At 34.5% G+C, this 144,179-nt stretch overlaps 14 protein-coding genes and 1 pseudogene across 18 annotated transcripts in view; 8 read left to right on the forward strand and 7 right to left on the reverse strand.

Annotated features, from left to right (window-relative positions):
• Positions 1-113, reverse strand: part of LOC109150650 — a 3,258-nt gene extending 3,145 nt beyond the window's left edge. The window contains exon 1 of the mRNA XM_019298636.1: positions 1-113. This exon is cut by the window's left edge and continues 176 nt beyond it. The gene's annotated coding sequence lies outside the window, so the exon portion shown is untranslated.
• A 4,947-nt stretch (positions 114-5,060) lies between these two features.
• LOC109150658 lies at positions 5,061-6,964 on the forward strand. Its single transcript, XM_019298644.1, has 3 exons — positions 5,061-5,291; positions 6,122-6,327; positions 6,420-6,964. The coding sequence occupies exons 1-3, from the start codon at positions 5,202-5,204 to the stop codon at positions 6,682-6,684; spliced, it is 561 nt and encodes a 186-aa protein (XP_019154189.1). The 5' UTR covers positions 5,061-5,201; the 3' UTR covers positions 6,685-6,964.
• Positions 6,965-14,982: 8,018 nt separating this feature from the next.
• LOC109150399 lies at positions 14,983-17,044 on the forward strand. The gene is made up of 3 exons (XM_019298308.1): positions 14,983-15,075; positions 16,252-16,457; positions 16,798-17,044. Exons 1-3 carry the CDS (start codon positions 14,986-14,988, stop codon positions 17,042-17,044), a joined length of 543 nt encoding a protein of 180 aa, XP_019153853.1. The 5' UTR covers positions 14,983-14,985.
• Positions 17,045-22,699: 5,655 nt separating this feature from the next.
• LOC109150400 lies at positions 22,700-23,933 on the reverse strand (annotated as a pseudogene).
• Positions 23,934-37,089: 13,156 nt separating this feature from the next.
• LOC109150401 (ethylene-responsive transcription factor RAP2-13-like) lies at positions 37,090-38,007 on the forward strand. Its single transcript, XM_019298310.1, has one exon. It carries the CDS (start codon positions 37,090-37,092, stop codon positions 38,005-38,007), a length of 918 nt encoding a protein of 305 aa, XP_019153855.1.
• Positions 38,008-38,818: 811 nt separating this feature from the next.
• Positions 38,819-41,761, reverse strand: LOC109150333 (lanC-like protein GCR2). Its single transcript, XM_019298228.1, has 5 exons — positions 41,462-41,761; positions 41,159-41,337; positions 40,543-40,654; positions 40,091-40,402; positions 38,819-39,311 (listed from the first exon to the last, which is right to left on the reverse strand). Exons 1-5 carry the CDS (start codon positions 41,627-41,629, stop codon positions 38,973-38,975), a joined length of 1,110 nt encoding a protein of 369 aa, XP_019153773.1. The 5' UTR covers positions 41,630-41,761; the 3' UTR covers positions 38,819-38,972.
• A 5,644-nt stretch (positions 41,762-47,405) lies between these two features.
• On the forward strand, positions 47,406-63,077 carry LOC109150331 (ribosome biogenesis protein BRX1-like). Of its 2 annotated transcripts, XR_002049125.1 has the most exons (10): positions 47,406-47,574; positions 48,059-48,261; positions 48,354-48,495; positions 48,821-48,899; positions 49,046-49,170; positions 50,005-50,106; positions 50,725-50,793; positions 50,880-50,978; positions 51,834-52,036; positions 62,830-63,077. XR_002049125.1 is itself a non-coding variant. In XM_019298225.1 (9 exons), the coding sequence occupies exons 2-9, from the start codon at positions 48,068-48,070 to the stop codon at positions 51,963-51,965; spliced, it is 942 nt and encodes a 313-aa protein (XP_019153770.1). In that variant the 5' UTR covers positions 47,406-47,574; positions 48,059-48,067; the 3' UTR covers positions 51,966-52,262. The 2 variants fall into 2 exon arrangements, 1 of the variants encoding a protein (XP_019153770.1); XM_019298225.1 differs by lacking the exon at positions 62,830-63,077 and having other exon boundaries at positions 51,834-52,262.
• On the forward strand, positions 59,997-62,854 carry LOC109150402 (ribosome biogenesis protein BRX1 homolog). The gene is made up of 8 exons (XM_019298311.1): positions 59,997-60,086; positions 60,222-60,366; positions 60,659-60,668; positions 61,394-61,469; positions 61,729-61,863; positions 62,169-62,237; positions 62,333-62,431; positions 62,768-62,854. Exons 2-8 carry the CDS (start codon positions 60,231-60,233, stop codon positions 62,852-62,854), a joined length of 612 nt encoding a protein of 203 aa, XP_019153856.1. The 5' UTR covers positions 59,997-60,086; positions 60,222-60,230.
• A 26,344-nt stretch (positions 63,078-89,421) lies between the features above and the next one.
• LOC109150358 (CBS domain-containing protein CBSX5-like) lies at positions 89,422-91,961 on the forward strand. Its single transcript, XM_019298262.1, has 2 exons — positions 89,422-89,873; positions 91,185-91,961. The coding sequence occupies exons 1-2, from the start codon at positions 89,500-89,502 to the stop codon at positions 91,879-91,881; spliced, it is 1,071 nt and encodes a 356-aa protein (XP_019153807.1). The 5' UTR covers positions 89,422-89,499; the 3' UTR covers positions 91,882-91,961.
• Positions 91,962-92,499: 538 nt separating this feature from the next.
• Positions 92,500-95,465, reverse strand: LOC109150569 (ultraviolet-B receptor UVR8). Its single transcript, XM_019298507.1, has 6 exons — positions 95,099-95,465; positions 94,395-94,604; positions 94,077-94,187; positions 93,339-93,707; positions 93,146-93,253; positions 92,500-93,035 (listed from the first exon to the last, which is right to left on the reverse strand). The coding sequence occupies exons 1-6, from the start codon at positions 95,441-95,443 to the stop codon at positions 92,718-92,720; spliced, it is 1,461 nt and encodes a 486-aa protein (XP_019154052.1). The 5' UTR covers positions 95,444-95,465; the 3' UTR covers positions 92,500-92,717.
• A 2,006-nt stretch (positions 95,466-97,471) lies between these two features.
• Positions 97,472-99,587, forward strand: LOC109150570. Of its 2 annotated transcripts, XM_019298509.1 has the most exons (5): positions 97,472-97,744; positions 97,869-97,919; positions 98,618-98,669; positions 99,198-99,390; positions 99,427-99,587. In XM_019298509.1, the coding sequence occupies exons 1-5, from the start codon at positions 97,625-97,627 to the stop codon at positions 99,431-99,433; spliced, it is 423 nt and encodes a 140-aa protein (XP_019154054.1). In that variant the 5' UTR covers positions 97,472-97,624; the 3' UTR covers positions 99,434-99,587. The 2 variants fall into 2 exon arrangements, with proteins under 2 accessions (XP_019154054.1, XP_019154053.1); XM_019298508.1 differs by having other exon boundaries at positions 99,198-99,587.
• An 81-nt stretch (positions 99,588-99,668) lies between these two features.
• LOC109150568 (plant intracellular Ras-group-related LRR protein 6) lies at positions 99,669-108,775 on the reverse strand. 2 transcript variants are annotated; one of them, XM_019298505.1, is made up of 21 exons: positions 108,567-108,775; positions 108,414-108,477; positions 108,011-108,147; positions 107,817-107,903; positions 107,651-107,726; positions 107,232-107,306; positions 107,056-107,125; positions 106,882-106,959; positions 106,650-106,710; positions 106,465-106,543; positions 106,167-106,257; positions 105,877-105,937; positions 105,706-105,773; positions 105,439-105,509; positions 104,992-105,129; positions 104,036-104,140; positions 103,031-103,155; positions 102,832-102,928; positions 100,493-100,567; positions 100,088-100,143; positions 99,669-99,995 (listed from the first exon to the last, which is right to left on the reverse strand). In XM_019298505.1, the coding sequence occupies exons 1-21, from the start codon at positions 108,629-108,631 to the stop codon at positions 99,920-99,922; spliced, it is 1,755 nt and encodes a 584-aa protein (XP_019154050.1). In that variant the 5' UTR covers positions 108,632-108,775; the 3' UTR covers positions 99,669-99,919. The 2 variants fall into 2 exon arrangements, with proteins under 2 accessions (XP_019154050.1, XP_019154051.1); XM_019298506.1 differs by lacking the exon at positions 108,011-108,147.
• Positions 108,776-108,925: 150 nt separating this feature from the next.
• LOC109150403 lies at positions 108,926-109,792 on the reverse strand. Its single transcript, XM_019298312.1, has one exon. It carries the CDS (start codon positions 109,790-109,792, stop codon positions 108,926-108,928), a length of 867 nt encoding a protein of 288 aa, XP_019153857.1.
• Positions 109,793-121,249: 11,457 nt separating this feature from the next.
• Positions 121,250-134,794, forward strand: LOC109150632 (salicylate carboxymethyltransferase-like). The gene is made up of 4 exons (XM_019298610.1): positions 121,250-121,391; positions 129,099-129,515; positions 132,235-132,477; positions 134,135-134,794. The coding sequence occupies exons 1-4, from the start codon at positions 121,317-121,319 to the stop codon at positions 134,489-134,491; spliced, it is 1,092 nt and encodes a 363-aa protein (XP_019154155.1). The 5' UTR covers positions 121,250-121,316; the 3' UTR covers positions 134,492-134,794.
• Positions 134,795-136,139: 1,345 nt separating this feature from the next.
• On the reverse strand, positions 136,140-142,104 carry LOC109150631 (choline transporter-like protein 2). 2 transcript variants are annotated; one of them, XM_019298608.1, is made up of 11 exons: positions 142,014-142,104; positions 141,763-141,983; positions 140,601-140,959; positions 140,247-140,392; positions 139,851-140,034; positions 139,655-139,728; positions 139,442-139,555; positions 138,978-139,334; positions 137,768-138,028; positions 137,212-137,439; positions 136,140-136,609 (listed from the first exon to the last, which is right to left on the reverse strand). In XM_019298608.1, exons 2-11 carry the CDS (start codon positions 141,951-141,953, stop codon positions 136,424-136,426), a joined length of 2,100 nt encoding a protein of 699 aa, XP_019154153.1. In that variant the 5' UTR covers positions 141,954-141,983; positions 142,014-142,104; the 3' UTR covers positions 136,140-136,423. The 2 variants fall into 2 exon arrangements, with proteins under 2 accessions (XP_019154153.1, XP_019154154.1); XM_019298609.1 differs by having other exon boundaries at positions 141,763-142,103.
• Positions 142,105-144,179: the final 2,075 nt, after the last annotated feature.

Consider the following 144,179-nt stretch of genomic DNA (forward strand, 5'->3'; position numbering starts at 1 on the left):
AAAATGAAATTCAATTCTTTTTTGAAGTTTTATTATGAAACAGTATGATGGAGATTTGGATATGGTGAAAAGTTTGGCAGAATAAGCTAATAAGGTGATGAGGTTTATATGCAAGTTATCTGTATATATACATATATAAACACAGGAAGGAGTATATCGATAATGAAATGCAATAATCTTTCCAGTACGTACATAATACTCGGTTTGAACTTTCCATGTGAAGAAAAAGTTGACAGGAAACTCTATGGAAATGATTGGTTTTTGAATCTTAATTAGCGGCATTCCATGTTTGAAAATTCTTCATTTCTTCCTAGTAATTAGTCATAGAATACTTGAGGATAACGAAATCTATAATATTATTTTATTTTATTTATGAACTAGTAAATTACGGATGCACAGATAAAATTCTTTTATTATATATTTAGATAATAAAATTAAAGATGAATTATAAACAATTTTAATATTTGAAAGAATATATTTATTTAATTATATATAAGATTAATGATTAAATAATATATGACTCAGCATTATCTTGAAAGAAAAAAGATATTGGCCCTGTTTGGTAAAATGACTGTTAGCTGATAGCTGTTAGTTGTTAGCTGATTCTGTTAATTAGAGTGTATAAATAGTTGATAACATTAGCTGATTGTAGAAAAGTGTTTAGTAAATTAGCTGTTAGCTGATAGCTGTTTGGTGTAATTTCTTTTCTCAAAAAGCTAATTGAAAAAGTTGCTTGGAGTAGCCTTTTGAATTTTAGCCTTTTAGAGTTGCAAAAAGCTAATTAACCAAACATTTATATTGATATTTTAACTAAATCAAACAATTAATAGTGGACTCTGATCCGCCGCACTCTATTTCTGCATATTTTCAATAAATGCCGAACAGGCTCCTTTCAAAAAAAAAAAAAAAAAACAATTAATAGTGGTCAAATAAGCCAAAATTGACCTATAGGTCAATTGGCCATTGTAATATGAAACCAAACATATAAATTGTGTGTATTTAACTCAATTCTACCGTTCAAAAAAACTCAATTCTAGTAGCTAGAGAGTATCTATATGTCCATGTCCATATATACTTTCTAGGGTTCAAATCTCTAACCTCTCATTTAATATAGCCACAGTTATGCCACCTGACTACAAGTTAGGTCTTTGGCTAATAATAATAATTATTTATTTAATACAAAATGATATAAATAAAAATGACTAAGGTGTCCCTCAATAATTTAAAATTTTAAAATGCATTATTAATTATTAATATTAACATAATTTGTTAGTGGTGGACTAAAATTACAACTTTACACATAATTAAATGAGAAAATTTGTACTCCGTATATGATAATAATTCATGGACCAAATATACAATATAGATATAATTAATGGATTAAAACCGTCATTTTCCCTAATAATAATATAATGTCTCTTTGGAAGAATAATATAATGTCTCTTCTGAAGGTAATATACAACCCTATGCAAATCATTACCTAATATATACTCAGTATCATTATTATTGCATTTAGATTTACCAATAAAAATAAAGAGCTTTCCTTTTAATTTCAAGCTTTTAGACAATTTCATATCAAAATATAAATATTATACAATGAGTTTAGTTCTTCATTGTATTAACATAATATACCTAACTTAAACCGCAAGTAGTTTTCTTTTTCTTTTTCTTTTTCTTTTTTTTTTTTGGTGAAGAAACCGCTTTTTTTTAATATTACTGACTCAAGGTACAAAAAGTCAATACCACCTTCAGCTTCCACTGAAACTCGAACCCACAACTTCTTATATAGAAAAATAATTTTGTGTCACTATACTACAAGGTCTTTGAAAATCACAAGTAATTTTAAATCTTCATAAATAAATTAAAATAATTAACACACAAAATTAATCTTGACTAGCTAAAGTCAGAACCTTAAACCCTAATCAAGTCATTACTTTCTTTACGTTTTTGACAGCTCATATACATATTATTAAACACGTCACATGCACAAATAATACTAAAATATTCATAGAGATTTTTTTGTAAAAAGCTAAAAAATATTATATATTAACTTTTCTTCACTAATTTCCTCCATGCCATTCATTTCCTAGCTTTTAACTATGGCAAAAAACTTACGTGAGTCACATATCTTTGCCCGTGAAATATGTCGGATCAAGATAAAAATGTAATATTTATACAAAAAAAAATGTAATACTAATCAGAAATAAAGTGTTGATTTTTTATTTTTTATTTTTTGAAAGAAAGTGTTTGTTAATTACTTATAAGAAAAAGTGAAATATTTTGAGAAAAAATATAATACTTTTATATTTTGATTTAAAAATTTTACATTTTCCCTCAAAAATATTACATTTTTCCTTACTATTTAGTAACAAATACTTTATTCCTAACTAGTATTATATTTTTTTCAGTATAAGTATTATATTTCCATCTCGAATCAACCAGTCTCACGGATAAGGATCGTGAGACGGTCTCATAGGAGAATCACTCTTTTACTAATATAGTATAATATGATCTAATATATAATTGATCAGTGAAATGAATCCAAAGCTAGATATGACCATGGTTTGATTCAAACCGAACCGAAACCGCTGGTTTCAATTAGGAAGTAAACTTTTTTTTTTTTAAATATATATGTTTAATATTAAATACTGCTACAGATCTCATAAGATCAGACTGCAGCAAATATGGAATATTTGATAAATACAAAAAAATAAAATAAAAAATTAAACAGAAAATATGTTCTAAATTTTCAAAGCAAATATGTTCTGATTTTTGGGTTGGGTGACTCTTAGTCCCTCCTTATGATAAAATTAAAAACAGAATAAAAACTCAAAGCATAGGCCATAGATCATAATACAGGAGATGACAAATCAAAATGAAATAGCACAGTGAACACTGCTACAGATCTACAAAAATGATATACATGCAAAATAGTATTGAATATAATGAATTTCACATCACACATACATTGCGTGTTCAGATTCAGCTATACGTGTTGTTTCCTATATATATGGTTTAAGTATTTGATATGACCATTTAAAAAAAAAATTCTAGATAAAAAATTAATTGTTGAATTTGGATCATTTTAAAATAGAGCATATGATTTTATCTAAAAAAAAAAATTATTATTAGTTAGAGTCGGCGGTTCACATCGGAACTACCGATTTTGGTTCGGCTATTCTTAAAACGGGAATCAAAACCGTGGTCAAATCTATTGAAAGTCCTCATACACAGTTCAACTAGTCAACCAATTCAAAAATAAAATTTATAATTTTTGTTTTGTTGATATCACTTCTTAATTTTTATTCCCTAATGTACAATATTTAATAAAAGAATGGCTAGTCTTTTTTTTTTTTTGTTGGGAAAAAGAATGGCTAGTCTTTTAAGATATTTGGTTGCATAAAAGAATCTCTTTATTTCAATTATTCCTTTAATTATCGAGTTTTGTTAATTCGGACTATTTGAGTTACAATTTTTTAAAAATAAAATATCAATTATATTAAAGCAATAAACAATTCAATAATGAGTTAATTTAATCCATCGATTAACATGTCAGGGAGCCAATATCACAGAGTAATTATTTAATTTTAAGAGGATGTTTAATTTCATAATATACTATAAAATATTATTTCATACATTTGATTTGAAATATTAGTTTTTCAATGGGAAAAATGTTACGTAGAAAAAAATATTTTCTTATTAAGTCTTCGCATAACTAACTCTTTGTAACAAAGTTGATCAATTAATTTGAATCAGAATATGAAATAATTTGGTACATAATAAGTTCAGTACAAATGGTATTTTGCCTTTCGGATCGGATAGTCAAATTTTGTGAACATTGAGTCAAAGATTGGTAGGCAAGCTAAGAGTCTATAACTCTAGAGTTCATCCTAATCCACTGACGTGTATTACCAATCTTATACTCCGTATTTGCTCTATTTTAGCAACTAATTAGGGGCGTTTCGTTCACTGAATATTATATTAACTTAGAAAAGTTATATTTATATGTTTAGTTTAAATTTAAGATATGTAAATAAGATAAGGATAATAAGATAAATTGATTAAAATGTTAAAAGTTTAACATTAATAATAGGATAAGAGAATGTAATATTATCTAAGAAATTAGTGGGTATCTCACATTCCCTTCCAGTAGCTAAAAACTTAATGTGAAGGTTATCTGACATTTCCTGAAAAAATTACATAATCTGAACCAAGTATAGGGATCTTATATTTCCAAGCAAATATAACATTAGTTATTTTATATAACTTGAACCAAACACCCCCTTAAAGTTTATTAGTACAATCTGAGACAACTATTTTTTTTAACTCTACATCTCATCTTAATAAGGGCGCAAATTTCACTTTTAGTCCCCAACTATTATAGCATTACTACATTTAATCCTATTCTTTTAATTTTGTCATATTACATCTTGACTTTAAACAATTTCCACTTTTAGTCCTTAACTATTATGACATTAATACATTTAATCATATTCTTTTAATTTTGCCATATTACATTCATGACTTTAGTAACTTTCACTTTCAGTCCTCAGCTATTCTGACATTGTCATATTTAGTCCTACCCTTTTAATTTTGCCATATTAAATCCATGACTTTTATTTGATTACCACCATTAGTCTTCCATTAAAATTTTATTAATTTATCATTAGAATTGAAATAATAAAGGAAACAATAATTACAATTTCGTAACTCATATTTCAAACACATTAAAAAAATATTGTAAATATCAAATGGTGTTTGAGATACAATATGTGTAAAGATTTGTCCCTTTTATTATATGTCAATTTAATGATATCATTGTATTTTAATATCGTAACCTATATTTCTAATACATTTCTATGAGTTACGATTGATATTTCTAATATGTTTGAAATACGAGTTACTATATTGAAACATAGTAATAGATTTGTAGCATGGATGAATTTTAGGTAAAGCAAATTTGAAAAATTTAACACTAGTCTAAGGCTGTACTACTTATCTTATAAAATCTGTCGGCTATTTTTGGCGTACATTAATTAAATACTAACCGCGCATCTTGGTTACTTAAAGGCTTTGAATATCTAGAGAGAGAAGGCAGGGGAGAGAGAGTTAAGAGTTTCAGAGTTTCAGTGAAGGAAGAGATCTAGATCTGTGCAACTCTGAACTTCAACTGAAGGCAGAAGCTTCACTACGCTCCAAAAATGGCTTCCAAGCTGTTAATGATCATTGTCTTTGTGTTTGATCTCATAGCTTTTGGTTTGGCTATAGCTGCTGAGCAGAGGCGAAGCACAGTGAGCACCCACCCCTCCCCCAAACAAACTCATTAGATTAAAAATCCCAATTTACTTGTTTGTTACATTCATTTGTTTTATTGGTGTTTTGTTTTTCTTTTAATGTGAATCGTGTGTTGTTTCTGGGTAAAATGTTGAACTTCAATTGAGAGGAGCTAGTGTAATGTGAATATTGAACTTTGATTGTAAGGAATGTTTGAGGATTGAGGGGGTTGCTTATTGTTGTGATATGATCTGTTTGTTTATTTGGGAAGATCTGGAGTTTCTGTAGTGATGAAGGGGTGTAAGGGAATATGAGCATTTCCCACTCTCAGCTGAAAGGATATTGGTATTAGGGTTTGCTTTTTTATGTTCTTGAAATAATTTGGGTTTGGAATTGAATAGCTTTATAACAAAAATGTTCTTGATTTCCTGTTTAGCTTGGCCACTCAGTTTACTGGCATATTGATTTTGTTTTCTTGTCTATTCTTTGAGCTAATGTAGAAGTTTTCTATCTAATGTGAGAAGTACTGTTTGTATTAACATTGTCTGCCAGTAATGTTTCTTAGCAAGCCATTAATCGTGTTAAGTAATCAGCCTGTGTTTGTAGTTTGTACCTACATGATTTTAGGATGAAATCTAGGAAGCACGGACACTTTTAGAAAGCCAAGATTTCGTGTTGAACACACATATTGGATACTTGTTTTTACGAAATTTTCCCTGGAAATGCCCAAGGCACATCATGGACACGCACAGGACACATTGCGGAGATGCCTACGACTTGAAATGTAGAATATTCAAGTGATGACTTTGTTTCAGCTTTAATTAACAGGAATTTTGTTCCTTTACAGGCCAAGATTCAAAAGGATACTGAAGACACTTACAACTACTGTGTTTATGACTCAGACATTGCAACTGGTTTTGGTGTCGGTGCCTTCTTATTCCTCATGGCTAGCCAAATTCTTATAATGGTGGCGAGCCGCTGCTTCTGCTGTGGAAGGGCTTTGAGCCCTGGAGGCTCTCGAGCTTGTGCAGTTCTCCTGTTTATAATCTGCTGGTCTGCACCTTTCCTTTTCTGATAAGTAGCTATTCTATTGCATCATTAACCAATAAAAAAGAAACAATTTTGACCTCTAAACTTCGCTTCAGGGTCACATTTTTCATAGCCGAGGTATGCTTGCTGGCTGGTTCTGTGAGGAATGCTTATCACACAAAGTACAGATCATCGTTCTTAATGAATGACAAGCCACTTTCCTGTGAAACATTGAGGAAGGGAGTCTTTGCAGCTGGAGCAGCTTTCATTTTGTTCACAGGCATAATCTCCGAGTTCTATTATGCTTCCTATTCCAAGGCCAGGGGTACCCCGGGGCAATACACTGGAGCTGCTGACATCGGCATGTCAGCATATAAATGAGGTCAGCTTATAATTTCCTCGACGAGATTGCTGTGAATGCCTGAATTTTCACTTTCGAGACCCTTAGTTGCATCTGAATTCCAAGTATAGGAGTCTAGTTTTAGTTGGAGATTGAGAATTTGCTGTTGTCATGATGCTGTTTCAGTCTTTGATTCTTTTGTGCCAAAACTTGAACTTTCCTAGTATGTTATGCTCATTGTATATTTATATTTATATTTATATTATGTAATACAAGTCTGTTATTTATGCTTCTTTGGGACAATATATGCCAAGTATTATATGATACAACTTGGGACTAATATTATACTCTCTCTCTCATTTTATCAGTTTTGCTTACTCATTGGTCAAACCAACTCTTTCTTCTTTGTTTATTTTTTGTAATATTTTTTTAACTTATTTTTTAATTTGATTTTTTGTGTTTAAGTACTTTTAGCGTAGTTTCTAAATATATAAATTTTGTATATTAATTCTAAACTTAATATTATGAAAAATTGAATTAAAAATAATTTCAGTCCAGGTTAACTGTATTAAACACATAAAATGGAACGGAGGGAGCAACATTTTACATCGACTGTATCTTAGTATCTAGACCAAACTATGTCAAACAAACTATAGCATTATGATATACTTCTTGATCTTTGTTGTTAATCAACCTCAAGAGCACAAGCTCGGTAATTATTTATCAATTAATTGTTACTATATCAAAATCTAACATAGTAACATGCCAAGTTGTCAACCATATATTACGTTACATAACATTCCCAGAGAATCTTCACCTCTAAATTAATAAAGCATGTAATTTTTTATAGGCTGCATCTTTACATAAAAAATTATGACAAATGCAAAATTGGAAACCATCCCAAAGGCATCAACAGCAATAAGCTATCATCACTATATTATTTATAGGTTCTGTTTGGGCTTATCATTGATCGGGCTTGAATCAAGCCTTTCCGAAGTCATCCCTAGTTGGAATTTGATTTGCACCCCCCCCCGCGAGAGAGTCTCTATGCTATACAATTCTATAAGCTCTAGAAAAGGTCTTGTATAAAAGGGGGGTCAAATCCTCTTTTCAAACCAATGTGGGACAAAAGCTCACTTTTTCCCTTCATTTTTCCAACTCAATGGGTCTACTTTGAGAATCAATATCTCATTCACCCATTATCCGTTTTGAGCGTACAATATATCAATCTCTTCGTCTCACTACGAAGAACCCGAATCCACTTTGACCCGATCCAAATCGGAAGTGGACCCCACTGATAATTGTACCACAAAATAGCCACTTAAAATGCCATTTTAATGCTATTTTTCCAACAATACTAACCAGGAATATACATTAAATAACAAAAAAAAAAAAAAAAAAAAGGGAAGAATGAAATGAAATACAAGTGAAATGGATCGGAGTTGTGTGCTCTACTGATATACTTTGATTTATGCAAAAGTTTACAGTCATTACTCGAAAATAAATTTTTGTACGAGTCAAGTTCGGATTTTTTTTTTTTTGAGTGCGACTCAAGTTCGGATTTAATCCCGAATGCTTATTGATTATTAGAGAATTTTCGATTGAGAGTTATTGCGCTTGAAACTGAACCCAAAGATGGCATACTTGCTTTGGGTTAGGATTGTTCGGCCAAGTGATGTTTAGGTTTAGGTTGTTAGACCCAAAATGTTAAGAAGTTGTTATTAAATCTAAAAATTGACAAAAAGATTTATAAATGAAAAAAACACGTAATATTTAAGAAATTACAACAAATCTAAAAATAATAAATAAGAAATTAAAAACTAAAACTCTTGTCAAGCTTATCACAAGTTGTAATTACAAATTACAATAATTTACTAATATAAAGAAAAGAAATGAAATGAAATACAAGTGGAATGGAATGGCGTGCTCTACAGGTATATGCTGTTCATAACTTCATATACACACCAATCACATGTAATCATGCATGCAAGAGGTATGTTGGCAATATATGACTTTTGACTTTATTATTATATATAATATATCATATATTATACTCTGTTTATGATTTTATATATAATGAAATTATTATTTATCGGTCCAATCAATTTTTGTTTTTTTTAACTAAAATTAATTTTATGTCTTGTGATAGTTATACCTAATAATATTAAACATAAAATATTTGATGCTGTTGAGTTTGCTATTAATTACATGCAATTATTTTGGAAATTACACCTAACCATTTGAATAACCTACCATTGCAAATTATATTATAGACCATGGTCCACATTGCAGGGTGGACTTTGATTTTAAAATACTTTATTTTAAATTAAATCCTTAATGACATCAATCACTATATCATGCTTAATAACCTTCATTATTTGTTTTATTTGTTCATAAACATAAATCTTAATGTAGAATTGTAGATAATTAAACACTAGATTGTACGGCTAAAGTGTTGGAGAGAATTGGGGATTATGTTGGGGTTTTCTTGCGCTATGATGAACGGAACTTTGAGAGGCAATGGGCTTCCTTCTATAGGGTTAGAGTCACCCATGATGTCTCAAATTCCCTAAAGCGGCGGATGAAGATGATTCTGAGAGATGGTTCCTGGACATGGATAAATTTTAAATATGAACGCTTCCACATGTTTTGCTTTTTTTGTGGAAAGATGGGCCATACGGATAAATTTTGCTTGCAAGCTCGCCGTTCATTGTTAAAGCCGGAACAATATCCGTTTGGTGTGTCGATGAGGGCGGGGGGTACGAGTCCGGCGAAGGCGTTGGGGGAAAAATGGTTTCAACTAGGCCAAGAGAGGAGGCGTGAGATTGGCTATGGGAGTGAGGGAGGGAGAATGGCGGTGGCTGTTGGGGTTGGGAGGGATGGACTGTCTCGGGTGGAGATGAGTAGGCCTACGGGTGGGGTGGTTTCGGGTACTGGAGGTGTGGAGGGGATGGGCGGTGAGGGCGTTGGCGGTGAGGGGGTGGGAATTCGGGTAGATCCGAAAAGAAGGAAGACGGACATTGGGGAGGTGAGTGCTTTGAATGGGGACATGGTTGTTGATTCTGATTCTTTGTTGGCAGGACCTGTGGATCAGGTCCGCTGGTCCCAATGAGTACCATAAGTTGGAACTGTCGTGGCTTGGGTAATCCACAGACAGTTCGCGAGATTGAGGGCATGCTGTCCTCGAAGAAACCCGACTTTGTATTTCTCATAGAAACCAAGGTTGACCGTGATCATGCGGAGCGTCTTCGGGTTAAGCTTGGTTTTGATGGACTTTTTTGTATTGACAGTTCTGGTTTGAGTGGTGGATTGGCTCTGTTGTGGAGAGCAAATAATACAGCGAGATTGATTAGTTATTCCACAAACTATGTGGATGTTGAGGTGACTATGCCGGGGTTTGAGAAGTGGAGAATGACTGGCTTTTATGGCTTTTCACAGAGGGGTCAAAGGAGAGATTCGTGGGATCTTATTCATACCTTAGCTGGTAGATCGAATCTACCGTGGGTGATGATTGGTGACTTTAATGATTTACTTTATCAATCTGAGAAACGAGGTGGAAACCCTCATCCTCTGAGTTTACTGCATGGATTCGGTGAGACTATAGAGGAGTGTGGATTAGCACAGATGCCAATGATGGGATATCCATTTACCTGGGAAAAAGGAAAAGGCACACCGAATTGGATTGAAGAAAGATTAGACAAGGTTTTGACTAGCCAGAGTTTGCGTGAGATTGTGCCGGATGCTAGTGTGCAAAATATATTAACCCGAAAGTCCGATCATTCTGCTCTTTTCCTTGGGATTCTAAATCTTCGGGAAAGGACGGGTGGTCTGAGAAGAGGGTTTCGTTTTGAGATGGCATGGCTGCATGATGAAGGATGTAGGGATGTGGTGGAGAAGGCATGGAATGAAGGCGCAGGAAGGGGATTGCAGGAATGTATCTCTATTTGTGGAAATCGTTTGTCGCGTTGGGGAGGAGAGCGTTTTCATAAGTTTGGGGAACGGATCAGGAACCTGCGGAAGGAACAATTGCGCCTGAGGGGGTGTAATGATCCGAGCTCATTAGCTGAGTTCCAACGTTTGGAGGAGTGCCTATGTCGTATTGAGGCCCAGGAGGATACATACTGGAGGCAGAGAGCCAAACAGCATTGGCTTAAGAACGCGGATGCTAACACGAAATACTACCACATGTATGCATCTCATCGCAAGAAAAAGAATACTATTTTAAAAATTATGAATGATACTGGGGATTGGGTGGAGGGTGATGCCATGAGGAATGTTATCTACAGCTATTATAAGACTATCTTTACCTCCGACTCTCCAAGTGATAGTGGGGATTTCTTTGGAAATATAGCCTCTCGGGTAACACAAGTACAGAATGAGTTGCTCTTGCGGCCATTTGATGCTAGTGAGGTAAAGAGTGCTCTATTTTCAATGTTTCCTAACAAAGCACCAGGACCGGATGGAATGAATCCGGGTTTCTACCAGCATTTCTGGGATGTAGTGGGTGGTGATGTATCGGCCTATATTGTGAATTGTCTTAATACTCGCTCGTTTCCAGCTCGCTTGAATGATACGAATATAATATTGATCCCTAAGAAGAAAACTCCTGAGATGGTCTCGGATTATAGACCTATAGCACTGAGTAATGTGGTGTACAGGATTATGGCTAAGGTTATAACTGCCAGGATGAAACCGCTTATGGGAGATATTATATCTGACACCCAAAGTGCTTTTATTTCTGACAGGCTGATAACAGATAATATTTTGATTGCTGCGGAGGTTGGACATTTTTTGAACAGAAAACAATGTGGAATCACAGGATGGGGGGCTTTGAAACTGGATATGGCAAAGGCCTATGATCGAATGGAGTGGCCCTTCCTGCGTAGTATGATGTTGGCATTGGGTTTTGATGAAAGGTGGGTGGATTTGATAATGCTGTGTGTGACCTCAGTTTCATATACTATTTAGGTTGGTGGTACTCGTAGTGACCAGATCATGCCAACTCGTGGATTGAGACAGGGTGACCCACTGTCACCTTATCTCTTTATTATTTGTGCTGAGGGACTTTCATTGCTACTACAGTAGGCACAATTGAGAGGAGATCTACATGGGTGCAGAGTAGCTAGGGGAGCCCCCCTATATCCCACTTATTCTTTGCAGATGACAGCTTACTCTTTTTTAGAGCAACAGCGCAGGAAGCCAGTGTGGTGAAACAGTGTTTATCGGTTTATGAGGAAATGTCTGGGCAAGCAGTGAATTACTATAAGTCAAGTATTTGCTATAGTAAGAATACGCGAGATGAACACAAAGAGGAGGTTGCCGATATATTGGGAGTGGTTCAGGCTCCGAATTTTGGGAAGTATTTAGGACTTCCATCGTTTGTGGGCAGGAATAGGAGAGCAGTATTCTCATACATTGATGACAAGATTAGACAGCGGATTGGGTCCTGGAATAGGAAACTGCTTTCACAGGCAGGTAAGGAGGTCTTATTGAAAAGTGTGGCACAGTCTATGCCCACCTTTTCTATGAGTGTCTTTTTACTACCTATGAATACTTGCACAGCCATTGAGAGAGCTATGAATCGTTACTGGTGGAGAGCTAAGGATGATCAGGGCATCCATTGGAAGGCATGGGATAAATTATGCATCCCTAAGAAATATGGAGGATTGGGCTTTAAGGAGTTGCATGCCTTTAATTTAGCTATGCTGGGAAAGCAGGCCTGGCGTTTACTCACCAAACCTGAAACACTGGTTTCCAAATATATAAAGCCAGGTACTACCCTAAAGGGACTTTCTTTGATGCTTCTATAGGGAATAATCCAAGTTACTGCTGGCGTAGTATTATGGCGGCACAGGAATTAGTTTGTGGGGGTGTCAGACGCAGGATTGGGAATGGAAAAGGAACTCTTATATGGGATCATCCATGGCTCCAGGATGATAATAATGCGAAAATAATCACTGACAAACCACCATATTTGGCGCAGGCAACTGTAATGGGATTAATAGATCAGGAAGCGGCGACCTGGGACCATGAAATTTTAAATGATATTTTCATTCCGAGGATGTGACGCAAATATTGAAAATACCTATGTCACCAGATTATGAGGATATGTGGTATTGGCATGGTGATGTAACTGGAGAATACTCGGTTAAGAGCGGCTACAGGCAAATAGTGGGAAATTATGTACAGACGACAGGGATGTTTGATAAATGGCCCAAATTATGGAAACTTAAAGTACCCCCGAGGTGGAAAACTTTTTTATGGAGAGCCTTGAATAATATATTGCCCACCACAAACGAACCTCATTATAAAGAGAGTGGAGATTAGCCCAACATGTGCTATGTGTGGGATTATGCATGAGAATGTTATGCACTCTTTGGTTGAATGTGATTATACAAGGAACATTTGGGCACAATCTCACCTTCCAATCCCCAATACTATCACAGATATTTTCCATGTTTGGTTTAATGAGGTATTAAATATTCTAGATGATGATGGAATTATTTATGCAGTAGGCCTGCTATACTATATATGGCGAGCAAGGAATGGAGCTGTGTGGGATGCATACTTGCCCAGACCACAAAAGATAATTGCAACCGTAGCCGCAGCGATCCGGGCATGGTGAATTGCACACCCGGACCGCCCGCAACACCAGCATGCTCAGCGTGGATTCATCACGGCAACCGCCGAGCAGGGCCAGGAAGCGGTACTGCCGCATACTGACATTCCGCCCACAAACCACACGGCTGCCCCCTCACGGAAGAAATGCTACATTCATGCAGCCTTTATCCATGCCACAAGTAAAGCCGCTGTTGGGGCAATACTACTAGACGAACAGGGATCGTATATCACAGCTCTACAGGCGCCTTTGATAGACTGCTTCTCCCCGATTATGGCAGAAGCAATTGCGTGTAAAGAAGTATTATCCTGGTTATGGGATCGTGGAGAGAGATCAATGGACATACTAACGGATTGTCTGTCACTTCAACAGTATTTATCACAAGCAAAGGATACACCACGTTCGTACCTCGGCTATGCCATTGACACCTGCAGAAACCGGATGATTTCCTTTGATTATGTTTCAGTTAATTATGTTCCTAGATCAGATAATCGTTTAGCACATATTTTAGCCACTTCGGCCTTTAATTATTCAGCACCGATGTACTCGAACAATGGTCCGCCAGACGCTATTTCAGCATATTTCCAATAAATGTCGCGCAGGCTCTTTTCAAAAAAAAAAAAAAAAAAAAAAACACTAGATTGTAAGTACATTATAAGATTTATATTTACTCTATAGTAAGTTCATAATGTTTCTTCTATATGTTTATAAAAGCAAAGTTAATGTACATAAACATTATACTACATGAAGGACGGACCCAAAAACCTTTCATAAGCTGCACACACACCTTACCAACTTAACTAACTCATCTATCCCTTACTTTTATCCGTATGTTATACTTATACATAAACGTGTGTACTACACACACACACACATACATATAATTAACTAGGTTAGTTGCCCCCACTGTAAATTCGCTCCTGACTACATGCACATCATGTATAATAACATTCATCATGTACTTTATTCATAATATTTGTTTTATATGGTCATAAATCTAAATCTTATGTACATAAATACTAAGTTGTGGTACATCGTATTTATTTTCATTTATCCCGTAATGGCTTCATAATATCCCTTTTATATGTTCATAAAAACAAAGCTGCTATTAATGTATACAAACATTAAACTAAAATAATGGCTTTATATACTTATAGGTTTATTTTAAAAAGAATATAAGAATTATATATGAGTGTCATTTAAAATGTCTCAATTAGAAAATTTTAACTATATATTTTTTATATATTAATTTTATTTATAAAAATAGAGAAAAATAAATATAAGTTGAAAAAAAAATTGAGAAAGAAATAAAAATGTCTTACTTAAGACTTGCTTTGAATGGTAGAATGAGAGTTTAATTCCTGCAACCAACAATGGAAGTTTGGGGTCATGAACAATGGGAACACCTATGGGTTTGGATTAGGTTTCTTTTGTGCAAAAGTGAATAGCTTAGTGTTGAATTTGCCAAGTTGTCAACCAACTATATATGGTCCATAGTTCATCAAGCCAGGCCAACAACTAAAACTATATATTACATTACCAGATCAGAGAATCTTCAATTCAACTCTAAATTAATAAAGCATATATGTAAATTTTTGATAGGCTGCTGGGAGAATCTTTACAATAATGGAAGAAATTATGGCAACTGCAAAACGGGAAACCAATTCAAAAGGAAGAGATTGATCAATTCTTCAACTGAAGGAAGAAGCTCAAGGTTCCAAAAATGGGTTCGAAGCTGTTAATGATAAGTGTGTTTGTGGTTGATCTTATAGCTTTTGGGTTGGCAGTAGCTGCTGAGCTGAAGCGAAACACAGTGAGCATCATATCCCCCTCCCTCAAACAAATTCATTACATTAAAATTCTCTATTTATTTGTTTGTTACAAACACTCATTTCTTTTGTGGGTGTTCGTTTTTCTTTTTGAGTTGTGTGTCTATAATCTTGTTTCTGGGTAAAACGTTGAACTTCAATTGGGATGAAGTAGTGTAATGTGAATCTTGTGTTAGATATAAATGTAGTCTAACGTTACTAATTATATGGTGCAAGTTGACTAGACTTATTATGAATATAGTGATGGGATACAAGATATACATTATAGTTATGATACTCATATTGCTCGTTTTATGAGTTAAGTATGGGACAAAACAGCTAATACAACCTGAGAGGATATCTATAATGTTGGAAAAAAGCATAAAATGACATTGTATGTAGCTATTTTGTGGTACAAATATATGTGGATCCAATTCCAATTTGGGTCGGATCAAAGTATATTCGAGTTTTTCGTAGTGAGACGAAGAGATCAATATACTGTACATTCAAACGGATAATGAGTGAAATTGATTCTCCATTTGAGTTGGGAATGAAGGTGGGAAGGCATATAAGTAGCTTTTGTCTCACATTTGAAAAAGAAGGGGATTAGCACCACTATATATACAACACCATTTTAGAGGAAAGTTGAATTGTATAGCATAAAGGCTCTCCCTTGTGGTGTGCAAATTAAATCCAAAATGAGCCTGAAAATGGCTAGTTGTGTTCTAAACTTGTTCTAGTTCGCCTAGATTAGGGGTGGGCGTTTCCCAACATTTCTTGGTGTTCTAGCACAAATAATTAATTAAATTTCACAGATATACAGCAAAAATTGAGTTCCAATTTTATCAAATGCATGCTCATATACATATGCAAGCATATAAACTTAGGCGAGGGCAACATGTGAGGCTTGTTCGATTGTAGATTTGCAGTCTAGGCAAGAGTGTCTGGGCGGACGAAAATTGTATTTTCACATTTTTAAAAGTTGGTCAATTTGGTCTCTGGAATGGTTTAATTGACAAAATTTTAAACAATTTATGGATTAAATTGGTTGAAATTGAAAACTAAAAACTACATTGACAGTTGGAAAACAATTGAGGGACCAAAATGTTGATTTCCCCTTAGAATATTCAATTGATGAGTTTGTTTCAGCTTTAATTAACAGGAATTTTGTTCCTTTACAGGCCAAGATTCATATGGATACTGAAGACACTTACAGCTACTGTGTTTATGACTCAGATATTGCAACTGGTTTTGGTGTAGGTGCCTTCTTATTCCTCATGGCTACTCAATTTCTTGTAATGGTGGCAACCCACTGCTTCTGCTGTGGAAGGGCTTTGATCCCTGGACCCTCTCGGGCTTCTGCACTTATCCTATTTATAATCTGCTGGTATATATGAATGCACATATTTTTATTTTTTTTAATCAGACCATGAGGTGTCCTAAGCAGGTCTTAACTGTAGGAGATAACTTTAATTCCGTACCATATTCAGACTAATCCCTATTTGCACCGGGCCGACCCAATTAAGCGGCAAAGTGCTGGCCAGATTGGTTTTTTTCATACGAGAGGAATTCGAACACCCGACCTCTCTTTTAAGGGATGAGAGTGCACGGCCACTCATGTCAGCTGGTTTATGATTGCACCTTTAATTTCCTTTTCCTAATTTTCTGGTAGCTCTTACATTATTGCATCATTAACCCCCCCAAAAAAAAACTTGAATTTGCTTCAGGGTCACATTTTTGATAGCCTCGGTATGCTTGCTGGTTGGTTCTGTGAGGAACTCTCATCACACAACCTACAGAGTAGCTTTCTTAGCAGATGACATACCACTTTCCTGTGAAACATTGAGGAAAGGAGTGTTTGCAGGTGGAGCAGCTTTCATTCTATTCACAGCCATAATCTCTGAGTTCTATTATGTTTCCTATTCCAAGGCCACTAGGCTACTCCAGGACAATACAGTGGCATTATTGCAGTGAATTGAAAATCTCTTGGACCCTTATAGAGTCTAGTTTTAGTTGGAGATTGAGAATTTGTTGTTGTGATAATGATGCTGTTTAAGTTTTTGATTCTTTTGTGCCAAAACTTAATCTTGCCTTGTATGTTATGCTCATTGTATATTTATATTCTGTACTATAAGTCTGTTAGTTATTTATGCTTCTTTGGAACACTATATGCCCAAGTATTCTCGGGCAAATTATACCATATACCAGGGTGTACATTGTCAATCTTTATACCATGGATCAAGATTATATTCATAATACACTATGAACCCTGGAGCATGCATGTGTATGTGTTTGATGTTGTGAGCTTTTATGTCTTGTGTTATGAAATTCTGTATTTAAGAGTATGAATTATGCAGCTGAAACAAATTAGTAATTCTGTCTTATGTAATGAATTTTGTGTCTTGTGTTGTGAAATTATGTGTTTATGAACACAAATTATGTACTTAAATCAGATTTTAAAAAGAGTAAATACCACCTATGATCCCTCGAGTTTGGTGGCATCGCCATCAATGGTCCCTAACTTCCGTAATTACCATCCGTCATCCTCCGAGTTGTCAAAAGTTACCTTCTAGCGTCCTTCCATTACTTCCTCCCATCTCAGCCGTCAAAATGGAGGGTAATATTGTCATTTGACTTATACGAAAAGAGTTAATACCAGCCAAGGTCCCTCGAGTTTGGTGGTCTGGCCATCTTTAGTCCCAAGTTTCGCTGCATCATATTCCATTATTTCCCTTCTTTCATATTCTCTTCTTCAAATGTATTATTATTACTATTATTTATAGTTATTATTAAATTCTTATTATTATTACTATTATTTAAAGTTATTATTGTTATTATTAAATTATTATTATTATTAAATTATTATTATTATTGTTATTGTTATTATTATATTATTAGCATTAAATTATTATTATTATTATTGTTATTATTATTATTATTATTATATTCATATTATTATTGTTATTGTTATTGTTATTATTAAATTATTATTATTATTATTTATTGTTATTATTATTTTTTTAAATTATTATTATTATTATTGTTGTTGTTGTTGTTGTTGTTATGTTGTTGTTGTTGTTTTTGTTGTTGTAGAAATGTACAAATGCTATTATTATTATTATTATTATTATTATTATTATTATTATTATTATTATTATTATTATTGTTGTTGTTATTTTTATTATTATTATTAAATTATTAAATTATTATTATTGTTGTTGTTGTTGTTGTAGAAATGTGCAAATGCTATATAGGGTGAGTGTATTTAATAAAATCAGAAAATTAGAGAAATAAAAATCTGGAGGAATGGAAAAATGGAAAACTGAAAAAATGGAGAAGGAAAACTGGAAAAATGGAGAAAGAAAACTGGAGAAATGGAAAACTGGAAATGAAAAAAACAGATAAATGAAGTAAACGACCCCTATACATTTGTAAATTTTAATTTCTTTAATATTGTATAGGAGAAGAGGGAGTTCGAGTTGGAAGCTGAGAAACCACCAACTTTCTTTAATATTGTTTGGCCAAGTTTGGGACTAAAGATGACCAAACCACCAAACTCGAGGGACCTTAGCTGGTATTAACTCTTTTCGTATAAGTCAAATGACAATATTACCCTCCATTTTGACGGTTAAGACGGGAGGAAGTAACGGAAGGACGCTAGAAGGTAACTTTTCACAACTCGGAGGATGACGGATGGTAATTACGGAAGTTAGGGACCATTGATGGTGATGCCACTAAACTCGAGGGACCATATGTGGTATTTACTCGATTTTAAAAATAAGTAAATATATAACATGTGTATGTATCTTGTGTTATGAAATTATGTACCTTACGAGTATGAATTCTATATTTTGTCGTTTCGATCCAAGGTCCATAATATTATGTGGACCCGGGTCCACAATATAAATTGCCCTACATTGCATTTTGGACCCTCGCAAATTATGCCCTGGAAACGTGTTCACCGTGAATGGTGAACACAAGTCCAAACGACGTCGTTTTTACGTTAAAAAAAAATTGCGGATGTGGAGTTAACGGCGCGCGTTTGATCAAATTATGAATTTTCTGTTATGAGATTATGAATGTAATGAAAATTCATAATCTCATAACAGAAAATTCATAATCTCATAACTGGAAATTCATAATCTCATAACTGAAAATTCATAATCGCATGGTTCCAAAGTGAATGTGTAGGCATGGTTCCAAAGTGAATGTGCATGCATGGATTCATAATTTATGAATGTCCGTGATTTCGGACGGGAATGTGTAGGCATGGTTCCAAAGTGAATGTGCAGGCATGAATTCATAATTTATGAATGTCCGAAATCATTGCTCACCTCAAATTAAAGTGAAACCGCGAAATGTGAAAATGGAGAAGAAAAGGCACGCAATTAATTAAGAAAAAAAAAAAAGATAATGGTGTACTAACACCGTTGGAACCGTGTTCACCATGAATGGTGAACACGGTTCCATGGCATAACGATTGGTGGACCCTGGTCTAAAATGACATTTAAGTTACGTGTATGCACTTAAGTGATTATGTATTTATCAATAAATTAAAGGCACATAAAATTTTAACTTTGGGTACATAATTTATTAATTATAGACACATGATAAGTTAACTACAACAAAAGTAACATGTGCAAGTAATTATTGCTTGGATGTGCTTTATATTGGTGTACTTTCTCTATCTATTGTAGTCCAAAGAATCATACTCGACTATCAGGTTTGATCCTATGACCTCCCCTCAAGGAGACAAGGAGAGCCACAGATCAGAGGTGCCAACTGAGCACAAAGTGTTTGACTTATTGGTACACTTTAATTTATGATGTTGAATTGTTAAGTGCACTCCATAGTGTTATTACTTGCACTTTAAACATATTTTACTCGCACTTCAAATTTTGAGTTATTTACAAAAATGTCATTGCATTTTTTTAAACTGCTTATGATCTATTAGATCTTTCTAGATATAATTTGCTCTAATTGGTTCCTAGTTCTCACTGGGCCTATTCTTATTTGATTGGAATCTTTTGTGTGTGTATATATAAATTTATTTATATAGTCAAAACAAGAAAATAAGTGATATTTGGCCAATGGCTTATTTGGGAGTTGAGTGACCTCCATACGAATCATCTCACTGCATGCATGATTTGTCACGCCTGCATATATAATAAATTGCAAGTAACTAATTAATTAAATAAATCAAATGTGAGAGTTAGTATATTCTACTAATGTTTTAGTTTTAGCGCAGCGTTTATCCACCAATTATGTCAAACATCTTCCATAAACTTATCGAGTTTAATTTGCTTTGATGAAATTTCTTAGATAAAATATGTAAATTATTAGTTGAATGTGCTCGATCAAAAGTCACATGTTTCATAATCATAGGTTAATTTAGGTTGATTACGATAATATATAAGTAATATATATAGTATTGATTACAATAAGATGCATGTATACAGTGTATATAAGCAGTACATATACAATTTACTTCAGTATTTAAGGAAATTTGATTACGTGGTCAACGTCATCATCACTGTCACCCACCAACAAATTTTGAACTCTTTGGTCCTGTTTGATAAAATAGTTAGTCTATTAGTGAATTTTAACTTATTTTACCACTATTAACTGTTTGATTTGGTTAAAAATTAATACAAGTGTTTGATTAATCAATTTTTTTGTAATTCCGAAATGCTAAAATTCAAAAAGAAATTATACAAAACAGCTATCAGCTAACAGCTAATTTACCAATCACCTTTATACAATCAGCTAATGGCTAATTTACCGAATGCAACGAAGTGAGAGAGAGTGGAGTGGGGCACATCCGTCCATGTGAGTGCACAGTTGCAAGTTGCCTCGACTGTACTGTATAAAGGTTGATGATGAAGAAGATTGGAGATGTGTTTTGGGTAGAGAAATAGGCCATGGGTGTTAGCGAACAGAGATTTGAGTAAACTACTCGTGTTCGTGTTCAGTAAGTGTTCATTTATTACGGTAAATGAACATAAATAAACAAATTTTAGAGCTAAGTTTATAAACAAATAGAGTCTGAACAGTTTTAGTCTCGTTTGCTAAGAGCTACTGAACAAACTCGTTTGTGGTCGTTTAATAATGGTCATGAACAAGCTCGTTTAGTATTCATTTAATAATGTTTACAAACAAGCAGTTAAGTATAAATATATAAATAAATAATAAATAAATAAATAAATAAATATAAATATATATATATAGTTGTTGTGTTGTTTGTTTGATTATTGTTTGTGAACATAGATTATTTCTTGTACACGAACGAATTGCGATCATGAACATGTGCATGTGTTTGGTTATTAAGGGTTCATGAACGTGTTCACGAACATGTTCGTGAATGTATTTGCGAACGTTTACAAACACTAATGAACGCTTAAGAAACAAACACAAACATGATTTTCAAAAACCTTAATAAACGAACACGAACACTCTAAAAATCTTGACAAACGAACGTGAACAACCATAGTTCGTTCATGCTGGTTCGTTAAGAGCCCTAAGGGGTCGTTTGATTCACGGAATGTCAGATTACCTTAGGGAATGTTAGATTGCTGGGAATGTTAGATTCCCGTGTTTGGTTAAAATTGGGGTATGTAATATAATCATGTTTGATTTATGGTTATCTTTTATACACACTATAATATCCTTAACATATTTTCATATATTTTAATAAATTTAAAAATTAAAATAAATAAATAAGATAACGGTATCATATATAATTACATGATTTTAAAATATTAACTAAAATCTTAAACTTGAGAAACAAAATTATTTTATATGCTAACATAACATAATAAAAATAAAAATATATATATAATTACAAAAATAATTATATATATATATATATATATATATATATATATATATATATATATATATAAATATATATATATATATATAATAAACTAACATAACCAAGGTTATCTTACATTACCTAAGATTTTGAAGGGAATCACATTCCCTTCAAAATCATATGTGGAGGGTATGTGACATTCCTTGGGAATGTTAGATTCCCTAAGATAATATGAACCAAACACCGGAATGTGAGCTTTGGAATGTCACATTCCATTGGTTATGTTATATAACCTGAACCAAACGCCCCCTAAGAGTTGAATATTAAACTCATAGTAAATTAATTTAAATATTAAAAATTGTCACTTAAGATGCCATGTCATTCATCTTACTAGTTTAACATGGAAGCAACATGCTAAAAGTGCTATCTGCTCAAATTTATAGAGGGGATAATCGCACTTTTGGTCCCTCAATTAGTGCCCATTCTGCAATGTCATCCTTAGTTCCCAATTTGAACACATTTGGCCCCTCAATTATTCGACCATTATGCAGATTTGGTCCTTCTGTCTGTATGGCCATTTAACACCGTTTAAAGCATGGGTAAAAGTGAAATTTCACATAGCATTGTTTATAATAAGTAGGGGAAATCGCACTTTTGGTCCCTCAATTAGTGCCCAATCTGCAATGTCATCCTTAGTTCCCAATTTGAACACAATTGGTCCCTCAATTATTTGACCATTAAGCAGATTTAGTCCTTCTGTGAGACCATCAGTTTAACTCCGTTTAAATCAGGGATATAATTGAAATTTCACATGATTAAGAACTGAAAGTAGTCTAGCCATCAACATAGCTGTGATTTTCGGTGATGATGGTCTGGTTAATGCCGTCGCCGATCATCATCAAGTATTTCTTGTTCTTGGCAATGGAGACGTATTCTTCGTACACGTCGGCAGTCACATATATGAGGAAGTAGCCGCCATCGGACAAAGTGTTGTTGGGAGCAGCGGCAATGTCGTCATTAATGGTGGTAAAATTTTCACTCCCATCTTGACTCACAACCACAATGTCAGTCACCAGAACCTGGTCATCTTCCTGAGTTTGCAGGAGTTTTCTCCGACCCAAGCTATTTCAGGTCACCTGGTCAGTCTCGAAAATCGCATTCGTCCATTCCGACATCTTCAGAGGCAAACGCCCGTTTCAGAACCCAAGCTATTTCTTGGTCGGACGCCAAGCTCCGGCGCCGGCGGCCTTCTTTTTCCTCGGCACCCACCCTTTAGTGAACAGAGCCAGAGAAACACTAAACAGTCGCGTGTCGTTCGCCAGCGGCACCACGATCCCATTCCTAACGCTCCAAACCGACGACATCGCTTGCAGGCTGTATATACACGTTTGCGTGTTGGTGAGAATGGCGCTGAGCAATGTTTGCACGTCATCGGCTTCCAACACTAGGAGATACCGGGAAGTCCCGTTGACAGTCTTGAAAGAACTGGAGAGATAATCCATGTTTAAACCGGCGAGGAACTCGCAATCCTTGAGAGCTCGAACGGCCGGTGGTGGTTAACGACTTGGAATTGCGGCGAAGGTACTTATGGATCAATGTCAGAAACTTGCGTGCAGCGGATAAGGATTTGCAGACGGAGAATCGGCCATAGGCGTAGACATTGGAAGAAGAGTTGTTGTTGGGGAGAACAGTTTGGCAGTAAGATGGGTAGGGAGTGGACTTGCAAATGGTGGATGCCGAGACATTTCTCGACGGTGGCAGAGCATCTGCGACGGCGGAAATAACAACCGGGCAGAGAAAGGGGAAAAATTAGCTTATTATATTCAAGGCTATGTGAAATTTCAATTATACCCCTGATTTAAACGGAGTTAAACTGATGATCTCACAGAAGGACCAAATCTGCTTAATGGTCAAATAATTGAATGACCAATTGTGTTCAAATTAGGAACTAAGGATGACATTGCAGATTGGGGACTAATTGAGGGACCAAAAGTGCGATTTACCCTACTTATTATAAACAATGCTATGTGAAATTCCACTTTTACCCATGCTTTAAACGGTGTTAAACGGCCATATAGATAGAAGGACCAAATCTGCTTAATGGTTGAATAATTGAGGGACCAAATGTGTTCAAATTGGAAACTAAGGATGACATTGCAGAATGAGCACTAATTGAGGGACCAAAAGTGCCATTACCCCTTTATAGAGTTAAATGGTTTGATTGCACACTTTTTGATCAATGGCCCAATAGCACAAACACTAATAGTCCGATGTCCTATTTGATGCTTCTTCCAAAATACTATATTCTACATGTTGCTTGAGCTTATCAAAAAGTAATTAAGCCACACACGTGAGAAAACACATTGATTATATAATATATAAATATAAGTGTACAATCTAACTGTTAAATTAGATTTTTAATTAAAATAGAATTAATGCTAACTCATTATTTTTTGTGTCCAATTTCTTGTCATGTTAACAAATCGTAATGAAAATTGTCAGGTACAAACAACGACTAAGAGCAACCCCATTAGGGGTTTTCAGGTTGGTTTTTATAGAGAAAAAAATGATGGGGGGGGGGGGGGTGTTTACAAATGGAAGTCTTGGTTTTTTTTTTTTTTTTTTCTCTTGCAAAGACTTGTTTTTTTGTATGAGAAAAAAAAATGTGCGTTTGGAGCTCATTGCGCGTCCGTTTAGACGCTTCAGAGTGACCGCCACTACTCTGAATTAAAATAGCTTCTTATTATTTTTTTAAGCTGGTCGTTGCATGCAACGGTCAGCGCCCAACTGTTTCTTTTTTTTTTTAATTGTTTTTATAACATAATTTTCAAATAAATTAAATTTTAACATTTTTAATTTGAATATAATAAAAATGATAATTGTAATTATAATTTTATAATGATAATAGATTAAAAATAATTAAAATATAATAGAGTAAATTGTAGGTCCACAAAAAATTGGGAAAAAAAAAAAACTTAAATCTAATGGAAATAAGAATTTTTGAGATTGAATGAGATAGTGATGATGAGATGGATGTTTGAGCCCACAAAAAACTTGAGAAAAAAATGGCAAATTATACCGTGGAACCGTGTCCACCTTACAAGGTGGACACGGTTTCCAAACTATCATAATTGTGAATATAGAATTCAAAAATTATGAACATAGAGTTATGTAATTGTGAATATAGAATTCAATAATTGTGAATATGAAGTTCAGAAATTATGAACATAGAGTTCTGTAATTGTGAATATAGAGTTCAATAATTGTGCATATGAAATTCAAAAATTTTGAACATAGAGTTTTATATTTATAAACATAGTGTTCAGTAATTATGAACATAAAACCGTGTTCACCTTGCATAACAATTGGAAAAAAACCTTACTAATTGCTCTAAAGTTGCACTGTACTCTCTAATTAAAAGGTCAAAACCTTACTAATTGCTCTAAAGTTGCACTGTACTCTCTAATTAAAAGGTCAATTATCTGAAATGCCACGCTTCATGTCTATTACTTGGCCAATTGAAAGTGGCTCTTTCTCAAGGGAAAGAGTCATGCCGCTCCCGTTGAAACAGTACACAATTATTGTGTTTTTTTATACCATAAAACTATAATACAATATAGTTAATTGAATAAACAGAATAAAATATATTCTATAAATTATTTTCATTAAAAATCAACTTAAATTTTATATTTTTTTGTCAACTCGACAAAGAATGTATTTGCATGCCCCTTCTATTAGTTCAACAAGCAATATAACGAAAATTATTGTAAAATAATGACAAACCATTTGCATGCGTTTCTTTTAGTTTTTTTTTTTTTTTTTTTTTTTTTTTTTTTAATGAAAATAATTGTATATATTGAAAAGTGTTTTCTCCAAGTCAACTCCCACAATATTATACATGATTGGCATCTCACATAACATAAACTATGTGTACACAATCTCAAAATATTTGGTTGATTCTTCATTATTGACTAAAACTAGACTCAAAGGTAAAGTATCAAAAATTTTAAAAGTTGAGACTTACAAGTATTTTATATATCAAAGACATGATATTGTTCCAAGCTATACTGAAAAATACTACGGAGTAGGTATCAAAATAAATGTTTGGATCAATGAGGGGAGAACTCATAAGGCAAAGATGGCTCGTAAATCCTTTTTGACTAACGAACACCTATTCCAATTAGGAAAAAAAATTTAAAAGATAGTTTAGTTTTTATGAATCATCAATCAATGTCATATAGAAATTTATATTATGTGTCATCGTATTCAATTTATTCCTGAAAAATTTAAAATTAATTAAGTTAAAAGAAAAGTATGTATAAATATCATATCAATATAAAAGATGTGTAATTTATAATGTGTTTTCTATTCGATAAGAAATATCTTTTACACGTATGCTTATATCATATCTGCCTTGTGTTTCACCTGACCGGAGCCTAGTCAAAAGATAGTCCCTTTGGATTAGTGGTAGTTGCGCTTCGCACCTGGGATAGGATTTCCGAGCTCATATGAACGGGAAGACTATCCCAAGCACCGAACCATCATTATTAGTATAGCCCGATCGCATTTCCCAATTCCCGATCACATCATAATAATGCAAATGTCAGGAATCTCGTAGCATGTGAAATTATTATGACCACTCCCATCGTGATTGGTGCATGTAGGACATGTAGTTTACATGTCGAACGCTCGGCATGTGTCTCTCCAGACTTCTATATAAGGCGCATTAAATGCGTGGGGAGGGACTTTTGGACTTTGCAAGACACTAGACCTAAACTCGAGAACGTCTAATCTCTGAACCAATTACTTGAGTTCATACATTATGACCAAATACAATATATGTACGTATTTGTCACATCACTATTCAAACCATATCATTTTATCTAATTAATTATGTTTCATATTTTGTTATGAATATTTTTTATCGTATTCTGAATTGTTATGACTTCTCGCCCCCGGTCAAAAAGAGTTTTAACTTTGTTCCTATTTGTAAGTTTTGTTTTATAAATTGTAATTAATAATTAATTTATTACGGAGTTTTTTTTAGTAATATTGACTTTATTACAAGGTATTATATGTTCTATACTTTCTCAAACTACTGCAGTCCAAAAAGTCAATATCCCACCACCCGGGTTCAATCCTGTGACTTTCCCTCAAGGGGGGCCACATATGTGTTATCTAAGCACAAGATACTTGGCTATTACGGAGCTTATTATTATAACAATGTTGTTTTCTGTAAGCTTATTTGATTTTAAATTATTTATTCATTTTTATAAACTATAATTATATTTATGGAGGCACTGATGCAGTTATGGATTATTTTGCATTTAGAAAGCACCTATACTTTTTTTTTTCATTTTATTATTGTGTATGTAAAATTGTTAAAAATTTGTGAATATTATTTCAAGTTATTTGACATTATTGTTTTTTTCTTTATGCAATTTAAATTTTAGGTATGAAAATATATGTTAACCTCATATAAGACCTTTTTTTGGCTTTGTGTTGGACCTATAAAATGATAGGACCGAGTATAGAAAACAATGCCCCCATCCCCCTCTTTATAAAAAGTGAAGGTTGATCTTAGTTGTCCATTAGGTTCACCAATGGTTGAGAGTTTTAGTAAAAAGAAATATGTTAATTTTATAATTATAAAAAACTTTCAAGTTTACAATACTGTTTAATTTTCTCCCCTTATATTTTTAGCAATCATCAATCATTGATCTACCCAAATAGATTGATAAGAGTTGTCTTCACTTTTTACCTAGGATTATGTTCTCATGTGAACTCTTCCAGGGTTAAAATGTGAACAAGTCCCCATATAAAAAGTGACGACTGATCTGATCCATCTTGGTAGATCGTATGTTTTGATATTCACATCCATTTTCCCCATTGATTTTCTTCCATATTATATTAAGGGTGAGCGTGAAGCGGATTGTAGCACATTTGAGTATGCTAAAGGTAGATTTGGTAAATCTCATTTGCATATGCAATCGCTAGGGTTTTGGATTCGATCCGTTAATGGCGGTAGCATATTTGGATCGATGATTTCATATGACGAATTTTAAATCCAAAAAATGAAATAAATTAATAATAAAAAATTTCAAGTATTCAAAAATCAAATCACAACTTTTCAAGCACTCTATTCCAAAAAATCCAATTTAAAAAATATAAATAATTAATTACAAAACTTAAAACAAATTTAAATTACAAATCTTCATTCATTTTCAATTATTCATTCATCTTCAACATAATTTTTAGCGTGTGATTGCAATGTCGTAAAGAAAATGAGAAAAGTCACAAATGACAATTGAAAAAAAAAAAAAGAAAAAAGAAAAAAGGAGAGAGACTTCAAATCCTTAGATTTGCGTAAAAAAAATCTTACTCTATATAATAGCAAAATGTTTTTTGCCACATCAGTTTCCCGCCTAAATGAAATTGCATCATTTTAATTAAGGTATTAAATACCAATTAAATATCAATGTAAAAATGCAACGTAATTGGGTATTAAATACCAATTAAATATCAATTATATGGATAGATAGTTAAATGTTTATTGGGCTTAGCATTACAGGTTTTATTTTTTCTTTCATGTCATGAAATATTTCATATTTAGTTTAGATTTATATATGTTGTACGTATATAATTATTATAATTAGGCAATGTTTAAGAAAAGATTTTCGTAGTTAGTTTCAATGTACGATGATGATACTATATTTTTTATTTATATATTGTCAAGTATATGTACTATTGGCTTTAATTGCAAATCATATTAATAAATGTTTTATATATAAGAAAATTTAATTTCATAATTTTTTATTGTATATTGTTTGATTTCCTATTTTTTTAAATTTTTTTTTATAAAAATGTGTGTGTCTATATATATATATATATATATATATATATATATATATATATATATATATATATATATATATATATATATATATATATATATATATATATATAATTATTTTAACGTAAAATTTTTAAATCTCATGTGGTATGTGATAACACAATTCTTTATAATATATGCTAACAGTATGTGATGTTCGATATAACAACCAATTTAGTATTGTTAAAGAAAAATACATTTCAAAATAAATTTTAATTTCATGATTAATATTTTATTTTATTGTTTTTAAAATATTATCAACAATAAAGTTACTTAGATTTTATGCCGTGCATCGCACGGGGCAAAAACTAGTTAAGAATAAGGGTCAAATAGGTCATCGAACCGCACACAATAATGCAATTAGGCCACAGAATTCAAAAAAAAAAATTACAATTGAGTCCCTAAACTAATCCATTTCAAACAACTTGTTCAATTTGCAGATTTTCCCCCTTTCTAACAGGTCACCCAATTTAAAATATGTTTTGAACTTTTTAAAAAAATAATAATAATAAACTAAAACTAAAACTAAAAAAAAAAACATTGTCTCCGCCCGGCGGAGACGGAGAAGGTACCGAAAATGAAGAGACTCTTCGTCTCCGGCCATGGAGACTAAGATACCCATCTTCGTCTCCGGCCATGGAGACTAAAATACCCATCTTCGTCTCCGGCCAGAGACAAAGATACGGTCTTCGTCTTCGACAGATGTTTTTTTTTTTTTTTAATTTTAGTTTATTTTAATTAATGTATAAAAAAAATTATTTTTAAAAAATATTTTAAATTAGGTGACCTGCTAGAAAGAGAGAAAACCTGCAAATTAGACAAATTGCTTGAAATGGATTAATTTAGGAACTCAATTTTAACTTTTTTGAGTTCAATAGCCTAATTGCATTATCGTGTGCAATTCAATAACCTATTTGACCATTATTCCAAAAAAAAAAATAAAAAACTACAATTACATTTAAGTTGCACTTGGCAAAAAGGCAGTCGCTAAACATGATTTTGGTAGAAAATTAGCGAACCGAATTAAATATTGCAAATTTTAAGAAGTCGCATCTGCATTCGATCAACTGGCAACTTCTTAAGTGAATTTATATCACATCTACTTAAAATGGTTAAGTTTAAGTATTGAATGAGAGCAAATTTGACGAATTCTTGTTCACCCATATATATATATATATATATATATATATAGGCTTCGAATCCGGTGCACCCCCTTTGATAAATGAGGTCATGAGATTTCATGTTATCCATTGATTAATTTTCCATCAATGGTTCAGATAATTAGAGATTATTAAAAGAAGAAATGATATATATTAACCAAAAGGATTCAACTGTAATTGTACTTATTGAACTATTTATGGCATTAACAGTAATGGAATCTTAAGCATTAAATTAGGGATATAATGTATGGTAATTGAGGAGATGGATCATTAAATCTTCAGCATACACGTAGTAAATTTTAAACGCGTGAAAGATACTGAAAACGTAGCACCATCATCAACCAAGAAACGCACTTCAGTAATGGCTGTACAAAGCACAGGTAGGTGCATTCCTTCATATTGGTGTGTGCGTAATACTTGTATTTGCGTTTTTTACTGTTTTTGTTGTGGTGACGAACGACCTACGAAATAGTGATATTTGTGAACCTCTGGAAGCAGCATTTACATGTATGCGTGGCTGCATAACAACTTCTGCAACCCTTCCGGCTTTATTACGTCGTGTATATATAATGGGAGCTTAGGGGCCGGGTGCGTGGAGTAACAATAGTCAGTGCATTATAGATGATTAGGCAATATGTCGGTGCATAGTCGTGTGTTCGCATGTGCGTAATACCAACATTTCCGTTCCTTTTTTTTTTTTTTTTTCGTTTATGCGGTAACGTAATTGCATATAAGCTTGTGCAACCCTGCCGGGTTTATTAGGGCGTGTATGTATAAGGGGAGCTTAGGGGTCGGGTGCGTGGAGTAACAAAATTCCGCTCATTATGGTTGAGTATGCACCAAACGGTGCGTAGTCATGTATTGGTCTATGCATAATACCAATAGGGCCGTTACTAATTTGTTAGTTGATGGGAAGAGCGGACTATCAATTAGGGCTATCTATGAACCTCAGGAAACAGCTGGTATGTGGTAGCGTGGATGCACATAAGCATATGCAACCCGTCCGGGTTTATGACATCATGTATATATGATGGGAGCTTAGGGGCCGGGTGCGTGTAGTAGCAATTGTCTGTGCATTATACTGATGTTATATGGTGGAACAGTGGTTGTGTTTATTTTTTGGTTCTGTTAGTTTACGGGGGTGACACACGTGGATTTAAAACACCCCATGCGAGGGCGTTAGTTGAGGAGGATGGTTAGTAGCCAACAACTGGTAAGTGGTAGCGTATCACTGGTGAGCTAATGAGGTTGGTGCACAGACGGATATTAGTATGTGCGTACACGTGTGCGTCGACTAACAACAGACTGTGCATTGTGGATGCGTATGAGTAAGGAATCGTTTTCCGTATAAACTTTGTTGTTTTTTTTTTTTTTGTTTAGACGAGCTAAATGTAGGGGTAAGTAAGTGCATGCGGGACTGATATCTGAAAAATGTGGAAGGACATGAATTATGATTCCAACTTCTAATGTTTTTAGACTATTAGCAGGATGCGTAAACCAACATCAGTATGTGCATAGTAGTGTATATATGGTGTGTTATTGTTTTTTTTTTCTTTTTTTGGTTATTGTTTTCTGTGTTAGCTTTCGATGACAACATAAGTAAATGAGATGTAGGGGAGAATGAAACGAATGTTTGACATAGAGAAACACACGTGAATTTCGAACACGCCCACGATATTGATTTCCTGTATTGAACTTTTTGAATATTTGGGTATTTGTTATTGATCGTAAGGATATTTATTTTGGAATCGAGCAACGACCAGAATTTTGTGACCAAATTAAAATGTTATGAAACTGTTATTGTATGACAGGTGCCCCACAAATAGAAGAAGTTGTTGATGACCAGAACACGCACCAACACAATAACAGTGGCGCACCAACCTAAAAGAAAAAAAAAAACAAAAAAAAAAACAAAAAAAAAAAACAAAAACAGCAGTAGCAATTTCCAACAACACTTTACACCTAACTTGCACACGGTAACAAACACAAACGCACAAACCACCACCCGTAGCCGCGGTCCACCCCAAACTCCTAAAAAATAATAAATAAATTAATAAGCACGCACCGACCCAATACTAGTTGCGCACCAACCGAAATGTAAAAACCCCCAAAAAAAAAAAAAAAAAAAAAAAACTAGTGCCAATTAGCGTCTACAATACACCCTAACCTGCACAAAGGTACATACTACTACGCACAAACCTCCACACCCAAAAAAAAACAATAAACACGCACACACTCAACACCAGTGGTGCACCAACATAACTGTAAAACCAACACAAAACCAGCAGTAGCAAATACCAACAACACTTTACCCTAACTTGCACAGGGTAACAGCTAGAACGCAAAAACCACCCCACCCAAAACCAGTAGCCCACCACCCTATTACGAAAAAAAACAGGAAAAACAAAACCAGAATGCATATTACAACTCCAGACACTAACACACAAACTATTGGACCCATATGCATTTACCCAAGCCAAAAAATCAAAGCCCAGACACCATTCACCTACTGTGGAATGACTTACATTCAAAAAAAAAAAAAAAAAAAACAGATACAGTAAGACAAAAATTTCCTATGTACCAATCACAAACCATTGTACCTATCCAAATTAAAACAACCATTATACCTATCCAACTTAAAACAATTCAAAATGTGAGAGAAATTTCTAGCATTGAGGCCAGCTCTAGGGCCAGCCTTGCGCCAGTTGAGGAGGCGGTGGGCGTCGTCGGAGTCGCGGGATATGCCGAGGTCGTCGATGATGCAGGTGGCAAGCACGTGCTCTTTGAAAACTTATTGGATTTATCAGTAGAATTGTCTCCTAAAGGCATTTCCCCATTCTTTCTTTTCTTTGTAGGTGGTGTAGGAACAAACCAAGAATTACTAATAGCCCCATTGACAGTTGCATGGGATTGGATGAATGCAGCTAGATTTGTATGAGCCCAATGGAAAAGAGAGCTTTTCCCGTTACTTCCATCAAAATTCTTACAATCTGCACATTTACAGTTTCCAGAGCAAAGAATATTAGCCTGGAAACACTCACAGTACTTCTTGAGACATCCAGATTTCTTGCAATTGCATCCTCTATTGTGCTTTCCTGAAGGCGAATCTTCACCAACTTCCACCTGAATTCCTCAAAGAAGTCAAGAAAGACAATGTTTAGCATTTGACCACTACAATTCAACCTTCCATTAAATAGAATGATTAAAACTTGAAATTCAAATAATATAGAAAAGAGACTCTAGTTCTTGGCTTCTTGCTATTCAAACAACACAATCACAAGATCATGTTTGGCAACATTTTTAGGGTAAAATGATATTACTGTATTAATAGCAATCTAATATTAAACAATTAAAGAGTGTTCCTTCAATGACCTAATTAAGCATTCATGAGAAGAAAAAAGAGTCTGAATTCATTAAAAATGGCATCTAGTTCCTACATCTTTTCTTTTGTTCTTCATAGAGTAATTATTTCAGCAACTTTGTGTTCCTTAAAAAAACAGCAAAATGAAATTATCTAAAAACCAAACCATCCAAAATTGTGAAAGCATATCATAAGATTATTACTATCTGCCTGTGAAAACAGCCACACTGTAACGCACCAACCAAGAACATAAAAAGCACACAGTAGACCACGAAAAAGCACATGAAACATATAATTATCATCCGCTGCGAATGCCAAAGATAAATCACAGGAACCACAAAACAAAAAGAAAAAAAAAAAAACATATAATTATGCCCAGCCACGAACACCAAAACACCACCAATGCCCAGCCACGAACACCAACCTCCCGACCAATCCGAGAAAAAAAAAAAACATATTGCAACCCCCCTAAACCCTAACCCGAAAAATAGAAACCACCCACGGACACACTAGCACCCACCACCAAACCCTAAGTACATCGACGTCACAAAAACAAAACCCCCCGATGATAACACCCCAGAAAAAACACACAAGAAATCGAAAATCCTAAACCCCAATCCACTACCCTTCGCTACCGTAACAAACCCACCAAAATTCGGGAAAAAACACCACAAAACAACAACAAAATTTAAAAAAAAAAAAACGACGATAGATATTACCAGAAATTGACGAAGACGAGATACCCCTAAGCCTCATAGACTGCCTCCTGCTAGACCCATTCATGGAGACACTCGGCGAGGGAGAACAATCGGCGAGGAAGATGAGAGGCGAGGGAGATGAGAAGCGAGGGAGATTAGAAGCGAGGAAGATGAGAGGCGAGGGAGATGTAGAAGGCATGTGCTCTAATTAATGCCGGGAAAAGAGCGTAGGGATAATAAAAGCATAAGCAAAATTACAATAATACCCCTTCTTACGTAAACAATCAACTCACATGGGGAATAAACCAACATCATCTGAGCCCTTGATCAAAAGAAATCAACGATCAGGGTGTGTGCTTACGGGCTCGGCTGACTAACCATCCCATGTGCGTTTGTGTTTGTTACCGTGTGCAAGTTAGGTGTAAAGTGTTGTTGGAAATTGCTACTGCTGTTTTTGTTTTTGTTTTTTTTTTTTTTCTTTTAGGTTGGTGCACCACTGTTATTGTGTTGGTGCGTGTTCTGGTCATCAACAACTTCTTCTATTTGTGGGGCACCTGTCATACAATAACAGTTTCATAACATTTTAATTTGGTCACAAAATTCTGGTCGTTGCTCGATTCCAAAATAAATATCCTTACGATCAATAACAAATACCCAAATATTCAAAAAGTTCAATACAGGAAATCAATATCGTGGGCGTGTTCGAAATTCACGTGTGTTTCTCTGTGTCAAACATTCGTTTCATTCTCCCCTACATCTCATTTACTTATGTTGTCGTAGAAAGCTAACACAGAAAACAATAACCAAAAAAAGAAAAAAAAAACAATAACACACCGTATATACACTACTATGCACATACTGATGTTGGTTTACGCATCCTGCTAATAGTCTAAAAACATTAGAAGTTGGAATCATAATTCATGTCCTTCCACATTTTTCAGATATCAGTCCCGCATGCACTTACTTACCCCTACATTTAGCTCGTCTAAACAAAAAAAAAAAAAAAAAAAAAAAAAAAAACAACAAATTTTATACGGAAAACGATTCCTTACTCATACGCATCCACAATGCACAGTCTGTTGTTAGTCGACGCACACGTGTACGCACATACTAATGTCCGTCTGTGCACCAACCTTATTAGCTCACCAGTGATACGCTACCACTTACCAGTTGTTGGCTACTAACCATCCTCCTCAACTAACGCCCTTGCATGGGGTGTTTTAAATCCACGTGTGTCACCCCCGTAAACTAACAGAACCAAAAAATAAACACAACCACTGTTCCACCATATAACATCAGTATAATGCACAGACAATTGCTACTACACGCACCCGGCCCCTAAGCTCCCATCATATATACATGATGTCATAAACCCGGACGGGTTGCATATGCTTATGTGCATCCACGCTACCACATACCAGCTGTTTCCTGAGGTTCATAGATAGCCCTAATTGATAGTCCGCTCTTCCCATCAACTAACAAATTAGTAACGGCCCTATTGGTATTATGCACAGACCAATACATGACTACGCACCGTTTGGTGCATACTCAGCCATAATGAGCGGAATTTTGTTACTCCACGCACCCGACCCCTAAGCTCCCCCTATACATACACGCCCTAATAAACCCGGCAGGGTTGCACAAGCTTATATGCAATTACGTTACCGCATAAACGAAAAAAAAAAAAAAAAGGAACGGAAATGTTGGTATTACGCACATGCGAACACACGACTATGCACCGACATATTGCCTAATCATCTATAATGCACTGACTATTGTTACTCCACGCACCCGGCCCCTAAGCTCCCATTATATATACACGACGTAATAAAGCCGGAAGAGTTGCAGAAGCTGGTATGCAGCCACGCTTACATGTAAATGCTGTTTCCAGAGGTTCACAAATATCGCTATTTCGTAGGTCGTTCGTCACCACAACAAAAACAGTAAAAAACGCAAATACAAGTATTACGCACACACCAATATGAAGGAATGCACCTACCTGTGCTTTGTACAGCCATTACTGAAGTGCGTTTCTTGGTTGATGATGGTGCTGCGTTTTCAGTATCTTTCACGCGTTTAAAATTTACTACGTGTATGCTGAAGATTTAATGATCCATCTCCTCAATTACCATACATTATATCCCAGATTTAATGCTTAAGATTCCATTACTATTAATGCCATAAATAGTTCAATAAGTACAATTACAGTTGAATCCTTTTGGTTAATATATATCATTTCTTCTTTTAATAATCTCTAATTATCTGAACCATTGATGGAAAATTAATCAATGGATAGCATGAAATCTCATGACCTCATTTATCAAAGGGGGTGCACCGGATTCGAAACCTATATATATATATATATATATATATATATATATATATATATATATATATATATATATATATATATATATATATATATATATATATATATATATATATATATGGCAATTTATATCCTACACCACGGCGCGCGTTGCACTGTGCGCCCAGATGCAAAACGACGTCGTTTTAAATTTTTTTTTTTTTTTTTTTGAAATTTCCCGCCCCAGTGAATGACAGTAATTTTTTCTTTAAAAAAAACCCGTTGTTCAAAAATGTACATAATGTTATATTAGAATACAAATAATTGTATACATGAATATACATAATTATATAACAAAATATACATACTCTTTTTAAAAGATAATACACATAATCTAAGATAATACATAATAAACATAAACTTTTAACATAATACACATCAATTCTTAACATAATACACACAAATTTTCTGATTCGAATGTACATAATTGTATAAAAAGAATGTACATAATTGTATAAAAAATGTACATAACTGTATGAACAAATACACATAATTGTGTGAACACATACACATAATCACAGCAACTTCCTACCGCGCCTCCCAAAACGACCCCAAAACGGCGTCGTTTTGAGAGGCGCGCGGCGCACAGTGCTACGCCCGCCGTGGTGTAGGGTATAACGGTTGTATATATAGGGGCCATCATGCTCTCATAGAGTTGAGATATCAATGCAAGGCATTGTGGAATGGAAGAGGACTAAAACGTGAAAAAGTAGGCAAGCCAAGGTCATGAATCCGACAACAGAGGGCGTGCGCATATCGGTTGAGGAACAAGACCATGATTTGTCGGATAGACCTCTCAAGAAGATGAAGAATATCCCACAATTACTCTCTTCTTCCACATCTCACCCCACACACAAACCCCTCATTTCTCCTCCCCAACCTCCAAGTTTTCGTTTTCCTTTCGCCCTCCATGATACTATACCCCACCCACTGTTTCACCATCAAACTATGATTTCTTTTGCTCCACAACAGCAGTTACAAAGCTCTTCTGGCTGTGGGAACGATCAAATTTCCTGGCAAAGCGCTGGGCCGATTGGTTTGGGTCACGATGGTCTCAATGAGGCAGCCTCTCCCTTGCCCAAACTATACCGGGGAGTGAGGCAGCGCCACTTGGGGAGATGGGTGGCGGAGATTCGCCTCCCTCACAACCGAGCCCGCCTTTGGCTAGGCACCTTTGACAGTGCAGAAGATGCTGCCTTGGCCTACGATCGCGAGGCCTATAGGTTAAGGGGAGCCAAAGCAAGGCTGAATTTCCCCCACCTCTTCCTCGATGGCGCCCTCCATGAAGACCTCGAGACTGCAACACAAAAAGAAGCAAAACCAAAGCAGATAACATCAGGTAATATTATCGAATCTAACAATACAAAGTGTTCCGGGATCTCCGCTCATGAACCTAAGACAATAGATGATGATTATGTTAATCATGATCGAGATGTGGAACCAGAGTGGGCTGGGGATGAACTTGAATCAGATTGGCTCCCAGGAAGCAATAATAATACTTTCTGGGATCATAACATCTCTACTACTACTGATACCTTTCTACAGCAATCTGATTTTGCCATTTCAAGCTTCCCAGATGACAATCTTCCTCATCTGAGCACCACTGAAGCTGGGATTCTACAACAAGAGCCTTATTTGAACTGAGCACTTTAAAGACAGTTATAATTAGTAGATGGTATCCATCCATACCATGGAATCAAGGTCTTAATTAGAAGGTTATATTAAAATAAAGTTCCTAATCTAAATCAATTGCTAAACTCATAGCATTCAATAGCTTCTCTGCTGTGATTGTAACCTGCCCTGCATTACTACAGGATTAGTATTTTGTTTTTTAAAGCTGAATATGTCAGGGTTATAACCCCAAAATTGATAAATGGCACAGAGATTGTCTGTAGTAGATTGTGCACCCATGCACAAGAATAACTCTATTAAGAGTCCCAGAAAGAAACTTCAGTAACTTCAGTCTTTTAGTATGAGTGCATTACAGTCATATGAGTAATCTTAGATTATAATATGGTATCAGAGCTTGTTCAGTCCACTTTCTGTCCACACTGTGGTGCTTCCGTGTGCCCGGTAAATCCATCAAATAAATGGATATGGACTTAAGCAACAGAAAGTCACTCTCCAACTAAATGTTTGTGGGTCTTCATGAGCCTATACAAATTACTAGAATTTGTTGTGTTTTGGGCTTGTTGGGTTGCTACTAGTAGCTTGATTTGTAAAAACATTTTAACACTATAATAAAAGCTTTGGAAATTTCCATGGTTGTTTCCATTTTTTGACAAGGCAAAAAGGTTAATCCAGGCAGAATTGCCAGAGAAATTTGGCAGCGTGGTCTTCATGTGTCAAAGACTTGAGAAAATGGCACCTTTATATTCACCCTAACTCACTTATTAGGGGTGGATCTTTATAAAGTTCTAAAAGCATGAGTTTCGGCATGCAAACTCATTGTTTTAGAAAGACAAATAAATATCAGTTTTGAAAAGTGCACTAAAACTTCAACTGTTTCATTTACAAACACAAACTAAACATCGCAGCATTTCGGAACACTAAACAGATAACAAGACAGTCATATCAAGTATAAACACTTCATTATATTTTGCATAGAACTAAAGTTCATAAGCAGGGAACCTTGTGTCAAGCGGTTCTGTCATGTCCAGAAAGAGATAAGCCATACCCCCAATGCCTTCAAATAGTGAGTATGGACGATCACCGCCATGCATAATTCCCTCTGATATAAGAGTTTGAGCTCTATTGTGCAGAAAGCAAGCAAATGCCTTTGCCCGGTACAAATATTTCATGTCACCTGTTAATCGGTAAAGTGCAAGAAATACATACGAGTTCCCACTGATACCGTGACAAATACCAACTCGTTTTAGTAGTCCCCGATTCCAGACCACCTCAGCTGCATCTACAGCTGCTTGAAGAAACTCCTCACTGTTAAAAACCTAAAAATGGCATAAGACATCACACTAAGCGAGACTTTTCGGATATATACAAGGTCTTCTCAGGGAGAAAGACATAAAAAGTACTCCGTAGTTAATATATTTAAAGGAAAAGGGTCAAATAAGCCCCTAAACTTTATCTAAGAAGTCAATTATACCCATAAACTTTCAAATGTTGCAATTAAACCCACAAACATGTTATTTTGGAGCAATGAAACCCACAAACCTGTTGGTGACCTGTAATTGCAGGTCAACTAGGGTTCCGGCCAACTCTGGTGAACGTCCGACCAAATTCCGGCAAGCCTGTGAAATACCAGTGACCGGCGACCATCAAACGGTCACCAGTCGCGTTCTGCCGGAGAAGGCGACCAATGGATAAAGCGACCAAGTTGGTCGCCTTGTCCAATCGTCGGAGAAGGCGACCAACATGGTCGCATTATTCGCCTTCTCAGGCAGAAGACGACCGTCGCCGGTATTTGATATGGCTTGCTAGAATTTGGTCGGACGTTCGTCGGAGGTTCACCTGAGTTGGCCAGAACCCTAGTTGACCTGCAATTACAGGTCACCAACAGGTTTCAGGTTTGTGGGTTTCATTGCTCCAAAATAACATGTTTGTGGATTTAATTGCAACTTTTGAAAGTTTAAGGACCTAATTGACTTCTTGGGTAAAGTTTAGGGACTTATTTGACCCTTTTCCCTATATTTAATGATACACTGCAATGACATAAAACCAGAAGTATTCAAAGAATAAAATAAATTTTGGCAATAGGGATGCACTTAACCTTTGCTGCCTTTGTAAGAGTAAGAGCAAGGCCAGGAGCACCATGGCACCAATGCACAAGACGATCTGATTCATTTCCTTCACTTGAAGGGTAATTCCCACTAGGAAAGCGGTTCCTGATCATAAAACGCAGGGTGCACTTGATATCCTCCAGCTCATCCGGTTTCAGTTCCATGTCCATCAATACATGCATAATACCAGCCAGACCATGGGCAGCCCCCCAGTATTTTTTCCCATGCCACTCATACATCAAAGGGCATCTCCCTGTCGCCATTTTATGGCCAGATCTTATAACATCATCCACTACTGCTCGCTGCAGAGAGGTATATAATATAATATAATATAATTAATGAAGAACAAAATGAGGAGGCCTAAGAAGTCAAAACTAGAAAACAACTTCTTACCATTTTGGTGGTGAAGGTGAAGTAAAAAGCTGCAAGGTAATAAACTGACCTCCTTAAATTGCGCCAAGTAATGGCTACATAACCGTTCATTGCCAATGTGCATTGCCACAACTGAACCAAGGGCACATACACCCGCCTGCCCACATATGAATGTGACCCGCCTGCAATTCCATGACAGGCAAACCCCATCAGAGTGCATCTATTTTGCATGCAGCATTCCTTAGCACTTCATAGCAAATAAGCAATGATATGATCATTGAAGAACTCCAACAAAATGACTGATATCCTCAACTGAAAAACATTGAAACAAATCACTTACAGTCTTACACTGACCAGACTCGTTCTATCCGTTTTCATCTACCAACAATTACTATTTGCTCTGTCACTAGGCTATGACTTCAAAATGTTTGTAATGACATTATAAAATCAATATTTCAAATCATAAATTAGCAGCACAGCCACAAATATTGTGATTTGAGAAAGACTGAAAGAGAGGATGCTACAACGAACCACAACATGCAAAGCCACCAACTTTATTTGCAAAACTGTTCCAATCTATCAGGTTGAAGCCAGGAAAAGACTTCACTTATTGAACAACCAAAATATGCATTTATGTTAAGAAAGAGGGACCAGAGATATATATATATATAGTTCATACGTCATACCCAGAACCGCGAGAAGCAAGATCACAAGCACTGGTTATCTCCAAGCACAAAGCAAGATCATTCCTGTCTTTGCTAACTTGGTAAGCTTTAAACAACAAGAAAGCAGTGCCCAGAGCCCCAGTGTACAGTGAATAGTCACTCACGCGTTTCCCCTTAGCTACCCACGTCTCCTCCACAATCTGAAACGAACCAAAGCAACCCAGTCAGACAAAATTACAAGCACCAAGTAAACAATCTTGAAATTCGGATGAAATTACATGGAATCCATATACTAGTACTATGAAGAAGTGGAACAGTGGGTACCTTTTCTTTAAGCACCAAAGCAGATTTTTGTATTTTCTTCGCGACGTTCTTGTAAGGAAGATGTAGAAGCTTAGTGAGTGAGTCTTGCGCTTTTTCCGCTAGCTCTTCTGCCTCTGCGGTTTCTGGGATGAAATTAGGCATTTCGTTCGGAAAGAAACGGTCTGCCATTTCCTGAATCAACTATCCCCTCTGGGACGAAATTGTTTGCTTTTTTGTTTTAGATTTTGTAGTTAGTTCTCGGAGAAGATGGAATTACCGCACAGAGATTCGCCCTTCGAGGCAGTGTGGAATATTTCCTACAGAAAGAATTATAAAGCTACTGTGGGAATTTATTATTAAACTCTTCATTATTTGTTATGTATTTTTTTATGTTTGTATATATATTAATTAATTATCTTGATTTATTGAGTCTAGGTTAAGAAAATAGTTATGAACAAATACTATATTATAACATAGTCGGTAGTACTCAATATATATATATATATATGGAAAATGGCACTTTTTCCCCCTATGTTATATGCTTATAGCACTTTTTCCCCCTGAGTTATTCATGCATCCACATTTGCCCCCTCAATTATTATAAAAGTGGCGGTTTTTCCCCCTGATAATATTAAATAGACATTTTTACCCTTAAATACATATTTTATTTATTTCTCTTGTTCAACAAATTATTGTTTATACGTAGGGATGGCCACGGTTCGGTTCGAACTGAACCGAAAACTATAGCAATCAAATAAAAAAAAATTCAGTTATGATTCATAACATAACCCAATATTTGGGTTTCCGTTTATTAAAATTGTGAAGTGGAAAAAAATAGATTCTGAACCGTGAACCAGAGGTTCAAATCGGAACAACTACTAGCAATAGCTTAAAATTAGAATTATAATATTTGCAAATAGTGTATTTTTTTTCGCATTTATATTGACTCTCACATATAAGTATATATAATCGCGATTTGGTTTTTATTTTGAATCGTTGTTTCACAATTTCGGATCCAATTTGAACTGTTGGTTCAAACATTATTTTAAAATTTTATTTTTTTTTATTTTTAAAGTATTCTAAATTCAACAATTAATGTATTTTATTTTTTCAAATTGTGGTTATAATTTGTTGGAGAAGTAAAATAAAGGAAATATTTATTTTAAGGGTAAATATGTCCATTTAATATATCAGGGGGGAAAATTGCCACTTAAATAATATAGGGGAAAAAAAGTGCTATAAGTATATAACACAGGGGGAAAAAGTGTCATTTTCCCTATATATATATATATATATATATATATATACCTATTAGAGATTATATAAAAAAAAATTAAGAAAGTTTAAATAAATAAAACATGTTAATTAATTTTTCAAGTAATTTAATTGTTATATTTTCCGGATAACACCAAATATGTTAAATAATTCTTTCAAGTTATTTCCATCAAGTATATTCCTTAGGCTAACATTATTCCTGTAAATCTCTTCCACCCTCAAAAATGGATCTCACTCTCACATCATCCCATTTGCAAATCATCTACTATTCATACTACATCCTTACAAATCTAATCAACTTTCAAAAGTAGGCCCAATGTATTAAAATAACATTATTAATTATATTAAAATATTAAAAAGTACAAAAAAATCAAATAAAATTTTAAAAAAAAAATTACAAAAGCTGCCGCGTCAGCTTTGTCAGGGTTTGCAAATTTGCTTGCAGTGCAAATTTGCAAACCCATTTCATTAAAAAAAAAAAATGTATATGTGGCTTTGCCACATCACTTTACAAAGGGGAGTTTGGCTGGGATGTGGACAGCCTTATAAGCATTTTTCAAGAAATTTAATTTATGGAAAGTATCAAACGACTTCTGAATATATAATTTTAGCTGACGAGGAAACTATAAACTAACCATCACTATGCGAGAGTGTCTATGGGTTGATGGGTTATAGGGAACTCTACTTTTATATAATAGCCTTTAAATTATATATATAAGTAAACGTTAAGCATTTTGTGCTTATATAAACGTTAAGCATTTTGTGCTTATATGACATGTAATGACCTCTCTTATGTAAGAGGTCATGTGATCAAACCTTAGTGGAGGCATAGTTGATTTTTGTTGTTTCAATAGGATTAGACTATAGGAAGTTTGACCAAGATGTGTTTGAAATTTTAAAAATGTAAAATGGTGACCCTACTGCGAGATTGTTTAACGAATATTTGTTCGTAAAGCAAGTCGTGTCTATTTAAAAATGTAATACTAGCCGAGATAAATTGATTATTACTCTTAAGAGAAAATGTAATATTTTTGATAAAAAAAAATATAATATTTTAAAATCAAAATGTAGGGTCATAGGGGTGACCGCAGTTCGGTTCCGATTCTAAATCATATGTTTTTTGTTATAAAAAAAAAAAAACTACAAACTAGAGCTGAAACTTTTCGACGATTTCGGTTTGAATCGCTAGTTCGTACTTAAATTTTTCTGTTTTTTTAAATAATCCAAATTCAATAATAACTTTTTTCATTCTTAATTTCTTTTTCAAAAAAAAAATGGTTATATCAAATATTTAAACGGTGTCCTTCAAAAAAAAAAAAAAAAGACTTTAAAGTTAAACTAAAAAAAATAAAAATACTTGTTATAATTAAAGTTTAAACTGTTAGTTAAAGTTTAAACTTTAATCAACTAATAGTTAAACTTTAAATTGTTAATATATTTTTTTCGGTTCGGATTGGAATCGGCGATTTCGGTTCTTGATATTATTGAACTGAAACTGTCAATCTGTCATGTTCTGGTTCGGTTTTTACAGTATACAATTTGATTCGAACCAAACCGTGGTCATCCACTCATCCCTATCATTTAGGGACTGAAGAGTTACTTATGAAAACAAATGTAATACTAATTAGAGATAAATTGATTGATTGTTACTTATGATAATAAATTATAATATTCATGAATAAAAATGTGATACGTTTGATAAAAAATATAATACTTTTAAATATAACTGTAGTATTATAGATTAAAAGTTACTTATGAGGAAATGTGTTATATTCATTAAAAAAAATATAATACTTATGAGAAACCTAATCCGTTTCTCGAATGAGAATATGTAAAACGGTCTCATAATAAATTTTACCAAGGTAAAAATGGTCCAATATACCTACAAAGTCACATGTAATTAAGTCAATTTATTCATTAAATAAGTTCAAATCATTCAATTATACCAAATACCAATTTCTCAAGTTAACAAGTCATCTAGCAATAATGAACGTGAGAAGGTTGATAGGGAGGAGGAACAAATAGATGAATAATTTGAAGAAGAACATCCACTAACACGGCGACCAATTACTTCATGTTAATACTTTTTTTTGAAAGTACTTCATGTTAATACAATTACATACAAATTAAAATATATTAACTGAATATTCTGATAACTTTTGACATGTATACAGAATGTATCCAAATGTATTTTTAAAATTATGCCATATTGTTAAATAGAAATTACATTTAAAAGATATAAGATACATTAATATTGAAGAGATGGTTGTAACATTTTTATTAACAGTTAACTAGAACTCTAGATATTGTCATGCTCGTGAAACATTTTATCGATCATACTTTGCTACAAGCCTACAAGTAATAATTTTAACAAAATTTTAATGATTTATTAACACAATAACACCTGAAATGATGGTCAAACTTGGTTTCACAGTGCGTACACGAATAAGAGAAAATATAAGGTTTTACCCTTACTTGATAAGCAATAAATAAACTATATTTGATTAATTATTGTTTATTCATTTATGAGTAACAAGAATATTGTGCTTTTAAAAATGTGAATATGATATTATATTTATGTGTTGAACTTACTTTAGGATTGCATAGAACTATTGATGTCACACATATTCTAGATTTCCATCAATGGTAAATGGACGTGATGTTAGCCGTTACCGTAATCATCATGAATAATTTCACAAAATGCATGTATTGGCTACTTGTAACTTTGATTTAGAATTCATATACTACGTATGTTCGTGGTGGGGTGGAAGGGGGGGGGGGGGGGGGAGGAGTATTCAGGACATGATTCAAATTTGTTAAGTGACAGTCTATCAAGAAGAAATGATCAAGTGCCACAAAGTCAGTTTAGTTTTATTATTGTTTGTAATAATACTAATTAAATAACTTTACATATTGGATACTTAATATGTTAAGTGTGCGTAAGTAAATACTTTTTAGTGGATTGTGGATTTTCAAATCGACAATAATTTTTAGCTCTATATCGAGGTGTACGTTATCATCTCCAATATTTTGTCGAACAAGGTCCTAACCTTGAAAGTGAGTTAAGTTATTCAATATACAATATGCTTCTTTTAAGGAATGTAATTGAGATGATATTAGATATATTCAATTCGAGATTTACGATCTTCAAGTCATCACCTTCATTCTCTTATAAGACTCAAGTAAAACTTGTATTAGCTTGTGCAGGAATTCATAATTGTCTTCGCAATGAGTGTCGTAGAGATGAGTTTCAATTGAGCTAGATAATGATATATCTCCATTAACCTTTACCAACTAACGATGTAAATAATTTTGAACAAGTGTTTGAAACTCAAGAGCAATAACAAGAACGTGCAAATGAATGGAGAACTAAAATAGTAAAATAGCTCCGGATATGCGGAGAGACACCCAACAAGGTGAAATCAATGCAATAAAAAATAAATATACTAAAAAGAATATTTTAATTAATGTTTTTTCATTCCATACATTTTTATAATTATATTACTCAATATTAGCTGGTTCATTCGTTCAAGAAATAATTTTATTGGCATATCATTTAGTGGAAATTAATTGATTTTTTTAATGTATAATACATTCTATTTTTGTGACAATGAATATTTATTTATCTATTTATTTTGCAATGCATTAATTTAGTTATGATTTATTAAAATATATTATATATTATTATATTATAAAAAATTTTGTAAGAAAACTATAAATAATGTATTAATTGAAGTTATGAAATATTTGTAAGGGTGTAATTAATTTAGAGTTTTAATGACTTTTATAGACTTTTTTTAAAATATGAAAGTGTTTTTAAAAATGTATGATTGTCTTACGGACTTTAATCATATAAACAGTTTATGAAAGTTTTGTTTTTTTAAAAAAATATTTTTAAAAAAGATATAAATATTATTTTAAATTTATAACTTTAAAATTATATAATTAACTAATGCTATCAACGTTTTCAAAAAAAAAAATAAAAATTAAAAGTAATCCATGTTAGCTAATTGCCACTTGAGAATGACAAATTATGCCGTGGACTCGTGTCCACTATGCATTGTAGACACGAGTTCAAAACGACATCGTTTTCAGAGAAAGCGACTGCATTTCAATTTAAAAAAAATTGATTTTGTCTCGTCGTTAAGGTGTTAACGACGTTATCCGTTTGTGAAATTATGAATGTATAGTTATGCAATTATGAATGTACAGTTATGGAATTATGAATGTACAGTTATGGAATTATGAACACAGGACTCTGACATTATGAACTTACAATTATGAATATATAGTGATAAAATTATGAACATAGAGCTCTAAAATTGTGAACATAGAGTTTTGAAAATTATGAATGTACAGTTATTGAATTATAAATGTACAGTTACAGAATTATGAATGTACAATTATGGAATTATGAACATAGAGCTCTAATATTATGAACTTACAATTATAACATATAGTGATACAATTATGAACATATGCTCTTATAACGAAGCAGTCTGAAATTAAAAAAAAAAATGATAGAAGATAACGATGTCATTTTCGACACCGTTCCGTGTTCATAATGTATGCTGGACACGGGTCCATAACATAACGGTTGCTTAAGAATTTGCCCTCTTTTTTCATGGGCTTTACCCCTTAAGCCCATCAGGCATTTTAGATTTTTAGAATTAGAAATCCTAACCTGGTTCAAAAAGAAAAAAAAAGAATTAGAAACCCTAACTTGGACGCTGCATCACCCTCTCACTCTCACGTACTCTTCAATCTTTGCTCAGCTCGACGGTCGACCGACGCCGTCGTCCCCTCAACGTCTTAGCTGAAAAGCAGAGAAAAAGAATTCGAAGCCCTTCGATATCAAGGTAAATTGTTTTAATTCTCACTCTTCAGTGTGTAATGTACGTTGCCCGGTGATTTCGACTGTCCATTGTGGGATTTGTGGCAATCTGTAAAGTTAATTCTTTTTTTTCCGTCTCTTGGTATTTTTTTCCAGTACTTTTTCTTAGTTTTTCTCATTGATTTGTAGTGTCCTTTATTTGCATGTTTTTATCTTCAACAATGTTGGCTGTGAATATTCAGTCTTGAAACCCTGCTATTAATGGTGGTCGATTGTTTTGGCCATTATATCTTTTTCATCGTTGTCATATTACAATACTAACTGCCTCATGACTATAAAATGCTTTCTACCATATAGTTCAAATTTTTATTTTGAAATTTTCTGCACTTTCCTTTTGTAAATGTTTTTTGGTTAGTTCGTGTTTTAGCCATAACTTATACCTCTAGGGTTTAAGTTGTTTAAGGTTTATTGAATCCAATGCTAACTTGTTGTGAAAAATGGATTTTTAGAGCACAACCATGGGAAAGAAGCGAAAACACAGCGAGCAGATAGCTGCCGATGCTAATAAAGATGAAAGTGTACCAGAGAGGCCCAAAAGAACCCTTTTGGGATGGAAAGATGAAGGTGAACCTGAAAAAGAAAGCGATTCTGTGGGTATTTTCAGAAATAAAGAGAAGGTTTTAGTCACCTCTAGTCGCCGCATTAGCTACAGGTTATTATTTTTGGGTGTTTATTATTGGGTTTGTTCTATTATTACAAGTTTTATGATATGTAGATTGATTCTTTCAATTTTGGGGATGTCAGATATCGGCACCTGATGCTGAATTTGGTATCACTATTGCCTCATTGTAAGAAAGACAACAAAGTGGAGTCAAAGAGCAGTAAAGGTGCAACCTTGAACGAGCTGGTTGAGCTAAAGAGCTGCTCATCTTGTTTGTTTTTTGAGGTATTTGTGACTTTATCATCAGATTCTTGTCTAAAGGTTAAATTTGTGTGTTGTAAGTATGATTTGGTTAAGCTAAGGAATTGTTTGTCTTGTTTGTTTTTGAGACATCTCATGATTTTATAATCAGATGCTTGCCTAAATATTTATGTTAGTAGTGTCTGTGGGTGATTTTTATCCTGTCATTGGAGGCTTCCATGTTTTCAAAGTTGCATTTACATTTTGCCTCAAGTCTTACTGAATAAATTTGCTTTATGCCTTGCTGAATATGTATATAGTCATGGTATCTTCCCCAAAAATATTAATGTTTGCCTTTTTCCCTTTACAGTGCCGGAAAGGAAAAGACCTATATTTATGGATGTCCAAGTGCCCCAATGGTCCATCTGTGAGGTTTTTAGTCAATGCAGGTAATCAAGTAAATCAGTATTGGATGAAGATTTATGTTCCTGTGTTTGTTCTAATTTCTGTAAATATGAACCTCTAGTGTATGAACTTAGTTAATGAAGTGCCCTTGGCGATGTTTCTCTTAGAAGTCTCTTATTTTTTTATGCAGTGCACACAATGGAAGAGTTGAAGCTTACTGGAAATCACTTGAAAGGCTCGCGCCCTATTCTAACTTTCTCAAGCAATTTTGATAAAGATCCACATTGGAAGCTTTTGAAAGAGATGATATTGCAGGTGTTTATCACTTGCCTCTGCTTGAATTAAAGTTCTTGACATGTTAAATGTGACTTATGAACTTCAGTATGGATACATATTTTTCATTCATAGCATTTATAGGCTCTATATGCAAGGATATCACTAGGTGATTTCCAGAATAAGATTTCCAGCTTACAGATATCTGCTTGAATTAAAGTTCTTGACATGTTAAATGTGACTTATGAACTTCAGTATGGATACATATTTTTCATTCATAGCATTTATAGGCTCTATATGCAAGGATACCACTAGGTGATTTCCAGAATAAGATTTCCAGCTTACAGATATCTTCCACCTGATGGTTCTTCACTTCCTAATTAAATTCACCCCTAATTAAAGGATGCCATTTTTAAGTATATTCTACAATCATTATTCGGCAGTTCCTCATTTTGATGCATGACACCTTATTGTCTATAAAGGATGTTGCTTTTTTGCTCCATTTTGTTGAGTCATATTTCTAGTTTTCATTTTTGTTTGCATTAAAATATTATTAAACATCAAAATAAAAAAAAGTGTGCATATTGTGAAGTAGTCGTGGTATCATAAAATGTTGAGGTTTTGGTTAAACCACACATCTTCATTGCTACAATGTCCCAACCATATTTCATGTTAATTAGTACTACTATAGGAACGTTTAAGATTGTTGCTGAATTAATGAAATATGATTTTATTAAATTAAAATCAACCAATATTTCATTCTATAAAAACATTGGACTATCTTATGTGGTTTCCGTGTAAGAAAAGGGTGGTATTTTGCAAGTGTTGAGCATTACTACAGTCTTCTTATGTGTCACTGTTTCTTTTTATTGTCAGATATTTGGAACTCCTAAGGATCAGAGGAAATCCAAGCCTTATCATGATCATGTATTTGCTTTCTCTATCGTTGATGACCATATTTGGTTCCGGAATTATCAGGTTTTTAGATCTTTATTTCTCCATTATCCTGGTGTATGATTCATCATTTCTCTTGATCTTGTAATACCCCCTAAAGTTTGATTATACATGTTAAATATGGCTTTTGAACTTTGGTATGGATATATATTCTCATTCATAGCATTTAAAGGTTCTACATGGAAGTATGCTACTAGAGTTCTAGGTGAATTCCAGAGTAAGATTTCCATCTTACAAATATCTCCCATCTTCTAAGAAAATTCACCTTTTAAGTAAAGGATGCCATTTTTAGTTACTGCAACCATTATTCTGCATTACCTCATTCTGATGCATGACACCTTACAGACTATAAAGGATGTTTCTTATTTGTTAAATAAATACTGTTATGAGTATACATCTGATGTACATGGTGTTTAGGGGTTAGCTACTGAATAATTTCTTTTATGGAAATTGGGAGATTTTATTTCTTTATTCTCTTTGAATGATTTTTGTGGGAGAAAATAAATATAAACTATGGATATATGCTAATGAAGCCTTGGACCTTTTTCCAAATGGAAGTTTTGTTCTTTATATGCCACTCAAAAGTAAGCTCTGTTATTTTTAACATTAACACATTGTGTACTTGCCTTAATTTTTGAACAGATATCTTGTCCCCACAGTGGAGCACAAAAATTAGACCGTGGAGACCTAGAAAAAATGACCCTTGTTGAGGTTTGTAATCATAATTCTTGATTTTTATATAGCAACAAACATCATGATTAAATCTTAATTATTCCCTTTCCCATTTCTGTGCGTAGGTTGGTCCAAGGTTCTGCTTGAATCCGATAAAAATATTTGGTGGTAGCTTTGGGGGCCCGACACTTTATGAGAATCCATTCTATGTTTCTCCGAACCAAGTAAGTGCCATTGTTGTTCTCCAATCTCTGCATGCAGAACCTAAGTGCATTACTTCTAGATGATGTAAGGCTGCTTGGAGAGTCTTTGACTCACCAATCAGGTCACATGAACCTTGTTTGGTTATATAAGCAATAGTTATAACTAGGATAAATTGCTTAAATTAATCCTTTCAGGATAAGTTCTTTTCGGCAAGTTAAAAACTGCTTGTATGGTTGTATGGGGTTAGTTAGTTCAACTGGCTTCTGAGTTCTGAAAAGCTTTAGTGAGCTCTTCTGACATGTATGTTGAAACAAATTATATAGATGAGCACAAACTAGCTTTATAAGTGGCCATATGATATTTTAATTAGCCTGTAAGCCTATTCAAACATTCATAGTGTTTATGTAAGTATCAAGTGGAAATGAGCTCATCGTCAAATAATATTATGGACCATGGTCCACATTGCAATGTAGACCACAAATAAATGTTCATTTTTAGTATACTGAATGTTCAATATTAATGTACTGAAAGTACATTTTTTGGAGGTATACTTGAAAATGAACCCTCAAAAAATGAACATTCAGTGTACTAAAAATGAACCTTACGTCAATAATAATCCATCTTGTAAGGTGGACCATGGTCCATGGTATAATGATTGTGTCATCTAACTGGGCCAAAATAGTATGGGATGACACTTTGCGTTAACTCTTTAGTGAATCTTGAAAGAATATGTAATATTACCATGGAACCTTGATAATGCATTGGTTGGTTTGTTTGAGCATACTGCATTGAGTCTCTAGCTTTGTAACCTCTCCTGCAGTTTTTACTTAACCTATTTGTTCAGTAGTCATATTTTTCTTTCACGCTGGTTCCAGGTACGATCATTGGAGAAAAAACAGAAGGCTGGTAAGTATGCAAAGAAGGTGAAGGCAAAGACTAGGAGAAAGATGCATCAGCTGTCAAATCCGATGGAACTTGATGAATTTTCAGATATGTGGAAGGACTGATGAATAGTTTGTGGTTTCACAATTTTGGTTCCCGATACCAAGTGGCAGCAACTAGCAATCTCGAGATGGCCATTTACCGACCCCCCTCTTTACAATATTCTCTCATCTTGCCACCATCATCTATTATGTTGCCATAGACATTTCTTTTTGAGAAAAATTAGTATGAGTATTAGAAAGGATAACACAAAAGAAGGTATGTAGAGATGTTTTTATGCGTTTTCAGCTGCAGAGTTGTTGTATCATGGAATTCACCTCACAGCAAATTTCGAGTTTTTGAATTTCTTTGGAAATTGTGTCCTAGTTTTAATGTATTGAGCTTTTGTCAAGATCTAAACTTGCGCTCGCCAGCAAGTGATTGCGTCCTTGTTACATTGGCTATTACATCTAACATCTTGTAGAGTTGGGGTGTACGAAACGAGTTGAGTTCGAGCTTGATAAACAATAGGTAGGCTCGAGTTTGAGCTTGATCGAGCTAGAAAATTGAAGCTCGAATTCGGCTTAGTTATGAAATGACCCGGCTCGAGTTTGAAGTTGAACGAGCTCGAGTTGAACTTTGACTGAATGGCTTGTGAGCCGCTTGACTATAATTATGTATATGACTTGCGAGCGGTTTGATGAGTCATGAGCCTAAAACTTTTGAGCTTGATCTTGGCTTGATTATGAAATGAGCTGGTTCGAGTTTGGCTTCAGCTTGAAGTTGACTAAGCTCGAGTTGAGCTTTGACTAAGTAGCTCGAGAGCTGCTTGGCTCATTTACACTGTAGACTACAAGTTTATGATACCACAAATATTAATATAATAACAAGTAATCTAAAAATTAGAGGTGACGAACAACGAAACCTAGGGCGGTTTGCGGAAGTTAATACTTTCTCTGTTCATTTTATCTGTCATACTTACTATTCATTGGTTAAACTAATTATTTATTCTTTATTATTTTTACTTATTCTTAAATTTGATTTTTTGTATTTAATAGTACTTAGTTTATAAATATATAAATTTTGTATATTAATATTAAACTTGACTAGTATTTTCACCCGTGCGATGCACGGAATGAATTTGTTGTTATATATTACGAATATTTGAATCGATATATAATTATTTAAATTAGAACATCAAATATTATATAGTGCAAAGATATGGTTTGGAGGGTTTATGTATTTTAATGTTATATATCATTGTTTGAATTTGTGCAAATAATTGCTCAAATTAATAGCTAATGTCTAGATGTACGCATGCGGTGCTATAATTTTAAAAATTTTATTTATCACTATTTAGTATTTTCATAAATTAGATAAATGTGCTCGTTCTCTAACAACTCGGTTATATGAGCTTCGGCACACTCGAAACAATTATATTTGTATTTGTATGTTTATCATTTATTTTGCATGACTCAAGTTACAGTTGCACAAATCTCCACAACAACTTTCATTATATTATGGATTAAAAAAAAACGTGACTTAGTTTAATATATAATTACGCCGTGAAACAATTATTTCTCAAACTTTCCATGCCTGTTAATTTTTTATTTTTGGATTACAAGGGAAATATATAGCCACTATTTGACCAAAACTATGTGGTCTAATGGTATCCAAGTTGGACTTTTATTTGGAAGGTTACGAGTTCGAGTCTCAGTGGAGGCGTTATTGGTTCTTTATGTTTCAGTAGGTTGAGAAAGTATATGAACAGATACTACACTTTGTTGTGGCCGGAATAAGGTTTCGCTCTGCACTTATATATATACTAGTTTTTTACGCTGGGATAATGCCCAATGTTTTTTTTTTTTTTTTTTTAAATAAGTACTTTAAAGTATATCAAGACAAGATTATATTAGAATTGTTCATGCATGGATAATTGAATGTTAAATTTGAGTATTTAAATAGGCAATTCTAAGATTACAAATGCAAGATAATATAGTCAAGATTGATTATAATTGTCAATAAAATAATTGTATAGGTATGGTTGAAATCAAATACGGGACATAAGGGAGAACAAATAAAAATTAGGGCATAAAATATTAAATATATACTAATATTGAAGAGCTAATTAATGATTGTCAAACAAGAACATTGCGAGATAGTTTTCCACTTCAATTTGTTGTGTGATTTGAATACTCTTATTGTCAATAAATCCCCCAAGTAGTTAATATGGTTGACTTAATTATATTTTTTTTTATTTTTTTATTTTTTAAAACAATTATTATTATTATTATTATTATTATTATTATTATTATTATTATTATTATTATTATTATTATTATTATTATTATTATTATTATTATTATTATTATTAGCTCATTTTACATGTTAATCTAAACAACTAATTTTTTTAAATATATTTTTACCAACCATTGATATAATTCGCTGGTCAAATTCGCTAATATAATCCGCTAACGCTAACCGCTAACTGCTGATTGTCAAACAAGGACATTGCGAGGTAGTTCTCACTTCAATTTGTTGTCTGATTTGAATACTCTCTTTGTGATCCCTCAAAGTAGTTAATATGATTGGCTTTATTAATTATATATATTTTTTTAAATTTTTTCATGGTATTAATAAAATACTTGGTAAATAAATATATAACACTATTTTGTATTATAACTTTGATCTTTAATTAAAAAATAGTGCACAAAAAAGATAATAGACAATGTAGTGAATATAATCAATTGATGAATTTGAATGTAAAGAATTTTTACATTGGAGAAATATAAAGACAATATAACTAATAAAATTATTTCTCTTAATTAATTTATTGATAATGAATAATTTTTTTTTAAATAAAGCATTGTAGGGACAATGTAGCGAATATAATCAATTAATGAATTTGAATGTAAAGATTTTTTATATTGGAGAAAAATAAATACAATATAACTAATGAAATTATTTCTGTTATTTAATTTATAGATAATGAATAATTTTTTTTTGAATAAAGACATTGTAGACACATAATTCTAAATTAAAGAATGCATATGTATTATTTTTTGTTGTAGCTACTAAATTATTACGGAGTATTTAATTTAATAAGAGTAAAATAAAGTACTAATTATATCAACTTTGATTGGGATGAGGTTCGAACCTAAGACCTTTCTTATTGAAATCAATGAGTAAGTTAACGGTGAACTAAAAGAAATTAACGAAAAAGATAATATTTAACGGAAAATCATATTCATTAAGGATAAATTAGGAAATCTTAAGGAAAAATTAAAATCTGATCAATCTGAGCCATTCATTTGATTAAAAAACTTCACCGCCATTTTTTCTACCCATAATAGGCCTAACTCTCTTGGGCTCTTATTAGTATAGTATATATATATATTGTTATTAGTATTCATTTATTATATAAGTTTATGTATATTTTATAATTAAAAATGCATAATGAATTAAACTTCTTCTTATTATTAACGCCAGGAATAATTAACAGGGGGCAAATAAGAGAATTGACAACAATACGGACGGGAAGGGAGAAACTGCTCTAAATATTAGACACACAATAAATATTATTACGGTATACTGTACATAGAGTACTGCCTGGATGTAGAGTAATGGTAAGACGTGTGCATGATCATATGATTTAGCGATCCGTGGAGAGGGGTGGTGGAGTTCTGTGTAATGAAATATAAAACCGGAGACAAACACTAGGAAAACTCATCGCCAGCAAAGAACAAACTACCAAGAAATTAATAGAGCCCAGGTTTGTTGAATGCTGATCAGTTTCATTTTGCTGCATACTGTGTGCCATGATTATATATTTCATATGCACGATAGCTTTTTGTCATGTGCCACTGTCTGCCACCATACATAACGACCTCCTCCCATTGACAAGAAATTAATAGAGCCTAGGTTTGTTGAATGCTGATCAGTTTCATTTTGCTGCATATTGTGTGCCATGATTATATATTTCATGTGCACGATAGCTTTTTGTCATGTGCCACTGTCTGCCACCATACATAACGACCTCCTCCCATTGACAAGAAATTAATAGAGCCTAGGTTTGTTGAATGTTGATCAGTTTCATTTTGCTGCATACTGTGTGCCATGATTATATATTTCATGTGCACGATAGCTTTTTGTCATGTGCCGCTGTCTGCCACCATACATAACGACCTCCTCCTACTGACAAGAAATTAATAGAGCCTAGGTTTGTTGAATGTTGATCAGTTTCATTTTGCTACATACTGTGTGCCATGATTATATATTTCATGTGCACGATAGTTTTTGGTCATGTGCCACTGTCTGCCACCATACCTAACGACCTCCTCCTAATGACAAGAAATTAATAGAGCCTAGGTTTGTTGAATGCTGATCTGTTTCATTTTGCTGCATATTGTGTGCCATGATTATATATTTCATGTGCACGATAGCTTTTTGCCATGTGCCGTATGCAACCATACCTAACGACGTGCTCCTATTGAAATTTTACACACATTGCGGTAGATGAGGGAACAGAGAACGATAACGGAATATATCTTGGAATAACAGAAGAAGCAATCCCAGAATGTGAGGACTCATTAAAGCCATATCGTGGGAAACGTTTTGAGAACATAGAGCAAGGCGTAGAGTTTTACAAACAGTACGCACATTAATCGGCGAAAAAAGTGAGTTGTCATATTAAAGACAAAGAGAAAGTACAAAATCACCCTTGCCTATCTACACACCTAGCGCACGTGGGTTTTATTAACAAAACATCTGAATCGTTAAAAAATCAAAATCAACGATCAGGAAGTATGCGCACGGGCTCGGCTGACTAGGGGGTGTGCACCGGATTAATATATATATATATATATATATATATATATATATATATATATATATATATATATATATATATATATATCATAAGATTTTATAGAATTTTCCATTAAGGGTCCGTATGGAAACCCGTAAAATGGCTTCTGGAAAATATTTTCCAATCGATGACTTGTCTAGAAATATTGTTATGCAAACTGGTACCCAATTTGAAATGAATTTCAAGATTCGGAAGCTTGAGGAAAAGATAGGAAAGTTGAACAGTCAAAGCATTAAGCAGTCTTTTCTCTCCCTTTCTCTCCCTTCTCAAAGACAAGAAGATTGAGAAGACAAAGCAGCTGATGAACAAGATGGGGAATGACCCAGGCCTTGAAAGGACCAAATCCGTCTAGGAGATGGAGAGCGACCAGGTCCAAATCCGTCAGAGTCGATACATATTTTCATTTTGTTATTTTCATTTTGCTTTTGCTTGTAAGACGGTTTCAGTGCTTTGTTAAGATTTTCAGACGGTTTCAGTTGCATCCTTTTCAGTTGAATTTCTGTCTTGCCACGATATAATTGAATGCATATGTGAAGATAAAAACCTGCCATGTATTTTGTAGATGCTAAGCCGTGTTTGTCAAAGATGGAGCACATGCTTCAATTTGGTTTCAGAGCCAGACCAAAGGTCATGGGTTCGAATCTCACGCCACCAATAAGTGACTACGGTCCGCGTGTTGTGCAATCCAATTATCAGCTTAGGCTTTTAGTTGAGATGGAGCACATGCTTCAATTTGGTATCAGAGATTGTTGAGTATATCGCTATCAATGTGCAATCCAACTATTAGCTTAGGCTTTTAGTTGGGATGGAGCACATGCTTTAATTTGGTATCAGAGCTAGACCAAAGGTCATGGGTTCAAATCTCTACGTCATCCCATAAGCGACTACGGTCCACGTGTTGTTTGGAATCCACCGCACACGTGAGGGGGCATGTTAAGCATATAGCCATTAATGTGCAATCCAACTATCAGCTTAGGCTTTTAGTTGAGATGGAGCACATGCTTCAATTTGGTATCAGAGCCAGTTGAGATGCAACACATCCTTCAATTTGATATCAGAGCCAGTTGAGATGGAGCATATGCTTCAATTTGGTATCAGAGCCTGTTGAGTATATCGCTATCAATGTGCAATCCAACTATTAGCTGAGTATATCGCTATCAATGTGCAATCTAACTATTAGCTTAGGCTTTTAGTTGGGATGGAGCATATGCTTTAATTTGGTATCAGAGCCAGACCAAAGGTCATGGGTTCGAATCTCTACGTCATCCCATAAGCCATGAATTCCAAAATTCAATTGATTGGTCTGATTTATTTTTTATCCATCATCTTCAGAATGCATTAAAGTTCTATATTCGTACTGCACATAGGTAAGTCATAAGTGTAGGATATTATCATGAATTTCAAAATTCAATTGATTAGCATGATTGGTCTGATTTCTTTTTTATCCATCATCTTCAGAATGCATTACAGTGCTATATTCGTACTGCACATAGATAAGTCATAAGTGTAAGATATTATCATGAATATAATATTGAATTAGAACACCATATTCAGAGAGATCATCTTGAATTAGACATGCCTTGCACAATTCCTATGTTCAATTCCAATTTTTAATGGTTTTAAGCTTTATATGTGTATGCCCGTGTGCTTTCTGATTGTGCATTTGTACATGAGCTACTAGTCGAGATCAGAAACAAAAATCTAAAAATAGATACAGAAAACAGTTTCAATTATTTATGTTTGTTGCTTTATATTAAAGGCTTGTTGTTTGTTTCTTTCCTACAGTCAGGTAGAAAAGAAACAATTCTAGATTTGGCAAAGTTCGTTGACAAGGGTGTGCAAGTCAAGCTTACTGGTGCCAGACAAGGTTAGTTGTTTTCTTTTCTTTCTAAGTTTTCCAGAAGCCAAAAATACACTTGCTTTGATTTGTTGTGTTATACTTTGGTTGCATACCTTAGAATTAATGACAAGTATGAAAGAGAAAAAGAATACAAAGGATCCATGTGAGCATATATGGGAGCACTGAGATTATTTTATTTCTTTGTTATTACAATTCACCACCATGCATTGGTTATATTATGCTTTATAATTCCATTTTGCACTATCATGCTTTTTTAATATCACAACTGAGTCCTTAAAAGCTTTGACTTACTATTACAAATCTGCAATAGAATATAGACTTGAATAGAAGAAGCCTTTCATTTGACTATGTTGTCGTTTTTTTTTTTTTTTTAATTTTTTTTTTGTTTGTATAGATGGATAAAAATCATGTGCATGCAATTATATATATATATATATATATATATATATATATATATATATATATATATATATTTTTATAGCAATCTCTCACTCATTCCTGTATGCCTTTGCCCTTAGCATAACCTCTGTTTTGTGAAAAACATGAAAACCACTAGCTAACACACTTCATCTTCATGTTAGATAATCGGGGTTATGGCCAACCAAGATAACATAGCGGAGGAGTTGGATGCGTTGAAGGTTATCGCTAATGAGTTGGAAGGGGCCGTCCACGGGCTGAAAAGTGATGTTCATGAACCAGGCAACAAGGCTAAGGTGGAGGATAGTTTGTTTTCCTTGGAGCAGGGGTGAAGGAGTTTCAAGAGATAATTGATCAATTGAATAGCTCTGAGGGGATAGAGGATAGGTGGGCGGCCATGGTTCAGATTGTTAATGTGTTGCATAACACTCTTGACAACGTGCATGGAGCACTCAAAATTGAAGGTGGCCTCGATGACTTGTCTAGAAATATTTTTAAAATAACTGCTATCCAATTTGAAATGAATTTCAAGATTCGGAAGCTTGAGGAAAAGATAGGAAAGTTGAACAGTCAAAGCATTAAGCAGCTGCTGAACAAGATGGGGAGTGACCCAGGCCTTGAAAGGCAATCCGTCTAGGAGATGGGGAGCGACCAGGTCCAAATCAGTCGGAGTGGATACATATTTTCATTTTGTTATTTTCAAGACGATTTCAGTGTTTTGTTAAGATTTCGTGTTTGTCATATTTGAATATCGACATTTCCTCCCATACAAAGAGAGACCATTGAGTTATTTTCTCCTTCCTCCATAGTAATTGTAAGAGTAGCAAGTAATGGCCATCCTTGTTTTTTATTTTTATTTTTTTAAATAGCTTATGTCTGTGTGTCCTCCACAACCATCGTTGTTACCCCTTTGATCGGCCACTTGGCCAAGCATTCGCAACCGCTTTATTATTGTCCTCCACAACTAATCTTTGCTCAGTTCGACGGTCGACCGACGCTGTCATCCCCTCAAAGTCTCAGCTGAAAAGCAGAGCAAAGAATTCAAAGCCCTTCAATATCAAGGTAAAAACATGCATATTAATGGTGGTCGATTGTTTTGGCCTTTATTAGTTCGTGTTTTAGCCATAACTTATACGTTTAAGTTGTTTAAGGTTTATTGAATCCAATGCTAAATTGTTGTGAAAAATGGATTTTTAGAGCACAACCATGGGAAAGAAGCGAAAACACAGCGAGCAGATAACTGCTGATGCTAATAAAGATGAAAGTGTACCAGAGAGGCCCAAAAGAACCCTTTTGGGATGGAAAGATGAAGGTGAACCTGAAAAAGAAAGCGTTTCTGTGGGTATTCTCTGTTAGAGATATGGAGTGTTTGATGATAGGGAAGTGAGGAAACAGGATCTTCAGGCGTGTGATCACTTTCCTATAAGCTTTAAATCTCCCTTATACTAAGCAAGGTTCAAGATTTAATCTTATGGGATACAAAAAGATGATGAAATTCTTAAGTTACTTTGTTTAAGAATTTCCTTAGAAATGCAGTACTGTGAAATATCTCAGTCTTATGCAAGTTTATTACATGTATCTTTTCAGACATTTCTCCAAATATTTATAGATGCAAACAAAGCAGTTTGGAGAAGTTACATGGAAGTTAATCATTTAAATTTAAAATTTAACTTCCATAAGATATATCAAGCATGGGAAAAAATAACTGAACCATATACATTATCATTAAATATGAACCTACATAGGTTCATGCACAACATACAAAATAACAAAGTAAAATATATATATTATATATATTTATTATAACATTGCATGTTATTACCATGCAAAGTAAATAATTAATATATATATATATATATATATATATATATATATATATATATATATATATAATAAAGATCCATGCATTCAGCACATATGAAAGCAAACAAACGAAAGCAACATTCGATAATTTCATTAAGGCCGAATCATGAATATATATATATATATATATATATATATATATATATATATATTACTTTTGTTCGACATGCATGCTCCAACATGGAAATCAACGAAAGTTTCCAAATTAAAACCAAAGTGAACTTACGTGCATGTACTTACATAGCCGAAAGTGAATTCTCATTTAACGAAAGTCCACTTTCGTTAGCTTCGATCATCTGGCCGAAAGAAGCATTTGGCCGAAACTTCATTTTGCCGAAAGTGAAGTTTAATGGCCGAAACCATACGAAAAACATATTTCCCATTTTACTTTCTACCAAACTAAAATAATATTTATAACTCCACAACTCCAAATATTATTTAAGCTTTCTTGGTAGTCCATCTGAAACATTAATCTCCATTACTATATAAATTTCTAACATTCTCAGAAATAAAGAGAAGGTTTTAATCACCTTTAGCCGCCGCATTAGCTACATGTTATTATTTTTAGGGGTTTATTATTGGGTTTGTTCTATTATTACAAGTTTTATGATGATATGTAGATTGATTCTTTCAATTTTGGGGATTTCAGATATCGGCACCTCACTACTAGAAATTTTGAAATTTCTGACCACCTAAAGGTGATCTTAAATCAAATCGAAAGTCTTGTTCTGACCACTTTTGGTATCCGGAAAAACTTTTGTTGCTATTTCCGACCACTTTTTGGTTTCAACTTGATTTAAGATCACTTTCAGGTGACCGAAAATTCTATAATTTCCAGTAGTGCCTGATGCTGAATTTGGTATCACTATTGCCTCATTGTAAGAAAGACAACAAAGTGGAGTCAAAGAGCAGTAAAGGTGCAACCTTGAACGAGCTGGTTGAGCTAAAGAGCTGCTCATCTTGTTTGTTTTTTGAGGTATTTGTGACTTTATCATCAGATTCGTTCTTGTCTAAAGGTTAAACTTGTGTTTTGTAAGTATGATTTGGTTAAGCTAAGGAATTGTTTGTCTTGTTTGTTTTTGAGACATCTCATGATTTTATAATCAGATGCTTGCCTAAATATTTATGTTAGTAGTGTCAGTGGGTGATTTTTATTGTGTCATGGGAGACTTCAATTTTTTCGATGTTGCATTTACATTTTTCCTCGAGTCTTACTGAATAAAGTAAGTTCTGTTATTTTTTACATTAACACATTGTGTGCTTGCCTTAATTTTTGAACAGATATCTTTTCCCCACAGTGGCGCACAAAAATTAGACGGTGGAGACCTAGAAAAAATGACCCTTGTTGAGGTTTGTAATCATAACTCTTGATTTTTATATAGCAACAAACATCATAATCTTCCTGATTAAATCCTAATTATTCCCTTTCCCATTTTTGTGCATAGGTTGGTCCATGGTTCTGCTTGAATCCGATAAAAATATTTGGTGGTAGCTTTGGAGGCTCGACACTTTATGAGAATCCATTCTATGTTTCTCCAAACCAAGTAAGTGCCATTGTTGTTCTCTAATCTCTGCATGCAGAACCTAAGTGCATTGCTTCTAGATGATGTAAGGCGGCTTAGAGAGTCTTTGACTCACCAATCAGGTCACATGAACCTTGTTTGGTTATATAAGCAATAGTTATAAGTAGGATAAATTGCTTCAATTAATCCCTTCAGGATAAGTTCTTTTCGGCAAGTAAAAACAGCTCGTATGGTTATATGGGGTTAGTCAGCTCAACTGGCTTCTGAAAAGCTTTAGTGAGCTCGTTCTGACATGTATGTTGAAACAAATTATATAGATGAGCACAAATTATATTTATCTTTCATGCGTGGTTCCAGGTACGATCATTAGAGAAGAAACAGAAAGCTGGCAGGTATGCGAAGAAGGTGAAGGCAAAGACATTTAAGCGCAGTGAGGAATCATAGTCTCACATATGCCTCTTTTACCGACCCCTCTTTTCATCTCGCCATTGAATTGCACCATCATCATCATCTATGTTGCCATAGACATTTCTTTTTGAGAAAAATTAGTATGAGTATTAGAAAGGATAACAAAAAAGAAGGCATGTGATGTTTTTATGCGTTTTCAGTTGCAGAGTTGTTGTATCGTGGAAATCACATCACAACAAATTTTGAGTTTTTGAATTTCTTTGGAAATTGTGACCTAGTTTTAATGTCTTGAGCTTTTGTCAAGATCTAAATTTGGGCTCGCCAGCAAGTGATTGCGTCCTTCGTTACCTTCTATTACATCTACCATCTTGTAGACTAAAGGGTGCATTTGCTGTCGGAATCAGGAAATACCCAATTTGGGTAGCATAAAAAGGAATGTCGGTTTTTAATTTTTGGCGGGCGGACAAAGGCATTATACGGTTTTTAATGCGGTGATAAGGATAGGGTGTTGCTATTCGCACCACCCTTTGACCAAAAGTGGATATAAAATATTTTGAAATTGTAAAAAGGTGAAAACTTTTAATAATTGCATAGGTGGTGTAAATAGCCAAATAAGGATTTATTTTGCTATTTGCACCACCTTGACCAAACCTCATTTATGAGATATAATTAATAATATTTTAATTCAAAACCTAATTAATTAAAACATTATTTTTTATTTTTTTTTAAAAAGATGAACCCAGTCACTGTTTTTCTTTTGTTTTTTGTTTTTTTTTTTTGTTTTTTTTTTTGTTTTGTTTTTGTTTGTTTTAATGCCTAATTATTTATGCAATATTTTTTAAGGTATAATTAATAATATTTTAATTCAAAACTTAATTAATTAAAATATTAATTTTTTTTTTTAAAAAAATGAACCCAATCACTGTTTTGCTTTTTTTTTTTTTTGTTTGTTTGTTTGTTTTAATGCCTAATTATTTATGCAATATTTGTTTAAGTTTCAATAAATAATTTTTTTTATTATTACAAAGGAAGGGAATACCCATACGACCTATGCCTACAATGAGGCTCAAAATCTAGACCTCCCACATAGGGGAACAATCCGATACCAGTGGACCACAAGCCACTTGGTAATAAATATTTTTTTTTAAGTTTCTATTTTCAATACATCTTTTTTTTTTTATTCAATATATATATTTTTTGTTCAATACATATATTTTTTTTAAGTTACTAATTTTAATACATTTTTTTTTTAAGTTTCTAATTTCAATACATATTTTAAGTTTATAATTTCAATACATATTTTTTAAACAATTAGTCAATATTGATGTTTGTGAGATGAAATTACTGATAATTTGGGCGGCAGAGAATACAAATTGAACTCATATGAGTCTATATATATGTGGGGTGTGTGTTATGTATATGTATCACACAATCTATAAGTCATGGATGATTGGATAGAAGATTTTTTTAGTTACAATAATCAGAATCAAAGCCAGTTACTTAGTTACAATGATCAAAATCAAAGTCAAGGACATTATGAGGTATTTTAAGTTGTTATTTGAATTTGAATTGTTATTTATTTCTATGGGTGTTGCTATTTGTATTTTAAGCCACTTTGTTCTTGCTTGCTAGGTAATTAGGATTCATTTAAATTAGATATAATTTCTCAATTGACTAAATAACAATCTCTTTGTTCCATGTCAAGAGAGAAAATTATAGTATAAATAGTAATGAATTTGGGATTTTATTTATTGGGTGACTGGTGAGTCTATCTATATACTGAATTAATTTAATTTGTTGTGAATATAGTTGTAAATTAATCAATTTATTGTATTTATAGTATAAAAAGATAGGTAAAAAAAATCAATTTATTGAGTAATATTGAGTACATAGAGCAATATATACTACAAAGAATACACAATTGTTGGAAACTATTCTACAGAGACGGAAGGACAACCATAAATACAAAATTCAAAATAGAAAGAGTGTAGGAACGCATGCAGTAGACTTATTTTATGATTAGAAGCCTTGACCTCAACTTATTTTATGATTAGAATTTTAACTACCTCAAAATTGTTAGAACTCTAATCCGCATATCTTTATAAATTGTTATAGTATTTACAGTATAAAAAGATAAGTAGAAAATCAATTTATATTTCAAAGTCTCAATAGAACTCTAACCCACATATCTTTATAGAATTTTAACTACATCAAAATTGTTAGAACTATAACCCACATATATCTTTATAAAATTATTACGGTATTTAACGTATAAAAAGATAGGTAGAAAATCAATTTATATTTATTCATTTCAAATATCACTAGTAATCAATTTATAGTTAAATCAATTTAAAATAATGTATACAACAAATTTGTGTTATAAAAAAAATATTAGAATAACAAAATTAATTATTATTTCTCTTTATTTAAAACTAAAACATAAACAAAAATAAGTATTGAAAATATAAACTTAAAAAAACACGTATTGAACAAAAAAAGATGTATTGAAAAAAAAAACTTAAAAAAAAATGTATTAAAAATAAAAACTTAAAAAAATATTGCACAAAATAATTAGGCATTAAAACATAATAATAATAAGGGAAAATGGCACTTTTTCCCCCTTTGTTATATACTTATAGCACTTTTCCCCCCTAAATTATTTAAGTGGCAGTTTTTCCCCCTGATATATTAAATGGACATATTTACCCTTAAAATAAATATTTCATTTATTTTTCTTCTCCAACAAATTATAACCACTATTTGAAAAAATAAAATACATTAAGTGTTAAATTTAGAATATTTTAAAAATAAAAAACTCAAATCGCGATTATATATACTTATATGTGAGAGTCAATATAAATGCGGAAAAAAACATGCACTATTTGCAAATATTATAATTCTAATTTAAGCTATTGCTAGTAGTTGTTCCGATTTGAACCTCCGGTTCACGGTTTAGGATCTATTTTTTTCCAGTTCACGATTTTAATAAACGGAAACTCAAATATTGGGTTATGTTATGAATCATAACCGAAATTTTTTAATTTGATTGCTATAGTGTTTGGTTTAGTTCGAACCGAACCGTGGTCATCCCTACGTATAAGCAATAATTTGGTGAAGAAGAGAAATAAATAAAATATTTGTTTTAAGGGTAGAAATGTCCATTTAATATTATAAGGGGGAAAATCCGCCACTTCTATAATAATTGAGGGGGTAAATGTGAATGCATGAATAACTCAGGGGGAAAAAGTGCTATAAGCATATAACACAGGGGGAAAAAGTGCCATTTTCCCTAATAATAATAATAATAATAATAATAATAATAATAATAATAATAATAATAATGAGATTGATTATTAAATAAAAATTAAAAAATAAAGATTAATGTTTGACTACATTTAATGAGGTGGTGCAAATAGCACTTTTTTATTTGCACAATCTATAAAGCTATTACACCTATTAAATAGGGGGTGTAAATAGCAAAATGATTGGTGCAAATAGAATTTCCCTAAGGATAATGCCTTTGGCGGGCGGACAAAGGCATTATACGATTTTTAATTTTTTTTTAATTAATGCGCAATAAATACGGTAGGTATACTCCACTCAATTCTCTCCCATTTATTGTGTTATTATTATTATTATTATTATTATTTAAGAAAAATATAGGTATTGACAATACAATAGTTATACTGTGCAACCGAATGCACCATGCGCATGGTGCATACGATGCAAAACGACGTCGTTTTGACTAAAAACGCGCGTTTCACTTAAAAAAAAATTCAGGTTCGATTATCGGCAATAGCATTATTGTGGATACATAGTTATGAATTTCTAGATATATAGTTATGAATTTATGAATATTTAGTTCATTCATTATATTGTGGATATTTAGTTCATTTATTATAGATATTTACTTCATTCATTCACTGTGGATATATAGTTATGAATTTATGGATATATAGTTATGAATTTCTGGATATATAATTATGAATTTATGGATATTTAATTCATTTATTGTGGATATTTAGTTCATTCATTGGGGATATTTAGTTCATTCATTGTTGATTTTTACTTCATTCATTCATTGTGGATATATAGTTATGAATTTGTGGATATATAGTTATGAATTTATAGATATATAAAAATGCTATTTTTGAAAATCAAACCTGATTTCTTTTTTAAGTGGGACGTACATTTTTTAACCAAAACAACATCGTTTTGCGTCGTATGCATTATGCGCATGGTGCATTCGGTTGCACAGCATAATTTTCTTTGACAATAACAGCAGGCCATTTTCTTCATAAATCTTGTGGTCCTTCTCAATGATTTTAATCCCTTTTGCTTGTGGTCCCAAATACCGGGTATTGACTGAATATTTGAGCATTGTGCTCCATCGGTCGGCGGGGTGGCAGACGGCAGTAACAGTACTTATTAATTTTTTTTGGTAATAATTATTTAAGTATTATTAGTTAATAATTACAATAATGATTAGTTAGTTATTATTTATTATTTTAAACAATACCGGTGATTGTGTTTATGTGTATGTATTTTTATACATGTCTCTGGTATAAATTATTTAGGGGGTGTTTGGTTCAGGTTATATAACATAACCAAGGGAATGTGACATTCTAAAGTTCACATTCCGGTGTTTGGTTCATATTATCTTAGGGAATCTAACATTCCCAAGGAATGTCACATTCCCTCCACACAGGATTTTGAAGGGAATGTGATTCTCTTCAAAATCTTAGGTAATGTAAGATAACCTTAGTTATGTTAGTTTATTATATATATATATATATATATATATATATATATAATTATTTTTGTAATTATATATATTTTTTATTTTTATTATGTTATGTTAGCATATAAAGTAATTTTGTTTCTCAAGTTCAAGATTTTAGTTAATATTTTAAAATAGAGTAAATACCAGCCAAGGTCCCTCGAGTTTGATGGTTTCACCACCTATAGTCCCTAACTTCCGTAATTACTATTTGTGGTCCTCCGAGTTGAGAAATCTGACCTGCTACCATCCTTCCGTTAGTTCCATCTGTCTAAGCCGTCAAAAGCGAAGGTAAATATGTCATTTGATATAACAAAACATTTAGAAATAAAAAAAAAAAACATCACAAAATACCTCCAATTATGGGAAATCAAGAACCCCCACCCACCCCCGCTGGCAGGACGGGCTCCTCCACACCACGTGCGGCACGCCGGCGTACGTCACACCGGAGGTGATCACAAGAATCCCCCTTTCCAAACTCATGGAAAATTCCTGGTTCCAAATGGGTTTCACCCAAATCCAACCCGATCCCAAACCCATAATCCCCAACGCCGATTCCCAGAACGAAGAATCTCCTCGACATCGTCGCGCTTCCTCACCCTCTCCGCCAAAGACATCGCTTTTATCCCGTCACGCCACACCAGGTCCGTATCAATAAACTAGAATCTCTTTTTTTTTTTTTTTTTTTTTGGGAAAAATTTGAATGGCAAAGTGATTTTAATTTTGGGGTTTTTGTAAATTTTTGGGTTTGATTGGTTGGGGACAGGAATTCTGAGACGGCGGCGTTGGTCCGTATCAATAACTAGGTAGAATCTCCTTTTTTGGGGGAAAAATCTGAACTGCAAAGGGATTTTAATTTGGGATTTTGGTAAATTTTTGGGGTTGATTAGTTGGGGACAGGAATCCTCAGACGGGGCGTTGAGATCGGAGAACCAGAGGAGGAATGGTGTTACCCAACGAGAGGGCCGGTGGAGGAAAGTGGGAAGGTTGCAGTGGACACCGGCGGGGGAAATCACGCTGGAGACAACATCAATAGAGGATGGGTGGTTTGGCCAAAGCTGTATATAACGTTGTCAAGTAAAGAAAATGAAGAGGATTTCATGGCCATGAAAAGGTGTAAGCATCATATCTTCTCTTCTCTTTGTCTTTTTATTTTTTCCCTTTTTGTTTTTTTCTGATCAATTTTGTTAAGATCTGTGATGGGGTTGGTGGAAGTTGACTTACTCTTTTTTTTTTTTTTTTGTGTATTTATCGTCGACGCCGGCGACGGAGCAGTTGGTGAGTCCAGGAGCATGGTTAACCGACATGTCTTTAGTGAGGTATGAAGTCAGAGAGAAGAAGATGGCAGCAGGACATGGCAAATGACATATCCACCCCCGTTTTTAATGACTTAGACAGAAGTAATTAACGGAAGGATGTCAGCAGGTCAAATTTCTTAACTCGGAGGACCACGAATGGTAATTATGGAAGTTAGGGACTATAGGTGGTGAAACCATCAAATTCGAGGGACCTTAGCTGGTATTTACTCTTTTAAAATAATGTAATTATATATTATACCGTTATCTTTTTTATTTATTTTAATTTTTGAATTTATTAAAATATATGAACATATGTTAAGGATATTATAGTGTGTATAAAAGATAACCCAAACCAAACATCATTATATTAACCAAACATAGGAATCTAACATTCTCAGCAATCTAACATTCCCTAAGGTAATCAGACATTCCGTGAACCAAACGACCCCTTAGTGTATATGCGTATGTATTCTTAGTTTTTGTTTTGTTTTCTGGACTGACCAAATAATGCTAAACCCATTACGGGCCGTTAGGTTCACGGAATGAATTTGGAGGGAATAGGAATGATATTCCATAGGGAATAGAATAGGTAAGGAATAGAATAGAAATTGTATTCTGTTGTTTGGTTCGCTAAAGAAATAGACATTGGAAACTGTATTCCAATGTTTGGTTGGTTAAGAAATAGGAATAGAATATATATTTAAAAGACATAAATGCCCTTGTACAAAAACTATTATTATTATTATTATTATTATTATTATTATTATTACTATTACTATTACTATTACTATTACTATTACTATTACTATTACTATTACTACTATTACTACTATTGTTACTATTACTACTATTACTACTATTGTTACTATTGTTACTATTGTTACTATATATCATCATCATATCAAGTGATTAGTACTCAAAACAAAATAGTTATATAAATAACAAACTTTTGTAAAGAACATTTAACAATATTCAAAAGATGCATAACATATGTTATTTTTAACAAAATATTCAAAACAATCCAATGCAAGTTACAATGTTCATAAAATGATTAATTGATAGAAGGAATCTTCTGATCCATTGTAGTCTTCGATCAGGATCAAGACTGAGAAAGAAAGTTACTTTTTTAGGATGATCAGTGAGCTTAAACGAAACAAGGTCTATTTCATCATTTGCCAAACCATCAACCTCTTTTAATGCACATTCAAGCTTCTGAAACATATCCATATCACGATCATATTGAAGACCATCAGACAGATTCTTACCAACCTCTGACATTGTATTGCTTATTAGCTTCGCAGCATTAAGCATATTCTCAGCACATATCTCAATAGCTTCATCATGACTCTTCTTTCTCTTACTTGAATTGCTTCTTTTTCTACCATCATTTTGTGGCTCAGTACTCGTTAAATCAATATCATCCATACCAACAAATGCACTATCTTCTGTGTCAACTCTTATATCATTTTGTTCTTCATCTTGTATTTCTTCAACTACGTCATCTGCTGTCTGTGCATCTTTTCCAGTTGCACGATCTTTAGAATATATTGCAGATAACTCATTATAAAACCTAAAGCTTCTTGTTCTAAAAGGGGCACCTTCTTTGTGACTCTATAATAAACATAAATAAATTAAACAAAACTGCTGCGGCTGCGGCGCGGAGGGTTCCGCAGCCGCAGCAGTGTGTGTGTGTGTGTGTGTGTATGTGTGTGTATGTATATATATATATATATATATATTACTGCGGCAGCTAGAGCCGTAGCGGTGTATATATATATAATTAAATATTTAAATATTTAATTTGTAAAGAATAAAATTCGGAAAATTTACCTTTGTTTGATGCTTTAATTTGATGTGGCAGCAAGAATTGCTTGACTTTGATGTTGATGATGCTTTAATTTGATGTGGCAGAAAGTATTGCTTGATGTTGATGATGAATGAATTGATGATGAAGGAATCGGGAAGGGTAGAATGATACGTAGGGAGATAAAGGGCGAGAAAGATAAGGTTAAAATTGAAAAAAAAAAATATTCTATTCCTGAGTACTCAGGAATAAGTTAACACCAGAGGGGCCCTGGTAATAGCTATTACCTCATCTGAGGTAATAGGCTATTACTAGGAACATTATTCCTAGTAATAGACATTGTTACCAAACAAAAGAATAGGTATGTTACTGGGAATGCTATGCCATTCCCAGCCTATTCCGTGAACCAAACGGACTCTTAGCGTTATTGGGAAAGTACTTTTCCCTATTTGGTATCCCAAATCCCAATTTCCTTGGTTGGTATCCCATGCAATGTTACTTTCCCGAGGAGTTAATGATTTTAGACCAGAGGTGTAAACGAGGCGAGCCGAACTCAATAAATAATAGAGTTAATTACCAAAATGGTCCCTTGACTATTATGAAATTATTAATTTGGTCTTCAACTATTTTTTTACCCAATAAAGTCCTCGACTTTATAAATGTTAACCAATATAGTCCTCCGTTAGGTTTGGGGTCTAACATCTGTTAAAATCAAGGGTAATAAAGGAATTTCACTCTTCTATCCTTTACTTTCCTTCCCGTCGTCACATTTTTGCTTCGCGAGGCCGGGGTGGACGCCCAGAGACTCCCCGGAGTAATCCGCCGACGACAGCGGCTGCTCACCCGCCCCGTGGGATGAACATCTCCGTCCAACGCTCCATTTCCTGCAAACCAGCATCGGAATCGAGGACGTTTCCAGATGGGCGACTCTTTTTTGCTGCTCCGTCGACTCCAAATTCATACCCAGGCTCCGATGTGTGATTATCAACCATTGCCTGATAACATGCAATCCACATACTCCATTGGGGGTTTGAGTGGGTTGGATCCTTATGATTTGCATAGCATTGACAGTATGGATGTTAGGTTTGACCAACCACTAAGGGTGCCTGGAGGAGACATCTACACACAGTAGATGCTGTAACTCGGCCTTTCTATGGGGACGAGCCTCTACCCTACTTCGATTCTGATTATTCGCTTCACAACTCTAGCTTTGAACAGTCTGATTCTTATCTACAGAGCCCTGTGAATAGTTTCTTGACTCGCACAACGGTCACCCAAACAAGGCACAAAGGAGATGGAAATGTTGTTCAATGTATTGAAGTGGTTCTTGGTATGAATTTGGAGTCGACGGAGCAACAACGTGACGACGGGAGAAGGAGGAGAGTGGAGGAGAGAGGGATGAAATTCCTTTATTACCCTCGACTTTAACAGATGTTAGATCCCAAACCTAACGGAGGACCATATTGGTTAACATTTACAAAGTTGAGGACTTTATTGAGTAAAAAAAATAGTCGAGGACCAAATTGGTAATTTCACAATAGTCAAGGGACCATTTTGGTAATTTAATAGGTAGGCATGAGTTTGAGTTTGAACTCGACTCGATTATGAAACGAGCTGGTTCGAGTTTGAAGTTGACTGAGCTCGAGTCGAGCTTTGACTGAGCGGTTTGCGAACCGCTCAACTATAATTATATATATATGGCTTGCGAGCGACTTGACGAGCCACGAGTTTAAAACATTTGTGCTCGAAGTTGATCAAGCTCAAGCAGAGCTTTGACCAAGCAGCTAGTGAGTTGTTCGGCTCATTTAGACCCTTATTGTAGACTACAAGTTTATGATACCACAGTTATATTAATATAACAAGCAATCTTCAAATTAGAGGTGACAAACAACAAAATCTAAGGCTGTTTGCGGAGTGGATTTATAAGTTAATAATAAATTAGAAGTTTTAAAAATGAGGAATTAAACAATTCGTGGATCAAATTAGTTGAAATTAAAAATTATGAATTATGAATTACATTGACAATGGCGAAACAATTGAATGACCAAAATGGTAATTTTTCTAAAATCAATCTTAACCACAATTAAAAAAACACGACTCTCGCATAATTTAATAGTAAAATTTAGTGAAAAATAAATGAATATTTTAATTTTTTGCTTATAAAAAGCAAAATTCCTTTGCCTCCATGCCCCACAGTAGTTTCGACATGGAAGTTCTTGACCACAAAAGACAAAATTTTAATTTCTAATATAATCAATGGGGAAATTATCATCAAAAAAGAAAAAGAAAAAGGAAATTGTTTGTTTGGCCAAAAACTAAATAAATTAAAATTTGACATACCTCCAAAATATTAGTCTAGTAGAAGAAAAGTCTGACATAAGATTGGTTCCAACAGTACTACGAGGGGTTTGGGTTAGACTCTTTTTGTATAGTAAAATTTTGTATTGAATTTCAAAAATATATTGACTTGAATTATCTCTTCATGAGCTTGAAGTGAATTCATACACCACAAAATATAGTTGAGTGAAATTGAAAAACTTGTGTAATTGTGTTATAAAAAGTAATAATAATAAAATCTGACATACTAACACTGCCAGCGAATTTTCACTCAAATCATCACGTGTTACTTCACTTGTTGGTACGGAGTATAGTAAATATATAATCCAGATTAATTAAATATAATTAATGAATTACATAGTACATATGGGATGGTAAGAATTATATTTGAAATTTGATATCCTCATTTATGAGCTTTTTAGGTACGGCACACTCGAACGAATTATATTTGTATGTTTATCATTTATTTTGCATGACTCAAATTACATTTGCACAAATCTCCACAACAACTTTCATTATATTATGGATTAAAACAAAAAAACGTGACTTAGTTTAATATAATTACGCCGTGAAACAATTGTCTCAAACTTTGCATGCCTATGTTGTTAATTTTTATTTTATTTTTGGATTACGAGAAAAATATATAGCCAGTTAGTCACTATCCGGAATATGCACGAGATAAACTTTGATCTTGTATAATAACATCTAAATTACACAGAAGAGATAAACCACATTAAGAAAATCCTCTGCAACAGGCTTGATCGAGAGAGTATATTGACTAGAATCGAACTCGTGATCTTTTAGTATGAGAATAATGCTCTACTCCCTTAGACATTCATTTTTAGGATATGTTGTTAAATTTGACTTAAATTAAAGATAATTTTTACCACAATCGAGTGGTAGCGGTTCTCTCTCTAAAACATGCCTAGAGAGGTTTCTCCCTAGTGGGTCTACGGTTGTCGCTTTCCGTTAGACGTAACCGTTTTTCCGCTTTTCCACTCCTTTCCGCGATCGTGTCTCCCCCTTTATCTTTTGTCTGTTAACCGATGACCTTCCACCGCTCTTTTCCGATCGTATACTATCGTTTTTCCCGTCGATTGCTACCTCACTGGTGGTTCGTGGACTGTGTGTTGAGTGTCTTCGTCATGAATGTCAATTCCTTAGAGGGGAGTTGCGCGTTGTTAACACTAGAGGAGGAAGAGGCAAGAGGTTTGGAGGCACCAGCTCTCACTCCGGCCGGCAGTAGTGTCACGTACTAGGAGTTAGTAGGGCTTTTCCTCACTGATCGAGCCATCAAATTTGAACAAATGCAGCAGGTCATGGCGTCAGTGCAGTGTGGCGACCGGTCATGGGCATGCGAGTGCTCACTGTCAATGCGAACCTATTTGTGTTCCAGTTTCCTCCCCCTAAGGACATGCATCGGGTGTTGGATGACGGCCCATGGTTTTTTGAAAATCACACGCTCGTGTGCAAGCTGGTTCCGCAAAGAATACGACCAGAGGAAGTGCTGTTGGATAGAGTCAACTTCTGGGTGCAAATCCACGACCTGCCAGTGTTATATGGTTCTGCTGAATTTGTTGAAACAATTGGGAATTATGTCGGCCTATTCAAATGGGCGGATCCCAACAATTTTGGGGGTACCTGGCGCAGCTACTTTAGGGTACGGGTTTCCCTGAAGGTGAGTGAGCCTCTGAAGAGGAGAATGAAACTTCGCTGACGGGATGGTTCAACGCACTGGGTCTCATTCAGGTACGAGCGTTTGAACACTTTTTGTTTCTGCTGCGGGATCATTGGGCATTATGAGAGGTACTGTCGCAGGGTGTATGGGGAGGGAATTGAGCCTAAGGATTATCCTTATGGCGTTTGGCTTAGGGCTGGTGGTGCACGCAGACAGCCTCAACCAGTCGGCGCCAAGTAGTTGCCGACGGATCTCCCGACCAAGGCATGTTGTGTTCCGACCACGCTAAGGGCATCTTCCACGGATCCTTAGCGTGAGGAGGAGTTTGGGGTTGTGCAAGGTGAGAACAAACGCAGACGCGAAGGGCAAGGGTCTGCGTAGCAGCGTGGGGGTACTGATGTTAGTATGGTGGACATCTCAAAAAACTCAAGTATGGCAGGTCCGGTGAGCCAGGCCCGCCCATCGCCATGAGTACCATAAGATGGAACTACCGAGGCATGGGTGGCTCTCGGACCGTTTGTGAGTTGTTGGATATAGTTTCCAACCAGCGACCCAATTTTGTTTTCCTAATGGAGACAAAGTCTTATGCAGCTCAGGTGGAGCGTGTTAGATTGTGTTTGGGATTTGAAGGGTGTTACAGTGTAGATAGAGCGGGGTTGGGAGGGGGTTTGGCTTTACTATGGAGGGAAGCTAGCATGGCCTCGCTGTTAGGCTTCTCTGGGAATCACATTGACGTTGCAGTGACCTTACCGGGTAAGGCTCCGTGGCGGCTCACTTGTTTCTATGCCTTTCCTGAGAGGTCAAGGAGGCATCAAGCTTGGGAGTTGTTACGGGAGTTGAAGGGCCGTTCCAACCTGCCTTGGGTTCTGATCAGTGACTTTAACGACATTGCAAGTCACAACGAGAAAAGGGGGGCTCATTCACATCCAGATAGTTTGATCCGGGGTTTTAACGATGTGTTACAGGAATGTGATCTCTCTGATCTGGGTATGGCGGGTTATGAATTTACGCGGGAAAGGGGGGGGACACCGGGGTGGGGGGAAGAATGCTTGGATAGGGCAGTGGCGACGCCGGCTTGGTGCCCAATGTTCTCGGGTGCCAATGCTCAGAACGTTCTAGCAGTAACGTCAAACCACATTGCCATTTTCTTAGATGTGGAGGGGTGCGCATGGGCAGGCGAAATAAGAGGTTCAAATTTGAAGCTGCATGGGTACTCGACGTGAACTGTAGGCCGGTAGTCGAGCATGCATGGAATCAGCAGGCTTCTGATGGCTTCGAGCAAAGGGTGGAGAGGTGTGGCAAAGAACTTTGGCGGTGGGGTGGGGAGTACTTCAGAAAATTTGGTCGCCGATTGCGGCTATTGCGTGATCGGTTGGAGGGGTTACGGGGTAGTCGAGTGGCTGTAGATGTGCTCCGGTATCGGGTAATGGAAGATGAATTACGGGTGTTGCATGCTCATGAGGAATTGTACTGGAGGCAACGATCAAAGCAAATGTGGTTGAAAGAGGGTGACCAAAACACTAAATTTTTTCACAGATGTGCGACGAGCAGAAGACGTACCAATTCTTTGAAGCCTGTTCAGGATATCACTGGTCGGTGGGTGGAAGGGCAAGCCATGCATACTGAGATTCTGAGATATTATGTTGATATCTTTCAATATGCTCCATGCGGCGCGAGTCTGTTCAGTCGGGTGTCGAATCGCATTAGCCAAGATATAAACGCAAGGTTATTGCGATCAGTGGATCCTGAAGAGGTCAAGTCTGCTCTATTTTCCATGGCTCCTGACAGGGCGCCAAGCCCGGACAGTATGACCCCAGCTTTTAATCAATCTTTTTGGTCCATTGTAGGGGTTGATCTTACTCGGTTCGTGTCGGAGTGTATAAAAACTTGCAGTTTACCGCCGGGACTAAATGATGCGAACATAGTTTTGATCCCGAAGAAAAAAGTCCTCGAAAAGGTTTCAGATTTGAGACCGGTCACTTTCTGCAATGTGGCCTACAAAGTGATTGCGAAGGTGGTAGCTAATCGTTTAAAAGAAGTGCTTGATGTGGCCATCTCTCCCTCACAAAATGCTTTTGTCCCGAATAGGCTTATCTCAGACAACATCATTGTGGTGGGGGAGATAAGACATTATTTAAGAAGGAAGCGTGGTGGGAATGATGGTTGGGCAGCGTTGAAACTGGACATGGCTAGGGCCTATGACAGGATGGAGTGGGGATTTCTAGAAGGTATGTTGACATCGTTAGGGTTCACCCGAGGGTGGGTTGACCTTGTGTTGTTATGTGTTACCACGGTTCGATATAACATCCTGGTTAATGGGGAGTCGGTTGGTACTGTTGTGCCGTCGAGGGGTATTCAACAAGGGGATCCCATATCACCCTATCTTTTTATTGTATGTGCAAAATGTTTATCATTGTTTTTGCAGCAATAGGAACTTAGTGGGGAATCCATGGGGTCCGAGTGGCACGAGGGGCACATGCGGTGTGTCACTTATTTTTTGCTGATGACAGTTTGCTCTTTTTTAAAGCAAATGACCGGGAAGCTTGGGAGGTGAAAACCTGTTTGGATCACACAGTGCTGGTTCAGGTCAACTGGTGAATTTTGACAAGTCAAATATCATGTTTAGTAGTAACACGGGACGTGAGATAGGCATGCATGTGGCGGATATCTTTGGGTACGTATAACCCAAGATTTCCGTAAGTACACGGGGCTTTCGCTGTTCTGTGGCCGGAGTAAAACTTCATTATTCCAGTACATCGAACAAAAGGTGAGGGATCGGGTCAGTATGTGGCAAAAAAAGTTGCTAACTAGAGCCGGAAAAGAGGTGCTGCTCAAGAGCATAGCTCAAGCCATGCCCATTTTTGCCATGTCTGTGTTCCTGCTTCCCAACAATGTGTGCGACTCCATTGAAAAAATTATGAATCGCTATTGGTGGTCTAGTGGGGGTTCAGGGGCGCCGTGGTTTGCATTTGTTAAGTTGGGAACGTTTGGCTATCCTGAAGAGATGTGGTGGTTTGAGCTTTAAGAGATTACATGATTTTAATGTTGTGTTATTGGCTAAGCAAGGGTGGCGCATTCTTGTCAACCCTCATTCGTTGGTTGCTCGAACTCTGAAAGCCAGGTATTTCCCAAATGTATGCTTCTTGGATGCTACTATTGGACACAACCCAAGCTACATCTGGCGAAGCATTCTTGTTGGCCAAGGGATCCTACGGGATGGGGTTATGCGGTGGATTGGAGACGGGAAATACACATTAATTTGGGGACAACCCTGGTTGGCGAACGAGAGAGATCCGAGTTTACGCACTGATTGCATCGAGGAATTACGTGACGCAAAGGTCAGTAACTTACTCACTAACGAAGGTACTTGGGATGAGGATGTGCTAAAAGACCTTTTTGTTGAACAAGATGTTGCAAGGATCTTGAAGACACCAGTTTCTCCGACATATAGGGACTCTTGGTGTTGGAAAGGAGATGTGAGGGGATTGTACACTGTTCGACAGAGCTATCATAAATCTACTCACCATCTTTTGTTGCATGATACGAACTACGACTTTGGGGAATGGAGGAGATTGTGGGCCTTACAGGTGCCTCCTAAGATACGGAACTTCTTGTGGCGCTGCGTTCGCAACCTTCTGCCTGTTCGGGAAGTTCTGAAAACAAAAGGTGTGTGGGTTGGTGGCGGTTGTCCCTCATGTATGGCGGAAGCTGAGTTGTTAATCCACGTGTTGTGCGATTGTCCTCTTGCGCAACAACTCTGGCAATGTGATGATGTGTTGGGAGGACAGTCCCTCCCCAATTTCATGGAAGCTATATTGCGAAGTTCCGACGATGTGCATGCAATGACTGTGGCAGCCAGGCTGTGGATACTTTGGAGGGCATGAAATGACAGAGTATGGAACAATGTTGTGTGGCTTGTAGAGAGACTAGTGGAGGAAATGGGATTGATTGTGGCTACATGGCAGGAAACTATGGTAAACGTTCAACACAATGTGCAAAGGCTGACAATTTTGATCACCTGGGAAATGCCTCCGCTGGGATTCCTGAAATAAAACATTGTTGCCGCGGTTATGGAGAGAGGCGTGGGTTTTGGGGCTATTCTTTGTGACAGTGTTGGGCGTTTTGTAGCGGCTAAAAGCGGGTGGCTGATGTGCGAACAAGTGCCTTAGCGGAATCAATGGCAGTCAAGGAGGCTTTTGCGTGGCTGAAAGATCGGTTTGTGCAAGACGTAATAGTAGAATCTGATTGTCAAAACTTCTGCACTAGTTATAATTCAAATTGCCTTTGACTTATCATATGTTGGTTTAGTTATTAAGCAATGTCCTGCAATTGCTAGGGACATGGGGATCGTTTTGGTTCGCCATGTCAAAAGGTCAGTGAACCATGTAGCTCACGCATTGGCGCGGACGACTGTTTCATCTTCTGTCCTTGATGTGTGGAATGACCGCCCACCTCTTTGTATCTCGAATTTGGTTTAATGAAATGTTTTATTGTTGTTTTCAAAAAAAAAAAAAAAAATTACCATACTGCCAACATGTATAATATATTTAATGGAATTTTATTATTTATTTTAACAAAAGTATTATAGATAAAAAATAATTTTATTAAATAAAAAAATGTAAACACAATACATATATAATATAGTATCATTAGATTTTATAGAATTTCCCATTAAATTAAAATGGAAGTCCAAGTGTTTAGGAAGTAAGTTGTGATTAACTAAGCAAAACCAAAATGATGAAAAGTTATAACATAATGGGGAAAATGACGCTTTTTTCCCCTGAGTTATATACTTATAGCACTTTTCCCCCCTCAATTATTCAAGTGGCTGTTTTTCCCCCTAAAATGTTAAATGGACATATTTACCCTTAAAATAAATATTTTATTTATTTTTCTTTTCCAACAAATTATGACCATAATTTGGTTCAAACCAAATAAACACTATAGCAACCAAACCGAAATATTCCAATTACAATTTAGAATCGAAACTCGATATTTAGAGTTTATTAAAATCCCGGAACGGACGGTTCATGTTCTGAACTGAAAAAATAAAATACATTTATTGTTGAATTTAGACTATTTTTAAAATAAAAATAAAATTTTAAAATAAAAACGGTTCAAAATCGCGAATCGGGTCCGGAACCGCCAGTTCACGGTTCAGGATCCAATTTTTTTGATTCATAATTTTAATAAATTGAAATCCAAATATTGGGGGTTCTACATCTGAATCATAACCGAAAACTTTTAATTCGATTGCTATAGTGTCCGATTCAGTTCGAACCGAATCGTAGTCATTCCTACGTATACGCAATAATTTGTTGGAGAAGTAAAATAAATAAAATGTTTATTTTAAGGGTATAAATGTCAATTTAATATATTAGGGGGAAAAACAACCACTTTTAGAATAATTGAAGGGGCTAATGTGCTTACCTAAATAATTGAGGGGGGAAAAGTGCTATAAGTATATAACTCAGGGGGAAAAAGTGTCATTTTCCCTAACATAATGAGTGTGTCCACCTTCAGGGCTTCAGGCACTGAACACTTTGTACTACACCATTTCCTAAGAGCAATCCATCAAATAGGTTTTGATCAGATTTTTTTTTTTTTTTTTAAAATCAATAAGATTAAAAAAAAAAAAAAGGAGATTAAAAAAATAAAATTCTTGGTAATATAAATAAATAAATAAATAAACAAATAGATGAAACAAAAACAAAGGGATATGATCCGATTTTGTGGAATCCCGACACTAATGACCGCTAAGATTTATCAATCGTTATCGTGCACTACGGTGCAAAACGCATGATGCATCTTAAAAAATTCTCTGTTTCATATGTACAGAATTGTATAATAAAATATACATAAATTTCTAACATAATACACATAATATAATATAATATACATGAACTCTTAACATAATGCATAAATTTTTAACATAATACACATAAACACACAAAAATAAAACTGTAACAGGATTGGATGAAAGGAACGATGTCCATCGTGTCAATTCCCGTAACTTATAAAAACGATGTCGTTTTGAGTCAGGACGCACAATACATTGTGCGTTCTGGTGCACGATATGATTTGCCAAGGTTTATAGTCCACGGATAAACCTGAATTACATATAAAGCTTCCATTAACCACACACAAATTAAAGCCTTATCAAAACTAGCAGTAGCCATTATATTTCTTGAATTAATTTGTGGCTCCATCAATTGTTCTCTCATAGAGTTAATATTTTATTAGGGATTAGCGGGTCTGCTTGTCTTATGAGTTCCATCAATTGTTCTCTCATACAACACTCTCAATATTGTACATCATAGGTTTAATCAACCATTTCATGTAATTAATAAAACATCATATACTTTAATTTGTTTTCTTTTTTCTTGTTTTCTACGACGTTATACAATTTTTTATTTTCAGTCACTTCAACTATACTTGAAAACTTCACATAATGATATTGATGGTTTTTAATGGATCGGACTCACCGTAAAACTGAGTTGATATAAGATAATGGGTACGAAAAAGGTGTATTAGATTGACAGGGCCCAAGGTCCTTAAAATGGAGCGTTATGATGTGCAACCGTGTGCACCATGCATGGTGCACACGGTTGCAAAACGACGTCGTTTTGACGTCCGACTTAAAAAAACATAATATTCAGAATTAGATAACTACACATCCATAACTTCATAACTATAAATCCAGAATTACATAACTACACATCCATAATTTCATAACTATACATCCAGAATTGCATAACTATACATCCATAACTTCATAACTATAAATCCAGAATTGCATAACTACACATCCATAACTTCATAACTATACATTCAGAATTGCATAACTACACATCCATAACTTCATAACTATAAATCCAGAATTGCATAACTACACATCCATAACTTCATAACTATACATTCAGAATTGCATGCATGAATAATTATGCATGCAATTATGGATGTATAATTATGCATGCAATTCTGAATGTATAGTTATGAAGTTAAATTTCACATTCTGAATGTATAGTTATGAAGTTATGGATGTATAGTTATGCAGTTTTGAATGTATAGTTATGAAGTTATGGATGTGTAGTTATGCATGCAATTCTGAATGTATAGTTATGCAATTCTGAATGTATAGTTATGCAATTCTGGTTTTATAGTTATGAAGTTATGGATGTGTAGTTATGCAATTCTGAATGTATAGTTATAAAGTTATGGATGTGTAGTTATGCGATTCTGGATTTATAGTTATGAAGTTATGGATGTGTATTTATGCAATTCTGAATGTATAGTTATGAAGTTATGGATGTGTAGTTATGAAGTTATGGATGTATAGTTATGAAGTTATGGATGTGTAGTTATGCAATTCTAGATTTATAATTATGAAGCTATGGATGTGTAGTTATGCAGTTCTGGATGTATAGTTATGAAGTTATGGATGCGTAGTTATGCAATTCTGGATGTATAGTTATGAAATTATGGATGTGTAGTTATGCAATTTTGGATTTATAGTTATGAAGTTATGGATGTGTAATTATACATGCAATTCTGAATGTATAGTTATGAAGTTATATTTCACATTCTAAATGTATAGTTATGAAGTTATGGATGTATAGTTATGCAGTTTTGAATGTATAGTTATGAAGCTATGGATGTGTAGTTATGCATGCAATTTTGAATGTATAGTTATGCAATTCTGGATTTATAATTATGAAGTTATGGATGTGTAGTTATGCAATTTTGAATGTATAGTTATGAAGTTATGGATGTGTAGTTATGCAATTCTGGATTTATAGTTATGAAGTTATGGATGTGTAGTTATGCAATTCTGGATGTATATTTATGAAGTTATGGATGTGTAGTTATGAAGTTATGGATGTATAGTTATGAAGTTATGGATGTGTAGTTATGCAATTCTGGATTTACAGTTATGAAGTTATGGATGTGTAGTTAGACAATTCTGGATGTATAGTTATGAAGTTATGGATGTGTAGTTATGCAATTCTGGATTTATAGTCATGAAGTTATGGATGTGTAGTTATGAAGTCTGACGTCAAAACGACGTCGTTTTTGCAACCATGGTGCACACGGTTGCACAACATAACGCTCCCCAACTTTGGCCTTTTCTCAAATTGGTTCCTTGACTTTTAATTGCACCCAAAGTGGTCACCCGACTATTGAATTTTAAGTCAAAATGGTCTTCCGTTAGTTTTGGTGTTAAGTGGGTGTTAAAATGAGGGGTAAAACTGATAATTTAGGGTACTTACTATAGTCAAATGACTATTTTGGATGCAATTAAAAGTCAAATGAACAATTTGAGAAAAGGTCATACTCGGAGGACCATTTTAGAAATTTTCTCTCTATAGTTCAAACATGATTTGTATTCGTTTTGATTAAAAGGGATTGATCTTGTACTTATTTTCATTTTCTAAGTAAATAATCTTTTTTACTTTAATTGTTAGCTAGAAAATTATTTTTTACAAAAATAACTTAGAATAATAACTTTGATTATTACAGCGTATAGTAGTACTTATATATACTTGTACAAACTAATATTAACTTTGGATTAACTCTTTATTATTCAGGAATTCTTGACATTATGTATTTGGAATTTTGAATTTTGATTTTCTATGATCATAAATAGGTATACATATAATGACAAAACTATTGTGAAAAATTACAACCAAATGGACAACAGACATAAACCATTGCTTATTAAAAAGAAAAAAAGAAAAAAAAAAAAGACAACAGTTAAATACAAACGGATAAGAAAGAGAATAAAAAAAATTATTGTCTATTAGAAAAATACAATATTGGTTTATAAGGGCAGAACAAAAAATGTTGGTCAGTGAGGCGAATTTTTTTTTAAAAAAAAAAAAAAAAAAAAACTTCAAAACGTAATAAAAGAATATTTATAATTAAATATGAAATGGTTGGAATAAATTGTATATCATCGATATTAATATTATATTCATAAATACTTTTTAATTGAATTAGATCAACTCTAAGTATTTTATATTAATTTAAATACGATAATACACAATTGAAACTTTTAGATTATATTAACTAAATAGTTTGTCAATTATTATGTAGTGTGATGGTATCTTGGTTACCTATCTAAATGGATGGTTATATGTTCAAACCTCGATGGTGGGGGCTTAGACTTTGTGTTTTACTCCTTATTTAAACACCCACTACACCAAAACTAACCTTTGAGTGCAATTAAAAGTCAAAGAACTAATTTGAGAAAAGGTCATAGTCGGAGGACCATTTTGGAAATTAACTCTAAAAAGTGATATAACTTAAAAAAAAAAAAAAAAACAAAAAAAAAAAAAAACCAGGATATTAAAAATTACGAGTCTTTTTGAATTAAGCCAAACTAAATGTTCTATTAATTTTATTGTAATAATATAAATATCATGGTTGAAAAAATCGCTAGGCGCCCATCGGGCGCTTAGGGAGGGCCTAGCGCCTAGGGCACCTAGGCGGGGATTAATCGACGCCTAGGCGCCCGTGCATTTTTTATTTTTAAAAATTTCTTTAAATTTGTTTTTAATTTTTTAATTATAAACTATTTAATACTTTAATAATTAATAATAAAATATTAAATATTAACCTAAAAAATATTTAGAGTTTGCACAATTTAGGATTATTTCGCTCAAAACGATGTCGTTTTGAGTGAAATAACTCACTTAAAAATGAATGGAACAATAGTTAATTGGCCGGCTAGGCGACCTAGTCGGTGCCTAGGCGGCCTACTCGGTGCCTAGGCGGCCTAGACGGCACTTAGGCGGCCTAGTCGGCCGCCTAGCCGGCCAGTCACCTAGACCACCGATTATGCTGATACGCTAGGCGGCTGGCCAGCGCCTAGCGCCTAGGCGCCGATTAATCGGTGCCTAGGCGGGATTTTTGCAATATTGATAAATATATAATAATACATGTAATATCATCTCTTTAAGCTAAGGTTATTAATGGAGATTCTTAGCTTAGTTAAGAAGATGAAGGAGAAATCGGTGCTACAAGTTATAGCGATACAGAAATGAATTTATAATTGGATACATATATAGGACAAAGGCAACAACCCAACAGCCTGTAATCTCTACCGGTGACAAATTGATGATTGATAAAATGTTTGACACGTTGAAAGGACATAAAACCAAAATATGAAGGTAATTAATTTTTATGGAACGGCCTAAATAAATGCAAAGTCTTTGTCAAAAATAAATGTAAATTTAGACTTGTTTTTATAAAAGCCACAAGATTAGAAGGGTGACGGCCAAACACCTCAACCATTCTTTAGGACGCAACGCCAGCCTGGCAATTTATATTGTGCACTAAGACGCACATGTTACAAAATGACATCGTTTTATACTTTTTTTTTTTTTTTTTGAAAATTTCGCTTTCCGTGTCGGCTGTAACTTAAAAAAAAAAAATCTTATGTTTTAAAAATGTACATAATTGTATAACAAAATGTACATAATTGTATAAATAATGTACATAATTATATAACAGAATACACGTACATTCTATTGCGTTAACTTCCCACGCAACTTAACAAAACAACGTCGTTTTAGGAGGCGCGGAGATGCACGGTATAACGATTGCGCCAGCCTGGTAAATTTGCGAAACAAACGTGTGGTGATTTGGAACCAATTCAAGTCTTAACTATTAAGTTTTGGTGTATGTAGTACTAAACGGACTAGTCGAGTGGGGGATACACAATAAATACTGTTTCTTCTACCCTTCATTTAAAACTTGTCCCTTTATTTATTTCATCCAATTTATCGTGGTACAAAATTAAGATAGAATGAGTAACAAACTAACAATTAATTAAGAATAAATAAGATATTTTATGTTAGAATTCGAGTTTCGAAAAATAATAAGCAGCTTATTGCGAGGAAGAAAAGTTACAAAAAAAAAAAAAATTTGTTAATTTATTTATTAAAAAAAACCCACAATCAATGCAACTTGTCTTTGACCATTTATAAATGTAATAATCTTTCAATTTAACTTTTTATTTGAAGTGTAAATTATGTGGAAGAAAACTAATCTTTAAGTAGAGCCAGGATAAAAATTCAGTAATGTCAAAATACTAAATTTAATATTACTCTCAACGGTATATAAATATATAAATATAAGTTACATTTACAATTCTTCAAATAAAGAAGTTACATGTATAAATAAATATTTTTATTTTACGATTATCCACAACATGTTTTCATAATTTGAAAACGTATAATTTTTTCTCTATCAACACTTTCAAACACATTCATTTCAATAAAAGTAATTAAATAATCTTTCATCAATTTATTTTTCATTTGATTGCATAATATATTTTTCACTATCTTCATTGCTGGAAAAAATTCTTTTAACACTTGAAGTAATCGTACCACTGATAATATTAAAACTAATTTGACGAGTAAAAAACACTGCTAGAAATTATGGAATTTCCGACCACCTAAAAGTGATCTTAAATCAAGTCGAAAGTAAAAAGTGGTCGAAAATAGCAACAAAGGTTTTTCCGGATACCAAAAGTGGTCGAAACAAGACTTTCGGCTTGATTTAAAATCACTTTCAAGTGGTCGGAAATTCCATAATTTCCAACAGTGAAAAAAGAGTTATTAAATTTGTTATTATTATATTTGAGAAATAAAAATTTTCTATTTACATGTTAACCCCATTATATTTATTTTAGTGGAATAAATAAATAAATAAATAAATAAATATATATATATATATATATATATATATATATATATATATATATATATATATATATATATAAAAGCAATAAATAACAAAATTTGAGTAGGGTCAATTGACCCACTTAAATGAAGTAGCTCCACCACTAATCTTAAATCTAAGTAAACACATTATGAAATGCCAACTTATATAGTGTTAGATTTAAGATTAGTGGTGGAGCTACTTCATTTAAGTGGGTCAATTGACCCTACTCAAATTTTGTTATTTATTGCTTTTATATATATATATATATATATATATATATATATATATATATATATATATATAGATGCACTCAGGTGCGAATAAGTGCCCAGAAAGGAATATGCGAACGAATCAGCGCGCGACACGTGTCCAGATCTAATAACTTAAAAAAATGCGGTGACATTTTTGTAAATAATTGAACATCGAAGTGCAAGTAAAATCACTTATAAGTGCACATACTTTCACCTATAAGTGCATGTAATTTTGTCTTGTTAGCATTCACTTACCGCAAACATTCATGCACCTGGGTGTGCTTATAACTATATGTGCAACTATTTATAACTATAGGTGCAACTACTTATAACTATAGGTGCACCTACTTTCACCTATAAGTGCATGTAATTTTGCCTTGTTAACATTCATTGATCTGAGTTCAGCGGGTAGTAATACCCCTGAAAACCACTCGCAAATATTCATGCACCTAGGTGCAACTACTTATACTTATTTGTGCAACTACTTAGAACTATAGCTGCAACTACTTATAACTATAGGTGCACTTAGTATTGATGCTCAGTGTAAATTTTTACTTGCACCTATAATACATTTTACATGCACTTGTAATACATTTTACTTGCACCTCGATGTTCAATTATTTACGAAAATGCCACCGCGTTTTTTAAAAAAAATCAGTGTTTCTCATCCATTTAGGGGTGACCACGGTTCCGATTCCGGTTCGGAACCGCCGGTTCTAACCGGAATTATTTTAAAAAAAAATTAAAATAATACTATAATATTTAATTTTTTTCGGTTTGGAACCGGAATCGCTGGTTCCGGTTCCAAGATTTTACAAACCTTAACCGGAACCTTATAGGTTCCAGTTAAGAACCGGAACCGGAACCGTACGAACGGTTCCGGTTCAGTTCCGGTTTGCACAGTCACGGTTCCGGTTCGAACATACGGTTCGAACCGGAACCGTGGTCATCTCTACATCCATTAGATCTGAACACGTGGACGGACAGAATTCATTCCTATTTCGCGCCTGGGCGAAGCATTCGCACCTGAGTGCGATTCTATATATATATATATATATATATATATATATATATATATATATATATATATATATATATATATATAAAAGCACTAAATAACAAAATTTGAGTAGGGTCAATTGACCCACTTAATGAAGTAGCTCCACCACTAATCTTAAATCTAAGTTTAACACTATATAAGTTGGCATTTCATAATGTGTTTAGATATGTAAGTAACCTAAGTACGATCTAAATCACTTTTGAAATCTCTAGCATTGACATGTTATAGTATTACACATCACATACGAATTATGAATGAGGTAAATTGCTTAATAGGTGCAAAAAAATCCATGTTACTAGTAGAGGCAGAACGAAAAGTCAAAAAGTTGTCAATATTTTTGGATAAGTCAGTGTTACAAGTCTTCTGGTCCGAACAGAGTACAGTCTCGAAGAACTATGTAGCTAGAGAATGGGGTAAGAATATGATTAAGTGACTCTAGTTATCGAATTAGCCCACTAAATTTTATGCTAGCCCGTTCGGGTCACTAGGCTTATTGTTTCAGGCTTATCAGGTTGATTTTTATTGGACTAAAATATTTGAGCCCTAACTTTAAGATTTTGTGGCAAATTATTGTGTGGATCATGGTCCACACAATTGTATGGACCATGAATATCAGGTATCTTTTTAATAGAGTAAATACTCAAAATGGTTCCTCGACTATAGCTAAATTCACAAATTGGTCCTCGACTTTCAATTTTAACCAATTAAGTCTTTAACTTTGCAATTTTAACAAAATTTGGTCCTCTGTATATTTGACCGTTTGTTGACTGTGATTTTTGAGGATATATATGTAATTTCATGGTTCATTGTCGGGTTTTTAAGGTTCCGGTTGCATTTCCAGACCGCACTGTTACATTTGAATCCACTGTCGAAAACAATCTACCAAATCCGGTCGCCTTTCTTCATCCTCCCTTTGAATTCAATGTAGTTGAGTTCGTACCAGAGTGAAGAAGACTACGTGTTTCTGAACCGGTGCAACGTCATCCTAGAGGCCTCCATGTGCTCCAACGAGAGCTGAAGGTTCTTCTGGAGATCGTCGATTACGGTCAACAAATGGTCAAATAGATGGAGGACCAAATCGTGTCAAAATTGCAAAGTTAAGGACTTAATTGGTTGAAATTGAAAGTCGATGACCAATTTGTGAATTTAGCTATAGTCGAGGGACCATTTTAGGTATTTACTCTTTTTAATATATTAAAAGTACATTATTTTTGTACTAAAGGTACATTATTTTTATACTGAAGGTACATTTTATAATGTACCCTTAGTATATTAAAAATGTACTTTAAAAAATGTACCTTATGTACATAAATAATGTACTCTTAGTATATTAAAAATATACCTTTTATTTATGGTCCACACAATTGTGTGGACCATAGTCCATGCAATAATGATTGAGATTCTGTAGGTTTTATCGGATCATCTCATCAATTTCGAGCTAAGATTGATATCCCAAATATGTAGCAATTATGATACTTAACATGTAAGTCATTAATTAAAATACTTAGTTAGAAAACGTGAATAAAAATAACATTATATTGTTGGTGTAATTAATTAATAATGTAGAAATGAAAACTAGTTGTGGGGAGCGTGAGGAGTGCGTGGGGGTAGGTATTGAAGTGTAGTTGGAGATCCAAGCTAAACACTCTCCTTAATAAGTAAGCTTCAACTCTGATCTTCAACCCAAAATAACCAATTCAACCAAACACTCTTTTCTCTCTCTAACTCTTTGTACTTAATTGCATGGCAACTGGGTTGTTGGGTCATAAGGTAGCTGATCTCTGCCTGGGCAAGCCAGCGCTGAGGTCACTGTCGGTGGCGTCGGGCAGCGTGGGAGACGCCCTGGCGGCGCTCAACTCCGGCGAGGACGCCGCCATCAGCGTGTGGAGCTGCGACCACTCTCCCGGCGGCGAGAACATAGGTGCAGGAGGGTGCGTGTGCATTGGGAAAATCTGCATGGTTGATATCATCTCTTACCTTTGCAAAGTGCAGGAAGAGGAGGAGAATCTTTCTTCCCCTTCCAATTCTTTGGGTCTCGCTCTTGCAGCACCGCTTTCTGTCTTGCTCTCTCAGATCCCTGGCCCCATTCCCATTCGCCACGTCCAACCTTCTTCCAGGTACTATTACTCTACTAGAATATATAATATCCTCTTTTTTGTTTTGTTTTGTTTTTTTTTTTTTAAATGTTTTTGATAAAATTTTATTTACTATTTTCACTTTTAACATAGTCAGCCTATTGTAAGGTCGTCTCACATATTTTTATCTATATGAGACGAGTGTTTGGGTTATGATAGAAAATGTGATATATACTAATACTAAAAAAGTACTCCGTAATACTTACTGCAAGTATAATGTGATGTGAAAGAATGAGAATGTTGAGAGAGAGAAAAGTTAATAGAAATATATCTCATTTTCAGTTTGGAACTACATAACCACTTTGGCTCTTAGATAGTCAACATGTATACTTCTTAATTAGATGTGTTACACATTTACTTTTTTTATATAAAAAAATTTATTAGAAGGACCATATGTAATAAAATATTAAATTCATGCACTAAATGTGACAAAAATGATATTTAAGAAAAAAAAATGGTAGAATGACTTAATAATTGTGAGAACAAGAGTAAAAATAATTGTTTAAAAAAAAAAATTCCTATTCGAATATAATTAATTCATAACCGGAATGCTAATAAGTATATTCATAGAAAATAGTAGTAAAAATAATTGGCTTCCCTTGTGATTGGAGTGAAGGAATTTATCAATTCCATCGATCATCCAATTAGTAGAAACTTGCAGCAATTTTTGTTTATAAAATGGATCATGAATGAAATAACATTTTTAAGAATAGACCCATTCTATTGTTTATTTTGACATTTTATTTTAAAGAGTAACTATGAATAACATTCTTAAAAATGAACTATTTTCATTGTAAGGAAATAATCATTTTTAGGATTCCTTAATACTAGTTGAGTTCTTGGGAATACCCTTTATACACAAAATCACAAATGTGTGTGTATATGGGGTCAAATGATAACTAGTCCCCGTGAGAACTATAGACTAATATGGACCACATAAATTTTGCAAGATCAACGACCAAATGTTAAATCTCAATTTTATAATTAAATCTTTAAATTTGAGATGCGCGTGAACAACTTAATAACTAAGGACAAATCAGTAAATTAAGAGTCGAGTAACTAATCTCAAAAATATATTTTTCAACACAACAAATCAATAAATTAAGAGTCGAGTAACTAATCTCAAAAATATATTTTTCAACACACAACAACATGTTACACACCACACCTAGACAAAATGAGTAAATTTTTTATTTTTTTTTAATGAGAAGCAAGTTTATATAGAGATTACATAACATAATTGTATGGTTAATTAATCCAACTAATTAAAATGCTAATGTGATTATATTGCAGCATAGTAGAAGCCATTGATTTGATGGCCCAAGGTGTCCAGAACCTTGTAGTTCCTATAGAGAGAGTAAGATCATCATCAAGAAGAAAATTTGTTCTGCAAAAGAAGACACCTTCAACCATCACAACCATTCATAACGCCCAGGAATTCTGCTGGTTAACTCAAGAAGATGTTATGAGATATCTTCTGGGCTCAATCGGCCTTTTCTCGCCCCTCCCGGCGCTCTCCATTCACGCGCTGGGGGTCATCGCCGCCGACTTCCCAGCCGTCGGGTACCACTCCCCGGCGTCATCAGCTCTGAAGGCCATTCACCGCTCCCTCGCCGATCAAACCTCGGTGGCGGTGGTGGACGACGACGGCGTTCTCATCAGAGAGATCTCCCCTTCCGCCCTCGCCGCCTGCGACGAGACTCTGGCGGCCGCCGTCGCCGCCCTCTCCGCCGGGGAGCTCATGGCCTACATTGACGGCAACTCCTCCAGTAGCCAGTCGTTAAGGATGAGCAGAAGAGCGGGGGCCATCGTGTGCCATCCCGGCAGCTCTCTGGCGGCGGTGATGATCCAGGCCATCGCAAATCGTGTTAATTATGTTTGGGTGATTGAGGATGATTGGAGCCTGGTCGGAATTGTGACATTCTCCAACATCTTGCGGGTTTTTCGTCAGTATTTGGAAGAATCTCAGACCTCAACTTCCTCACTATAATGTTAAGTTTGGTGTTTTCAAGGAACATTGCTTTCTTTGAGTATCACAACTCAACTTCAAAAGCAACATTTTCAATCTTTTTTTAGGAAGAGTTGCAATTTCGATTCTAGAAATATAAGGTTATAATAGTATTTTTGCATGCAAACTAATGTACTGCAAACCTCTGCTACCATTTTAAATGGATACGATCAAATAAACATTAATTTTCTGTGTTGAAAAAGATTGAAAAAACTATAGAACAAACCTGGTTGCATATGCCGTCCAGAGTAGCACCTAACGCCTAGACGGTCTAGGCGGGCGCTTATGCGGCTAACTAAAAAAAAAAAAAAAATAGTACACGTGTGTGGGTGTATATATGTCATATTTTATATTTATAATAATAATAATAATAATAATAATAATAATAATAATAATAATTAGCAAGATCGAGCTCACTGGATTAACTCGATTACTAGACAAATTAACTAGGTCGAGTTAGGCGCTAAACGGCTACTTAAGTGTCCGAGTCAGCCGAGTTAGGCGCTAGGCGGGCGCCTAGGAGAGAAATCGCCACGATCTAAGGATGCCTAGGCGGGCGTCTAGACTGATTTTTGCAACCATGGAAAAAAAGACTATTTTATAAAAAATATCCTTGCATACTTGCATTTGTAAAGATAGTACAAGTGCAAAACAAGAAGAAAATAGGAAACAAAGTTGTTTTTGGTGAACATAAACAGTCACAATTCACAACAGATCCTAGAACTACAGCACCACAATTAGTTCTTGGAATGATATGAAATAGGTATGACAATGGCTAAACTCCTAATGGTAAATCAACTTAAACTTTTACCAGTATTCTACATTGGTGATGCTTTCTGCAGCTGAATTTCTGTAGGATTTAGGCATCCCCGGAGCGTATCTATTCCAAGTTGCGCTCTTTCGTTATCTCCAAACCCGAAGATTTGCCCGCGACTCGTGATTACTATGGTGTGGTACAGGGCGGTGCTAATCTGGGATATGTGATGGGATCTCAGGCTGTCGAGGACCCGAGGCCTTGCAACTTTATCGGATACTCCTCTGTCAAGGAACCCGAGGCTACCAAAACCCATCCACCCAAAGCCAAACACCGAACCATCATCCACTAACACGAAACTTTTCCTCTTACTGGCACAAACCTATCATCGAAACCAAACCAATTTTTGGCTGAGCTCAAGAATGAGAGGGGAAGAGTCTTATCGATCTCAGTTAATGATTCCTATAAAGAAGTGAAAGAGATTTAGAAAACCTGAATGGCAAGGTGGCTCTTAAGGTTGTCGACAAGTTCTGGAGTAGTCTTATCGATCTCATCTCCGTGCCCGAGTGCACCACAATAACCTTTTCCCCAAGTGTACACCTGCAATAACCGATAGAAGACCATAAACAGTTAGTGGAACAGACAAAGAATCCGTTATTCAATTTATTACGGTTTGATGACTTACATATCCGTTGGAATCGAGTGCTACAACATGCTCATCGCCAGCAGACACACGGAGCAGATGAATGCCCTTCCTCCTAAACGACTGGATTGCACGAGGCTGAAGTTCATTGTGCTGCTCCCCGTGGCCAAGACAGAAATTGGTGCCCGAACCAAAAGAGTAGAGTAACCCATCGCTTGCCACAGCAAGGGCATAGCTCGGGCCAGCAGTAATTTGAACAACAGGGCCATTGGATGCAAGCAGTTCTACGCATTTAGGCGTTGGCCTATCCAGTGTGTCACCGTGACCGAGCTGACCTTGTGCGTTTGTCCCGCATGTGTAGACGTGGCCTAGTGTCGTAAGAAACATGGTGAAACTCAGACCTGCCGCAACCTGAACCAGTTTCAACAATCATGAGCTGCATATTCAACCCCAGCCAAGTTGGTCAGATTGTTAACTTAGTAACCACAAGGTTACAAGTTTGGCTCCTAGCGGGAATAGCCTACTGGCCTTCTTGGTTTGAACTGTCAGCTATGGGCAATCTAGGCTCGTAAGCTCGTTTACCTTCTTCTGGTCCTTTGCCGAGTAGGGTCACAAGGTAGGGTTTACCAAGTGCACACCCTCGGATAATGGCTACAGGTTTGCTTCTATATATGAATAATAAATTATATAAAGCAAAGTTTTACATCTTCCCATGTTTATGTTGCAAATAAGGCGAAACCTTTGTGTCTATAGTAGAACGGAATAATGAGGTATATCTACCTGTTTGCAGGGTATATGCTTTAGTGCCTCTACAAGCCGAGGCCTGAATATAGGGCGACCTGTATCACTGTGCCCACAACAGAAGGATGAGTTATCTCCACAAGTGAATACCTACATAAATATACATATGAGACATTAGTCCTAGGAAACAGCAAATATACCCAAAAACAAGAATAAAACATAGTAAACTCAATATCCAATGGAGTTAAATAAAGGAACTCATGACACAAGCTGTCAATGATGATATGAACAAGTATCCGAAGAGCTAATACTTATCCTACATATAAGAAGAAATAGCTAAATATGGACCGTGTTTACCTCTCCAGACTGGGTCACAAAAGCGGCATGATTGTGGGAGGCTGAAACTTGGATGACTTGTACAGGAAACGGGAAGCTGATGCGTGTAAATTCCACACACTGCGTTGTTTCAGGCCCGTGACCAAGAACACCACATAAACTCGAGCCACATGAGTATACAGCCGCATCATTAATCAACAAGGTGTGATATCTTCCGCTCTTAATTTGCATCTGCCAATGACATGTAGTAATAAGCAATAATGCACTCAACCCTCAATAGCCCACAACATATAAGCTCTGTTTGATAGAACTTATTTTAGAGCATATACCTTATTTTAAGCTACAAATAAGCTATAAACTCTGTTCGGTAAAAATAGAGAGCTTAAAATAACAGCTTATTTTGAAATACTACCCGAAGTAGGCTCCAAAACAGGCTATTTAGCTAACTTTTCAGCTAAGTATGCAAAACAGAGCCATAATCACCCATAACCAAGAAACTAGAACAACAAGACCTTGATATCTGAATCACAACAAATATGTTTCTTCCACCTAGTACTTCAGGGTAATATAGATATACTTTGCTATTTCAAAACAACAAATTCAGCACAACAATCAATATAAGGAAGTTCCTATGCAGTTAAAACCTCAATTTAAACAAATGATCAATGTCAAAAACACATTCATGATGGATAAACAAAAAGACAAAAGCTTCTAAGAATTAGTACATTGCCTGCAGAGGTTTCAACCATGTCAGAGGATTGCTTCACGGACTGCAAGAATCTGAGAACGCGTTTCCAATTATCGTTACACCGATTCAGAAGCTCTCTCCGGGCACTGAATTGAAGAGAAGCATATATGGGGTGCGAGACACAAAGCTGAAAAGCAGCGAATTCCACCAAAGACCTGAATTCTTTAGGAAACATCCCATGACTTAACCTGAAAGTCCTCGAACTCATTTCTAAACTCACTAAATCAACAGAGCTCAATCGACCCGACGTCAAGATTTCAAGAACCAAATGCACTGGCAAGTCATCCATGGAAGCTGACCTCAATTTATCCCCCATTTTCATCCACAAAATGTAAAACCCAGAATCGGAAAAAGAAAAAAAAAAATCCCAGAAATACGAAAGCTATCAAATTTTTAGGCGAAATCGGAGACAGTTGAGACAGTTTATGAAGAAAACATCAGATTTAACGAAATTCGACAAAATTGAATACGAAAATCGTGGATTCAGTGAAATTATCATCAGAAGACGGAACCTTCAAAGCTGAAAAGTGAAAACCCAATTCAAAACTTTTCCAAGTAAAGCTTCAAAAGAATTTTAAAAACCCAGATCTCAAAACCGTACAGGAAGCCAAAATTCAAAGAAAATCAGAACAGAAAGAGAGAAACCCAGGGGTTTGCGAGATCTCAAGTATGTGAAGAACGGAGAATTCAGTAGCGGAGTCATTGGAGTAATATATACGTATATATATATATAGAAAGAAAGAAAGAAAGAAAAGGAGAAGAGGAAAGCGACCGGTGAAGCTTTTATGAGTGCCGATTATTTTCAACTTTTTGCCGCAATTAAAGAAAAAAAAAAAAGTAAATTTCAAAAAACCCACAAAAAAAAAAATGGAGAGCGAACTAAAGACAAAAATGTCAAAATGTCCAACTGGTTGAGCTTGCTTTTATGGCCACATTTCTTGGCTGTCACAAGCTTTTGTCTGTCTAGAATCTTAGTAAGGAAGGAGAAGAATCTTCCCCAGAAATCCGATTCTTTATTATTTTAACAGATTTTTCTGATTTTAGTTAGAAAATTTTAAACATTTAATAATTCAATTACCGAACTCTTTTCTTAATTATTACTTCAAGAAATTGAATCGGTCAAAAAACGGTGTTGGATTTCTGGACAGTGCGAAGACATGTCCGTAGGTTGCTGAAAGCGGAAGCTGAGGTGTCGTGAGTGGGGTGACACGTGGAGCGCACCCAGACAGCCCAAGTAAGCGAATTTGTGGAATTCCGTGTCAGACAAACATTACTTGCCAACTAGGATGATTATATTCCAATCGCGCCAGTTTTTCACGACCTCGATTTTAACAAATCCCAAAAAGATTTTTAATTCTCTCTTTTTTTTTTTTTCCTTTAAAAAATAGTAATGCATACCGTTTTGCCATATTTTGTTAAATTATTTGAAACTTATTTGTTGTTGGATAATAAGGGTATCATCTAACGGTTCTAACCTGAGTCAAATTAATTATAATACAATTATTTAATGATTTAATATCCAATTTACTCATTGATTTAGTCCTAATCAATTTTTTGTGTTTAATTAGGTACTCGACTTTGATGATCTTATCCAATTGAGTTCTCAGCTGTTAAAATTAATGACTAAATCGATAAAAGGCACTATAATTGATGACTAAATTAGATAAAACAATAATAGTCTAAGATTAATTTAGACAAAACTACTATAGTCGATGGCTAAATTGAGTATCAATAGAAAGGTGAAATTATCAAGTTATTTTAACAAATGACTCAATTAAGTAAAATTAACAAAGTCAATGATCCAATTAAGCACAACATATGATTTATGACTAAATCAAAGAAATCATTAAAGTCAATAACTAAATTGAGCATTAACTCATTATTTAATAATAAGGTCAATTAGTCTACTGATAATTAATAAATATAAATGATTATAATATTTAATTAACTACTTTAAATATTTTAAAAATGAGTTAATTTCCAAAATGTCATCCGACTATGACTTTTTCTCAAATTCGTTCCTTGACTTTTAATTGCATCCAAAGTGGTTCTCCAACTATTGAATTTTAAGTTAAAATTGTCTTTCGTTAGATTTGGTAGGAAGTAAGTGTTAAAATGAAAAGTAAAATCGTAAAAGGGACATTTTATATCGTTTGTTGTTTAGAGCTTATTATTTTATCAAATTAGTGAAAAGATTTTCTCAAATTAAAAAATATAAACCTAGCTAATTACGATTTTTCCTTGGCGAGAATCTTTTCATAAAATTAAAAATTAAAAATGTTATGAAAAAGATTTCACATTTAAAAATCTCTTTTTCATAAAATAAAAAATTTAGTCTCAAACCAAAGTGACCTAGCTTCCAGCCCTGCAGAGAGAGGGAGAGACGCACAGTGCAGAAGCAAAACCCTAGCCTGAGTAGCCTCTGCTTCCTCCTCTCCGCCAAACACTACGAACCCTGTTTACACGGATACTTTGTGGATATTTAAGGTGAAATTAAATAGTTATGGAGCAGAATTTTCAGCGGCATGATCATGAATTGAAGGAGGAAGAGTATGTATTGATGGATCTTGACAGTGTTTCTGATCAAATTTCAATTCCCCCAAACGCCCCCTATGTTCTTTCGGTATGAATTTGTTGCTTTCCTTCCTATATACTGTATTATAAATACTTTTAATTTCTTCTGTAATTATTTATGCATAGATTTGTATTGATTTTGTGACACCTATGTATTCTAATAAATAATGCAGGGCCTTGATACGTTGAACCCCATTTTGACCATTGATGGAAAAATCAAGCTGGTGAGTTCTCGAGTTTTAACTTTTTGATTAATCTCTTTCTTTAAATAACTCCAACTTTCTCTGGGTTGGAATGTTGTCTGTAGTCAAATTTTGGAAAAAGTTACATGTTTTTAGTTGTTCAAGCTGCCTTAGGCCATGCGTTTTTTTTTTTTTTTCCCAAGAATCATGTGTTTCAAAAAAAAAAAAAAAAAAAAGAATAGCATAATGATATGTTCTGTAAAATGTCCATTCACTCTCCTTCCCCTCCTCCCTGTTTGCCTCATTAGCACAACAAAACAGCATATCCCAGGATAACCCCAACTAAGTTGGCTAAGGATATAGACTTGTTAACCATAAGACCACGAGTTCGAATCTCAACCTTATTGGTTTGAGCCTGTCGACTATGGGCAACCTAGATTGGTTTATCTCTTTGTGTTCCTTTGCCAGCTAGGGTTACAAGACGGGGTTTAGCAAGTGCACACCCCCTCGGGTAGTGGCTGCGGGTTTCTCTCGTCACCCTCCCCCCTCCCCCCCCCAAAAAAAAAAAAAAAAAAACAGCATGTCCCAAGTTCCTCATTGAGTCATTGGCATGAAACAGTAGTGTGTTTCAATTTGGACTAAATCATTGTATAATAGCACATGCCCTCTTCATATCATAGTGTGGTGTGTAGTTGAATCATTTTCTGAGCTCATATAATTCCCTTTTGATTTTTTTACAGGTAGGGGAATATGTGGAGACTATTGGAACATGCCTCGTCTTTGGTGAAACTGGTGAGCCATATTACAAATTTTGCTATTAACCTACATCACAAATTTTGCTATTAACCTACATCAAGGTGCTAATCTTGGAGACCTTAACTGAAAAATGAGGAGATTGTGCTGTAAAGCTTAGATATTGGCCCTCATGTGACAATATTTATCAAAATGCTAACTGGCATGTATATAGGCACATGCAATCTTGATTCTAGATTATGTATGCCCTCATATATCATGTATAAATCGGTTAAGAGGATTAGAAAAATGGGGTTCAAACACATGGGGAATAGCATTGGTTTTCATATTGGCATAAGGTTCATATCCATATATCATTCGCAAAAATATTTTGATCCATTTGCTGCTTTCTAGAACCATATTAAGTCATTTGCACCTTGCTCTCACTATGCTCATTCAGTCACCTCAATTAATAGAGTTATATTCCGTTTGTGTCTGTTGTCAACACTTAATCTCGTCATTTTAATGGCTGTTATATTGAGCCAATGGTTCAATGATCATCTGTCTTAATAAAGCTCTTTCATCCAGATGCCCCTCCAGTGGTTCATGAAGAGACAGGTCCATCTGATGCTAACCTTTTCTCGGGGAAATGCATAGCAGATCCTAAGCAAGCATCAGTCAAGCAAGTAAATCCAATAACCCAGCTTCAAAAGATTATCAAATTCAGACTATTGCGGGACGGTGAAAATGATGATGAAAACGTCAAAGCAACAGGCACAAATGATGATGAAAACGTCAAAGCAACAGGCACGTAGCTGCTGTAAAACTTATCTATTTAACAGGCCGACAGCAATAACCTTTGCTGTAACTGCTGTTTGTATTTAGTTGACAGTTGCACCATTCACAAGCTTGTATAAAGTAATCAACAATAGCAATAGTTTAGTACTTAAATGGCAGAAATCATTTGAGTACTAAAATGGGGTACAAAAAATTTCTGCACTATCGCTATTATTGTAGTACACCATGCTTAATGAAATTGAGTTCATAATACTATGCCAATTGCAAAGGCATCAGCAATATTCTCATATTGAACTTCAGTACATAGTACACCAATTACAACAACATTAATAGTTATCTATTTTCCCAAACAATCACACAGGAAAGATACATCAATAGTTTAAAAGGAAGTTGCAGATGGTCTTTGATATGAAACTTGGTCATAAAAGATACAAGGCTAAAGATACAATTTTTACTTTCACATTGACCCAAAAAGTAAAGCTCCAAAAAGAACTCAGACCAGATTAAAGGTGTTAATGCTCAATAATTTTGTCCTTTAAGTATTTCAAAATAGCTTTTGTTCCTCTATCCAAAATTGTCCTTCGGATGCTGGGGGTGGAAAAAGGGAAAAGAATCTGTTAATTGACCTTGACTATTTGTGATAATCAGGATGCACAATATCAAAGAAAATAATACTGTACCTCCGCAGTGGGTTTCCCTCAACTTTTAACACTTGCAGGCTGGGTTCCAGTAAACCCTACGAACATACATTTTTGGGAAAGCAATGAGTTAATGTGCAGAAAGATAAACTTTGTATTTAGAAACTTAACATTCTTTTGCAATTTCATGCTTTGAAGGAAAGAGATGCAATGCTGATTGAAAGCTTTTGACTGGATCTTGTTTTTACCATCGTTTCTGACATGATTAAATCAAGCCCTAAAAAAGGGCCAGGTCTACACAAGCAAGTATATGTTGTCTCACAGAATTGAGAAAACCAGAATAGAAATGCAATAACTCATATCCGCATGCTTTCAATACTGTGCACTTTTAAGAAATTGACAGTCATGGCTCTCTAGATATAGAAGCTTTGTATGCTTAGTGCTTACTAGTTCGGGTGGAAGTGAAGAAATATTATTGTCTGAAAGGTCCAGCTCCGTAAGAGAATTCAAATCTTTCATTCCCTGCAGCCAAGTCAAATATAACAAAGTAGAGGATTAAGATCTAAAGCTTCTATGAATCTGTGGATAAAATCTGCATATGTGACAGTCAAATTATATCATGGACCATGGTTCATTATTATAATACTGTAAGTTCATTAAAAAGCATCATTGATTATGGTTCAATATTATACTACTGTAGGTTTATTAAGATGACATCAATTTGCATATTATCATTTACACTTTTTTTTTGTTGCTAATTACCCTTAATTTTACCACTTACAAACCAACCACTCCATGACATGGCAAAATCCTAAGCATTAGTTTTTCTTTTTTAATTTTAATTTTATTAATGTAGAATTTTGCCACATCATAGAGGGTTGGTTTGTGATTGGTTAAATTAGGGGTGTGTAGCATAGTCAATAAAATCAACGTTACAAAATATATTATTAAAAATATCTCATTGACATCTTTTGAATGATACTCATATTAATATATTTTGAATTTTAGTTGTTTATTGATGGACTTGCAATATTGATAAAATAAACCTTCTACATATGAAAATGAACCTAATATTCTCTTAATGAATCTAGTTTAGGTTTAGCAGTATTATGATGTAGTTGTATTAATTAATATTATAAAAGTATTGTAAAAATGAACCTACAACGCTTATCTATTTGAGATCCAACATTATAATATAGTTGGATTACATTTGTGAAAATGAACATGTGGTATTTTGAAAATGAACTTGTAGTGCTTGCTTAATGAACTTATTTAATGTTTATTAGTATAATCATGTATTTCTATTGTAAAAATGAACTAACTGCATTTTGCAAATGAACATAATATAGTAACTGAATATAATGGTATGTTAATTTAAAACTGTTAAGATTCCCCCATTATAAGGGTAAATTTGTGCCGTTTCTTTTCATCGGCACCGTTTTGGACCATAGTCCACACAGCTGTGTGTACCCCTGGTCCAAAACGGTGCCGTTCCTTTTAATGGGACCAAAACAGTGTCATTTCTTTTAATGGGACCATGGTCCAAAACGGGCCACCCGTTCCGCGTAATTAGTTCTGTTTGTATAACATATTCAGTTTCATTTTGTATACATTGTAGTATCATTTCAACACAACTAAAGTTTCATTTTGTTTCAACTATAGTTTCATTTGACATTATACATACAATAGTCATTACAGTTAAACCTGTTATTGAATTTCATTTTATACACAGTGTAGTCTTATTACAACACCACTAAATTATAATTCTAATTCAACTACAATTTCATTGGACAATATATACTTAAATATGTGAAATTGTTATTTAATTTTATTTTATATACACTGTATAAGTACAGTTTCATTTGACAATATACATTTAATATGTGAGACATATTATTCAATTTCTTTTGTTACATATTGTAGTTTCATTTCAGCAAAATTAAAGTATCATTTCAATTCAACTACAGTTTTATTTGACAGTATACACTCAATATGTGAGACATGTTATTCAGTTTCATTTTATACATATTGCAGTTTCATTTCAACACAACTAAAGTATCATTTCAATTCAAATACAGTTTCATTTGATAATATAAACACAATATGCGAGACAAGTTATTCAATTTCATTTTAGATACACTGTAGTTTTATTTTGTTCTGAACACAAAAAATACGGGATTTATTCTTTTTTGGTCTTTACTTAAAGACGGTGCCATTTTTGGACCATGGTCCACCGTATAATGACCGGTTTATAAGGTCATGGGCTAAACTAGCTAATTGATTGCATTCAGTCTTTTAGTGTGGTTTGGCCCATGTGCATTATAGTCGAGTTGAGTGACATTGCCCCAATCTTAAATTATAATAAAATACTAAAATATAAAAATATCAATATGGGCATCATTTAAAAGATCTTAATTAGAACTTTTTAATGATATATTTTTTATATATTAATTTTATTTGTATAAAAAGGTGGACCATGCTCCATGGTATATCAATTAACAATCCAATGTGACACTCATAGTCTATGTTGCAAGTTTCTATAGCTTGATTTATACGCAAAAAAAATATACATCTTGTACAAGGCTTGATCCTTTTGTGAAAGTCTTGTGTAAGACTGTCTCATGTGTAAAAATTTTTAACTAAAGTGTAATTTTTTATTAGTGTATAGAAAAGTATCACATTTTAACAAAAAAGTATTGCACATCTCACACAATACCTGCTCATATATATAGGGCAATACTTAATGAAAAACAAGTCTTTTACTTAAATCAGACAAAAGATGTTACCTCAGGAATTGATTGAAGGGAATTTTGGCTCAAATCAAGAATTCTTAAATGCTTCAAGCTCATTATGTCAGATGGGACTAAAGATATCTGCATCCTTCTGCTCAGTTATGTAGAATAAGAGTAGTGCACAAAATGAAAGTGATGCCAAAGTGCCAAATACACATCAGATTATGAGAATGTAACATCTTACTAAACAAACCTCAAATAAAGCTCCTGCAAGTCTGGCATGCAAGAAAATGCTGGATGTTCTGGCAAAGAACCTATATTGCCGGTTAGGTCCAGAATCTGAAGCTTGGCCACAGCTTGAAAGCCATCTGATGGTATCTAGGGATCAGCAAACCAAGTTAGAAATAAAATTGTTAGAGAAAATTGAACTTTCTCCTCTAGGCCAAACAAGCAGGAGCCAGGAGGTAGACCATATACCAAACAATTGGTGGTCAAATGTACTTAAATATTGCCATTATTCTAAAATTGGTTACAGCATGAAAACTTAGGGCAGAATGCAGATCATGTGATGACTTAATAGTAATTTATGAATAAGATTTAGAAACTAAGTTCTTTAGCCAATTTATTAAATTCATCAAGGACAGAATCCTGCATCATAAATAGATAATGGGCCACTGCTTTTTTCCTAGAGAGCACAGCTTTGGTTCATCTGAAAACTCCAAATAGGGCACACACACACACACACACTAAAAGAATGTACAACTTTAAAGAGGAAAAAGAGTTAATTCCATTTGGTCCCTGCCAGGTAATTGTCGTGGACTCATCTGAAATTATACTAGCACGTAACAATTTCATTTAATAATTTATGGATTTAGAGTTTTTCTTTAACACATTTCTAGCTCCAAACATGCAATGGAAATTGAGAGATTGGAGGATAAAATGACAAAAATACCCTCCAAACATTATCACATTTGAATTTTCCATCTGAATCTAAAGAAAAATCCATGATCAGACCAAAAGTGTCCATATCAATAAAGTCGTGTGAGTAAATTTGTCCAATTTTGAAGTTGAAGGCTAGCAGAATTAACTTGAGGAAAAATGCTCTTCAATTTCATGTTAAGAACAATAATAAGGCCTTCTTTAATCTGCATCATTCTCCTACAGCTATCGTTAGAGCAATATACAACTTTAAGATGAAAGGCGGCATTGCATTCTTCATTTTAGGAACAATAAAGATTCCAGAACTAAAACCAATTACCTTTCTTAGAGGATTGTTGTCGAGTCTCAAACAAGTAAGTCTAGAAAGTGAGATCAAGATTGAACTAGGCCAATCCTTTATCTTGTTCTTTGATAAAATTAAAGCCTGCATGTTAAAACATATAATGGTTTAGCAACAGAACTGTAACTCTTGCAAGCTCTTCTTTAGTGCTTTAGTGAACAATGTTAGAATCTATGATTGGGCCAAGGTCACTCATCTAGGCTGAAATGCACATGAGCCAAACCAGACTAAAAGATTGAATCCAATCAATTAGCTAATCTAACCCATGGCCTTATAAGCCATATGTTTCTCTCTTATTTTTCAATGTGAGACTCTTAACAAATAATGTCATTACTTGTTTTTTTTTTTTTTTTAACAAACAACTCTATGTTACCAATTAAAATTGCATGCTTGAGAGCTCAGAAGCATACCTTTATGCAAATGTAAAAAATTAGATAAAATTTAGTAAGAGTATAAGACATAACAAAACTTATTTTATTGTACAATGCTAATCCTCAACCCCTTTCAAAAACACCAACATACACTACAGCAATCCAATCCAATAGCACAGGATAATAGATGTGAGTGTGAGATACAGTAATCCAGCCCCTATTGTAAGTGATCAGTGGGGTAAAAGAGATACAGTTCTGAAGAAAACAAAGCAAATAATCTTGTGCTGCAAGTATAAGCATATTAGATCCAAAGGTTCTTTCCTAATTTAGCTGTAAGGATGGAATTCTAGTGAGTATGAGTATGGGCTGAAAATCTGAAATAGGCTTTAAGTTCCTATGAACTGCAAGAAATTATACCATTCTTTTAAAAGGAATTAAGGATGATCATTATTTAGCTGAAAGTTTAGCATGGAAGTTTTCTAAGCAGTCAATGTCTAGGGGACTTCCAATATTGTTTAATACTGCTGAACTTTACTGTATATAGGAAACAGTGGAAAATATTACCGCAAGGGCAACACAAGAGCAAAGCTCAACAGGTAGCTCTTCTATTGAGTTTCCAGAAAGATCAACTTTTGTGATATCATTAGACTCCCACACATCTGATGGGACAGCTGTCAAACCAAGCTTTGCTAAAGAAATTTCCTGAAAGACAAAAAGACTAGTAAAAACAAAAGCTAGATAAAGGAGATTCGCAATATAATTCTGTAAGAAATGTTTAAACTAAAGTGCAAGTATCAACAGGTTAAGCTATAATAGGTCAGGATAAGATATAGGAGATCGGATATTCGGATCAATAGTCCAAAAAGATAGTATCTGTAAAGTCTCATAAATGGACCATAGTGATGGATCATTCACATCCAAAACCTCCCTCCAAAACATATTAAAAGATGGGAGAAGACCACAAAGAAAGGAAAAAGAAAAGAATTCACAACTGTGTGTAGAAAGAACAACCTTTGAAGTAAGGGACATCCTTCTGGCCATGGATATTACATCCTCTTTTGAAGGTGTTTTAGCGGCAGACTCTACATTTTTATGTATAACAAGAAAAAAAGTTAACTGTTGTCAAACATTAAGAACATAATAATGAAGAAAATTCATTGTATCTATTAGCTAAGACCCTTGAACTATTAAATGAGGATTTAAACTCAACAACTAATGCAAGGCCATTACGAGCAAAATGCTCAAACCTACACCAAAACTAGTTTAGAACCAAATTACCTTCATCAGTTGGAAGTCTACTTCGAAGGAATTTTAGTAGAGCTGGTGTAGGTCCATTCACCAATGAGCTGAAGATGAAAGGTGGCAAATAGTTGAATTACTTTTTGAACAATTGAGTAAGCTTTTCCATATTAGGGAAAACCAAAAGGACAATTGAGATAATAATCAAACCTCCGAAGTGTTCGTATTGGATTACCGGCGAGTAAAAGCCTTCGTAAAGTTGTCATTAAGCCTGACATGATTTGACACAGCTTACATCAGCTTATTTAAGAACGAAACATTACAGAAGCCTTATGCCTTCCAGTCATTCCTTATCAGAAAGGGCAAACCAGAATGATAGCATTTCAGTTTCATAATACAAACTTCAAAATGATGGGAAGTAAGTTTAATATGAAAATATCTAACAATATAGCTATGCATCAAAGTAAGCCCACAATATTCCTCAAAGATTCTGACAATACCAATTTCAGGAGGCAAACCAGACAATGAATTGTTCGACAAGTCCAGGACTGAAAGATGCAGTTTACATGCCTCCACTGGATACTCCTTTAACTACAAACCAAGGAAAAACATAATTTACTGAAACACCCAAAGCCCCATCAAAAACACCAACTGATCTTTGAGAAAGAAACTATAAATACCAAAGCATTCTGCAAGTAATTCTCAAACCACATCAATCATAAAACTGTAAGAGATTTTTTAGTGTACTAAAACACTGGTGAATAAAGTGTGGGGATCTCTTAGTATGTTAATAGCCACCTGATTAGAATGGAGATCAAGTGATGCCAATTGAGTCAGTGCTCCTATCTCTGCTGGTAATGAAGTAAGTGCATTACCCCTATTGGAGAGGAATGCTCAAAGTAAGAACTCAGAATAGCAAAAATTTCTACACTTAAAATCTCAGGAGAAAGTGGGTTTATTGTGATTTATGGCATGGAGGATACCCTATATAAAACTCCAAAAGAGATGAGCAGTCCTTTATTGAAGATGGGATTGATGAAATTCCTGCAAAATTATAACAATAAGATAGTAAATCAGGCCAGGCAAGAAAAAGTACCTAAATAATGCAGAGTACCAATAATAAGAAAACAAAACTCAATATGAACAATCTTTATTAGAGAATGGGAAAAGTGAAACAGATTTGTTTCAAGAACTCTGAAATTTTGATTTACTCACTGTTTTGATGAACATCTAGGCGAATCAATCGCGTAAGATTTCCAATATTTTCAGGGATGCCTTTCAGCAAGTTTTTTGCTGAAAAAGTTTCCAAATGTAAATGCAAATTATCAAGCAACCAGATTTAAATATAATAAAAATAAAAACAAAAATAAATCTAAAAGACAGTTTTACATGCATTCAGTTCTGTAAGCATTGTGCATGATGAAAACAAATTCTCAGATAGCACTGGTAGCTTGTTTCCCTGGATGAAGAAATGTAATGAGCTTAAAAACCACAAAACTTCATAAATGGGCGCACAGAAAGTAAGAAATTCATTGAAAACAATTAATTAAATCAATCTTTAGTACCTCCACTTCCAACTTCATTAATTTTGAACAGTTTGCTAGATCTTCTGGCAATCCCGAAATATTATTGTTTGATGCCTGAGGGAAATCAAACAGAAAGCATACAGAAGTTGCACAAACATCAACATACATTTATCAACAAAAGATGTCATGATATCTAAAATTTCCATTAAGATGTCCAAAATTCATACACATGGCAGAGTTACCATTACCTTACCAAATCAAAAAGCAAATGGATTGGTAGAAATTTAATACACCTAGGCATTATGCAATATTAATTGTACAATATCACAACAGAAATTTATGATCAGTATCATTGCACCAATCACATTTTGGAATGACACAGAGACCAATAAACAAAGTGCATCATTAATTCAAGTATCCAAACTTTTGAAACCTTAACAATTATCAAGAGGAACTACCTTGAGTTCTGCTAGATTTGAACATCTTCCAAGGGAATCAGGAAGATCATTTAGTTGGTTGTTTGAGCAATCAAACCTGGAGTGAGCATGTATAAATGAAAATATCTTAGCTCAGTTTCTCAATTCTTTTGCAAAAGCTATATTGTGGAAAAGAATGGAAACATACTTGACAAGAGCTGCTGCTGCTCCAATTACTTCTGGAATACTCTGAATCACATTAAATGACACATCCAATGATTTGAGCATTTGAAGCCTGCCCAAATAGAATAAAGGCAAACCAGTAAGCTGAAGATTCTTTGAAACTTTGAACCAAAACAAATTCAAATGAGTTTTATATACAAACATGTTGAAAAAACATACTCTCCAATAGCAGCTGGAAGGCATGTAAGCTTATTGTGGCTAACATTCAGCACAGTTAACATAGGTAAATTACGGAGGTCTTCCTTCAATGATTCAACATCATTATGAGCCAAAATCAACTTCTGCAGCTCTACTGCCTAGAAATCATCAATCACAATAAAATACTTCAAGTTTCAAATTCAAATTGTCACATATTTAATAAATAAATACAACTTGGTGAAGCTCTATGGCCTAGAAATCACAGTCTAAAACTTCAAATTTCAATTTTAATTAATGACAAAAAATAAATTCAGCAGCTGAACAACCAAGAAATGGCAATTGATCATTTTGAATTTCAATTTCGATCATCAAATAAACAACAAATGTACGTCTCAAAAACAATTTGTGAACTGTGTAACTATACCTCCCACCATTTCTCATCCCCGCTAACTGCATCCAAGCTTTGGTAGACCTCGTCTGGCACTTCCCTTACGAACATTATTAATTGAAAGGAGTTATTACGATTAACAATAAAGCAAAGACTAAACGCATTAATTAGCGAATTAAAGTGGCCAACCTGAGAGAACGATTCGATAAGTTGAGTGAACCAGAGGTTCTCGCAGCTTTCAAAACTCGATCCATGGCGGATTTTGCTGCATAAGCGAGTCGTGACTCGGCGATTCGGACAGGAATCTCAGATCGATCTAATTCCCTCTGTTGGCAGAAGCCAGAAGGAAATCTATGATGCTCGCCACTAACTTACTTCCCTTTTCAAAAGAGTAATTTTAGTTTAGATTCTACGACTAATTTTTTTTTTTTTTTTTTTTTTTGAAAGTAACCAATGTGGTTATATTTAGAGATAAATTGAAATAAAGTTTGGAGAGACAGAGTCTCAATACATAGCCGTAGAATGTTCTGATGAAGCTATAGAATTAACTAGGAAAAATTAAATGTAGACATGCAAGCTTTGCAGCCATAAATAGCATAACCAATATACGATCTGGGTGGAGCCCCTGGTGAGGATAGATAGCACTGCAATGTATGACAATCCGTATAAAGCTGGATAGCATGTTCACCACGTGCTCGTAGCCATGATAAAGCTTCTTTGCACGCGAACGCATCGGCCATGAGTTGGGAGAAACAACTCTGTAAAGGGACACTGTACGCCGCGATATATCCTCTGTCGGCGTCGAGTAATACTGCACCTACCGTGGCTGAGTTCATGGCGTGATAATACCCGACATCTACGTAACACTTCCTTGGCCGTATGCCGGCAGTGTCCATCGTAGCAGCATGCTCCGGCAGTGGAGACAGTGACGGTCCGGCAGTGGCGGTAGCAGCAGTGTTGTCAGCAGCATTCCGATCGGCAAACGTGCAGTGTACACGTCGCCACGCATGCATGGTGGTGGCCGCCACGGCAACCAGCTTCATGGGTAGTGGTAGACAGGCATCCCAAACCATTCTATTCCTTCTATTCCGTGCTCTCCAAATATGATATAGAATTGCAGCTCCATATATAATTCCATCAGTGTCTAGAACATTCAAGATTGCACTAAACCACTCATGGAAAATATTTGTCACAATATTGGGGAGTAGAAGGTTAGATTGAGCCCATATGGAACTTGCATAACCACACGATACTAATGAGTGCATAGTGTCCTCTTGCCTGATTCCACACATGGCACACATCGGAAACACATCCACCCTCTTTATAAGCAAATTGTTGATAATGGGAAGGATATCACTTATAGCTCTCCATAGAAATGTCTTCCACTTCGGGGATGCTTCCATAGGGTGAGCCATTTATCAATGCCCATCATTATTACTTGTATAGTTCCCAACAATTAGCTTGTAGCCGTTTTTGACAGAATAGCATCCTTTCTGGTCCCCATGCCAGTACCACACATCATCATACTCTGGGAAAATTGGTATCTTTAGGATTCGATGCACATCACTTGGTTGGAAAATATATGAGACTATATGGTGATCCCAAGTTCCAGTATCCTAATCTATCAAGCCAACCACTTTAGCTCTAGCCAACTGCGGTGGCATCTCCGTATGGATCATAGGATCAAAGTCATCCTGAAGCCACCGGTGCTCCCAAATTAAAGTAGAACTTCCAGTCGTAACACGCCGTCTCACTCACCACATATTAGTCCCTTAGCTGGCGCCAACAGTAACTGGGGTTATTTCCTAAACATGCTTCAAAGAAAGTATGTTTAGGATAATATCTTGCTTTATATACACGAGATACCAATGAGTCAGTGTTGGTAAGCATCCGTCTTGCCTAACATTGCTAAATTAAATGCTCTCAAATCTTTGAAATCCAGGCCCCCATACTTCTTAGGGATACACAATCTATCCCACGCCTTCCAGTGAATGCCGCGGTCGGTACCCAATCCCCACCAATAACGGTTCATCATCCTCTCAATAGCCGTGCAAATAGATACAGGTACTAAAAAGACACCCATTGAAAAAGTAGGCATAGACTGAGCCACACTTTTCAATAAGATTTTCTTACCCGCCTGTGACAGTAGCTTCTTATTCCATGATCCAATTTTTTGTTTGATTTTATCCTCAATATATGCAAAAACTGCTTTCTTATTCCTCCCAATAAAAGAGGGTAAGCCTAGATATTTCCCAAAATTAGGAGCCAGGATGACCCCTAAAATCTGTGCTACCTCCTCCCTGCCCGCCTCACATGTATTGTTACTGTAGCATATACTAGATTTATGATAATTGACCACCTGCCTAGATAATGTCTCATACACAAACAAACAGTTTTTAATTTGAGTGGCCTCTTGCACATTAACCTTGAAGAACAAAAGGCTGTCATCAGTAAAAAATAAATGGGAGATCGGGGGCTCCTATAATAAAAAGATAGGGGGATATGGGATCACCTTGCCTTAACCCACGCGTGGGTGTGATTGGGTCACTGCGAGGAGTGACGGAGTGACATATGAGGAGTTAGAGCAATCACATCATCGATTTCTATTACATGTACTTCCAAATCTTACTCCCTCAATTTTACTCCTTAATGTGGCGAGTTCTGATAAGCTATTTTTTCATGTGGGTCCCAAGACAAGTGTCAACATCAAGATTTTGTGTGTGGGAATAAAAGTTGGGAGTATAAAATGGTAGTACACATAGTATTTTCCCACATCATCTTCAAAATTTTCACAATTTTTTATGTGCCAATAAGAAAAAAGAGGAGACAAAGAGAAGAAAAGAAAGAAAGAAAGAAAAAAGTCTGATCGTTCTGATGCAAATTAAAAAAAAAAAAACATATGTAGAAGACGTGCGCCCGTTGGCGCTGAATATGTGCCCAACACGCACAAAGTGAGTACTCTTCTGCTATTTCTCTCTCATTTGGGACCCACAAAAAAACTTAACTTTGCAGGAGTTAAAATCTGCTAAAAAACCATGTCCCACATTCACAAAAATTATCTTTAGTTTAAATTTTTAATCTGACAAAAACCATTTGTGTAGTTACTCTTATGTTTCAGCAGTTGTCACTTTATGTCAATCACAGAAGCATAATCATATACTGGAGGTACAACTTTTAAGTACATTGCTACTAGATCTAAAGATTTGTAGCGTATACCGATAAGAAAATACTATGTGTACTCTCATTTTCTATTTTTAATTTTTATTCTCATACACAAAATTTTGATTTACACACTTGTATTGGGATTCACATAAAAAAAATAGCTTATCATAACCTGCCACATCAGAGAGTAAAATTGAGAAAGTAAGATTTAGAAGTATATGTAGTAAAACTCATACAACTTTGGGTTCTATCTTCCCTTGCAGGCAAACAGACGAACCACTCAAGTATCGTATAAAATATAGCCGGAGCTCTCCCACTCGCGTACCCACTTTTTTTTTTTTCTATCAAATGCAAGTTGTACTTGCGTTTGTCATATTTATTTGAGAAATGCAAGTACAACTTGTGCTTTTCACATCCAACGTGAAATACAAAAAAATGCAAATCGTACATGCATTTGTTATACAAATATGAGAACGTATTTCACGTTTAATAAAAAAATTTAAATAAATAGTAGAAACTCGTTTGAAAACAGTCCTTCAGAGCATCCCAAATTATGCAATGAATGTGTTCCTACTTCCAATTGGCTTGAGTGTTGAGATAGAAATGACCATGAACTCGTTTTGGTGGGGGGTGCGAGAGACGGGAACGAGGGGGAATAAGGTGGAGTAAGTGGAGTGATTTGTGTGTCCCAAAGAAGTTCGGGGGTATGGGTTTTCGGAGAGTTCGTGAAATGAATCTTGCTATGCTAGGAAAGTAGGGGTGGAATTTTATGACAAAACCCGATGCTTTGGTTACAAGAGTGTTTAAAGCGAGATATTTTCTCAAATGCTCTTTCCTTGATGCGAATAGGGGTTCAAATCCGGTCCTTTGTTTGGTCTAGTATTCGGGAAACTCAGAATTTATTGATGCAAGGGGTGAGGTGGAGGATTGGGGATGGTGAGCGGACTAGAGTTTGGGGTGATCCTTGGCTACCCGATACGAACAACCCTTATATTGCCACCCCGGTTCAGGATTATTTGGGAAACCCTTATGTGAGCTCTCTTCTATATGTAAACCCAAATTCATGGGACATTGGGGTGTTAAAAGATATTTTTTGTGAGCGTGATGTGAACTTTATTTTGAGTGTGCCTATTCCCATAGGGAATAGGCGGGATGCACTGTTTTGGAGTGGGGAAGATAAGGGGGCCTATTCGGTGAGTAGTGGATATAGATTGGCTGGGGGGGGGGGGGGGGCACACGGTGAGGGGGTTGTTTGGAGGGGGGTTTGGAACTTGGGAGTACCACCAAAAGTCAAGTGTTTTTTCTTGAATCTTTGCACATCGCGTCTTCCTACAAAGGATGCTCTTTTAATCAAACGAGTATCTTGTGATCATGTGTGTGTGATGTGTGGAAAGGTAAATGAGAGTATTGTTCATCTCTTTATCAACTGTGAATATGCTCATAAATGTTGGCTCATGCTAAATGATAATTGGATATTGTCTGATGTGGATTCTATAAATGTTTGGCTTGAGGAGATGTGGACTATTCCATCAGTTGAATTGCGTGAGAAAATAGTGATGGTGGCTTGGGCTATTTGGGGAGCGCGAAATGCAAACGTGTGGCGGTAGCAGTACTCAGACCCAAGAGGTGTTGTCCAGCAGGCGCTATTATATGCTGAAGATTGGAGGCAGTGCCGTGACCATGAGGAGGAACCCGTATGCTTTCCAATGTTTGATCACCAAGCGGCACAAACTGCAGAAATGTCTCCTGGGGAGGTGAGGGTTAATATAGACATAACAATGGACCATACAGGACGCAGAATGGGTTTTGGCTGGAGTGTCTTTGATTGGGATGGTACGGTGCTGGGGGTGGTCATGTTTGCCATGAACGGTTTGTTTCGGGTTCATGAAGCTAAGGCCATGGGAGCTAGAGAGGCGCTAAGCTGGATAAAGAGGAAAAGATGGACGAGGATCATTCTAGAGACGGATGCCCAGGTTGTCACACGAGCAGTCACGGGAGGTGCTGATTTATCGCCTTTTGGGGCCATTATCGAAAAAATCCGTGACCAGCTGGATCAAATGCCTATGGTTAATTTTCGTTTTGTGAGTAGAAATGCTAATACAGTGGCTGATTTTCTAGCTAAAAAAGCTCTTGGCTATACGGGGGATGACAGACTTGAATATTTTGATTGCATCTCGCGGTTTTTGACTGTTCCTTTGAAAGCAAGTTCTGGAAAAGTTTTGCCTAAAATATCCAAATTAAAAAAAAAAATGCCATCTTTGCCAATTCCTAATGAGTGTTGCTATTTGTACTATTCTCTAGTAAAAAATAAGTGTGAAGTATATTGGAATTATAAAAATGACAAAAAATTCAACAATCTTATTGGTGGTGTTCAGTGTTCATATTGCTATTTACACCATCATGATCAAATACGATTTACGATATTGTATTAATAAATTTTTTAATTAAAACATAAAAAAAAAATGCCTCGCCAGTGAGTCGTCTTCTCACCTGAGAAGGCAACTCACTCAACTCACTGGGCTGCCTTCTCAACGGAGAAGGTGAGAGTTTTGTTTTTTTTTGTTTTTTTTTTTTTTTTAAATAATGTTTTTATTTTTAAACAAAAATAATTAATAAATATTAAAAAAAAATATTTGACTACAATTAATGAAGGTGGTGCAAAATAATAATTTTCTATTTATCTACTATACTAATAAGAGCCCAAGAGAGTTAGGCCTATAATGGGTAGAAAAAATGGCGGTCAAGTTTTTTAATCAAATGAATAGCTCAGATTGATCAGATTTTAATTTTTTCTTAAGATTTCCTAATTTATCCTTAATGAATATGATTATCCGTTAACTTTTCCGTTAAATATTATCTTTTCCGTTAATTTCTGTTAGTTCACCGTTAACTTACTCATTGATTCCAATAAGAAAGGTCTTAGGTTCGAACCTCATCCCAATCAAAGTTGACATAATTAGTACTCTATTTTACTCTTATTAAATTAAAATAATAATTTAGTAGCTACAACAAAAAATAATACATATGCATTTCTTTAATTTAGAATTATGTGTCTACAATGTCTTTATCAATAAATTAAATAAGAGAAATAATTTCATTAGTTATATTGTATTTATTTTTTCCAATATAAAAATTCTTTACATTCAAATTCATCAAGTGATTATATTCGCTACATTGTCCCTACAATATCTTTATTAAAAAAAATTATTCATTATCAATAAATTAAATAAGAGAAATAATTTCATTAGTTATATTGTCTTTATTTTTCTCCAATGTAAAAATTCTTTACATTCAAATTAATCAATTAATTATATTCACTACATTGTCTATTATCTTTTTTGTGCAATATTTTTTAATTAAATATCAAAGTTATAATACAAAATAATGCTATATATTTATTTACCAAGTATTTTATTAATACCATGAAAAAATTAAAAATTAAAAAAACATAATTAATAAAGCCAGTCATATTAACTACTTGAGGGATTTGTTGACAAAGAGAGTATTCAAATCACACAATAAATTGAAGTGAGAACTACATCGCAATGTCCTTGTTTGATAATCAGCAGTTAATGGTTAGCGTTAGTGGATTTGACCAGCGAATTATATCAACGGTTGGTAAAAAGATATTTGAAAAAATTAACCGTTTAAATTAACATGTAAAATGACCTAAGGGTATACATATATTTAACAATAATAATGTAATAATAATAATAATAATAATAATAATAATAATAATAATAATAATAATAACAATAATAATAATAATAATAATAATAATAATAATAATAATAACAATAATAATAATAATAATAATAATTATTATTATTATTATTATTATTATTATTATTATTATTATTATAATTGTTATAAAAAAATAAAAAAGTATAATTAAGCCAATCATATTAACTACTTGGGGGATTTATTGACAAAAAGAGTATTCAAATCACACAACAAATTGAAGTGAGAAACTATCTCGCAATGCCCTTGTTTGGCAATCAGCAGTTAACTCTTCAATATTAGTATATATTTAATATTTTATGCCCTAATTTTTATTTGCTCTCCCTTATTTCCCATATTTGGTTTCAATCATACATTGTCTATTATCTTTTTTGTGCACTATTTTTTTTAATTAAATATCAAAGTTATAATACAAAATAATGCTATATATTTATTTACCAAGTATTTTATTAATACCATGAAAAAATTTAAAAAATATAATTAATAAAGTCAATCATATTAAGTACTTGAGGGATTTGTTGACAAATAGAGTATTCAAATCACACAACAAATTGGAGTGAGAACTAACTCGCAATGCCCTTGTTTGACAATCAGCAGTTAGCAGTTAGCGTTAGCGGATTTGACCATCGAATTATATCAACAATTGGTAAAAAGATATTTGAAAAAATTAGTTCTTTAGATTAACATGTAAAATGACCTAAGGGTATAATAATAATAATAATAATAACAACAACAACAACAACAATAATAATAATAATAATAATAATAATAATAATAATAATAATAATAATAACAATAACAATAACAATAACAATAACAATAACAATAACAATAACAATAATAATTGTTTTAGAATAAAAAAAAAAATTAAGTCAATCATATTAACTACTTGGGAGATTTATTGACAAAAAGAGTATTCAAATCACACAACAAATTAAAGTGGAAAATTACATCGCAATGTCCTTGTTTGGCAATCAGCAGTTAGCTCTTCAATCTACTATACTAATAAGAGCCCAAGAGAGTTAGGCCTATAATGGGTAGAAAAAATGGTGGTCAAATTTTTTAATCAAATGAATGGCTCAGATTGATCAGATTTTAATTTTTCCTTAAGATTTACTAATTTTTCCTTAATGAATATGATTATCCGTTAACTTTTCCGTTAAATATTATCTTTTTCGTTACTTTCTGTTAGTTCACCGTTAACTTACTCATTGATTTCAATAAGAAAGGTCTTAGGTTCGAACCTCATCCCAATCAAAGTTGACATAATTAGAACTCTATTTTATTCTTATTAAATTAAAATAATAATTTAGCAGCTACAACAAAAAATAATACATATGCATTTCTTTAATTTAGAATTATGTGTCTACAACGTCTTTATTCAAAAAAAATTATTCATTATCAATAAATTAAATAAGAGAAATAATTTCATTAGTTACATTGTCTTTATTTTTCTCCAATATAAAAATTCTTTACATTCAAATTCATCAATTGATTATGTTCGCTACATTGTCCCTACAGTGTCTTTACTAAAAAAAAAATTATTCATTATCAATAAATTAATTAAGAGACATAATTTTATTAGTTCTATTGTCTTTATATTTCTCCAAGTAAAAATTCTTTACATTCAAATTTCAAATTCATCAATTGATTATATTCACTACATTGCCTATTATTTTTTTGTGCACTATTTTTTAATTAAATATCAAAGTTATAATACAAAATAATGTTATATAGTTGTTTACCAAGTATTTTATTAATACCATGAAAAATTTTAAAAAATATAATTAATAAAGTCAATCATATTAACTATCTGAGGGATTTGTTGACAAAGAGAGTATTCAAATCATACAACAAATTGAAGTGAGAATTACCTTGCAATGTCCTTGTTTGACAATCAGCATTTAGCGGTTAACGTTAGCGGATTATATTAGCGAATTTGACCAGCGAATTATATCAACGGTTGGTAAAAAGATATTTGAAAAAATTAGCTGTTGTTTAGATTAACATGTAAAATGACCTAAGGGTATACATATATTTAATAATAATAATAATAATAATAATAATAATAATAATAATAATAATAATAATAGTTTTAAAAAAAATAAAAAAGTATAATTAAGTCAATCATATTAACTACTTGAGGGATTTATTGACAAAAAAAGTATTCAAATCACACAACAAACACTACTACAGAATTCACATACAACGTCGGGTCTTTAACATCGGCTATATAAATAGCCGACGTTAAAAACATTTAATAGTTTATAACGTCGGCTATTTAGTAATAGCCGACGTTATAAAGTAAACATAAAAATATAAAAGAAATACGTAAGCTACGACGTCGGCTATACTAATAGCCGACGTTGTAGATCGTTTATTATTATTTTTTTCTAAATTATTTATATATAACGTCGGCTAAATCTCTTTAGCCGACGTTATAAAAAAAATAAAAATAAATAAATCTAATACAACGTCAGCTGTCTTTCTAGCCGACGTTGTATACTTTTAATTATTTTTATTTTTTATTTTTTTTCTTTATAACGTCGGCTACCGTAGCCGTAGCCGACTTTATAAACTTTATAAAATAAATTTAATCTCCTCAGCTCAGACGACGTACGCGGTACTCCATCTCCTCCAATCTCTTCGATCTGCTCCCCTCTCCTCCATCTCCTCCATCTCTTCTTCCCCGATCTGAGACCACCACTGCCGACGCCGCTGCAACCCGTCGCCGTCGTCCCCGACGCACAGTCCATCCCCGCCGACGTTGTCTCCGCGCCGCCGCTGCAGCTTCATTCCTCCGCCGCCGCTGCAGCTTCAAGTTTGCTTCATATGTGTTTGTCTCCGAACTTCTGAAAGTACGTAAGTCTTCTAGATAGAGATGGTGCATGCTCCTATAATCTCAAGGTCCAAAGCCATGGATAAAATTATTGGACATTGATAGTCTGCCACAGATTCATGTATTAACCCCATAAAAAGAGGAAAAGTCTCTTCCTTCCTACCATCCTAGAGGAGGATAAACATTTTTGGTGTTACAGCTTCATTAAGATGTTCATTGGTCTAGAAATATTTGTTGGTAATGTAGATTTTGGTGATTGCTTTTCATAAATTTTTCTTATATGCTCTCAATATGTAGGTGTTCTCAGATTTGGAGCGTTCAGTTTGTCATATGGTTCATCGCCAGGTTCTATTATTTTATTTTATTTTTTTGTTCTTGAGGTTTTTTGTTCATTGCATGGTTTGAAGCGGATTCTGTTTGTGGCAGCCATGCTATTGCAATTCCCATAGTTCTTGTTTTGCCTTATATCTTTCGTCCTTTTCAATGTCTTCGGCAATATAAGGACACAAGAGAAAAAACTACCCTATTTAACGGTATATTCCTTACTCTCCCCTTCTGTTTTTTTTTTTTTTTTTTAAATGTTGATAAGTACAGCTTAGTGCATTTTTGGGTGAGTTGGCCACTGGATATTGCTAGAACATCTTGCTTTTTACTCTATATATCTTTTACAATATAATTATGATATTTATATATGATTTCAGCTCTGTGTGTTTGTATATTAATCATCTTGGCCACTGTGTGTTTGTATTTTGAGTTTTTGGAGAAGGGAGTGTCATTAGATACAAGGCCATATATTCTGTGTGTATCCTTGTATGCATGTTTTATTTAAGTATGTAGGATAGAAGATAGATAGATGCAATTTTGTTGAGAGGCCTGAGAGGATAGATGCAATTTTGTCAAATGAAATCTCATCCTTCCTCATGCTCATCAAGGATGATGACCTATTAGTAACTTGATAGTGCTGTTTGATCAATTTTAGTATAACTGAACATTGTTATTGACATGATCTATTAGTACCTTGTAGTTATCCATGGTACACAAAATTTAGACAGTTGTAACATTATTTCGATCTTTACCTTGTTTCCAGATCATTATGATGTTAAAATGCCATGCCACCTCATCCTATCAAAACTTGCAGAGAAGTGTCCGTCTTGCTGTCTCTTAGCAGGTAATTTTTCTTCTTTTACTGGTTTAATAGTAAGGGCTCCTAAAGAAAAATTGCAGTATATATATCTTTCAGTAATTTTATTACTTGTTTCATTATAAATATTAGATTCTACATATTTTGATGTGGTTGTGGTGCAATAATTGAGCAGATTTTGATTGTGGTTGTGAGGTTTTGATTGTGGTTGTGAGAAATTGAGCAGGTTTAGGTTTAGGTTGTGGTTGTGGTTGTGAGAAATTGAGCAGGTTTAGGTTGTGGTTGTGGTTGTGGTTGTGAGTAGATTTTTGGGTATAAATGGACAAATAAGCTGTATATTAAAAAAAAAAAAAAACATACAACGTCTACTTAATAGCCGACGTTGAATATATTTAAAAATAAATAAATAAAGTTTACAACGTCGGCTAATAGCGTTTAGCCGACGTTGTATCGTATTTTAAAAATAATTAAAATACTTACAACGTCGGCTAATTGCTAATAGCCGACGTTGTAGATATTTTAATTATTTTTAAAATACCTACAACGTCGGCTAATAGCATTTAGCCGACGTTGTAAGTATTTTAATTATTTTTTAAAATACCATACAACGTCGGCTAAATGCTATTAGCCGACGTTGTAAACTTTATTTATTTATTTTTTAAAATAATATATAACGTCGGCTATATAAATAGCCGACGTTATAGATAATATTTACAACGTCGCCCGCAGCAACTACGGAACATAGCCGACGCTAAAAGCTCTATTTAGCCGACGTTAAAAGCCTGCTGTGTAGTAGTGAAATTGAAGTAGGAAACTACCTCGCAATGTCCTTGTTTGGTAATCAGCAATTAACTTTTCAATATTAGTATATATTTAATATTTTATGCCCTAATTTTAATTTACTTTTCCTTGTGTCCCGTATTTGGTTTCAACCATACCTATACAATTATTTTATTGACAATTATAATCAATCTTGACTATATTATCTTGCATTTGTAAACTTAAACTTGCCCATTTAAATACGTAAATTTAACATTCAAATATCTATGCACGAACAATTACAATATAATCTTGCCTTGATATACTTTAAAGTACTTATTTAAAAAAAAAAAAAAAAAAAAACATTGGGCATTATCCCAATCGCGCAATGTGCGTAACAAACTAGTACCCCTATAAAACAATTACACCTATCAAAAGATGGTGTAGGATGGTTTTGGGTCAACATCACAGAATATAGTGCCACCGACGTGGGTGTGTTGGAAACCACATGAGCAGGACTATTTCAATTTTTAAAGCAAGACGCAACTGGATGGGTCAAGAATTTCAGTTTTCAAGCAATAAGACGCAACTGGATGGGTCAAGAAAAGCAGGGAGTTTGGTAAGAAATTTCAATGATAATTTGTGGAAAATAGTGAGCATTTTTTAAATCTAGCTTGTACATTTTTAGGAAAAATTATATTGAGATTTACATTTGTGATAAAAAAAAAAATATATACAATCTCAATCAGGTTCTTAAATTAATGAAAAATATTGTTTTCGAATGAAATACAACTGAAACTGTGTTTGTCGTATAAATATAACTTCTCCTATTTCACACAAAAAAAATACTTTTCATTAATGCAGTTTTTTCTAAAGATGTACAAAAATTTAAAAATGTTCATTTTTCTCCATTTCTCTCAAGTTTTGTCCATTACTCTTTTATTTATGATCTACGCAGTTGTATGTATAGACCATGATCCATAAAAGAATGATTCATTCATATTTTAACCAAATTAACCCAATTTAATTTAAATAATAACCAAATAAATAACAGACTAACTTGTTAATTTGACACCATTCAAAATGAGAGAAAGAGAATTGAATATGAGATAAGAATCAAGAAAATGGTATTTTGCATTTGACTAAATGAATATTTAGTGTTGAGAAAAAAATTGAAAATTGTGGGTTTCCAAAGGTACCCTTGATTTGTGTATATATATACAGACACCGTAATGAGAAGTTGAGGGTACGTACTGGACTAGTGGAAGGGAGAGATAGAGATCAGAAAGAGAAAGAGATGGAGGTAGTTGAAGTGCTCCACATGAATGGAGGTATTGGAGACACCAGTTATGCCAACAACTCTCTTCTCCAGGTTAGTTAATTGCATTCATTCATTAACACTAATCCCTAGCTTAGCTTCATGCAATCATAACTCATGCACAAGCTAAGAGCATGCACATCTGTGATTTTTACACAGATTTTGCAGAGCCCAAAAATCATCCATTACATTTTAAGTGATGTGAGGGGCTGTATTTTTCAAAGCAGGCCGCCACTCTAACTTTTTGGTTGCTTTTATCTCCTTCTTCTTCTTTTTTTTTTTTTTTTACAAAAAAAAAAAAAAACAAATTTGTTTTATTTTGGTTTCTCTTTTTTTCTTCCCGTCTTTCCTAATTACACTTACAAAAATTAGTCATCAAAAATCACAAAAAATCCACTATTATAGATGCTCTAAGGTACTATTATTGTTGTCCATACATGTTTAATTCACTGGTTTAATAGACATTATTTAAGAGAGGAGATTAATGTTTGAAACCTCAACAGATAGTGTGGAGACTAGACTATGTCCAAAGTTGACTGATTCTTTGTGCGCACCAGCATTTGGTCTTGTCTTGCTAAGTTATTGAGTCATTCAGATTTACATCCTCCTAAGGGGGCATTGGGTTCAGATAATTTTAGATTACATAGGTAACCTGGGTTTGGTAATGTTATATTACCTTGTTTAGTTAAAATTATGAGATTACTTGGTAATGTTATATTATCTCAAAACTGATGTGGCAATGATATTTAAAGGTAATGTGATTATCCTCATTTTGTTAGGTAATTTTAGATTACCTTGAATTATTCTAACTTTACCATTTTAACTAATCCTTATAATAATAATAATAATAATAATAATAATAATAATAATATTATTATTATTATTATTATTATTATTATTATTATTATTATTATTATTATTATTATTATGTTTATATAATCAAATATACATGTATGTATATTTATATATATTTTAAATATGTAAGTATTTATATACATTCATACCCTTAATCAAAGGTAATATTATATTCCACAATTCAAACCAAACAAATTCCACAATTCAAATCAAACACATAGGGTAATCTTATATTCCAAAATCTCACATTACCTTCTTGGAGGTAATTCTATTATATTACTGGGTAATTCAAAATTTCGTGAACCAAACGTCCCCTAAATGTTTTGTCTTCGAGGCGTGAGAGGCTCTTAGGGTTGAGGATTCAACTTTTGGGAGAAGAAGAGGTACTATTATTGCTACTGTTATTAGAGCATCGATAATAGAAGTTATTTGGGGGTTCATGTTAGTAAAAAAACTAACATAACCAAGATTATCTTACATTACCTAAGATTTTGAAGGGAATCACATTCCCTTCAAAATCCTATGTGGAGGGAATGTGACATTCCTTGGGAATGTTAAATTTCCTAAGATAATATAAACCAAACACCGGAATGTGAACTTTGAAATGTCACATTCCCTTGATTATGTTATATAACCTGAACCAAACGCCCCCTAATGTTTTATAACTTTTTATAACTCATGTTCAACATTCTTCAAGTTCATTATTTAGCTCTATTTATACTAAAATTTGAATTTAATTTGTCCATTGAATAAGATAACATAAGTTTAAAATTTGCCTTTAATTTATCCTTTTAATATTGATCATTGAGGCATTGAACATTTAATTATTGTCAAATTGTTCTGAGACATCGATAAATTAGGCATGCATGCAATCATTTCTTGGCAGTTAAACTTGCCACATCTAGTAAGAATATATCTTCGTCTTCATGTGAATAATATATCTATAAATAGTAGTGAGATACATGCCTTTTAAAAACATTTATCTGGATCCTTCACCCTTTCTTTGGAATAGGGGTGTAAATGAGGCAAGCAGCTCGCAAGCCGTTTGCGAGCAATTCGGTCAAAGCTCGGCTCGAACTCGGTCAAAATCGAGCTCGAGCCAAGCTCGAGCAGCTCGTTTAGTAATTGAGCTCGAGCCGAGCCTAGATAGTCTAGGCTCGTGGCTCGTCAAGCCGTTCGCGAGTCATATAATATATAATATAATATAATATAATATAATATTTAATAATAATATATAATATAATATATAATAATAATATATAAAATAACAATTAGAAATTAAAATTTTAAACTCAAAATTCCTAAAAGATTTCTATTATTTATGAATGGATAAAAGAAAGTAGTTTGAAATTTAAATTAAATGTATTAAATAGGTCAAATTCAATGTCAAAATCGAGCTCAAACTCGAGCTCGAGTTCGAACTCGAACAATCGAGCTGCTCGAGCCGAGCTCGAGCAGTTCGAAATTACCGAGCTCGAGCTCGAGCATCAATTCTAGAGCTCGATCGAGCTCGAGCCAAGCCTCCATTAACGAGCTCAAGCTCAAGCCTACCCAGGCTCGAGCTCGGCTCGGCTCGTTTACACCCCTACTTTAGAATGTTGTGCTTGTCTAGTTGTCTTTTGAGAATATTTATTCACGAGTTTTACTACATGAACTTTTAAATTTTACTCCCTTATTTTACTCCAATGTCAAACTAAGATTACTTATTTTCATTATATGAATTCACATAAAAAGATTTACATCAAAAACATATGAAAAAGAATACAAGTTAAGAATATAAAATAAGAGTCCACCAAGCATTTTCCTTATTCCACTCCTATACATCATTATCTTCTTGCATCTTATCTCTCTGCTATCCATCTCTATGATGTTGATATGACTTATGAGTGGAGACGTGGACTCAATTGACTCCACTCAAATTTATTGTTTATTTTATATATATATATATATATATATATATATATATATATATATATATATATATATATATATAAAATTTAAAATGACCTCACTAAAATAAATATAATAAGGTCAACATATAAATAGAAAAAATTTAATTTTCAAAATTTAATTAGTCTTTGTTTTATGAGAATTAAAAATGCAAACCAAGGAGCAAAGAGTAGAAACCAAAAATTGAAAAAGTTCTAATAAATTTTTTTTTTTTTCAAATAACTTTTCATCTCTTCTTGCAATATAATAGTTATGGAGTTTCAAAATTGAGTACAAAATTTAGACATTTTTTTTGTGTTGTTTTACTTTTTCAAAACAATATTAGTACTCTGTTAAATGCTGTTGGAGCTTTTTGTGTAGGTTATAATATCATTGATGTGCTGAAAAATTAGTGGAGACAAAGAAAAATAGTGTATATTGTTGGTGATAATGAACCAAAATTGATTTAATATTCGAAAAATAATATTTATATATACACACAAGTATATAAAATATTATTGGATATTTATCCGAAATATATATATACACACAAATATATATAAAACGGATCCAAAGTTGTATATACATGTATATCTACGAAAAAGATATACCAATATATATCAACCAAAATTGAAACTAATAATCCTCAGATTATAAGTCCAATCCAACGAATATATCAAAAGAGGGAGAAAGGATTTCTGCTTAAAAGCATAATCCAAAACAAGAAAGAAGGAGAAAGAATAAAGAATTGTACGAGTTAGGCGAGTGCCTTTCTTTCCTTAAAACCTTATTTGCCACCTCCCAAAAGTGCTAGGAGCGTTGTGGCCTAGGTTTCCCAGGATAAAACGTACAACGGTTCGACGTTTGAGCACCCAAACGAGCGAACCCGTCGAACTAGAGCACGGACAAAACACAGTAGCAAGAAAGGAGTAGGAGCAGAGTTTTTGAGAAGAAAAGGTGCTTATCTTTGTGTGTTGTGTACTCTCGTGTTCTTCCCTCTCTTGTTGTTAATCACTTTCTCACTATCATTCTATTTTCAAAAGGTTGCTCCCACAACATGTTTATATAGGAGTTTGGTACTTAATGGCATTATCATGACACATTAACCAACATAAATCAATTTAATAATTGAATTATAACGTTTGAAACAGTCGTACTTATTATCGAAATAATATCAACGGTCACGAACTTAATATCTGATTAATTCGTACCGACCATAACGACTCGTTTCAAAAATATCTGAATGACCGAGAAGTCCGTACAAACCCGAAAGTTTAACAAATTGGGATCGGAAACCACACCCGAGTGGTCCGCAAGCACCAAAATGGTGCAGCACGAATCAATGCGTATAGCATTGACTCGTGCTAGAAGCACCAACCTGGTGCTGCACGAAAGGACTCACACGAAAGGAGTCCAAAAAACCAAAGCATGAATTTGTGCTCAAAAGCACGAAACTTCACTTTAAATCCCAAATCATTATTTTAAGCTTTTCAAAGCTTAATCATATTTAAGCTTATGCCTTCGTGATACACATCACAGCCAATTCTTTAATTAGCTATCAAGCTTAAAACCTTGTACATTTCGGGTACAAACGAATCACAAAAATTGCTAATTTAATTAACAACTATCTTAAGATTTTGATTTCTCTCAAATAGGTTCACTATGAGAATCAATTTCTCATTCACCTATTACTCATTTTGAGCGTACATTATATCAAATTCTTCGTCTCACTACGAAGAACCCGAATCCACCTTGATCCGACCCAAATCGGAAGTGGATCCCACATATATTTGTACCGCAAAATAATCACTCAAAATGTCATTTTAATGCTATTTTTCCAACAATCCCCCACATGAATGAAAATTGATTTTTCAGGGTATTTTGAAATCGGAAACAACTGTGTTTAACGGTCGATCTCTGCATAGGATAGGTAGGGATCACTATACCCTTTGAACCTTCCCTTGTGAAGACATGTTTACTCTACTGGCTGTACGGTAGAACGCGATGTCTTTGAATCGACTGCCGTTTGTGTAGACGATGACGTATCTCACACAGGAACCTCCCAACCATGCTCTGTTCTCATGAGTGTGCCCATTTTGGTCGTGGGTCACCGTCCTGGTTCTGCAAGAGTTTGTGAAGAATTGTTCCCATTAATTCTCCTTTGAAGCGACCCTCACTTCTCTCTCACATATGTGATTCTTTTCCGCGTATCCCGCATACTCACACATGTCAACCGACATTCGAATCACTAAAGCATTAACATGCTAACCTTGTGCAGGAGCCACTGTTTCTAACGAGGAGCGGTAGGGAGTCAGAGACCCCCACAGTGACACGCTCCGTTCCATAATTTAGTTGTCCCATTGAACCTAGGTGTCTGCTAGGTTGGGTATCCACTATAGAACTTTTAGTCCAAGGGCTTTAGACCCATCCCTCGTTCCAACTTCTCCACAACTATTTGCTTACCCTCAGGTTAGCGAGTTAGCGGCCGCTACGTTATCTTTTGACATCACGTAGTCAATAGAGATAACCCCTGTTGTGAGAAATTGTTTAATGGTATTATGTCTTCGACTTATAAGTCTAGACTTACCATTCCACATCAAACTCTGTACTTAACCAATTTTGGCTTGACTATAGCAACGCACACAAATTGGAGGTACGAGTATACCTCTAGGAACATTCCCGAAAAATGGCATCGCCATTCGGCGTACTCGCTCGCGACACGAGTGTAAGGCTCTCAGCTTTGATCCCGTCATGGATCATAGCCACCACAAGTCGTTTCGAGAATTTCCATAAAACCTACTGCACTGGCCTACATTAAAGACGTAACCTTTGATGGACTTAGTGTCCTTTGATATCCGTGCTATACTTTCCAAGTACAGCTAGATATCCCACGTAGTGCAGTCTAGAGTACGAGCATACCTTAAGTATCTCATAACTCACTCTATTGCCTTCTAGGGCGCAACACTAGGGTTACTCGTATGGTAGATTTGATCGGGTACTCAACTCCCTTAAGAGATCCCAAGATTGGGGGCTCTTCGATTGATCCGGATGTCCGTAGAAGCCAGTAAGTCGCCACACAGATGCCCCTGGCAATGATACCTCCACATCAATATGGTTCCCGGAATAACTTAATAAAGTTGCCATATCCTTGTCACGCCACAACAGTGCCAAACCGCCTCCCATTCCTATTCTATCAACACATAATAAACCATCGAATCCCATCCGTACTCTAACACGTTCCAAGTGCTCAATACATGATTTAGTTTCCATCAAGAACACCAGACTGGGTTGTTTTTTAGACATGAGGTCCAACAGTTCCCGAACTGTCTTGGGGCCACCCAATCCTCGACAGTTCCAGCTCAAAACATTCATTGTGTAGGGCGAGTCTGAGCTGTCAGACCCGCCGGAGATGAGTTTTTTGGGTTCTCAAACATAACCACATCATGCTCTTCGCTACTGCCTTCCCTACGTCTCTTCAGCTCGCCCTGTAAACCACTGGCTTCTTCGATCTCTGCCACATCCCGTGGCTTCTCCCCTACGATGGATTCCTGAATGACTATTGGAGCTTGTGGGAGATCGGCTAAGAACCATTTCGCCCCAATCGGACGAGCCTGTCGTCGAGCCCCCGCCCGCATCCACGCCCCGTAGGGGTATTCTTCTGGAGTGCCACCCTCCTCATACACTTTCTTACAAAATTTCTCTGAGTGCCCGAGCACCCTGCAACAAAAACAAAAAGTGCCTAACCTTTCATATTTGAAATTGATCCACTGGACCGTGCCATCCTTCTGATTCATCTTCATACGCCGCTTCAATGGGGTCTGTACCTCCAGTCGCACTCGAATACAGAAGAAGCTGTGCCAGGATCCCCCAAAATTGGGAGGATCCGCTGGCAGAAAAGTGCCCACATAATTGCCAATGCGTGCGATGAAATCTGATGATGCGTAGATAGTAGGGAGATCGTGGATCTGGACCCATATCGAGATACCGGTGAGAGGCACCTCGTCCAGCCGGACACCCGTCGGAACCGTGGCGCATACTAGCGTGTGATTTTCGAATGACCAGGGGTCATCATCCATCACGCGTTGAAGATCCTTCAGGTGCAGGAATTGGAATAAGAACAGGTTGTCATCCATCGGGAGAACGCGCATGCCCATCACTGGACACCACACCGAGGCCAGGACCTGTTGCATGTGGTCGAATTTGATCGTTCGATCCGTTAGGAATCGCCCAACCAGATCGTGATGAGAGTTTGTCGATGGGATCGTATGGATGTCCGGTGCCTCAAGCCCCCCGACATCTTCCTCCATCAGAGATAGAACGGCACATCCTGAGGCGATCGCGTTGATGTCCATCGCTGATTGTTGATGATTGGATAAGCGCTCGTGTTTGATGTCTACGTAAAGCTGGTGGAGAAAGACCGGCGATATGCATGAGTATAAATATATCCACGTAACTTGGAGGAGTAACAATTAACGTAGTGGGGAGATAACAGCCATAGTGGGGAGGTGAAACCTTAGAAAACTAGGGAGATACTCTCTAAGCACTACCTAGAGAGAGAACCACTTTTATTAGATTAGAGTAGCGTTTTTTAAATCATCTAATTAGTGCTAATAAACTAAGTTATGTCCGGACCGATCCTATACGAGTCGGTTAATTGAGCAATGTCGTGTCATTGCACGTGACATCGGGAATGTACTCATTCGTCATGTCAAAAGACCAGCGAATCATGTGGCACATGTGCTTGCGCAAGCTGCTGGTTCTTCATCTGTCCTTGGGGTGTGGATTACTCACCCACCAGTTTGTATCTCCTCTTTGATTTAATATATTTCAGTTTTGTTTCAAAAAAAAAAAAAAACAACTCTCTTCTTCAGGTTAGTTAATTGCATTCATTATATTTATGAACACTACTATTATTGTTAAAAAATAAACATAAATAATATAATGTTGAAGTTTCATATATGTTGTGGGTGCCCGCAGCAAAACGTGATACTAAGGGCAAAGCCGATAACAGATGAAGCAATAAGAAGCCTCTACACCAACCTTAATCATCCTAAGACCATCTGCATCGCCGACTTGGGCTGTTCTTCCGGCCCCAACACTTTCTTGCCCGTCTTTAACCTCGTCAAAGCCGTCGACGATCAACATAAGAAGCTTGGGCGCCGACAGCCGGCACCGGAGTTCCAGATTTACTTAAATGACCTTCCCTCCAATGACTTCAACACCATTTTCCGGTCCTTATTGCCAAAGCAGCAAGAGGATTTTAGGAGAGAGATGGGAGATGGGGTTGGGGTACCCTTCTTCAATGCAGTCGCTGGTTCGTTTTATGGGAGGCTTTTCCCTACCGATAGCCTCCATTTCGTTCACTCTTCATTCACTCTCCATTGGCTATCTCAGGTAAATATAGTATACACTCCCTTTATTAGTTTTAACCATATATGTTACAAGTTTTTGAAAGATCTTACTGTTTTTAAGGTTTGCTTTAGTTTTAAACGGATTTGGAAAGTACTAAAATGTAACTAAAAATAAAGAGTATAGGGTAATGAACAATTTCGTCCCTCAATTATTAGCGAACTGTCAATGTAGCCCCTCAATTGCTTATTCATCGAGTTGGTCCCTGAAAACAATTATTTTTAGTTGATTTAGTCTCTCGATCAGACCGTCTTTCGTCGATGGTCGGAGGGACTAAATCGACAAAAAGTAATTGTTTTCGGGAACCAAATTGACGGTCAAAGGGACTAAATCAACTAAAAATAATTATTTTCTGGGACCAAATCAATGAATAAGCGATTGAAGAATTACATTAATAGTTCGCTAATAATTGAGGGACCAAATCATTGATTAACTCTTCATCTTATTTGGAAAGTACTAAAATGCATGTAATTAAAAGTAAACAGTATAGATCCATCTTGATGTGTTTGAAGCGTTTGGTTGAGTCTCTTTCTGCTTCAAAGATTTCTTGATATGTCTGTTAACCACTTTTGACTTCTTTTTTTTTTTTTTTTTTAACAACCACTTTTGACTTATTCAGCATTATTCTTATTCAATACTAGTTTTACACCGCGTATTGCGCGAATGAGTTAATGCGCAATGTTTATAATTAAATAAATATTTGAAAGTATATCAATGCAAGATTATATATGAGAAGTTTATATTTAATGTTGAATTTATTTATTTAAATATGTAGCTCATAGTATATGAATACAATGTAATATAGGAGCTGAGATTCATTATAATTGTTTTAAATAATAACCAAGTATTTTTGTTGTAAAGGGTTCTAATATATTTTACTCTAGTTAATTTTTTCAAATATTTTTTTTACCACCGTTGATATAATTCGCTGGTCAAATCCGCTAATATAATCCGCTGACGCTAATCGCTAACTGCTGATTGTCAAACAAGGACATTGCGAGGTAGTTTCCCACTTCAATTTGTTGTGTGATTTGAATACTTCTTTTCGTCAACAAATCTCTCAAGTAGTTAATATGATTGACTTAATTATATTTTTTAATTTTTTCATGGTATTGATAAAATACTTGGTGAATAAATATATAGCATTATTTTGTATTATAACTTTGATATTTAATTAAAAAATAGTGCACAAAAAAGATAATAGAACAATGTAGTGAATATAATCAATTGATGAATTTGAATGTAAAGAATATTTTTTACATTGGAGAAAAATAAAGGCAATATAACTAATGAAATTATTTCTCTTAATTAATTTATTGATAATGAATATATATATATATATATATATATATATATATATATATATATATATATATATATATATATATATATATATATATATATATATATATATATATATATATATATATATATTTTGAATAAAGACATTGTAGGGACAATGTAACAAATATAATCAATTGATGAATTTGAATGTAAAGAACTTTTATATTGGAGAAAAATAAAGAAAATATAACTAATGAAATTATTTCTCTTATTTAATTTATTGATAATGATTTTTTTTTAATAAAGGCATTGCAGACACATAATTCTAAATTAAAGAAATGCATATGTATTATTTTTTGTTGTAGCTACTAAATTATTGTTTTAATTTAATAAGAGTAAAATAGAGTACTAGTTGTGCCAATTTTGATTGGGATGAGGTTCGAACCTAAGACCTTTCTTATTGAAATCAATGAGTAAGTTAATGGTGAACTAACAGAAATTAACGAAGGTTTTCAAAAAAAAAACAAAAAAATAAATTAACGGAGAAGATAATATTTAACGGATAATCATATAATTAAAGTTAAATTAAGAAATCTCAAGAAAAATTAAAATCTGATCCATCTGAGCTATTCATTTGATTAAAAACTTTGACCGTCATTTTTTTATCCATTATAAACCTAACTCTCATTGACTTTTATTAGTATAGTAGATAGTAGATTTAGCTCTATTTATACTAAAATTATTAGTATAATAGATAGTAGATTTAGCTCTATTTATACTAAAATTATTAATATAGTAGATAGTAGATTTAGCTCTATTTATACTAAAATTTGAATTTGTCCTTGACTTTTATTACTATAGTAGATAGTAGATTTAGCTCTATTTATACTAAAATTTGAATTTGTCCATTGAATAAGATAAGTTTAAAATTTTAAACTTATCTTATCTTCTTTGGGAGAAGAAGAGAGGATAAGTTTAAAATTTGCCTTTAATTTACACATTCAATATTGACCATTGAATATTTAATTATTGTCAAATTGTCCTGAGACACTGATAAATTAAGGAAGCATTGCCAATAACCTTGTGGTCTAATGGTATAAGTGACTCTCAAATTGAAAAAGTCCTAATTTCTTTTTTTTTTTTTTTTTCAAATAATTTTTTCTTTCTTCTAGCTATGGAGTTTTAAAGTTGAGTTCAAAACTTAAGATATTTTTTTTGTGTTGTTTTATTTTTTCAAAATATTGATACTTTGTTAAATGCTGATGGAGCTTCTTGTAAAGGTTATAATATCCTTTACCTAACTTCAACAAAAATGAGAAGAAAAAGTGGTTTAATGCTAATGGATTTGGAGAATCATGCATCAAAATACAATCTCGATATTCTATAAAGTAATTACTCTTGAACAATATGTTTTGACCAGGTACCTCAAAGGCTAGAAGGAAATAAGGGCAACATTTGCATGGCAACTACAAGTCCACTAAATGTGATAAAGGCATATTATAATCAATTCAATAATGATTTTTCAATGTTTCTCAAGTATCGTTCAGAAGAATTGGTTAAAGACGGAAAAATGGTTTTGACCATTATGGGCAGAAAAAATGATAACCCTGATCTCCACCCCATGGATCTCCTAGCCATGGCCCTTAATGATCTTGTTGCAGAGGTAATCAAATATTCATTTAATTTAAACTATAAAATATGTTATTAATTAGTCTATAAAGTGAATATGGGCTGCGTTGCATGAATCTAGGGTTAAAGCAGAGTTAGTATATTAAAAGGAATGCATTGATAGGATGAAGTTAGGATTCCTTGTCTGTAAGGGAAAACCTACTTATCTTAATATCCTTAGGAATAGGGATAGCATCCTATAAATTAGGGTATTGTCTCACTACTTCATAAGCTCTATATGAATTGAATAGCACAAGATCCTCCATTTCTATGTTCTTGATACATTATGTGTAAATTACTACATGACCTTTGTAGTAAAAGGGAGTTCACTAGTTTGTCCCGTAGTTGACAAATAGAACTCCATAATTGGCATCATTTGTGCGCATCTTAGACAAAAGAGCGTTTGATAATTAGCTGTTAGCTGTTAGTTGATTGGGTTAATTAGTGAATTTAACTATTTGATAGAATTAGTTGTAGAAAGATATTTGATATATTAACTATTAGATAATTATATACAAAATGACTTTCTTAAAAAACGAATCGAAAAGTTTCATTTGAGCAGCGTTTTGAATTTTAGTGTTTCGAAGCAATAAGTTGTTACAAAAAGCTAATTAATCAAACACTCATATTGATTATTTAATTATGTCAAACATCTAATAGTGATCAAACAAGTCAAAATTGGTTGATAGGCTAACTATTTTAATTACCAAATAGGGCCAAAAAGTTTTTGACCTCTCAACTTAAACCTACGAGCTGAGGCCTGAGAGAGCAGCATATGAGGGAAATCCATGGCAGGATCAATGTAATCTAGTTGGAGGAACAATAAGCCTACCCTTAATTAGCACCACACTAAAGCAGGGAAGCCTCGAAAAGGCATCCTTCCTATCAAAGTAGCATATGTCAACAATTAGATTACATGTCCAGATAGAAATGAAGACTTCAAAAGGCACCTAGAATACTCACGATCCAGAAGGGAAACTCTAAAGAACTTGGGGGAAGAAGGAAATCAATCCAAAGTCATACCTACAATGAATCTAGGTTTATGAACACGGGTCACCTAGTTCATAAGTAATCTACCTAACAATGCAGTAGTAAAGGGAATTGCTCAAATCTTAGGTTTTGACAAAAGAAAAGATATAAGTTGATCAGGTAGAAATTGCAAATAGATAGATACGCCAAGCCATAAGATAAATGAAGTCATTCATATAACTAAATGTTGGGTGGAGGTATTGATGAAGGGTCAAGTCAAACACCAGGTAACTAAGGAGATTATTGGGTGGAGGTTTGAAGGGCTAAGTTCAGCACCATGCCTCTTAAAAATGTGGCTGCATAAAGAAATAAAGTTGTGCATTTATTACGATTTATAAATTTTAGTGTAGTAGTAAGTGCTTGATCCTAACAAGTGGTATCAGAGTCAGGCCATAGGTTCGAGTCATACAAGAGTAAAAACTGTGCAGTTAAGGCTAGTAGGTGTTGGGTGGAGGGCAAGTGAATGACCAAGTCGATCTAGCACCAAGTGGCTAGTAGGGGTTGGGGGAGGGGGGGGGGGGGGGGGTTTCAAATTGGAAACAAATTGTCACGACCTCTGTATATATTCCTTTTCGTTTCTACTATGAGTAACATGTATAGCTAAGAGTGTTGCTTTGATGTAGGGTTTTGTCGAAGAAGAGAAACTAAATTCATTCAACACTCCCCTGTACACACCATCTCTAGCAGAAGTGAAATCCCTAGTTGAAAAGGATGGTTCTTTTACTATTGAATGCTTGGAGACTTTCCAAATTCATTGGACTGGAGATGAATATGATAATATGATTGGTAACAACAATAATAATGCTGCATATAAAGTTGCTAGGGGCTTGAGGGCTGTTGTTGAGCCTATACTTGTCAGCCACTTTGGTGAAGGAATAATTGAAGAGGTGTTCCACAGATACACAAAGATAATTGCTGATTCCATGTCCAGAGAGAAGACAGAATACACCAATTTTATTATCTCTTTGATTAAAAAGTAATTCTAGTCTTCATGTATCATAATGTATACTTCGCTTGATTATATATGTAGAATATAGTATATAGAGATGGAGAAAGTATATTAATGTAGAGATATATGGCTATAATTGTATGATTGTAACCATTGTTGAATTCTATGGTTTCACAGTATTGGTGGCATGGGTTCATCATTAGCTTTCATTTTGTGCTTCTCATCGCCGCCGGCTACGGAGGACCTGGTTTTTCCGGGATTATGATGAGGTGGATCATAGCCATTCATACCGCCGCCCATGCTATATTCTCCATCTTTTTGCATATTGGGCTTATCAGTGCAGACCGGTGTTGAATTAATCCCATCGCCGCCGTGATTGTGGGCGTGTCCGAGGAGCCTATGAGTAGTTGAAAGGCTGAAAAACATTAAGACCAATAATCCCAAGAAGCCCATTTTTGTGGATCCCATTATTATATTCATCAATGAATTGAAGCTTCATGAATTGGAAGAATGAATTTATAGCGTTCCAAAGTGGTTGTTCATAAGTAGTTTCTTAGACGTTTTTTCACTTTTCATGCCATAAATGAAGGTTGCATGAGTGAGGAAGTGAAAATGATATAAACCTTCCTTCTTTGTGAATTAGAGTATTTTAATTTTAGTTAGGAATGACAATTGGACAAAGGTAAGAATAGGAAAATGTTACATGTACTCCCAATATGTCATCTCAACTTGTACGCCCAAACATAAAATTAAATTTTGATGTAGACATTGTATCGAGACCTACATGAAAAAAATAATTTATCAGAATCCGCTACATCAGGAGTAAAATTTAGGAAGTACATGTAGTAGAACTCGTAAGAATATTTGGCCCTGCCCCTCGAGGCTAAGCATATATAGTTGGTTCAGCCCCGCTCCTCGAGATTAAACATAGTTGGTTCGTCGCGATTTAAAGATCATGAAGTGGCAATGTGGGCCAAAAGGTCTAAATTTGATTCTTTGTGCGCCTATGAAGATTAAAATCGGATCTTTGGATCTGACCAACAGATTAATTACGCAATTCGTGATTTATCTCCCTAGTAACTCTAGGAACGAAGTCCTGTGAGCTTAGAAATAGTCTGACAAAGCTATGATCACTTAACAGGGCGTTTGGTTGGAGGGAGGGAATTATGTGGGAAAAGAATTGTAATTCCATGGGAGTTGAATTACTGAGAATAAAGTGGGAATTTAAATTCCAGTGTTTGGTTGACAGGAATAAAATTACTGGGAATTTCAATTCCAATGTTTGGTATACATGAGAATTGAAAGGGAATAAGTAGTATAAAGTCAAAAATGTCCATTATTGTTGTTAGACATTAATTTTAGGTTAAAAAAGGAAGGGGTAATTTTGACTTATCACTATTTTTTTTTCCCAGGAATTAAAATACCGGGGGGGACCTGGGATTTTAATTCCATGAAAATGGGAGAATTGCAATTCCATGGAATTGCAATTCCCTCCAACCAAACTACGGAATTTAATGGTCTTTGGAATTATGTGGGAATTAAGTGGGAAGGGAATTTAAAATCACTCCAACCAAACACCCTGTAAGTGTTTTTTTTTATTATTATTAAAGAGATATATTATCTTCCCCGTCTAGTATTTTCATCTTACCGCCCTCACACCGAGAATTTGAACTTGCAAATTTAATCACTAATATTATACATTTATATCTAATACGAAATTTATAACTACAAAGTTAAACATTTGTGCGTCAAAATTTTGGCTTAGTAACTATATACATTATATTGAGTTGGGTGACTCATGGTAGATTGGTAGGGCAATAATAATACATTGCAACAATTAAGCAGATGCCGAAAATAACCTTCAAGGGGCATCCATTACAACTAAAACTATGAAGCTACAACAAACATGCATATGAAGGTGATGCTGCTGCTGCATTGGAGGCCAATGTTGGTTTCAAATTGATCATTGTGTAAGTCTTTGCATCTCATTCTGGTCGCTCAAAGTCTCGATTAGAAGAGGAGGTGCGTATTGGGCAGTTCCATGGTGCTCATCGGAGTCTTGGCAGAACGAAAGGATTATGGTATCGATCGACATTTGCACCACTACAAAGAAAAGGGTAGCGACAATATATCCAAGACCCCAGCATACCTGTTCCATGGAAGGCCATCAAGATTCATAAGAGATGCAAATGACTTAACTTCGGATTTCTGATGGAAACTGGTGCATTAGTGCTGGTATGATCGCATACTAGATGCATGCGACTTGGTTTCATGTTGTTGGGTGGAGGCCTGAAAGGCCAAGTCCAGCACCAGGTAGCTAGGGGATTGTTGGCACAGGCATGAAGAGCCTAGTCTAGCACCCTGCCTTTGCGCCTTCGCTACTAACTATAGTTTTTTGCGTGATAGTAAGCCCTTCATCCTAACAAGGGGTATCAGAGCATAGTTAAGGTTGACAGGTGCTGGAGGAATTATTGGGCGGAAGCCTGAAGGGTTGCTATGTAGGTAGAAGGAAATAAAGTTGCTCCTTCGCTACTAGTTGTAGCTTTTGGCGTAAAGCTTGATCCTAACACATGCCCTAATTAGTTAAGAGGATGTCCGGTTAATGGGATGATAAATGATCACTTCACTATGCCACTATGAATCAAAGAAGCCTAAGTGAGATGTCAAGTGTCATCTAAATAGTTTCAAAAGGTGGTTCTTGATATTTTGTTAATATGGAAACTTGACAAGAAGAGAGAATGGCAAACTCACCAGCACTGGGAATAGCGGGGAGGAGATCTTGTTGTGTGCGGACTTGTACTTGTGAGTATCCAACATGAGAAAAGCGAACAACGAGCTTGCAAGACTCACGCATAGCTTCCCAAGAAACAGGATAACATCACTGATAATGTTGACTTTCCCTATCCGGAGGATATTGCTGATAATGAGTTCTGTTGCAATCTCTGAAGCTTTGAAGAAGCTTTTTCCCGTAATAGCTATCTGAAAGAGGCATATGCATATCAGACAGTATCTAGATGTCAAGAGCTAGAGGCAAATCATGGTTTGAATAATCGCAAGTTTACTCGCAATAATGGTTCACCATCATATTCTCGAAAAACCTTGTTAGGACAATCACGAAAACAAGGAACCCCCAGATTGTAGTTCTGGAAAACCAAATTTTATGTTTGAAGATGGTATGAGTGCATATTTATAGACATCGTGCTTGGTACATGCAGATTAGTGTTGCTGCAAAGGCAAATATCATCAACTGAAATGCAAATTTTAAATCATGAGAGTATGATCAAGAAAATGCAATAATCATCCTTACCATTATATAAGCATTACGGTTCACAGATTTGATAATCCAGCTAATACATTTCGAGCAACCCTGGGCAGTATTAAACAAAATCCTCCCTATCCAGCTTTCTGGCATCGAATTAGTAGCTTTAAATTTGCGACGAAGTGATTCAAGTATGAACCGGATGGACTCAGTGAATGACACAACTAGAGAACCCAGAGCAACAGACCCAATGCTGTATCGTATGAGCCGCTTCATTGAAGAAAAAACTGAGAGAAATGGAACCTCTGGCTGCATTGCAAAAAAAAAAAAAAAAAAAAAAAAAAAAAAAACAGTTCATGATCTCAAACAAAAGCATATATTGGGGGCAACCACATCCAAGTTGGTCAGACTGTTAACTTGGTAACCACAAGGTTACAAGTTCGATTCCCGGGAGTGGGCCTATTGGTCTTCTTGGTTTGAACCGGCCAGCTATGGGCAACCTAGACTGGTTTACCCAATCATTATTGTATGGACCATGGTCCACACAAGTTGTGTGGATCATATTTTGTCTACTGTAAAATAAAGTACATTCAGTACAAAAATAAAGCACATTCAGTATAAAAATAATGTACATTGTATACAGGGGATGTACATTATTTTTGTTTTGAGTGTACATTATATTGTAAAATGTACATTCAATACAAAAATAATGTACATTTAGTATATTAAAAATGTACTTTTTGTTATGGTCCACATAACATTGTGTGGACCATGGTCCACACAATAATTTGCCCTGGTTTACCCCCTTATGATCCTTTGCCGGCTAGGATCACAAGGCAGGGTTTACCCAGTGCAAACCTCGAGTAGTGGCTACAAATTCGACTCCTGGGAACAGGCCTATTGGTCTTCTTGGTTTGAGCCAGCCAGCTATGGGCAACCTAGGTTGGTTTACCCCCTTATGGTCCTTTGCCGGCTAGGGTCACAAGGCAGGGTTTACCTAGTGCAAACCTCGGGTAGTGGCTACAAATTCGACTCCTGGGAGCGGGCCTATTGGTCTTCTTGGTTTGAGCCAGCCAGCTATGGGCAACCTAGGTTGGTTTACCCCCTTATGGTCCTTTGCCGGCTAGGGTCACAAGGCAGGGTTTACCTGGTGCAAACCTCGGGTAGTGGCTGTGAATTTCTCTCGTCATCCAAAAAAAAAAAAGCATATCAGCCTGCAATATATGAAACACTAAAACATTAAAGCTTGATGGCTTACCGATGCTTCATCTCGAGCCCAATAATATGAAGCAACAGAGCCTGCAATGACAGTTGAGGAGCATGCAACAACAAATTGTGTAGCCCAATAGCAGCCAAACAGGTGAAAAAGAATAGCAGCGCCAATATGAGGAGTAAATCGGACACTATAACCACAGCAACGATCACAGCTCACTCGTTTTGCTTTAAGATCATAAGCACAACAGTTGTTGCTGCAGTCATTCTGGACGACTTGCCCAGAACTGAAAAGATGGAAAGCCGCTGAAAACCAGAACATATAAAAGATTCCAAGGATAGCATATGGAATGACGGGGAAAATTATTAGTTCCTGCACTTCTCCAATGACTTTGGCAGCAACCTGTAAGAAAGGTTTCGAAACATCAGAATAAGGAAACACAATCCTAGTTATCCAGAACAAGAAGTGAGATGAGAGAGCATGATAATATGGTGATGCTTCGAACTTGCCTTAAGAACAGATGTTGCCATGAGGATACGTCGCACTATAGCAATAGATGATAAGAATGCAATAACCATGATAATGGTCATAAGAACAGCAGCAGCATGGAGATGGTTCAACTCCTAAAAACGTAATCTTTGAATAAACAGCATAGAAATACAGTAATAATTTTAAAAAATTATAATACAGTTAAAGCAGACTGGATAAAAGCAGAAACATACCCTTGCAGAAACATGATAATATGGGTCATGTTCGCCGATGATGGGGGATATGGCATTGTTTCCAATCCATCCAGCTAGAAACAAGAAAGATGTATATAAACGTATATATCATACTACATAAAAAGCTATTATATTCAAGCACAAACAACACAATTGAGCGGGGAGAAATTATCATTATTGATAAACATATCCAAACCTTTTAAGTAGTAGAACATTGTTACTGATATGATAAGGATATTAAAAAGGACAACAGTAATCCATGGCATTGCAGCAACAAAGTAGCGAATCATCAAAAGCCAAATAACTGACAGGAACACTGGCAAAATTCCTCCACAAACAATCAAGACAGGCCATGATTTCTCAACATCAGCAACATATCTCTGCAAATAGATGATGTATAAGGAAACAAACAGAAAAGAAAAGAACAAAATTTCACACTCAAGTTACAGAAACTGATGCACAACTAAGCGAATCCTAACTTATGCAATGATGAATAAGCATTGGGTATTTCTTTAAACAAATGCTCTCTTACCCATATGCACAAAGTTTATTACAATAAAAAAGCAGGGTGGGAAGGGAGTGGTAAATTCACCTTTAAGACTGATGATCGTGAGTTGATGGACTTGTGAATAGATTTATCAATTATAATGTCCTCAACAATGTCTGCTCCACCCATCTCCTTCCAATGCCGCAAAGACACATTTGACAAGCGAGAAATAAATTGGCAGCTCCAATAAACTGGAATTACAAGTTAAAGAACAAAACTTCTCAAATAATTTTCTAACTTCCCTTCCGGACAAGAGAAGAAGGAATAAATAAACAAACAAAAATAGGATTTGAATGTTCTTAACAAATACTAAAGAAATCATGAATTGGAAAGCTAAAAAAAAATAGTTATAAACCTAATATTTCATGCTTTCAGAATCAAGAATGGCTCTTAACTTACCATTAACACTAGGAAATATGACAGGGTAACATGGACCCAGGAGCTGAAGAGAATTTTTCCTTAAATCAGGAGGAAGATCAGCAAAATAATCATAATTCCTATCAATCCAGTTTTCAACTGAGAGACGAACGTCACCATCTGGATAATCACAGACCCAATTTAGTGAATCTTCTGATGGAATAGGGCAGTCCAACAAGCAAATACTTCGGGCATTTGGAAGCTTGACATCACCATCCTTTAGACCACTTTGATAAACCTCATTGGGATTTAACCAATATCTGACTTCCAAATTATGAAGGTTAGGGTCTGCATGTCGGTCACCACAAATGTTACCTTTATAATCAAGCCCATAAGTTAACCTGCAAATACAAGTAAAACACAACATGATACGATACACACAATTGCACAACAAACAGGGGACACAAACTATGATTCAAAATAGCATGTGAAACAAGCTCTTAGCATATGGATCAATCTCCCGAAGATATGTGGATTTCAAATCTTGGGCATGGGATTTCAGGAATTTAAATTCCTGTTTTCATGTGAAAAATAAAAGAACAAGTAAAGTTTGGAAACGCCCAGTTATGAGGTATGCATTTGAAATCAACTGAACTGGATTTTTTAAGCCCCTGCTCTAATTGTAGACTTATATCTGTTGGATTCAAACAATCAAATCCCAAGATCCAGAGAGCTGAGAGCATTTAGAAAAGACAGTTAATGATTGCCCTTCTCCCTATAAGCACAGTTCAGCTAATACAAAATTGTTGTTTAGCAGAAAATTCTATAGGGTCTTTAGACAAAAGAAAAGATCCCTGTTACTAAGCCGGATATTGTAGTCTTCATAAGTTAAAAAATTCAGGAAATAGAACATCAATTAATTCCTGCTAAATTGTTAGATAGCCATGGTTCAGCTAATATTTAAACATTAACAACAACATACACTGCCCTTAAGTTGCAGATAAACCCCAGAATGGCCCAGATTAAACTTGCAAAAGCAGTAAAGAATGCAACTTTCAGTAGATCAAATTGGATAAAGACAAAAAGCATGATTAATTTCACCTAAGATATCCAAAATGACAAACAAAAAGCAATTACAAAAGACTAATAACAATAAAACAAAATAATTTAAGAAAGCAAGCAAGAGCTTTCTTCCTTGTTTTACCTTAATGGGTTTCCTTTGTTGAATCCAAAGCTAGAATTCACAATCATAGCAACCCAAAATGCAATGAAGATGATCAGAAACACCACATCTCTGCATTTCCTGTTGTGCTTTATAATCCCACCACTACGCCGTTCACCATTCCCATCACTTGAAGGGTACTTCCCCATCACTGCTCCCAGCTGTCCTCTCATTTCCTAGCCCCCCCACCTCTATGTATATATTTATATGTATATCTATAGCTGTATATATATCTTCTGCAACTGTAGGGATGAAAGTAGAAAGGAATCTTAGAGAGAGTGGCAAGTGGGAAGCAAAGATAGTGTGAAAAACGCCTCCCGGGGTTAAGAGAATAATATCTTTGAAATTTTTTATTTTTTGAATGGTACTAGCTCTATTACATTGTAGTATCTGTTCATATACTTTCTCAACTTATTGAAACACAAAGAGCTAATAATGCCTTCACTGAGGCTTGAACTCACAACCTTCCAAATGGAAGTCCAACCCGGGTACCATTGGACCACATAGTCCTGGTAATATCTTTGAAATTTAAATATTTATATTTTTTTAAAAAAAAAGTTTGGTATTAATTGAATAATTGGGTTTCAATATAGAAAATAATTTAATATGTAAAAGCTGCTTTAATGTTAAGACAAAGATTTTCCAAGTTGAATGATGTGCATTGTGTTTCCATTTATTTTTATATAAATTACTATAATCTCAATTTATTTGATTTCTTGACTCAAATTTTTCTAATCTGCATTAGGATAATGTTAGTTATCAAATTTTGCACTTACTTACGTGAGTTACGTCCATTGATTTGATTAATTTCTTATAACATCAATTAATGTATAAGAGATTAATTAATTTAAATGACTATAAAATCATTTATATAAAGGAAGGTGCTCTTCACAAAAAATTGTATATTAATAGGTATATTTATGGGTTGTGGAAGTTAGAATACACTAGAACAAGGTGGAAGTGTTAGTAAGAATCGAACAAGTAATTCTTAAATATGAAAATCATGACCTACCTACTCAACCATCTATTTCATAGTTGTATAAGTTAATTTTAATGTATTGATTGAAGCTTTTATATATACTAATGTTTCAGTGAGACTACATCTTCCTATAAGTTCATTCATAAATGTACACAAATTAGTACGCGGATGCACACAGAGTATATTGTACATTTATACTGGACAAATTATGCACAATTTAGTATGTGTACATTCGTGTAGTAACTTGTGTGCATTTATGAAGAGTTTCACGGAACTCGCGGGAAGAGATAGTCCCATTTGATTATTTCTCTCTCTCTCTAAATACATGGGTGAAAAATGTTTTTTCCCATTAATTAATATCTTTATTTATTTGAAATACTAAACTAAATAAATAAGTTTGTTTTATTATTTAGAATATCACTTATCTCAATTGTAAGAATTAAATACTCCTAACTTATTATCTCATAGCATGGAGTATGAATTTGTCACAACCAGTTGAATATATTTCTATGGAATGAGGTTAGATACAATAGACCCAGATAGGTAAATTTGTCATTTAAACTTTAAATATAAAAATTATTAAATATTGTAGTACCAAATTGCACAATAATAATACCTAAAGGAAAATATTGTGTGTACAATGGAATATGTGCACTCTTAAGAAAAAGTCTTGCAATTACACAAATTTTACAATTGGTAGAGTGGATAGGTTAACAAATCCTAATAGAGTATATCACGTAATTATACACTTTTACTTCAAATTGCAATACGATGATGTGGAGTATATTATAATGTACTCAAAAAATAACACAAAAAGAGTATAACTAGATGCCATTGGAATAGTATTTGAATGAATATATTGCATTATATTTTGAATTATCTATAAAGTAAAGATTTAGTTCAAACATAATAAACATTTGGAAAAAGAGTCAAATAAGCTCTTAAACTTTACACGAAAAAATAATTAAACCTTAGAATTTTAAAAAATTACAATTAAATACTCAAACTTATTAAAATCAATCAAATAAGTCATGTTTACCTGTAACCAATAAGTTACCCAATAAAATTACAATGACGTGGCACACAGGCCACTATTGAGTGTCACTGGCCAATGTTCATCACGGTCGTCGAAAATAAAATCATTGTCATTCACAAAAAAAAAAAAAAAACAAAAAACAAAAAAAAAAACAAAAAAAAAAACAAAAAACAAAAAACAAAAACAAAAAAAAAAAAAACCAAAAAACAAAAATAAAAACAAAAAAAAAAACAAAACAAAACAAAAAACAAAAAAAAAAACAAAAAACAAAACAAAAAACAAAAAAAAAATAACAAAACAAAACAAAAAATCGCTTGTTACCTAGAGAAGACAACTAATAATCACATTCTTGAAAAAGAAGGTGACCAATCAGTCACATTCCTG

Source organism: Ipomoea nil, unplaced genomic scaffold (assembly GCF_001879475.1).
Source record: "Ipomoea nil cultivar Tokyo-kokei standard unplaced genomic scaffold, Asagao_1.1 scaffold2279, whole genome shotgun sequence".
Lineage (NCBI taxonomy): Eukaryota > Viridiplantae > Streptophyta > Magnoliopsida > Solanales > Convolvulaceae > Ipomoea > Ipomoea nil.

Bases quoted from the DNA above. Each gene is read 5' to 3' on its own strand.
- LOC109150358 (XM_019298262.1), top strand. From the start codon at position 89,500: ATGGCAACTGGGTTGTTGGGTCATAAGGTAGCTGATCTCTGCCTGGGC. The intron at 89,874-91,184 runs GTACTATTACTC...ATTATATTGCAG, and splicing joins CACGTCCAACCTTCTTCCAG to CATAGTAGAAGCCATTGATT.
- LOC109150568 (XM_019298505.1), bottom strand. From the start codon at position 108,631: ATGGATCGAGTTTTGAAAGCTGCGAGAACCTCTGGTTCACTCAACTTA. The intron at 107,126-107,231 runs GTACTAAAGATT...TTCTTCATCCAG, and splicing joins TAATGAAGTTGGAAGTGGAG to GGAAACAAGCTACCAGTGCT. The intron at 102,929-103,030 runs GTTTGTTTAGTA...ATAACTGAGCAG, and splicing joins TTGCAGGAGCTTTATTTGAG to AAGGATGCAGATATCTTTAG.
- LOC109150399 (XM_019298308.1), top strand. From the start codon at position 14,986: ATGGGTTCGAAGCTGTTAATGATAAGTGTGTTTGTGGTTGATCTTATA. The intron at 15,076-16,251 runs GTGAGCATCATA...GTTCCTTTACAG, and splicing joins CTGAGCTGAAGCGAAACACA to GCCAAGATTCATATGGATAC. The intron at 16,458-16,797 runs GTATATATGAAT...AATTTGCTTCAG, and splicing joins ATCCTATTTATAATCTGCTG to GGTCACATTTTTGATAGCCT.
- LOC109150402 (XM_019298311.1), top strand. From the start codon at position 60,231: ATGGGAAAGAAGCGAAAACACAGCGAGCAGATAACTGCTGATGCTAAT. The intron at 61,470-61,728 runs GTTTGTTCTATT...AATTTCCAGTAG, and splicing joins TTTTAGGGGTTTATTATTGG to TGCCTGATGCTGAATTTGGT. The intron at 62,432-62,767 runs GTAAGTGCCATT...GCGTGGTTCCAG, and splicing joins TCTATGTTTCTCCAAACCAA to GTACGATCATTAGAGAAGAA.
- LOC109150403 (XM_019298312.1), bottom strand. From the start codon at position 109,792: ATGGCTCACCCTATGGAAGCATCCCCGAAGTGGAAGACATTTCTATGG.
- LOC109150569 (XM_019298507.1), bottom strand. From the start codon at position 95,443: ATGAAAATGGGGGATAAATTGAGGTCAGCTTCCATGGATGACTTGCCA. The intron at 93,708-94,076 runs GTAGATATACCT...AAACTGGTTCAG, and splicing joins AGCATATACCCTGCAAACAG to GTTGCGGCAGGTCTGAGTTT. The intron at 93,254-93,338 runs GTAAGTCATCAA...CGGTTATTGCAG, and splicing joins CACTCGATTCCAACGGATAT to GTGTACACTTGGGGAAAAGG.
- LOC109150570 (XM_019298508.1), top strand. From the start codon at position 97,625: ATGGAGCAGAATTTTCAGCGGCATGATCATGAATTGAAGGAGGAAGAG. The intron at 97,745-97,868 runs GTATGAATTTGT...TAAATAATGCAG, and splicing joins ACGCCCCCTATGTTCTTTCG to GGCCTTGATACGTTGAACCC. The intron at 97,920-98,617 runs GTGAGTTCTCGA...ATTTTTTTACAG, and splicing joins TTGATGGAAAAATCAAGCTG to GTAGGGGAATATGTGGAGAC.
- LOC109150331 (XM_019298225.1), top strand. From the start codon at position 48,068: ATGGGAAAGAAGCGAAAACACAGCGAGCAGATAGCTGCCGATGCTAAT. The intron at 48,262-48,353 runs GTTATTATTTTT...TGGGGATGTCAG, and splicing joins AGTCGCCGCATTAGCTACAG to ATATCGGCACCTGATGCTGA. The intron at 48,900-49,045 runs GTAATCAAGTAA...TTTTTTATGCAG, and splicing joins GAGGTTTTTAGTCAATGCAG to TGCACACAATGGAAGAGTTG.
- LOC109150333 (XM_019298228.1), bottom strand. From the start codon at position 41,629: ATGGCAGACCGTTTCTTTCCGAACGAAATGCCTAATTTCATCCCAGAA. The intron at 40,655-41,158 runs GTATGACGTATG...ATGGAATTGCAG, and splicing joins CTTGCTTCTCGCGGTTCTGG to GCGGGTCACATTCATATGTG. The intron at 40,403-40,542 runs GTCAGTTTATTA...ACCTCTCTGCAG, and splicing joins ACTTGGCGCAATTTAAGGAG to CGAGCAGTAGTGGATGATGT.
- LOC109150401 (XM_019298310.1), top strand. From the start codon at position 37,090: ATGAATCCGACAACAGAGGGCGTGCGCATATCGGTTGAGGAACAAGAC.
- LOC109150632 (XM_019298610.1), top strand. From the start codon at position 121,317: ATGGAGGTAGTTGAAGTGCTCCACATGAATGGAGGTATTGGAGACACC. The intron at 121,392-129,098 runs GTTAGTTAATTG...GGGTGCCCGCAG, and splicing joins CCAACAACTCTCTTCTCCAG to CAAAACGTGATACTAAGGGC. The intron at 132,478-134,134 runs GTAATCAAATAT...GCTTTGATGTAG, and splicing joins TTAATGATCTTGTTGCAGAG to GGTTTTGTCGAAGAAGAGAA.
- LOC109150631 (XM_019298608.1), bottom strand. From the start codon at position 141,953: ATGAGAGGACAGCTGGGAGCAGTGATGGGGAAGTACCCTTCAAGTGAT. The intron at 139,335-139,441 runs GCAAGTTCGAAG...CCTTTCTTACAG, and splicing joins TGGCAACATCTGTTCTTAAG to GTTGCTGCCAAAGTCATTGG. The intron at 136,610-137,211 runs GTGAGTTTGCCA...TCCATGGAACAG, and splicing joins CCCCGCTATTCCCAGTGCTG to GTATGCTGGGGTCTTGGATA.
- LOC109150658 (XM_019298644.1), top strand. From the start codon at position 5,202: ATGGCTTCCAAGCTGTTAATGATCATTGTCTTTGTGTTTGATCTCATA. The intron at 5,292-6,121 runs GTGAGCACCCAC...GTTCCTTTACAG, and splicing joins CTGAGCAGAGGCGAAGCACA to GCCAAGATTCAAAAGGATAC. The intron at 6,328-6,419 runs GTCTGCACCTTT...ACTTCGCTTCAG, and splicing joins CTCCTGTTTATAATCTGCTG to GGTCACATTTTTCATAGCCG.